Source organism: Ovis canadensis, chromosome 18, assembly GCF_042477335.2.
Source record: "Ovis canadensis isolate MfBH-ARS-UI-01 breed Bighorn chromosome 18, ARS-UI_OviCan_v2, whole genome shotgun sequence".
Classification (NCBI taxonomy): Eukaryota; Metazoa; Chordata; class Mammalia; order Artiodactyla; family Bovidae; genus Ovis; species Ovis canadensis.
The window spans coordinates 46,667,456-46,773,119 of NC_091262.1; the positions used below are offsets into that span (position 1 = coordinate 46,667,456).

Genomic DNA, 105,664 nt, shown 5'->3' on the forward strand with positions numbered 1-105,664 from the left:
TTGGGGAGGAAATGGGAGAAGATGGGGAGGGGGAAGTATGGGCAGATGGGGTGGCTGGAAATCTCCACCCATAATTTTGAATCATAAAGAAGCAAAAGTCTTCTCCTCCTTTCTTTTTTTTCATTCCTAAGAAGAAAGCTCTTTTCCTCCAAACGTTGTCTTCTCAGCAGCCCCGGCATCTTGGGGCCCACACTCGGCCAGTAATTAGTCCCTAACAAGGACCAGGTGCCTTGCTGACTTGGAGAGAAGGAAAAACAAGGGACAAGTATGGAACTGATGGCTTTACTGCCACCAAGACCAGCTGAGAACAGCCTGGCCACCTCAGGCCTCCAAGGGTGAACTGGAGGGGAGCTGTTAGGTTTGCCAAAATTCCCCCAGAAGAGCAGCAACTGGCTTCTAAGTCAATCCTAGCGTGCATTTATTGGGTACCTACTGTGTACAGTTGCCTCTGGAAGTTACATGCAAACTGTGAGACCCAGGGAGGATGTGCAGCAGGCCTACAGGGCAAGGAGGGAAAAAAAGACAAGCATTTGCTGAGCACCTGCTGTATACCCCAGGCTAGGCACTTGAGGTACGTTAAAGCCTTTAATCCTCACAAAGCCAATTTTACAAAGAAGGAAACCACAGAGAAGTGAAGTGATTTGCTCAAGTTGGACAGCTAAGCAGGAGAGCTTGGATTTGAACCCAGAGCCCCAGTTACCGCTGTGCTGTGGGCTTGGGGCCAAAAACCTGGCTCTACCTCCTAGCAGCTGTGTTTCAGTTAAAGTGTTTATCGCTCAGCTGTGTTCAACTCTTTGTGACCCCATGGACTGTACCCCACCAGGCTGCTCTAGCCATGGGATTCTTCAGGCAAGAATACTGGAGTGGGTTGCCATGCCCTTCTATAGGGAATCCTCCCAACCCAGGAATGAAAACTGGGTCTCAGCCACCAGGGAAGCTGTGTAGACTTGTTCAAGTCCCTTAACCTCCCTCAGCCTCAGTTTCTTCATTTGCAGAATGGGGCACAATTTTGTTGCAAACTTTGAAGGGCCGCACACACATGGTAGGACTGTCACTGGGCAAGGGGAGGGGTTGAGGGCAGAGTGAGTGGTGGAATGGGGTTGGGGTGGGCCAAAGCAGGCAAGGGTAACAGATTCTGATGGAGGAAGAGAGGGGAGACACTCCAGGGGTTCTCTTCCACCCATTTGCTGGACAAAGAAACCGAGGCCAGGCAATGCCAATGCTGGGATTAGACGGAGGGCAAGCAGAGCCTCTTGATGCCAGAAGCTCTACAGTAACATTGCCCTTTCTCCTGTTTGGGACAAGGCTGAGATTGTTGCCTGGGAGGGAGCCAAGAGGAGCAGGGCCCCAGCCTGAAACTGTTAGGTAGGTGCTAAATCCAGGGCCAGATTTCCAGGAGGCAGCCCCAGAGGAAGTTGAAACACCAGATTCAGGAGCCCTTGGGTTCTGGTCCCATAAGACCAGGTATCTACTATCCATCTGGGGGCCTCTCAAGAACCACTTCCAGCTCTGAGCCAGTCTCCTCCTCCATGAAATGAGGGCAGGAGTGGTTGACAGCCACTTGGCAGGGTCCATTTGAGGCAAATGATCCCACGGAGTTGAGAATCCCTCCTGCCTTGTGGGAGAATCTAAAACATCTCTCCTTTACAGACTCAGTCACTGAGGCAGAAAAGGTCAAAGAGGCAATGCCAGTGGGCACAGAGCTGTACAGAACCTCAGGCTGGTGCTTCTATGGCCAAATGGCATTCTGAAGACCCCTCAGAGGCAAAGCAGCCCCAGAGCAGTCCGTGCGGTGGACAGCGTCTGTCTGTCCTTCCTTCCGGGCCTGGGGTGAGGACGCCCCCCACCCACAGTCCTTGCAAGAGCAGAGGGCAGAGAAGCGAGGGGACCAGCCCAGCTCACATCTCCTCCCAGAGGAGTTCTCCCGGGAGCCCTTGAGTCGGAGCCCCAGGGAATCCGGGCTCCTCTGGGATTTCGTTCTGAATCTTTAAGTTGGAGCCTGGGTCTGACCGAGCTATAAGGATCCTCTCACCCTCGACGGCGAGGAGAACCTGCACGGGCCCTTTAAGACGGCTGGGGGTGGGGGGGCCGCCGGGAGAGCCCCGGCCTGAAACTGGAGCGCGGGTCGGCGCCTGCCCCGCCCCGGCGTTAAGTAGGCGGCTGGACGCCCGGGAGCCCCAGCCCGCGCCAGTTCTCTCAACTCGAAGACTCTGGCGTCCAAGCTCCAGGCTCCGGACTCCGCTCCTCGCAAGTTCCCGCTGCCCAGCCCGCCGCCGCGATGCGCTGGGGTCCCCGGGTCCCGCTTCCAGCCCTCGACCTGGCCCTGGCTCTGACCTTCGCTGTGTTGGTGGGACCAGCATCCACAGGTGAGTGAGGGGCCGGAGACCCCGACCCAGAATGGCAGAGTGGTGAAGCGTTTCTTAGGCAGAAAAAAGGGACAGGAGGACCCAGGAGTGGCCCCCAGACGGGGAAATGAGGGGGCCACACTTCTACCATCCCCGGCTGGGGTCTCTGGCAGCACCACCCCCCACCCAGGGGAGGCAGGATCCCAAGCGACACCTCTCCATCTGGGGGCCAAGTGGACTCTGGTTATCTGAGGTTGGCCCCTAGGTCGTTTGCCTAGGGCGTGGCTCTGTGCAGGCCTGTCCTCTAGACCCAGAGGGGACGCCCCGGTGCCTCCTGGGCTCCCTGTGTCCAGCAGGCTCTCTGTGACCGAGTCAGTGCCCAAAGGACACCTGGTGACAGGGCGTCCCCCACCTCCAACACCCAGGCCAGGAACGGGGAGTGCTGCAAGGTGGGCGGCAGGAAGGAAGCCACCCTCCCCACCCTGTGTGGGGCCCCGAATGCACCCCAGCTGCCACCTCCTCCAGCATCCTTGGGTCTCCTCCAGCTGCGCCCCACTCTGCTCCTGCTCCCCTTTGCCAGGTGCATTCTCTGTCTTCACCACCACCCTCTCCTCCCCTCCCTGTCTTCTCTCTCCTCACTGAGAAAGCCTAGCTGGTGACAGACAAGACCACCCACTCTTCAGCCTCCTAGAGGCAGGGCTGGCGCCCCTCAGACAGCCCTGGGGGACCCCCTGCACACTTCTCTGTCCCAGCCATTGGTGCTTGACTCCAGCAGAAATGGAATGCCATCTGAGAGGTGCTAGGACTTATCCAGTCTCTATTCCAATGCCAGAAATCCCACCATTATGGCATTCTTCCCTTAGTGAAGGCATGGTCTAGTTATGCCTTAAGAACTGTGGCCTCAGGGCCCATCAGTCATTAATACCCATGTATGTATGAATCAGTGCTTCAGCCTACATCTTTCGGGACCATTCCCAAGAACAACTTTGAGCCCAAGAAGGGCCTGAGTCTCCCTTCCAAGGACCTAGGCACACCCCTCTCCCCATCAGATGGGGAAGCCAGTTCAAATGGATAGTAATCACACGGTACCCAAAAGGGAAATGAGTCAGGGGAGAGCCCCCCACTGGAGTGAGTCAGAGCTGATCCCCAGGCTCCCTGTTCCCATCCCCAAGGACCCCATCCTTCAAGGTCTCAGGGGGTGGGTGATAGGCTGAGCCTCTAGAGAGATGGGAAAGGGGCATCTGAGCTGCTAGAGAGATGGGTACACACCCAGCCCCCAGCCTGTAGCCAAAGGAGCAACTCCAGGACCCACCCCCTTGGGCTTCAACTAAGAGCCTTTCCCAAATACCTTCCCAGCATCAACAACGTGCAGACATCATGCTGGGCAGTCGGGAGTGTACAGAAATACAGAATGGACTTGGTCTCATTCAGAAGGCAGAAAAGCAAATTAAAACTCAAAGAGCAACTCCTACCGTGTCTGCAAAGATCCACACGAGGGGTGTGGTGAAAAGAAATTCAGAGGCAAACTAAGGCGGGACAGAGGGTGATCCTTGAGCTAAACCTTGGAGGATGCGAAGGGGGTCAGTGAGCTCAGGCTCTGAGATGGGTGTGAGCGGAGATAAGGAGGCCAGTAGCCTGGATGGAAGGCATGTATATTTTGAGCACAAGCCAGTAAGAGCCACTGGGGTGGGGCACAGAAACCTGAAATGGCAAAATGCAGCGCACAGCCTAAGCCCTGCTGGCAGTAGGGAGCCAGTGCAGGTTTTAGAGAGGAGAGCAGCCAGTGGGGCTAAAAACATCCAGCAACCCCTTCCTTTAGGAAGGATTTGGAAGTGGTGAGGGGGTGGGTGAGCTAGTACCCTGGCCTCCTCCCAGTCTGAGCTCCCCTCTAGCAGCCCACCTCTGTCCCCAGGCCTGGCTTAGCTCCCTGTCCTGGTCTCTGCAATAGGGGCAGCCCCTACCCGCGGAATGTATCACTCCCACCCATCTTGGACACCAGAAGCCTACCCCAAAAGCCTCTGAGTCTCAGGTACCAGAGTGAGGCACACTGGGATGCTTTCCCCACACTCGTCAACATTCCAGAGCATCCAGGTCATGGGGCCTGAGAGTCAAGCACCTTTGGAGACCACCTGGGCCAACCTTCCAATTGTACACATGGGGAAACTGAGGGCCCAGGGAGGAAGCAAAGTGGTCTAACCTGCAGAGAAGCCCAGCTGCCCAGGAGGAACCCCCCAGTCACACTTTGTGGGAGCTCCCCACCTGCATAGTCAGCTAGGCTTGGGCCCCTGTGCCGGTGTGCATGGTAAGTGTGGTGTCCATTCCCTTCTAAGCCCTGTGGGAGTCCCCGCAGAGCCACAAGCATTGGGGAGATTGAGTTGGAGCTGATGTGGTTCCAGGAGGCGGGTATAGCACAAGCAAAACTGAGAGGTCCGAGTGGCTACAGAGCATACCGGCTAGCGGCTCTGCACCTCTTGCATAGCTGACTTTGAAAGGCAGAAGAGGAGGGGCACAAGTGGGACTCAGGAGGGAGTGCCAGGTGGAGAGGGTTCTTGTGTCATCTGGGTGGGGGCCCTGAACTGATGGGGGTGTCTTAGAGAGCAGGGCTAGGGTGGGGGCAGGGGAGCATCAGAAGCACGGAACTGAGCCAGGGTAGTCTGTTGCCTCTAAGGATGGTCTGGGGGACCATCTCTGACTGGAGACAGAGACAGCCTCTGAGTCGTGTGTGTGTGTCTGTGTATGTCTGTGTGTGTGTACACTGGGACTCCAGCGCTCTAGAGCGGGGCAGGGGCCAGTGCCCTCAGCCCAGCCCACCCGGACTCTGAAAGTGCTATTCCAAAACCAAGTATAACTGAGCCCCCCTTCCCAACATTCACCCTCCTGCCTGCCCAGCCAAGACAAGAAGAGCCTTTCAGTGCTGCCTGCCTGGGGGGCCCAAGGAGGGGGCTGCGCCAGGTGGGCCAGGCCGCCAACGAAGGGCGGGAGGGGAGTAGGGTGTGCAGAGCGCTCAGAGGAAGTGTATAGGGAACTGGGCGTGCTGCCCAGGAGGGGGCGGGTGGGGGCGGGGGAACTGGAAACAGCCCTGACACACACTGGCTACGCAGCTGTGGGCCTGCACAACAGTGTGCAAAACCAGCTCCCAGACCTGGGCTGGGCGGAGCCTTCAGGGAAAGAGGTGAGGACAAGATGGGGGGCAGGCGGTGCTGAGCTGCACTGGGGCTCCTATTCAGTGCCAGGAGCAAGTAAACAAGGGGGCCTTTGGGTCTGGGGCCTGAGTCTCCTCCCTTCCAGGTCCCTCAGCATTTTCACTACCCCTCCCCGGCTCCTGCCCCGTCCAGCTGCCCTTTTGCTTCTAACATGCCCTGACCCAGCGTGTGCCCTGTACTATAGAGCCTTTAAGAGTTAAGACTCCTTCTCCAGGGATCTCCCTGGTGGTCCAGTGGTTAAGAGTCTGCACTTGCAATGAAAAAGGCACAGGTTTGATCCCTGGTTGGGGAACTAAGATCCCACATGCTTTGAGATGAGACCAAGAAAATATAATAATAAAAGACTCCTTCTTCAGGTGCAGGTTTAGGGTGTGTTTCAAAAGAACTGTAGTACCATTATTACTGAATATATGTGAGTAATTTTTGAATGAACTGAATTCATATGAACAATTTTGAACTTGGATTCTCCCCAGGGTAGGGCCTCGTGGCTCTTTCTGCTTCTCAGAAGGGTCCATAACTCCAAACAGGGTCCATAACTCCAGAGAAAGCCCTGGAGTGGACACTGGCCATGTTGTCCTGCAGCCTTATGGCAGCTCTGCAAGTCACAAAAATTCCCATTTTACAGATATGGAAACAGACTCTGAGAACCTCAGGAACTAGCCTCCGGCCACTCTTTGGGCACACGGGCTATGGTGTTCTCACTCACCCCAACAACAGCTCAGGCCAGGTGGGCAGCCCCCCCACCAGGGGAGAGAGAGGTCTTTAGGAGAAAGACAGTCCCCTAAGAACCCCAGATCTCTGTGTCCATCTCTGCAGACCCCTCCAACAACTGCCCCTCAACTTTCTAAACCCTCCCCACTTCCTCACGGCCCAAGCAGATCCTCTTCAAGAATGCCTACCACCCCACCCCGAACAGCTAGGATGGCAAATGAAGCCACATTTGCCTCAGATGCAGGGGAGTGCCCTGGGGCTGCCGTCATGGTGGCTTGGTGGCATGGCTCACCCATGTTCTGGACAGCTTTTCTCCTGTTGACCATTCCTTCTTCCCACTCAGCTCCTGCCCACACCCCTGCCGCTCCCAGCCTGCCAAAGAGCCAGCTCTGCCAGTGCTGATGGGTATCAGCCAGGCGTCCCACCACTGCTCAGGCTAAACTGTTTCAGTGTGTGTCTCTCATGGTTTAAGTGTCCTGGTGGTCAGTGAGGTGGCTTCCCTTCCCAGACCTCACTGCAGGGACTCCCCAGCCCAGGCCAGCTCCCCCAGGGTATTCGTAGGGAAATCAGGACCCAGAGGGGGCTGCTATTTTCTCAGAGTCAGACAGCAAGTCCTTAGCAGGATGGGTGGTAGGCCTCTCGGCTCCTTGTCCTTGTATCCTGGTTTGGGTGTGGCCTCCCCCATATGGCCAGCAGCTTCCAGAGGGCAGACCTCCCCTCTGCTTTTCTCTGAGGTCACCCCAATCTCGCGGAGCCCAGGACGGGGCCCACAGGGGGCATAGAGATCACTGAGCCAACCAGGGATTTTCAGACTGTGTCCGAGGTGCTCCAGGACTTTACATTCCCATATCTGGGAATACAGGATGCTTATGCCACACTGATTCATGCATAGCAGTCCCATGAACATGTGTTTATAGATGGAGGTTTTGTGTAAGATACAGTTTTGATAAAGCGTTCTGTGGCTTTGTAAAAAAGGCTTGCTGCTGCTGCTAAGTCACATCAGTCGTGTCCAACTCTGTGCGACCCCATAGACGGCAGCCCACCGGGCTCCCCCATCCCTGGGATTCTCCAGGCAAGAACACTGGAGTGGGTTGCCATTTCCTTCTCCAATGCATGAAAGGGAAAAGTGAAAGCGAAGTCGCTCAGTCGTGTCTGACTCTTCAAGACCCCATTGCCTGCAGCCTACCAGGCTCCTCCGTCCATGGAATTTTCCAGGGAAGCGTACTGGAGTGGGGTGCCATTTGCCTTCTCTGTAAAAACTAATTAATTGCTTTGTGTTAAAACATTCTGAGAGCAGGGGAGAGCCAGGTCAGATACAAGAGAGGACTTCCTGGCTTACAAAGAATCCAAATCAAGACTATAGCACCCGCTGTGGTGCCACCTGCCTGCAGGACCCAGAGCTGTGGCTGGGCCCTCTCTCTCCCCAGTAGATCAGCTGGGATCCACGTTCAAGGATTACGCTGTGTCCCATCGTCTGGCTGGTGCACTAGACCATCAGATAACAATCCGTAATCCCTGGGACCCTTCCACCGCTGCCCATGCTGTTGCCTACAGCTGGTCTCTCTTTTTCTCTCCATCCTTCAAGGTTCAGCTCCAGCACCACCCCCTGTTTGGGCTGCCGTTTCTAGCCACTGATTATTGCGGGCAGCAGCCTGGTCCACCGCCCTGCTGGGGCCCTACCCTCCATCTCTGCGGGGTTACAGGCCTTTCTCCCCCTACTCTTACCTGGACCCTGCCCTTGTTCTGTGACCTCCATCAATGTGACACCTAGTAGGTATGTGTGCACGTGTGTGTGTGCATGCTTGCACACACGTGCACACACACACAGAGTGCTTTCAACAGCCTGGCTAAGGAGCTTGTTAGGACACTCTCCTAACAAGGAGAGTGTCCAGCCCCCAAGCTAGAAGCCTGGGAGAAGCCCCCAGCTCAGGATACAGTCCCCAGCTCCACCACCCAGCCAGGGCCCCTAGCCTGGGCCATCCTGCTCTCTGGGAAGATCGAGAGGGCGGAGAGAAGGAGACCAACTTCCGTTCCCACCTAAGAGCAGCCCCTCCTCCCCATATTTCAAGAGGGTGCAGCTATAAATATCAGTGGGCCCAGGATGTTGATTCCCACGACTCCAGCCCCTCCCTGCCCCTTCCCTGTGTACAGCGACTGGGGCCGGCGCAGCTCTCCTACAGCTGGAGGTCAGCCAGGCCAGCCTCAGGCCCAGACACACTCACACACACACACACACACACACTTCTCACCATCGTGAGGGAAGGAACGAATCACCCTTTTTGGGCGTCTTGGGGCAGCTCAGAGTAAGCTTCTTCCCTCCAGCCCACCCCGCATCCTGACTCAGGCCCCGCCTCTCCCTCCTCTGAGTCCTCAGCTCTGCTGGGCTGGGGGAGGCAGGAGGCCAGGCTCACCTGGTCAAGAACACGGTAGAAGACAGCTCAGAATTCAGTTCCCACCCAGCCACTCGATGCAAGAGACCAGGCCTTTCTGAGCCTCAGTTTTCTCCTCTCTAAAATAGGATAAATAATTCCTACCTCCTGTGTGTTTAGGATTTGTCTGGAGTAAATACTCAGTAGGTGCCTGCTCCTGAGGTTGCTAATATTCCGTTATTACCATCTTCTTCTGGAGGTGGGCAGGCCCATCATGGGAGCAAGGTGGGAGTGCAGGTGTCCTGCTTAGGCATCTTTGAGAAAGTTTCCAAAGCAGGGGACTGGATGAGGTGGCCCTAAAAGACAGTCTGTCTGGAGCAAAGTGATGTGGAAAATGGAGCTGTCAAGCCAGCCTCTGCCTGCCAGCCAGCTCAGGACCCTTCAAAAGGAACAGGGGGGTGAGGGGAAGGCTACGTTTGATTGACTCACTGGGCTGAGGTCCACACACCTGTCCTGTGTGAGGAGAAGCAGAATAGCCCCTCCGAGCCCCACCCCAAAGCCTAATGGCCCCTTGGATAGAGACAGTTGAGCCAAGATGCAGCACAACCAATCTGGTGAATGAGTGACCAAATGACTCCTGTCCCAGGAGTAGATGGATGGGGATGGAGAGAAGGAGCTGGCAGCAAGACCTTTATAGGGCGGGGAGCCTGGAAGCCTGTCTTCTCCCTGCTCTCTGCCCACCCTTCTCGGGCTCCTGTGACGGTAGGGGCTGGAGGCCAGGGCCCCGTGATGTGAGATGGGTCCCCTGGAGCTCCTGTGGGGCTATTACTGCCACTCAGCAAGCAGCAGTGGCTGCATCTGTGTCAAGAGGATCTCGAATGTAAAACTGAGGATTCTCTCTGCCCTGCCTGGGCTGCTTGGACCCACCAGAGGTATAGGTGATGCCTGAGTCTGTGGATGTAGAGATGAGGGAGGGTCTCAGGAAATGGCTGCAGACGGGGGTGAGCAGCCTAGGGGAGTGCCAACTGGACAGACTCTCTGGGTAAAGAGCCTTGGCCCCCGCAAGCCATGATCCCAGTGTGGGGGCATCCTCTGCCTTCATCCCCTGAACAGACTTTTGGGCAAAGACTGGCCAGCTCCCTGGTGGTATGTTAATAGAGTCCAGCGTCCTGTCCCCAGCTGAGGTCCCACCTCTGAGGATCTGGCCCTTATGCTTCCAGACGCTCATCTGGAGCCCAGCTTGAACCCTTCCAAGGAGAAGGTACTCGAACAGAGGCCTGCCCCTCCAACTGTTGACAGCCCTGGGATAGGAGAGATGTTGCAGGGACTTGAGCCAAATGTGTAATGTCAGCCCTTGGGATACCTGGCCCTGCTGTGTGGCCTTGAGCAGACCTCTGTCCGTCTGGGTCTCTGGGTCAAATGTCCATTCTCCAAAGTCAGCTCTAAAATTCTGAGCTCGAGCCTCTTCGGAGCAGGAGAAAGATCTCTGCTTCTTTCCAGAGAGAGCCAGCTGCTTGTCTGGGTCCACACAGCAAGGCGGGCTGGGCTTAGAACAGGACTGAGAGGCGGCCCGGGCTGCCAGAGCTCCCTGGCATGGAGAAACCGTTTTTCTAAGTTGGCACAGAGCCCTGGGGTTCTCCTGGGATGAGAGCAACGGCTCCTCTCCACCCCCGGTTCCCATCTTCCAGCCCCCTGGCCCTAGCCCCACCCCACCAAAAATAAACCCAGACCACCCCATCCTGTACCAGCTAGACCCCACCCAGCCCCTCCAGAGCCAGTTGACTCATTGCTCAGAGCTGCTCCTTTTTTAACTGTCTGAGTCACCGGTTGTGGCTATAACTCCATGACACATGACCGGGACTATAGACACCCCTACCCCCCAACGGCCCAACCAAGGCAGGGGCCTGAATAGAAGCCAGCGGCAGGTGTGAGCCCGGGCCACCGCCTCAGCTTGGAACCCCTCCAGGCCCAGGGAACTCCCCACCCAGCACGTCAGAACCCAGACCTGTCCCCAGCAGTCCTGGAACAACCCCGCCCCCCTGTTCAGGACAGCCCTTCAGAGACCTTGGCAACAAAGCCCTTCAACATCAGCTCTGCCCCCACAGCTTTGCTTTGCCTCCAAAGAGACCCCGGGGCCTCTCAGCCGTGCACTGCCAGGCACACTCCAGCCTTGGACGTGGTGGGAGCAGGCAGAGGCCTGGCCTTCTGGGGAACAGGCCACAGAGATGCCTGATTCCTGCCCTTCCTCACTGGATCCGACATGCACTGGCCAGTCTTTGCAGAGCACCGTGAAGACTTTCTGTGGCACAGAACCCCCACTTCAGCTCTTCCCCTGCTCCCCTCTCTCTCCCCCCTGTTCACCATGTCAGCTGGGCCGCAGCTCGGCCCCGCACCCCCGCCTCTCCCCATCTCTCCCCAAGGCTGTCTCTCCATCTCTCTCCCCACCGCTGCTGGCCCTCTCTAGCTGCCCCATCTCTCTGGCCCTGGCCTGTTCTCCTTCCATCACCCATTCGCAATGGCAGATGGCACCCGCACTCTCCGCAGGCCCTTCTCTACCTCCTAGACTCCTAGACATCACACACCCTCACCTCCAGCCATTCCCACCATGGACTCTGGGCCCCAGGGACCCATTCTGCGAGAAAATTTCCATCCTCATCACCCAAGCCCCCTCCTTCCCGCCCCAGAGCGCAGGCTGCATCCTGTCCCAGGGAACGTTAGGATTCCTCAGACAGTTTGCTTGGAGGCTGAGAAAGGGGGGCAGGGGGCCTGGGAATGGCTCCACCCCCAGCCCCTGCCTGCGCACGGGCGTGCACAGCCTCAAACGCCATCCATCTCCTGTCTGTGGCTGTGGCCTCCAACTATAAATAGGGGCTCAGAGTCTATTTTCTTTCAAAACAAGCACCAGACTGTCACCACAGGCCCAGAAAAGCACTCCCCGGCTGGGGCAGTGCTCGCTGCCCCAGCCATTGTGTCCCACCCCTCCCCACCCTGCCCCAACCTGCAGGCACTGGGGCCCCGGAGGGCAGAGGGGGACTGGAAGCAAGCCCAGAGGTAAGACAAGTTGGAGGGGCAGAGCTGGGGCAAGCCTCTCAGGTGCAACCCCTCCCGGCTGGGTCAGCCAGGGAACACGGCCCCCTCCTGCCCGGCCAGGCCTTCCCCTCCCTTTCTCGCCACCTCCCATCACCAGTCTTGTCCCTGAGACTCACAGTGTTAACAGAGAGAGGTGACAGTCACACAACTCCTCAAGCTGTGGTGGAGTCTCTTTGCACCCCAAATGCGGGAGAAGGAGCCAAGGGCTGGGGAAGGGTGGGGAGCCTGTCTTTCCTGAAGGAGCACGAGGGCATTTCACAGCCAAAAGGGAAAGGAGAGCTTGCTGGGCAGAAGGCCCAGCCTGAGCAAAGGCCGGAGAGCAGACCTGTCAGGTGTGGAGGGAAAACAGCCGAGGTCTGGTGAGCCTGGTACCTTTGGGTGTTTGGAGGAGTGAACAGGAGAGCCTGGCAGGGTGGGAACAGGGTCACCCAGCATCTTCAATGCCACACCAGAGGACTGGGGGCTCGGTGGGAGGCACTGGGGAGCCATAGAAGGCATCCAGGCGAGCGAGGATGATGGAGCGACTCAGTTTAGGCTAACTGTGGCTGCGATTAACAAAGGGAGGCAAGAAATTCATTAAGCCAGGCGAGGGATGGTGACCATCTGTCTTGCGGAATGGCACAGGGAGGCAGGATGGGAGACACATTTGAAGGACTGTGAAGGGGCTGAATGGATGGGAAGTTCATTCAAGGTCAGGAGGAGGGAGAGGGTCAGAGTGACTTTCGGATTTCTGCCCAGCAGTGGGTGCCTATGGGCCCTTCACTGGGTGGTGAGCAAGTTGGAGGATAGATGATGCTGAGTCTGGCTTGAACAAGTGGACTTGGGTTTGGGGGGCTCCCCATGGGTGTTCCTGGTGTAAATGTCCAGAGGGCATTGGCAGGCAGGCCCAGAGCCCTGGAGACTTGGTGCTGGGGACACAGATAGGTGTACCAGAGCAAAGAGTCAGTGCCCGAACCCCGGGGAGAAGTAGGGGGCTGGAGAGAGGGGGTCAGGGATGGGGCACAGCTCAGTGGGTGCTGACAGGCTGGAGGGGTCTACAGAGCTGGCAGGTGAGAGTGCTAGGCTAGGAACTATTCCAAGAGGAGTCAGGCCTGCCCAGCAGTGGGGCAGGGGGTGTCAGTCTGGGGATCTTGGTGGATCCTGGTTAGCACAGAGGCCCCCAGCCAGGGCACTGAGGTTTCCTGGTCCACCCTCTGAGGCCACTCACTCCTGTGGGCACAACACCAGCGCCAGGGACTTGCTTCTCGGCCTGTCTGCTGTCAGATAGCAGTGCTGATGGGAAAGCCATGCTGCGGGCACGTCACCATCGTTGTCCCCGCATCCCCTTGGGTGCCGATGTTTCCCTGCTGGTGCATGTGTGTGAGCCTCCAGGATGGCAGATGAGCTGACCTGCGGACATAGGCGCTGGGTCCTGCCCTCCAGAGCCTCCAGTCTAGCCAGGCCTGTGGCCACTCGGGCCGGAGGCGGCCGTGCTCTGCCTGCTGTGGTGATCACACCTCTCCAGCAGCCACTTTCTGCTGGCCTGGGCTGGCCAGAGGCCAAGGGTGTGTGTATAGGTTGGTGGGTGATCCCTGATCCAAGCCTCTGCTTTCCCCAGTCTCCTGGATGTGGGACTTTTGTCTGTGGGGTCACCCCACCCCTCTATCATATATTTCAGGTGGGGGAACTGAGGCACAGATGGTGGTGGCTTCTCTGAGGCACTCAGCCTGTTGAACACAATCTGAGCCAAATGGGGCCAGGCCTCCGTCCAAACCCACAGCCACTGCTTCCAGTATCCCCATCCCAGCTTGCACACTCACTGTCTCCAAGATCTGCCTGCCAGGCTGGGGGAAGCCCTGAGACATCTCTCTGGCAGCCCTGCCCTCAGCGGTTTCTCAGCCCAGAACGATGGGGAGACTTGGAGATGAGCAACAGGCGTCTGGGCTCTGGCTTCTGGCCACAACAGGGGCTGGCCCGCCAGAGAGCCCCATCTCACCCTGGACAGAGCCCACACCCCTGCCTCTCTACCCTCTTCTCTGACCTCCAAGACCCCAGTGGGCATGAGTAGCACTTATCACTTGTTTCTGGAACGTGCCGCCTTCAGGCAGCCTTGAAGAAGGTCCTTCCCTGGTCCGGCCGGCCCCAAGCCAGCCACACTGGGAAAGGCCGGCTGCCAAACCACCCATGGCAAGCAGATGCTCCCCCGCCCCGCTCACTCCCTCCCACCTCCACCCCCAACCCTGAGAGAGGGAGCCCCCAAGGACAGGAAGGGAAGGGAAAAATTGTGTCTTGCCCAGGCAGGGGGCCAGCTCTCACACCCTCCTCCCGCTGGGGCCAGAAGCAGATGCTCCACTTCCGATTCACAGACAGTAACTAACCCCACTCCCCTCCGTGCTTCCATGTGCACACACCCCTCCCTGAATCCGCAGCACCCAGCTCTGGAACCACATGCATGGGGGCTTGAATCCCAGCCTGGCCGCAGCCCATCTTGACACCCTAACACAGACGACTGCCGTCGAGCCTCAGTTTCCTCACCTGTAAAATGGGAGCAACCTCACAAGGACCCTGATGGGGGCCGGGGGCTGGGGGCTGCAGGCCCGACGCCAGGCAAGGGTCCTTCCCTATCTTTCTTCTCAGCCTGGGCCCACTGAGATGAGGATCCCACCTTGCTTCTGTGGCCAAGAAAGCCGGAGGGAAGGGGATGTGGAAAAGGGCATGGAAATCCACCCAGCCACCCTAGAACGAGGCAAATTACAAGGCAAGGAAAAGCCGCTGGGAATTGCTCCGCACTGCGGCCGCCCCACCCCAGGGAGCAGCAGAGTCTCCACAAAGACTTCATTGAGGGCCCCGCTTCCTCCCCACCCCAGCCCTCCAGCCTGGGTGGACGCTGGGCTGCTGCTTCCAGCAAAACCTCTCATTTTCCCTCCCACTTCCTCTGTGCCCCACGTGGCCCCAGGGATGGAACACGTGACTGGGTGCCCAGGGCACCAGCCCTGCCCCTGTTGGTGCCTGTGGACCAAGCTCGGCATCTCCCACCCCCACCCATCCCTCTTCAGGGTGCTCACCTTCCACAGGGGGTCTGTGAATTGGAAATTCTCCCCAGCGTATGCCGCTTAGCACAGGTGGCCTCCGGATGCTTGATTAGATGATAGCCAAGGCCAGTGACCAGGGTCAGAGATCAGCCAATAGCTAAGGAAACTGTTGTCCTGCTTTGGCCTTTTGGGCCTTGCAAGGAGCCAGAAAGGCAACTGAAGAGATTAAGTACCCCAAGAGGGAGTCTCAGAGCTCAAGAGTTCTTGGAGTGAGGAAGGGCGGGGTCGTCTTGACCCCAGTGAGGTCTCTGTTGTGTTGAGATGGGGAGGTGGGCAGGAGGACCCAGCATTCCTGCACTCTGTGGAGACAGCTATTGTCTCCCAAGAAGAAGGCTGCTTTTTTAGCTCCCATGAAAGTGAAAGTGAAAGTTGCTCCATTGTTCCTGACTCTGCCACCCCGTAGACTGCAGCCCACCAGGCTCCTCTGTCCATGGGATTCTCGAGGCAAGATTACTGGGAGCAGATAGCCATTCCCTTCTCCAGGGGATCTTCCCAACCCAGGGACTCCACCCAGGCCTCCCGCATTCCAGGTGGGTTCTTTGCCATGAGCCACGAGGGAAGCCACGCGGAAGTTGACTCCCATAAGCTATTGTTCCTACAGCCATGGCTTGCGGGGCAGGAGAGGCGTGGGTGGTTGGCGGGCCACTGGGGTGGCTCTGGTCACTCTCTGGTCTGGAGTCAGGGCAGCAGAGCCAGTGCCGTGAGCGCTGTGGGTCTGCAGGTGTGTGAGCATCTTCTAGGCGCCAGCCCCGGCAGGGGCTAAGCCACCTAGCCTTGGCTTTACGACCCCAGTGTCATCACCATGGGCAGGTTACACTGTCCTCTTGGTCTGACCTGAAGTCATCGCTCTAACTTTCCCCCTTGTTATCTTCAGTGGAAACAGCCTGGGTGGAAGGTCATAGCTCGGTTTGGGAGGGCTGAGGCTTGGGGGACTGTGGGATGTGATGAGGGAAGGTCAGGCACCTGAGTAGATGCGGTGGCAGCTTCCCCCTCACCTGGGGGCCCTGGGAGCAGGTGTAGCCAGGGACTTATGGTCCAGTATCCAGAGCCAGACTGGGCCCACAGCGCCGAATCCTCACCTGCCCACACGCCTGCCCTCAGCCTGCCGTGATGCATGGCCCTGACCTGCACTCAGGCACACTCATGCCCACATGCAGCCCACTGAGGTCGTTCGGGGGTCTGCTGTGCTTTGTGGGGTCGAGTTCTCATCCCCACACTTTAGCTTTCCCAGCTCCGAAATGGTAGGGGGCGGTGGCGGGAACATCAGCCTCACTGGCAATCCTGGGGGCGGAAACTCTGGTTCTGAATCAGAGGGAACTTTCCACCCAACCCGGGCCTCCCCAGAGGTTCCCTGGCTTGGGAACAGTGCTGGTAAAGAAAAAATGAGCCCCTTGGAGGCGTGAGAGGAGGGGATGAGGCATGAGGTCCAGAGAGCCTGGGTGACGGGGCAGAGCACCCGGCCATCCCTGCTCGCACACAGGGCCGCATTCAGCCCGCAGGTGGGCCCCACACACACCCCAACGAGGGGAGACAGAGAGCCCTTCAGCCCTGCCTTGGCGCTCTCTGCAGCCCCTCGGATTCCCTCAGAGGGACTCTCCCAGCCTCACCGCTGCCTACCCAGGATCTGGTTAGAAATAGGATCTGTCATCCCTGGGGCCAAACCCTGAGAGGCCCTGGAGGAGAAGCCCAGCTTCACCCCAGAGCGGGACCCCTCCTCCCCCAGCTGGCTGGCAGGTCTCCCTGCTCCTGTCCCACATCCTGCCTGCTCTCTCTTGGTTTTTCTTCCTCCATCTCCTACCTCAAGCCTCCATCTGGATTCCTGAATTCAGTCTTTGTGGAGGAGAGGGGGTCTTTATTTTTTAAGCTCACTTTTAATACCTTTCTCAGGCTTTCTGTGTCTCTCGACTTAGTTCCCCGTTTCCATTCCCATCGCTGCATTATTATTTTGGTGAATGAATGATGAGTGAGTGAATGTGTGGGTTCCCGCTTTTCTCCCCGCCCACCTCTCACCTCCTGCTCCATCTCAGCGCCACTAGCTGAGCCCCGCCCACATCCCCTGGTCCAGGCCCCCCACCGCTCACCCTTGACTGCAGGGCCAGGCATTCCCCACCGGCCATCCTGCCCAGCAGCTCTGGGCTCCCGAACTTTCTCCCTTATAAAGTCAGGCGGCAGCAGACACCCAGGAATGCTGCTGCTGCCCATGACGCATACCAGCTGCAGGGCTGCCTGGCTGCCCCCAGGCGACCAGGAATGTGATGGAAGCGGGGCACGCAGAAATTGATTGCCCGGGGTGGGTGGGGTGGGGTGCCTAGCAGGCAGGGCTGTGACAGGCGGCAAGGCCCGGAGCTACAGGCTTTCAGCTTCTGTCAAATTGCTTCTCCTCTGAAGCCTCAGTTGTCTGTCTGGTAAGTGGAAGCCAAGTGCCTTCCTCCAGGCAAGGGCCACAGAGAGCCTTGATATTGTACAACCATCACCAAGGGATGGGGGTCCCAGGGCTGGGCGGGGGAGCAGGTCTGGCTCTCTGGACTGTCCTAGGGCAAGGGTAGTGCCCCGAGTTACAGCCGGGATGGGAAGGGGAAGAGAGGGCTGAAGACCAAGAGAAGGAGAGAAGTAGATGAGCAGAGGCAGAGACAAGGGAGTCGTGGGACAGAGGGAGAGACAAACTTGGCCAGCCCCAGGGGTTCCGAGGACCTGGAAGGAGCTGGGTCTGCAGCAGGCCCAGGACTGGAAAGGCACCTTTGCTTGAGCCCCTGGCCCTGGCCTGGGGGGTGGTTGGGGAGCCTGAGAGAGACTGAGAGGCCAAAATCCTGCTGCCAAGTAGAGGGCTGAACGCCACGATGCAAGTAAGCCTCATGTTTGGGGTCCCCCAGGGACAGGGACCCAGTCCTCACTCAAACATCCTAGGAGTGGCCCAGGGAGCCAGGAGGTGCCAGCAGAACCCATGCTCTGCCAGGGGGTGGCTTGTTGGGGGACCTGGGCCTAGGCTTCATCTCCGTGTGTAAGGAGGGGGTGCGGTGGGGATGGAGACAGACTCCTTCTGTGCCCCCAGCCCTCGTCTCAGGAAGAGGGATGGAGGCACCCGCCCTGAACCCAGACAGCAGCGCCCTGTTCGTGGGCAGGAAGGGCGGGGAGCTGTGGGATTCTCCACCTTCAGCAAACCTCTTGGGCGGATGGGTGCCGGGCGGGAGGGGTGGCAGCCCTCCAGGAATACACTGCCCCTTTCATGGAACCCAGAGCAGGAAGGCGGGCAGGCACCGAGGGGCAAGACAGGCCTGGGCACAATCATTGCTCTGTCCTGGCAGCTCCCGGCCCACACGCGCACACATGCACAAACACACAGCCTTACGCAAACCCAAAACACACTCCCAGCAGCCACCCACACACTCACACACACAGGCGAGTACACATCTGCGCAACCCAGGACACCCGCCCGGTGTGCCTTCTTCCAGGCAGAGAAACTCATACCTGGGGCACTCATCCTGCCCCTCCTGCTTGTCCCTCAGGCCCTCTGAGGCATCCTGATCCCCCCATGCCAAAAGCCTGGAGCTGCCCAAGCAGCCCGCACCATTGACCTTCTGCACACTCACCTTTGAGAGCAGACCTCAGGCCAGAAAGGGACTTCCAGGACTAATCCCTACAGACAGGAGTGGGAGAGAGTAGGGAGGGGTGCCCATTTTACAGAATGGTGACACTGAGGCCTGAATTGGGCCCCTTCTGGCCCAGAGGAGAGCCCACATAGCTGCTGCATGCCTGAACTGGTGTTTGATGAATCATGGGTCTTCTTGACCCAGGAGAGTCAAGGCCAGGCCTCCAGGCTGTAATGAGGCCTCCTCTCTCCCCCGCGCTGCCCTAGCATCCCTATCAGGCTGCCGAGCCTGGTGTGGCCCCTGCTGCTTTCCTCTCTACTCCTCTGTCTTCAGCATTTCCAGAACCTGTACATCCCCGCCAGCCTCTTGGCCTTGCTTCCCTCTGAGATTGCCCATTTCCCTCCCTCTCCGCTCCTCTACCTAACCCTCACCTCCCCCAGGAAGCCCTCCAGGATTGATTCCTAGCTCATGCCGTCTTTATCCTGCCTGCCTTCTCCATTTGAAGGCCCTCTCTAACTGTTCCCCCGGCCTACCGCCCAGGACAGGGACTCTTGGTTCTTACCACTGCCACCCATCAGAGACAGAGAGGTGGCAGAAGACCAGGGGATGAGGGGAATGGCACTATCAGAGTTTCCAAAACCCCAGCCAGCAAGGCCTCAGAGGCCTCTGTTGGGGTGAGGGGGCTTCCCAGCCTGTGTGCTCCCGGCTGCACAAGGCAGCCTGTGTGAGCCCTTCCCGCGTGGCCCCACAGGAAACAGCAGGGCCCAGCCCCTCAATGGGCCCATTCAGACCCCAGCTCTCTCTGGAAAACACCTCTGCTTCCTGTCGCCCTCCCACTCTGGCCTGGAGAACCAGACCAAACAGGCTGGTACTCTGCCATGCCAGGACGGCGCTGCAGGCAGGTGGTTCAACGGTTAGAGCCAGCCAGCTGCTTCAGTTCCTGCCTGGTCCCCAGCTGGACCACGCCCTGGCAGGTTGACATCCACCTTTAGTGAAAGGGAGTGCGAGTGAGGGCCTGTGCTCACTCTCACACAGTTGGGAAGCAAAGGGACCCCCAGCCAGTGCATGTTAGCCAGTGAGGGTTTAACAACAGGCACTCCGGAAGACAGGGAGCCGTGATCGGTGTGTTTTGCCTCTTTCCGTGGTATAAATAAGCTCACTGGGCAGCATCACCTGGCTTACAACATTCCTGAAAATGTAACAGTCATCTCTTGCCAGCCATTCTGAGCTTTGCTGTGATGGTGGCTCCATCCTACGGGGGGCCACCTGCCTCTGCTCCTTGCGCTGCGGCTGCCCCCAGCTTAGTGTGCTGCATTTTGCTCCTCAGGATCCGTGACCTTGCATCTAAAACACCCCTGTAGGTGCCTGCCAGCTGCCAGTTCCCTGGTCTGTCCCTCGTGGACACCGAGATGTGCTGGGCCCACCGGGCTGTGTCCACCTAGATGGCTTTGCACTTTTGCTTTGATTTTTTTTTAGCTTCCTAGAGAAGGCTCTGGTGTGGCCAGCAAGTGCTGGCAAGAGGGGATAAGTAGAAGGGATTTCAGCTCAGCCTGAAGGGGAGAACTTCATCTTTCTTGGGCATCCCTCCATCTCTACAGGCTGTATTGACTACCCTTAGGGCACACAAGTCTGGGACTCCTCCAGTGGCTGATGCAGCTTCCTCAGGTGCATGTTAGCTGGCTCACACCCCCCCGGGGAACAACGCGTAGAAGGCTGGTTTCAGATCATCCCTAATGAGGCCAACAGCCTTGACTGACTCACAGAGGATTTAAGAGAAGATCAAGGAGGATGAATCATCTTTTTAACCCCCTCCTGTCTCCCCTTACCCCACCCCAGCCCTGGACATCAAGGAGGCAGAGTCAGTATTATATTTGGCACTAGTCTCCATGAAAGGAACGGACCAGAAATTGCGGCAGCAGGCTAGAAGCCAAGGGAAGCTCATTTGGAGAAATTTCCTGGAGGGGGTGACAACTTAAAAAGAGGAGGTATCCCAGTGTAGGGCCTACACAGTGACCCTGGGAAACCCCAAATATGACCTCCTGTCTTGGGAGGCCCATCATACTGTCAGCCCCTCCTAGTCCTTGCCTTCAGTCTGAGACCCAGGCTTGGAGAACTCAGCTGAACCCTGGCTTCCGGGCCGCGGTGGAAATAATGGGGCCGGATCTGACAGCTCACCAGGAACCATTAATAGCTAAGCAGCAGGAAGCAATACAGGGTGATGGAGGAAGCTTTGGCCCCTCTTGGGTCTGGCATCACACATGCTCTCCATCTGGGCTCAGAGCCTTTGCTCTTCAGTGGACTCACCGCCACCAGGGCTCAGCCGTGGCCAGCCAATCCAGGAGCTACACCATATGGGCACCTCAGAGAAAGAATCTGAGCAGGCATCAGTCTGGGTAGCAGTGGTTCTCCTAGCGCTTCATCCCTGGGGGTTGTGGCCATTGGGCCACTTGATTAGGCCAGGGATGGTTTCCCTTTGAGCCAGGAAGGAGCCAGACCCAGGATGGGGATTCCTCTAGGGCCCAGGGGAAGAGAGCCGGAGCTGGCAGAAGCCTCTGGCCCCAGAAACCCCCAAGGAGGAGACCTCGATGCTTGGGATTACTGGGTCTGACCTCCTTCAGAGCCAGGGTCCGGGCTGGACATGAGGCAAGGCCATGCCTTCTGGCGCCGGGACCAGCTGAGGCCCGTGGAGAACCAAGGCAGAGCCCCGGCCTGAAGTGCCCTCCCTACCACCCGGCCGTCCACCCTAAGGCTCCTTTCCTCCTCCAAGCACAGAGCCACACTTCACCACAGCTCTCTCCTTCACACAGCCTCCTTCTTCGGAGAGAACCACTTGGAGGTGCCTGTAGCCACGGCTCTGACCAGCATACACCTACAGCTGGAGTTTTCCACGGCACAGCCCGAGGCCCTGCTTCTCCTGGCCGCAGGCCCGGCTGACTACCTGCTCCTGCAGCTCTACTCCGGACGCCTGCAGGTCAGTGATGTCGCCCTGCTGGACTCCTTCTCTAGCTTCCAGTGCACACCCCCACCCGCCAGCTGTGACCTTGAGCGTGTCACTTTTACTGCCCCCCGCCGCCCCGCTCTGAGATGGACAGTCGTGTGAGCCCCCTTAGGAACCGGCTCTGCCCGTTTGCTCTCCAGCCACGCTTCTCACCACGACCCCTCGCCTGTCCTCGGTGCTCTGAGCACCCCGCCTGCTCTCCATTCTCTGCCATCCCGTGGCCTCTTGCTCTTGCCAGGCCTTTGCTCACTACTCTGCCTGATGCAAGCTTCATTCATTCCCTGCACGAAGTCTCAGCATGGGCACCCCTTCCTCACCTGGGCGGATTCCCCTCTCCTGGGTCCCAGCACCCTTGTGCATGCCTCTGGCAAAGCCCTGGCCACCCTCTATCCCCACTGTGACAGTATCACCACTGTCTGTCAGTGATGGAACAACCAAGAATGCTACTGCTATTGTTCAGACACTAAGTCATGTCCAGCTTTTTTGTGAGCGCATGGATTGTAGCCTGCCAGGCTCCTCTGTCCATGGGGTTCTCCAGGCAAGAATACTGGAACAGGTAGCCATTTCCTTCTCCAGGGGATCTTCCTGACCCAGGGATTGAACCCATGTCTCCTGCATTAGCAGGAGGATTCTTTACCACTGAGCCACCTGGGAAGCCCCACAGCTTCCTTAATTTTATTTCATCGTTCAAGTCACCACAAGTTTTATTTGCAGAGTCTTCTGGCTGTCTCTAGAGGCTTTCCCCTAACCATGAAGAGTTTGAGGACATGAGGTCTTAGTCTATCTTTGGGGGAACCATCTGTTTCCACACTCCAGTGGGGAGAGGACTCTGGTCCCCTCTGTCCTTCTGATGCTGCCATTGCTTCTCACTGCCACAAGGTGTCACTGTTGAACATGGCCTCGTACAACCTGGCACTGATGTTCTTTCTTCCTGCCAGGTATATTGATGCCACGCTCCTAGAAAGGCGCTCCATACACGGACTCCTAAGGTCATAAGTTCGTAGGGCTCTTCTCTTTCAGTTTCCATACTCTGCCACCACCCATCCTACCATCTGGCTGTGGGGGCCCCGCACCAGAGCCAGTTCTGTGTCAATGTCCTAGAGACAGAATCTTCTCTCCCCAAGGACCACCCCTCTTGGACAGGGCAAAACACAGCATCTGGTTGGGCGCCCCATCCCTGAACAATGAGCCTAGCTGCCTCAGTGACTCCAAGGTGTTTTGCTCTACTTGGGGGACACAGCAAGGGATTCTCAGGTGCCGATTATTCCAGGGGAGGAATCCTCTGTATTCCAAGGTGGTTTTTCTGGCACCTCTCACCTAAGGAAAGAGGGGAGACATACAAGAATTTAGGCTGAATCTCTAGGAAAGCATCTTGCCATGTGACAGGTCTGCGTGGGCAGGGACCACATCTGATTCACATCAGGGTCCCCTGAGCCCATCCAGGCCTGGTTCAGAAATCACTTTGGGGAGGGTTTGGGGGATGAGTAAAGAGCTGGCAGGAAAGAGAGGGGAGTGGCCTGAGAAGCACTTGTCCTAGGCCCTCAGCTCGGGGGACCCCAAGTGTGGGGAGCCAGTTACGCTTTTACCGCAGAAGTGCTGCTTGCAATCGGCTTCCTTTCCCACCGTGTCTCCTCAGGTCCGACTTCTCCTGGGCCAGGAGGAGGTGAGGGTGCAGACCCCGGCAGAGACGCTGCTGAGTGACTCTGTCCCGCACATCGCGGAGCTGACCGTGTCAGACAGCTGGGCCTTGCTGTCAGTCGACGGGCTCCTGAATGCCTCAGCCCCAGTCCAGGGCGCTCCCCTGGAGGTCCCCTATGGGCTCTTCCTGGGGGGCACGGGGAGCCTTGACCTGCCCTACCTGACGAGGGCCAGCCGACCCCTGCGCGGTTGCCTCCACACGGCCACCCTCAACGGCCGCAGCCTCCTTCGGCCGCTGACGGCGGACGTGCCCGAGGGCTGTGCCGAGGAGTTCTCTGCTGGTGACGACGTGGCCATGGGCTTCTCTGGGCCCTACTCGCTGGCTGCCTTCCCTGCCTGGGGCACTCGGGACGAAGGCACCCTGGAGTTTACACTCACCACACGGAGCCAGAAGGCACCCCTGGCCTTCCAGGCTGGGGGCCGGCAGGGGGACTTCATCTACGTGGACATATTTGAGGGCCACCTGCGGGCCGTGGTGGAGAAGGGCCAGGGCACTGTGCTGCTCCACAACAGCGTGCCTGTGGCCGACGGGCAGCCCCACGAGGTCAGCGTCCACGTGGATGCTCACCAGCTGGAAATCTCTGTGGACCAGTACCCCACACGGACTTCCAACCGTGGGGTCCTCAGCTACCTGGAGCCACGAGGCAATCTCCTCCTTGGGGGGCTGGATGCTGAGGCCTCTCGCCACCTCCAGGAGCACCGCCTGGGCCTGGCTGTCAACGTCTCCCTCCTGGGCTGCATGGAGGATCTCAGTGTCAACAGTCAGAGGCAGGGGCTCCGGGAAGCCTGGCTGACCCGCAACATGGCAGCCGGCTGCAGGCTGGAGGAAGATGAGTACGAGGAGGACGCCTACGGCCCATACGAAGCTTTCTCCACCCTGGCGCCCGAGGTGTGGTCGGCCATGGAGCTGCCTGAGCCCTGTGTGCCAGAACCGGGGCTGCCTCCGGTCTTTGCCAATTTCACCCAGCTGCTGACCGTCAGCCCGCTGGTGGTGGCTGAGGGCGGTACAGCCTGGCTGGAGTGGCGGCACGTGCAGCCCACACTGGACCTGAACGAGGCTGAGCTGCGCAAGTCCCAGGTACTGTTCAGCGTGAGCCGTGGGGCCCGCCACGGCGAGCTGGAGCTCGACATTCCAGGCGCCCAAGCACGGAAGATGTTCACCCTTCTGGACGTGGTGAACCGCAAGGCCCGCTTCGTCCATGATGGCTCTGAGGACCCCTCCGACCAGCTGGTCCTTGAGGTGTCAGTGACAACTCGGGGGGCCGTGCCTTCCTGCCTTCGCAGGGGCCAAACGTACATCCTGCCCATTCAGGTGAACCCTGTCAATGACCCACCTCGCGTCATCTTCCCGCACGGCAGCCTCATGGTGATCCTGGAGCACACTCAGAAGCCCCTGGGGCCAGAGGTCTTCCAGGCCTATGACCCAGACTCCGTCTGTGAGGGCCTCACCTTCCAGCTCCTCGGTGCCCCTGCCGGCCTACCCGTGGAGCGCCGAGACCAGCCCGGGGAGCCAGCAACCGAGTTTTCCTGCCGGGAGCTGGAGGCAGGCAGCCTAGTCTACGTCCATCGCGGCGGGCCCGCCCCAGACCTGACATTCCGGGTCAGCGATGGGCTGCAAGCCAGCCCCCCAGTCACGCTGAAGGTGGTGGCCGTCAGGCCAGCCATTCAAGTCCTCCACAACACGGGGCTGCGCCTGGCCCAGGGCTCCGCTGCACCTGTCTTGCCCGCCAACCTGTCGGTGGAGACCAATGCCGTGGGGCAGGATGTGAGCGTGCTATTCCGAGTCACCGGGGCCCTGCGGTTGGGGGAGCTGCAGAAGCAGGGGGCAGGTGGGGCAGAGGGCACCGAGTGGCGATCTACACGGGCCTTCCACCAGCGGGACGTGGAGCAGGGCCGCATAAGGTACCTGAGCACCGACCCGCAGCACCACGCCGAGGACACAGTGGAGAGCGTGGCCCTAGAGGTGCAGGTGGGCCAGGAGGCCCTGAGCAATCTGACCTTCCCAGTGACGGTCCAGAGAGCCACAGTGTGGCTGCTGCGACTGGAGCCGCTGCACACCCAGAACACCCAGCAGGAGGCCCTCACCACAGCCCACCTGGAGGCCACCCGGGAGGAGGCAGGCCCAAGCCCCACCACTTTCCACTATGAGGTGGTCCAGGCCCCCAGGAAGGGCAATCTTCAACTTCAGGGCACGCGGCTGTCAGATGGCCAGAGCTTCACCCAGGACGACCTGCGGGCTGGCCGGGTGACTTACGGGGCCACAGCTCGTGCCTCAGAGGCAGTCGAGGACGCCTTCCGTTTCCGCGTCACAGCCCCGCCGCACTTCTCCCCGCTGTACACCTTCCCCATCCACATTGGCGGTGACCCGGATGCCCCCGTCCTCACCAATGTCCTCCTCTCGGTGCCCGAGGGCGGGGAGGGCATCCTCTCTGCTGACCACCTCTTCGTCAAGAGTCTCAACAGCGCCAGCTACCTCTACGAGGTCATGGAGCGACCCCGCCATGGCAGGTTGGTGTGGCGAGATGCACAGGACGAGGCCACCACCATGGTGACCTCCTTCACCAACGAGGACCTGCTGCACGGCCGGCTGGTCTACCAGCACGACAACTCCGAGACCATGGAAGATGACATCCCCTTTGTGGCTACCCGCCAGGGCGAGGGCAGCAGTGACATGGCCTGGGAGGAGGTACGGGGTGTCTTCCGCGTGGCCATCCAGCCCGTGAACGATCACGCTCCCGTGCAGACCATCAGCCGCGTCTTCCACGTGGCTCGTGGCGGGCAGCGGCTGCTGACCACGGACGACGTGGCCTTCAGTGATGCCGACTCTGGCTTTGCAGATGCTCAGCTGGTGCTGACCCGCAAGGACCTCCTCTTCGGCAGTATCGTGGCTGTGGACGAGCCCTCTCGGCCCATATACCGCTTCACCCAGGAGGATCTCAGGAACCGGCGGGTCCTGTTTGTGCACTCGGGGGCCGACCGCGGCTGGATCCAGCTGCAGGTGTCCGACGGGCAGCACCAGGCCACCGCGCTGCTCGAAGTGCAGGCCTCAGAGCCCTACCTCCGCGTGGCCAATGGCTCCGGCCTGGTGGTCCCTCAAGGAGGCCAGGGCACCATTGACATAGACGTGCTCCCCCTGGACACCAATCTAGATATCCGCAGTGGAGAGGAGGTCCACTACCAGGTCACAGCCGGTCCACGCTGGGGGCAGCTGCTCCGGGCCGGCCAGCCGGTCACCAGCTTCACCCAGCAGGACCTGCTGGAGAAGGCCATTCTCTACAACCACAACGGCAGCCTCAGTCCCCGTGACACCCTGGCCTTTTCTGTGGAGGCAGGGCCTGTGCACACGGAAGCCACCCTGCAAGTGGCCATTGCCGTCGAGGGGCCAGTGGCCCCCCTGCACCTGGTCCGGCACAAGAAGATCTATGTCTTCCAGGGAGAGGCAGCTGAGATCAGAAGGGACCTGCTGGAGGTAAAGGGCTGGGGGCCTGAGCAGGGGTCTGGGCCAGGTAAATGGGCCCCCTAACCCGAGCAGTCATGCCAGGCATGCTTGCTTGGATGGTTTGGGGTGTGACCAGGTGTGTGTATGTGCCTTGGGTGTGTACCCGTGCATCTGTATGTTGTGTACCTGAGGGTTTCTGGGCAGTGTTTTGTATGCACGGCTGCCTGTGGGTTGCATATTCCTCCACATGTCACATGCACACATGTACACGCTGTGGCCGACATGCAGATTCCTGGGCTCTACCCAGACCACAGACCCTGATTTGGAGCCTGAGAATATGCACTCTAATAGGAGTGGGCTGTCTGAAGGGTTTTGATGGGTGCGGACTTTGAGGATTACAGGCCTTAGAGGCAGGTTTGGCTCCCCCCTACACCCACCCTGCCAGCCAGATCCTGCATCCTCAGTTCTTTTCCTGGACCTCAGACCAGGCCTTGAGGGCTGCTGACCACCCAGGAACCTCACTGAGCAACCACAGGCCATCCGGTAGGTCCACTGCCTTGCTGTGTGATCTCACACCAGTCACTTGCCCTCTCTGGGCTTATTCTTCTACTGAGAGTAAGCTGCTAGCTTCTGAGCCTCTTGTGGTTGTTGAAGCTGTTGAGACTTCGGGGCAGATGGTGACTAAACATGTCTGGTGGCTGGAAGTCTTTGCCCAGGAGCAGGCAGCTTTGAAGAGCTAGGCTTTGAAGAGTCTGGGGTTTAACAGCAGAGAGGAGGGGGACAGTCTTCCAGGCAGAGGGACAGAATAAGACATGTGAGCCTGGGGTGGTGTGTAGCCTGTTATGGCTGGGTCATCAGATGAGGGAGCACCTTCCCTCCAGGCCCTGGACTGGCCTCTGGTCTGCCAGCTCCATAGAGCCCCGTTGTATAGGAATCCAGGTCGCTCAGAAGGATGGGGCGCCCTCTGGTGGCATCAGCATGTCACGGGTAGTCAGTGTGTATGTCCGTGTGTGACATACGTGTGTCTGGGTGCACACATTGGCGTGTGGTAAGACTGTATGTCCGTGTCAGTGAACCTGAGGCCGTGTGGTTGTGTAATCTCGGCGAGAGTGTGTGTGTGTCTCAGAGGCCTCAACAGGCTCCCCCTGTGACCCCTCTGATAACCAGGCAGCCCAGGAGGCTGTGCCACCAGCGGACATTGTGTTCTCAGTGAAGACCCCGCCGAGCGCCGGCTACCTGGTGATGCTGTCCCCCGGCGCCGTGGCAGCTGAGCCGCCCAGCCTGGACCCCGTGCACCGTTTCTCCCAGGAGGCAGTGGATGCGGGCAGGGTCCTGTACCTGCACTCCCGCCCTGAGGTCTGGAGCGACACCTTCTCCCTGGATGTGTCCTCAGGCCTGGGTGCTCCCCTCGAGGGCGTCCGCCTGGAGCTGGAGGTGCTGCCGTCCGCCATCCCCCTGGAGGCACAGAACTTCAGTGTCCCGGAGGGCGGAGCCCGCACCCTGGCCCCGCCCCTGCTCCGCATCTCTGGGCCCTACTTCCCCACGCTGCCGGCCCTCCACCTGCAGGTGCTGGAGCCGCCCCGGCATGGGGCCCTGCAGAGAGAGGAGGGACCTCAAGACGGGAGCCTCAGCGCCTTCTCCTGGAGAGAGGTACGGTCAGGGAAGCCCAGGGTGCTGCCCAGCTCTGGGGGCCAAGTCTGGGGGTGTGCAGGGAGAGGAGGCAGGAGCCCACATTTACGGAGCACCTCATCTCACCCTCCTTCACCGGCATAGAGAAACGAGTGTCCCCATTTCCATCATTCTTTCACCCTGGGAGAAATGACGGTCCCCTTTGCCTCCCACAGAAACAGAGGCTCTGAAGGAGTCAGTCTCCCATAGCCAAAGGCAGGGCATGAAGGGTACTGGGCCTGAGACCCACGAGGGGACTCAGGCCTGCCGGGGCCTGACCTCCGGCCCGGGGCCTGCCCGCAGGTGGAACAGCAGCTGATCCGCTACGTGCATGATGGGAGTGAGACGCTGGCAGACAGGTTTGTCCTGGTGGCCAACGCCTCAGAGATGGACCGCCAGAGCCACCCCGTGGTCCTCACCATCACCATCCTGCCTGTCAACGACCAGCCCCCCATCCTCACCACAAACACAGGCCTGCAGGTGAGAGCGTCTAGGACCGCCTCCCGCTGTCCCTGTCCCCACCAGAGAGGCCCAGCACCGAGCTCCCCTGCTGTGAGCCTCACTTTCCTCCTCTGTAAAATGGGGATCCTGCCCCATGCCGCCCTAGGTTATTGGGAGGAGAGAAGAGCTACGGCACCGGAAATAGAACACAGGTGTGAGGCTCTGTAATTGGCCACTTACAAGTGCAGCAGGCAGCCTTGTGAATGGACATGCTTCCCATTGCTCCCTGGACTCACCCTCAGCAGGAAGCTTTTGCTCTGGCTCAGCACCAGGACTCCTGAAGAAAACTGTTTCAGACCCTTAGGGGTGGACTCCAACTGCTCCCCACTTCCACCCCCAGCAAGTGCAGGCCACAGCCGGACCCCCCAATCCCCTGACTCTTACACTACTGCAGGGTAGTGGGGTCCCCATCTAGCAGAGGTGAAGGCTGAGGCCCAGACAGGTGACAGGACTTCTCCAGGGTCACAGTGGAAGTCACCGATGGAAAAGAGTGTGGCTTGACCAGGGCCACACAGCAGGATAGTGAACGGGCAGGGCGCTGAATGCTGACCTCTAGGGTATAGCCTCTGGCTCAGCAGCAGCTATGGAAGGTTTCAGAAGAGGGCCGATGTGGGCTGTCTGTGGCATGAGAATCTTTGGTGTATAGGATGTGCCTGTGGGGAACAGCCGGGTGCCGGGAAGGCCTGCAGAGGGTAGGTTTCAGGCAGAGGGCTGCCAGACCAGAGTCAGATGGTGCTGTGTGCCATTTCGCCACCAGGTGGTGCTGTCCACTGTGTTTGTACCAGGAGCCCTGTGCTAAGGCCAGGTCTATACATTATGGCCCTCCTTCCAGACCTCAGGCCGAGGTCAGCCTTGGGCTGGGAGAGGGAATCCCAGAGTGCTTGGTTTTCTAGGAAGCCCCTCTCCAACACTGCTCATAAGTTGCTGACCCAATAGGACCCTCGGAATGGGATCCTGTCGTGCTGACAGGAGAGAGGCTTGTGGGGTCTCCCCTCCCCTCTGAGCATGGGGAGGGGCTACCTGCACCCAGGAAGCCTTTACCCATCTGGCTGGGGCCTCGTGATTGCACTGGGAGCACCTGGGCCCCCATCAGGTGCTGCAAGGCAGCGGCCTGGCACCAGCCTCTCCAGCTCACCAAGCCTCCCTTCCCCATCCCTCACCCGGAAGGGGAGCCTAATCCTAAGTATCCTGATCTGATTCCCATCCTGTGCCCCTGCCCAGATTCACCATGGAGGGTCTAAAGGGAGACCCCTGCCCTGCCAGTGAACCACAGAGGCGGTACTGTGGGTCAGAGTTGGGAGACTCTGAGGGGTGAAAGCTGGGGGCTTCCTGGGGTAGGGGTACATGAGCTGGCCTTGAGGGACAAGCTGGACTAGGGCAGAGGGAGCCCTAGGGAGCCCTAGGGAGCCTGGGCGTGGGAACCTTGGGCCCACAGGGGAAAGTGAATGGGGTGGAGGGCCCCTTTGTGTGGGGAAGCCCCGGATGGCAGTGCGGTTGGAGCCCTGATGATACCCCCAGGCCAGGGGGGAATGCAGTGGGTAGGCTTGGTGGGATCATATCCCTCACAGGCCTGTATCCCCAGATGTGGGAGGGGGCCACGGTGCCCATCCCAGCGGAGGCCCTTAGGGGCACAGACAGCGACTCTGGACCCGAGGACCTGGTCTACACCCTGGAGCGGCCCAGCAACGGCCGGGTGGTGCTGAGTACGGCGCCGGGCATCGAAACCCACAGCTTCACCCAGGCCCAGCTCGACGGCGGGCTCGTGCTGTTCTCACACAGAGGTAGGCGCCGAGGGGTGGGGGTGCCCCGAGGCTGGGTGCCAGTGCGGGCCGGCGAGGCTCAAGTCCCCTCCTGTCCCAGGAGCCCTGGACGGAGGCTTCCGCTTCAGCCTGTCTGACGGCGAGCACAGCTCCGCGGGACACTTCTTCCGGGTGATGGCCCAGAAGCAGCTGCTCCTCTCCCTGGAGGGCAGCCGGACGCTGACCGTCTGCCCAGGTGGGTGAGCCACGCCAGGGCCCTTCTGCCTCCCCTGTGGCCGCAGGTCTGGCCCTGGCTCCTGGTCAGAGTCCGACAGTCCCCCTTGGCCTCTCGCAGGGTCCGTCCAGCCGCTCAGCAGCCAGAGCCTGAGAGCCAGTTCCAGTGCGGGCACTGACCCCCACCACCTGCTCTACCAGGTGTTGCGGGGCCCTCAGCTTGGCCGGCTCTTCCACACCCAGCAGGGCAGCACCGGGGAGGCCCTGGAGAACTTCACTCAGGCAGAGGTAAGGGCCGCTCTCTTCAGCCACTCAAGCCTTAGACTCCATCCAGTCTAAGGCCCACTGTCCCCTTGGACACACTTGTGGACACGGGTACCAGCTCCAGCTTCCCTGGGCCTGCCATGGTCCAGGCCCTGCATGCCCCACCTTCCAGAAGCTGCCAGGCTGGGGGATAGGGGAGGGATGGGGCTTAGTGTTCCAGGAAAAGGAAGAAGGATGCAGGAGACCAGGGCTCCAGGGGCCCAGAGCAGGGATCAGGTTCTCAGACTTGGCTTCCAGGAGGAACTGCACTTGGACCCTAGGGGATAAGGGGACACTAGACACCCCAGTGGCTGGTGGGGGACAGTGTTTGGTTTGGGGGGGGATAGAGTTTGGGATGAAGGCAGCTGGTTGGCTTGTGGGCAGAGATGTAAGCCCGGGGCTCAGGTGAAGAGCCAGAAAGAAGCAGGGTGGGTCCTGAAGCAGACGAGTGAACACAAGCAGCTGAGTAAGTCGAGCTGGGGGTGAAGCTGCCATCCATGCTTCAGGGCAGCTTCAGGACACAACTGCCCCCGAGCAGAGGCCCCCAGTGAAAGCTAGGACTCTCAGCCACGGGAAGAGGCAGACCACCAGGCTGCTTCTGTTGGGGTCCCAGAGCGCTCTGTGCTACCTGGGCCAATGGGGCCAGCAGCCATCGTTTTAATTTAGGTCCCTGTAAGTGCATTAGGCGCCCAGCATTCCAGGGCAGCCTTGGCTCGCCCTGAAGGCTCTCCCTGTGGTGGCAGGGGGTGGTGGGGGGAATGTCTTCCATGTGAGGGCAGGAAGGAACTTTAATGAGGGTGGGAAGAGGTTCTCAGTTCTCTCACATCACCGTCCCCCAGGCTGGAGTTCTCTGTGCTCCCAGCATCTGCTGTGGCCCCGCTTCCCAGCCCTCCCCACAATTAAATATTCAGCAGGCCAGCTGTGCACCCTGAATCCCTGGGATGCCGAGGGAGGAGGGTGGAGCAGGAGGAGGACTTCAGGCCCCTCCCCAACCCTGCGGACTAGATTGAATGGCCACCAGGGGGCCAGGCTGGCAGCGCCACCCAGGGAAGCTGGAGGAGGCCTTGAGGCAGACACACCCTCCCCTTGGTGAAGGGGGCAGGGCAGAACTGGGTGGGATCTGACAGTGCCATGGTGGCACAGGACTCTGAGCTGGGGGCGGTGGAGAGGAGACAGGGACCAGGTGTCTCCATTCTGCAGATAAGGAAACTGAGGCTTATAGAGGTCAAGGGACTTTATTCAGATCCTGTGGCTAGTGAGAAGCCATCCCGGGGCTGTGCCTTCAGATTGCTAGTCCTAGATTCTTTCCACAAAGGACGCTGCTGGTTCCCAGAGGTCAGGGCCCCCTCCCCACCTCGCCTGTGACTTGCCTCATCCCCAGCTGGACAGCCCCCCGACCCACAAGCACCTCGTGTACCCAGACTCCAGCTCCTGAGGGTCTCTGTTTCCTTCCTGCTCATTGGTCAGCCCCGGGCCAGAGGTCACAGCTGGCAGTCCTTGTGGACCACAGCTGGCCCACAGATGTGTTTTATTTGGCTTGCGCATGCATTTAATGGTTTTAAATTAGTGGTCAAGATATAACCTTTGGGGTATTTCACCCACATGCAACCTGATTTCCAGTTTCTTAAAAAGCTTCTGTTCCCCTCTCCCGGCCAGCCTCTGAAGAGCACCTCCAGCTCTGCTCCCCCTCCTGACCGGGCAGGGTGCCCCACTTCACCACAACCCCGGTGCAACAGTGAGATGGAAGCCTAGATCCTCCCACACTGTGACCCCAGTCGGCTTCCTTCTCATTATTGCACAAGTCCTGTTTTTCCACGAGAAGGAAAATAGTTCCCTGTGTCTTCTAAAAGGGGAAAACAAAAGATAAGCCAAGAGGACACATTGGGATTAGAAGAGGAGGGAGTGGATTTCTTGATGGAAGTGGAGACTATTCCTTGGTGTTTAACAGGCAGCTGGCCCTAGAGAATAGCAGGCGTGGCTGGAGTGGAGAGGGAGGAGGTGAGGTCGCAGGTAACAGGTCACACAGGGTCTTTGAAGCCAAAGGGTGGTGAGCCATTGCACTGTCTGAGCAAAACTGACAGAACCCAACTTACATTTTTAAAGGCTCACCCTGACTTCTGTGTTAGAACCCACCTGCAAATGCAGGAGACCTAAGAGATGCAGGTTCGATCCCTGGGTCAGAAAGATCCCCCGGAGGAGGGCCTGGCAACCCACTCCAGTATCCTTGCCTGGAGAGTCCCCGTGGACAGAGGAGCCTGGCAGGCTAGGGTCATAAGGTTGCAAAGAGTTGGACACGATTGAAGTGACTTAGCACGCATGTGTGGGGGCCAGAGAGAGAGCCAGTACACAGTTAGGGGGCTCCAGCAATGATCCAGGCCAGAGATGACACTGTAAGAGAGGCAACGAGGAATCAGGGGTGACTCAGGGTCTGGGGACCTGAGCCACAGGACGAACAGAGACATGCCCTCCGCAGTGGAAAGGCTGGGAGAGGCGGAGCAGGTCAGAGGTCGTCTCGGATACGCTGAGTTTGAGATGTCCTTCAGACATCCCAGTGGAGCTGCCAAGGAAGCAGGTAGCTATGAGCCTGGAGTTCAGGAGAGTGAAGCCTGGGGTTGGAGAGACAAATAAAGGGGTCGTCTCATGGCTGGTGTCTAAGGACGTGAGACCCAGTGAGAGCGCATGGGTAGTGCCTGTAGGCAGAGTGTCAAGGCCAAACCACAGACATGGGGTGGGTGGGCGGGGGAGGGGTGGGCCCAGTAGAAGAGTCTGTGAAGAAGCAGCTAGTGAGGCTGGAGGTCAACTGAGGGAGCAGAACCGCTCAGAAGCCATCGGGTGGGCCGGAGGAAGGAGCGCTCACTTGTGTCCAGTGCTGCTGAGAACTGGCCTCTGGATTCAGTGACATGGAGGCCATGGTCCCCTTGGCAACAGCAGGAACCAAAGTCTGGGGAGAGTGTGCTCAAGACTACATTGGGGAAGAGTATAGACTATTCCTTCTGGCTTTTTGCTGCAAAGAGCCTAAAAGGAGGAAGAACATATGTTGGTGTAAAAAGTAAAGTCAGGAGAAGTTTATTCTTTAAGATGGGTGGATAGCATAGTTACCTAATGATGGGACTGATCCGTTTGGGGGGACACTGACGCCGTGGGGAAAAGATGGGCATTGGTAGAAGCGGTGGCTTCAGTAGGGAAGAGGGACAGGGATTTCATGCAAAAGACGACCAAGCTGCTGTGGAGAGAAGCACAAATAGAGTACTGTCTTCCCAGGGGCTCCGAGAGATGAGGTGGCAGAGCTGGGATTTGACAGAGGCGTCCGGATCCAGAGCCTAGCTCTTCACTGTCGTGTGACTGTTTTATGGCGACCCCCTGAGCTGATGAAGGAGACATAGAGCGAGGCACATTGGGGAGAGCCGCGAGGGTGGCTGGGCTCTGGGCATCTGCCAGGGAGACCCCAGTACCCGGTACCGGTGCCAGCCTCAGAGGGGGTCCCAGGCCCTGCAGGATCTCATCCAACCAGTGGGGTGTCCCTGCAGGTATATGCTGGGAACGTTCTATATGAGCACGAGATGCCCTCCGAGCCCTTCTGGGAGGCCCATGATGCCCTGGAGCTCCAGCTGTCCTCACCCCCTGCCCTCGACATGGTCGCCACCCTTGCCGTGACGGTGACTTTCGAGGCTGCCTGTCCCCAGCGCCCCAGCCGCCTCTGGAGGAACAAAGGTGAACAGCATGATGGGCTGGCAAATTTGGGGGTGGGGGGCACACGGCCAAAGGTCAGCAGCTCACGTCAGCCCTGAGGACCTGGTACATTACAGGGAGGATGGGCAGGTGGGGTCAGCAGGGGGCGTATCCGGGCTGGGGTGCCTGGTCTGAGCGGGGAGGGACAATCTGGCCTTGAAGACTCTGGTCTGAAGGTCCTCAGCTCTCCCTTCGGTGGACAGGACCTTCACAGCCTGTGTCCCATCCCCAGGTCTCTGGGTCCCCGAAGGCCAGAGGGCCGAGATCACCACTGCAGCCCTTGACGCCGCCAACCTCCTGGCTAGCGTCCCATCGCCCCAGCGCCTGGAGCATGACGTGCTTTTCCAGATCACGCAGTTCCCCACGCGGGGCCAGCTGTTGGTGTCCGAGGAGCCCCTCCACGCCGGGCGGCCCCACTTCTTGCAGTCTGAGCTGGCCGCAGGGCAGCTGGTGTACGCCCACGGCGGCGGGGGCACCCAGCAGGATGGCTTCCGCTTCCGTGCCCACCTCCAGGGGCCGGCGGGGGCCTCCGTGGCGGGACCCCAGACCTCAGAGGCCTTCGCCATCACGGTGCGCGATGTGAATGAACGGCCGCCGCAGCCTCAGGCCTCCGTCCCGCTCCGGCTCACCCAGGGCTCCCGTAGCCCTGTCTCCCGGGCCCAGCTGAGCATGGTGGACCCAGACTCCGCTCCCGGGGAGATTGAGTATGAGGTGCAGCGGGCCCCCCACAATGGCTTCCTGAGCCTGGCAGGGGCCAGCCCGGGGCCGGTGACCCGCTTCACGCAGGCTGACGTGGATGCAGGACGCCTGGCATTCGTGGCCAACGGGAGCAGCGTGGTGGGTGTGTTCCAGCTAAGCGTGTCTGACGGGGCCAGCCCGCCCCTGCTCGTGTCCCTGGCGGTGGATGTCCTTCCCTCAGCCATTGAGGTGCAGCTGCGGGCACCGCTGGAGGTGCCCCAAGCTTTAGGGCGCTCCTCCCTGAGCCGGCAGCAGCTCCGAGTGGTTTCCGATCGGGAAGAGCCAGACGCAGCCTACCGCCTCACCCAGGGGCCCCGTTATGGGCATCTGCTGGTGGGCGGGCAGCCTGCCACAGCCTTCAGCCAGCTCCAGGTAGACCAGGGGGACGTGGTCTTTGCCTTCACCAACTTCTCCTCCTCTCACGATCAGTTCAGCATCCTGGCACTGGCCAGGGGTGCCAACGCATCCGCCACGGTGAACGTCACCGTGAGGGCTCTGCTGCACGTGTGGACAGGTGGGCCATGGCCCCAGGGTGCCACCCTGCGCCTGGACCCCACTGTCTTAGATGCGGGAGAGCTGGCCAACCGCACGGGCAGCGTACCGCGTTTCCGGCTCTTGGCAGGACCCCGGCACGGCCGCGTGGTACGAGTGCCCCGGGCCAGGACAGAGCCGCGGGGCGGCCAGCTTGTGGAGCAGTTCACCCAGCAGGACCTTGAGGATGGCCGGCTGGGGCTGGAGGTGGGCAGGCCAGAGGGTAGCTCTCCCGGCCCCATGGGCGACAGTCTCACTCTGGAGCTATGGGCAAGAGGTGTCCCTCCCGCTGTGGCCTCGCTGGACTTTGCCACGGAGCCTTTCAATGCAGCCCGGACCTACAGAGTGGCTCTGCTCAGTCTGCCTGAGGCTGCTCGGACCGAAGCCGGGGAGCCAGAGAGCGGCAACCCCACAGGCGGGCCAAGCCCAGCAACCTCCAGCCCTGTGCCCCCAGTGGCCAGCAGGGGCTTCCTGGGCTTCCTGGAGGCCAACATGTTCAGCGTCATCATCCCCATCTGCCTGGTCCTCCTGCTCCTGGTGCTGATCGTGCCCCTGCTCTGCTACCTCCGCAAACGCAACAAGACAGGCAAGCACCACGTCCAGGTGCTGACCGCCAAGCCCCGAAATGGCCTGGCCAGTGACGCCGAGACCTTCCGCAAGGTGGAGCCAGGCCAGGCCATCCCACTGACAGCGGTGCCTGGCCAGGGGCCCCCACCAGGGGGCCAGCCTGACCCCGAGCTGCTGCAGTTCTGCCGGACAGCCAACCCTGCCCTCAAGAATGGCCAGTACTGGGTGTGAGGCCTGGCCTGGGCCCAGATGCTGATTGGGCCAGGGACAGGCTTGCTCGGGCCCCGGCCCCATTGCTCCCATACCCTGGTGCTGTCTGAGTCTGGGCCAGAGAGTCCTGGGGATACCAGGGTGTGGAGGGTGCTGGGAGAAAGGCCCAGGGATCCAGGACCAAGTGGAGTCGAGCTGGAACCTCTCCAGCTCACTTCTGGCCAAGAGAACTGCAAGGGGCCGAGAACAGAGGCAGGCTCGGAGTCAGTCCCCTGCCCTGGAGCTAGTGTGGGTGATCAAAACTAGAGCGACCTCCTAGATGAACAGGACTCTGAGTCCTGGGTCTGTGACCTTGGGTAAGTCACACTTGACCCAGGCTGCTAAGAGGGCAAGGAGCAGAGAGGGATGGCGGGGACAGATGGGGATTCCTGGATTTTTCACTCCGTGCCAGGCCTCCCCTCATCTCTGCCCCAGGATGGGGAGGAAAATTTCTTCCCCTGGTTTTTCAGGGAGATGCTATTCCCTGGAGCAGAGGGCAGGAGGAGAGGGTCCCCCCTACTCTCTCAAAAGCATAAGCAGTGGAATCATATATCCAGGGTGCCAGGTGGGTGGGTTGCTCTGGGATGGTTTTATTTAAGGGGGATTGCAAGGAAGCTATTTAACATGGTGCTGAGCCAGCCCAGACTGATGGAGCCCCTGGAGTAAGGGATGGAGAAAGGTCTGAGGCCAGCTCACTCCCAAGGCCCCAGCTTGATGGGTGATGGCTAGGCGAGAGTGGGTCTGTGGCCCTGAAGAGGGCTGAGCTGGGGAGCATACAGGGTCTCAGGCCCTGGAGTGCTGCAGTGCCTGTGCCCCTTGAGGACTGTTGGGGGTGGGGGGGTACTTGGGGGCACTGGGCTCTGTGAGGCCTGGATAAAAGGTGCTTCAGAGGTTCTGGACAGCTGTGTGTTGTTTGTCTGACCATGCACTGGGCCCCCGTCCACACTAGCCTGCACTCCCCCAGGCCTGTCACCAGGATAGATGGGACCTGAATTTCCACCTCCTGGAGCCTTTCAGATCGCCTCTGCCTCCGCCTGTGCGGGCAGGTGGGCCAGTCTTTGTGGGATGGGGCTTTGGTTCGGCAGAGACAAGCTAGGCCCTCTCCAGGGAGCTTGAAGAAAAGAAAACAAAAACAAGAAACACTCAGAGCCCCAGCTGTAGATGCCTTAGCCTGAGTTTGGGGCTCCACAGCCTTGTTTCTCTGTCCACCTCTCAAGAGGTTGGAACAGCAAAGATGGGGAGAGGGGGACTTGGGGATCCCAAGGCTGGGGCACAGGGCCAGGGGCAGAGGGGGGCTTGGGAATCCCCAGGCTGGGGCATGGGGAGAGGGATAGAGAAGGACCATCACAGCTGCTTCTGCTCGGTTCCCTGGAGATTTTCCCATGGAAGGTTTCTGCTGGTCTCTGCCCTTCCAACAGGGTTTCCCTAGTGGCTCAAGGGTAAAGAACCCATCTGTCAATGCAGGAGACAAGGGTTCAACCCCTGGGTGGGAAGAGCCCCTGGAGAAGGAAATGGCATCCTACTCCAGTATATTCTTGCCTAAGCAGTCCCATCGCCAGAGGAGCCTGGCAGGCTACAGAGGACCTAACGAGAGGACCGAGAGTGCTTTTCAAAGGCAGAGCAAGCGGCAAGCGTTCCAAAAAGTCATCTGTCCCTGTAGCCAGAGAGAGATCTGAGACAAAGCATCCTCAGACCATCTTTCATGAGTTGCCAAGGAGCCACCACTCTCTGGTCCTTTCCCTTCAGAGGGTCTCCCAGGATCGTGGGCAATGGAGACAGATTCAAGGTCCCAGAGAAGAGCCCAGGCCCTGGGAGCAGGTTGAAGTCCTCAGGAGAAAAACAGGGGGAAAGTGGTCTGAGCTCTGGGGGCACGTGCGAGGGCAGAGGAGGGGAGGGTAAAGGGAGGGGCGTCTGGGACCTGAGCACAGCTGCACTGGGGGTGAAGGCCCTAGCCAGCCTCTGGCAGCTCAGCAGCATCACCTCTCTGCTATTCTTCACATCTGTAGCATCTGAACCAGGAATTAGGGCAAGAGAGGAGATTCCCTCCCCGCCACGCTGCTGTCCCTGGACCACCCCTCCCCACAATGCCCTTCACATCTCAGCATCCAGCCTCCTAGGACTTCCCCTACTCTCAGAAGTTTTGGGAAGGAAACCTGGAATCCTGGTAGGTCACTGCATGAAGGGCCCCCAGAGGACCCAGGGGGACTAAGAGGGCAAGAGGCTTGTCTAGAGTCTCGCACAGCAGGCAGCCATGTGTGCGTATTAAGTCACTTCATTCTTTCTGACTCTGCGACCTTACAGACTGTAGCCCACCAGGCTCCTCTGTCCATGGGGATTCTCCAGGCAAGAATTCTGGAGTGGGTTGCCATTTCCTACTCCAGGGGATCTTTCCAACCCAGAGCTCAAACCTGTGTCTCATGTCTCCTGCATTGGGTAGACCAGAACCCTGAGCACAGCCAGCTCCTCTTGCCACATTGAAAGCCTCCCCCTCATGGAAGGTGGCCAGGACCCATAAGTAGCGGCTCTGCAGAGATCCCTCTGTACCCGGAGCTCAAAGTCCTGGCTCCAGCTTCCTTTTCAAGCCTGGCCTCTCCAATCCACCCCACACCAGCCTCACCCAGGGGCCCTGCCAAGGGCGTCTCCATGCCACGCCCCTCTCTCTGGTCTGCTTCTCTCCAGAGTTCAAGGCTGCATCCTCGGGGCCCTGATATCTGGGGCCAGCCTCCACCCAGAGCAGCCAGTTTCCCTGAGAGTGTAAGCTGAGATGAAGGTGACGGACTCACCAGGCAGGATCTGGCTCGGCTCGGGTTCCCCCAGGAGGCCTGACGACACCCTCTCTGTTCACGTGGCCCAGCCTGCCCTGCCCCCAGCGAGCTGGCACAGGCCGATACTGCTCTTGCTCCTTCAAGCCTGGGCTGGACAGTGGGCTGCCACCCAGGTGTTGTGCCAGCGGCTCTGCCGGGACCTGGGAGAGGGTCTTTGACTGGCACACCATCTTCAGAGTCCATTCTAAATGTGGGGCCTCAGTTTATTAGGTAAACCCCCTTGCAGATTTCAGATAAGCACCCCCAACTTAAGGAGGTTGCTACCCACTTTACAAAATAACTCACCATTCCTTCATTTAAGGAGCTGGTTCCTCCCAGGCACTGAGAATAGTAGCCAGCCTGTGTACAAGCACTCAGGAATGTCCGGGAGCCTCTGACCCTGTTAGACACACACACACAATGTGGGCTTGTGCTCACAGCTGTGCACCTTCAGACCTTCAGAAACACAACACAGAGATACATACTTGCCTATGTACCCCCTATACACATACACAAACACGCACTTACAGGTACGCAAACTCCGGAGTTGAATACCCCTTGCCTATAGTCCTCCCACAGTCCCAGAAGCTGGCCACGTGGGACCCGGGATATGCGGCCCATCACCAGGTCCAAACTCACTTCCGCACTGTGGGGAAGATGGTGGAAAAGGGTGTGGGGAGCAGGGTAGGGCTTACCAGAGGGGCCCAGGTCCCCAGCTTGGAAGAAGCCTTGCCCACCACCCTCAGTGGTTTAGCCTCTTAGATGCTAAAAAAGGGGGGGCTTCCTTTGAGCCCCTCTCCTCTTTCTATGAGCTGGTCCTTTAAGTTGAGTTGCTGGGGTGGCTGTAGAACCCACAGAGCTGGAACCATTGTCCTCCAATAGGAAACAAGAGAAATCGTCCTCCTTCCCCACAACCAATCTCTCCTGACCAATGGGAACGGCTAAGGGTGTTAGTATCTTCCTCTGGGCCCTGAAGATTCCAGATCTTAAAGGGCTGGAGGTCCCTGGGCAGCAATGCCTCCCCCAACTTCTCAGGTTGGGTCTGCTGTTCCTGGCTGGCACATGTGAGGGGGCCCTGGCCAGTGAGTGGAACCAAGATGCGGGGACCAGACGTGCTGGACCCCTCTCTCTGCACCCCCTGTCCCATCCTAGGTCCCCTCATAGTTAATGTCATCCCTGGGTAATCACCCCTGGGATTAGGCATTGGCAAGGGCATTTGGTGCCAAAAATCCTGTGGGAGGTGCAAACAGAAATATACCCAGCCCTTCCTGAAGAGCCCCAGACATGCCAGTGAGTAACTACCACACCATGTGTGCCCTAACCTAGTGGCGTGAGCTGGCTGCTGCGGGGAAGCCCAGAGTGGGAGGGCCTCCGGCTCTGGCTGCTTCCTTTCTCCTTACAGAGCGCCGGGTCTTTCCATGGCAGGAGTAGGCACGCAGTGCTAATGCCGAGCATGCCCAACCCGCCTCCTGCTCACATGTCCATTCTCAGTGCAATGAGGTACAGTATTTAACTGACAGCTGTTGTCATCATAAAAGGTGCCAACTCCTCGGGGAGCCCCCTGTGGCCACCAGGATAACTGGTGGGTGGTACTGTGTTCCTTCACACTTCAGATGTCCTGGGAGTCCCTGAAGACAGAAGCAGCCCTTGTGTAAATCAGCCAGTGGCCCAGAAGTGACTTTTCTACCTTAACATGGCTCCCCTGGCCCCCAACCTAGGAACTGCCAGCTCAGGTAGCCCTTAGCCTGGAGCTAAACCCAAGGCTTCCTTCTGAAGCTTTGTGAGGTCACGAAGGGCTCAGGTGTCAGTCCTGAAGTCCAAATTAGCTAGGTTGTCTAAGTCCTTGAAGCAAGGGAGGGTGAGGCCAGCAGGGAGGTCTGATCCAGCGAAGAGAGTCGGCAAGGAGTTGCCCACTCCCACTCTTACCTCCCAGTGACAGACAGGTCCCTGGACAGTGCAGCAGCTCTCGCACCAAGCCGTCTGCGATCTAGCCCATCCTTCCCTCCCTGGCCCCTCCCCACCTGCAGAAGGAGGGACGAAGAAGGGAGGTGTCCAGCCAGGGTTACGGGTCAGTGCATCAGGCCTCCTCCAGGGCGGGACACAGCAGTCAGGAGAAGAGGGAAGAAGCCGCTAGCTGGCTACCTCCCAGCCTGATCAGGAAGTGGGGCTGGGCCTCCCCAGAACTCTCCATCCTGTAGAGGGTGGGGAGCAGGAGGGGCTGGATGGAGGCTTCCAAGCTAACTCTTCTGCCCCCACCAAAATAAATGCTGACTCTGACCTCCAGCCTGTGTGTTGCCCTGCTACTGGGACTGTCTTTGGAGCACCCAGGTCCCCTCCCCTCCCAGGTCTCAGAGGCCCCCAGCCTGGGAGAAGGTCCCAGCCTTGCAGCCCCTGCAGAAGGTCTACACCTTGTAGGAAACAGTTCAATGCTGTGTGCTCCCTCGGGGCAGGGTCATGTCAGCCCAATGCTAGGCATGCCGAGATGGTCAGGAAACATCTATTGCCAGAATACAGCCCCTCCTCACAGACCCAGAGGTCTCTCACACCAGTCCCACCCAGACCTACTTTCCCAGCTCCCCTCATCCCCCAGGAGAGCTGATAAGGCTCCCCGCTGCTGCTCCGGCTCCCTCCTCCCCTCTTGAGCCCAGGCAGACCTCGAGTTTCTAAGGGGCAGGTTTGACTTTTTCCCTCCTAGACTTTTCTCTGTCCCTCCACACCCGAACCATGGTTCGCTCCCACCCAGACACCTGGGTTCTATCTGCTCAGAATCTCATGGGCAGAACACTTTGACCAAGTTAAATGTGGAAGCCCACCGAAGAGTCAAAATGGATTACACAGGGCAGGAGGGGGAGACAAACTAGAACCCCTACACTCAGGCTCCCCTGCTACTCCAGCCCCTTGCCAGAACCTTCCTGGCCCAGCTGGTCTAACCATTGCGAGACCACCTGCATTCAGCTTGGAAGCTCAGAGTCCCAACCTTACAGGAGTGCCTTGCCACAGTCACACAGCAATCCGCTGGCAGAGCTGGGCCTCCTCGAGTCTCCAAACCTCTCCAGGTGCCAAGGATGCCTCTCCCAGCAGTGGGATTCCTGGTTCCCACAAAGGCAGCAGAGCAAACACAGGTGGGCCAGGGCTGCCAGCCATGCTGACCAGGACAGAGACCGCCAAGAACCAGAGAGCGGCAGGGGGAACCTTGTTGGGTCCTGTTGAGGAAGGTGGAGCCTATTGTAAAGGGCTGTTGAGCAAGCAGGCAGGTGGGCGAGGCTGGCAGAGCCTGGGCACTCCTGGAAGGCAATGACTCAGGCCGGAAAGGCCCCTTCTGAGTCAACCCAGCTAAAAGGTTGCCTTGTGAGGGTGTCACCTGCACAGATGGCTGGGGCAAGGTCTGAGGACTCCGAGAAGGTTCCAGGCCTCAGGACCTTCGCCCTTCTGCCCCACAGTCTGCCATGAGGACCTCAGAGTCTGGGGGCAGAATCCATGAACTGAAGGAGGGAGGGCAGAGATGGTGACTGTGCCCGCCCAATAAACTTGTACAAGTCCACCCACCTGTTGTAACTCATGATGGGATCATTGACACTGGAGAGGATAGAGCCAGCTGGGAGGAGCAGGCCGCCCGCTTTCTGCCTAGAGCCCCACTGCTTCATTTCTGCCCCATCTCCTATCCCTTCCAATGTGTCCAGCCAGAGGCCCAGGCCAGCTCCCGTTCCTCTGCCTGAGTTAGGACCTAGCAGAGCAACTGACCAAGGCTTTGTTTCAAAGGGTCGTGGCTGTTGCAAAGCTCTTAGAAGAGCCCTGGACAGTGAACTCTCAGTACGTGTGTAAACAGTCAGTAAATGTCGACACTGTGATGAGTCTCTGTTGTAACAGCAGTTGTTGTTGGATTGCCTGGCGTGGATCCAGCATGTTGTAGGCGCTTCCAGGTTGGTGTTGCTGTGGTCTTTGTCATTTATCACAGCCGTCACAGTGCCTGGTGCACAGTAGGTGCTGAACAAATGTTCGGTCTTCATGGAAGGCCAGATGCATGCATCCCCCACCTGAAGAAGATGGACGTGGGAGCGTGTGCTTTGTTGGGCTTGGGCAGGGAGAGTGAGGTGTGCAGCAAGGGGCCAGGTTCTGGGTAAGAGAAGCCAGCAGCTCCACTCTGACCTCCCGCCTCCCCATTGAGTCAGAGGACTTACCTGAGGTTAAGTCAGAGCATTAAGAGGGAGGAAGATGATGCAGAGCTTGAGCAAGGAGGACACAGGCCCTGGAGCAGACAGAGCTCTGGGAGCAGACTGAGAGACGCTCCTGTGGAAGCCAGGTCTGAGCAGAAGCAGCCCCCAAGAGTAAGCCCAGTGCTGGGCTGGAAGCACTTCTTCCCACTGCCCGTGCCCCCAGGGTCCACCCCTTATGACACAGAACCAGGGTAGGAAGTTGGGGGCTCTGAGACCTGGACCAGAGCTCTGCACCCAGTCACCCCCAGTGTGAGTGGCCCTGTTTACCCAATTACCCAGGAGTCACCCGAGGAGCCTGAAGAGTTGGTCAGGTTGGAACACCACCACCCGCGTATGTATGCACCCCACACCCCACCCAGCCAAGGCCAACAGGGCAGGGTTGCAGTGCCAGAGAGGGAAGGAGGCTGCGCGCTCTGCCGGTTAGGACAGCACAGCCTCCCGCTAACCAGAGAGGAACAGGGAGGGGCCCTCTGCTCTGGCCTTGAACCCAGCCCTCTAAAGCGGGGGGGGGGGGGGGGGGGGGGGGGGGGGGGGGGGCAGGGGATAGGATCTGATCTCTCCCACCCATTCGCACCCACACTTTGCTTAGGAAGAGCGAACGACTCCCCAGAGCAAGTCACTGGCTCCTAGGGGGTGTGGGAGATGACATCAGGGGAGAAGAATGCATTCAGCCATCAACTGCTGCAGCAACACACACGTGTGTGCACACACACACAATTTAAGGGACTGCCACATGAGGCCGTGCACGCAGACATGTGCCGATCCACTCCCTGACAGCAGTCGACCTGTGCAAACCAGAACCCACACACGCCTTCTCCCCAGAGACCCAAGGCACAGCCATGTCTGGTCACCAGCTATGAGCCAGGCACCATGCTGGGCACGACAGAGTGACCCCAGGTCCCCTGAAGGCTGTCTTCTAACAAACAGATACATTTAACATCTAACTTGCAGAAGAGATTGTGTGATAGCTTGAGTTTTCTGGAAGCAACAAATGTGGGGGAGTAAGATACTGGCGCAGGGTTGAAAACTGTTGAAGCTCAGGCATGGACACGCAGCTATCCATGATACTGTATTAGCTTCTCTATTTTGTATATGCTGGAAACTTTCCAAAATAGAAAGTTAAATACATGTACATATATAATTGGCAACTGATAAGTAAAATGAAGGGAGGGGAAAGGCAGGGTAAAGATACAAAGCATTAGAACTAAGAAGTCAAGGAAGGCTTCTCCAAGGAGGTGACGTTTTAAGCAAAGACCTGAATTAACTGAGGTTCAAAATACACAGACATTTGGGAGGAAGAACAATTATCAACCCTGGGCCAGTGTCTTACTCCCAGCATCCCTTGCTTCCAGCAAACTCTAGATATCACAGTCTCCTCTACAAGTACTTAAAAGTGCCCAAGTTAGATGCTAAATATAGCTTTTTGTTAGAAGGCAGAAAAAAGAACATTTCAGACAGAGGGGACCCACAAATGCAAAGGTCCTGAGGTATAACAAGCTTGAGAAATAGCAGCTCGGTAGGTCTGGAATTCTGTGACCAAAATACACAGGATTCCACAGTGATATCAAAGGGGCCTTGTGGCTGTGATAAGAGTTAGGAATCTCTCTTAAGAACAGCAGGATTCCCTGGAGGTTGAAAGCACGGGACAGATGTGATCTGATTTAGAATATGGTCTTAAAAAGCACTCTGGAGACTTCCATGATGATCCAGTAACTGTTTAGAATCTGCCTCCCAATGCAGGGGACGCGGGTTCAATCCCTGGTCAGGGAACTGAGATCTCATGTGCCGAGGGGCAAGTAAGCCCACAGACTACAACTAGAGTATTTGTAGTAGCTGCAAGGAGGTGCCCACATGGGGCAGCTACACATATATACACCCAACACAGCCAAACAAATAAATATTAAAAAAAAACAAAAACAAAAAAAACCCAGCTCACTCTGGCTCCTGTTAGATCTTCAGGAGAAGGAGAAACAGAAGTGTTTGGAGACTACTACAGTAGTCTGGGCAAGCATAGGGACTTGGGCTTGGGACTCACGGTGAGATGGTGGGACAGATCCAGTGTGGGATCTCTTTTGAGGAACTTTGCTCACGGGTGGATGTGAAGCGAGAAAAAGAGAGGAGCTAAGCATGATTCCCTGATAGCTCAGTTGGTAAAGAATCTGCCTACAATGCAGGAGACCCTGATTCAATGCCTGGGTCAGGAAGATCCTCTGGAGACGGGAGAGGCCACCCACTCCAGTATTCTTGGGCTTCCCCTGTGGCTTAGTTGGTAAAGAATCTGCCTGAAATGTGGGAGACCTGGGTTCGATCCCTGGGTTGGGAAGATCCCCTGGAAAAGGGAAAGGCTACCCACTCCACTATTCTGGCCTGGAGAATTCCACGGACTGCATAGTCCATGGGGTCGCAAAGAATCGGACACCCCTGAGCGACTTTCACGTTCACTTTCAAGCGTGATTCCAAAGCAGGACCTGAGCTTGGAAGTGAGGGCTGAGGACACAGTGGGGAGCATGTGTAGCCGGTTGACTAGAGGCACAGAGCACCCGGGTGGGGACCTCACACCTAGCGTCAGCCCCCAGGCAAGCACACAGGGGGACACCAGGCACAGAGCCCTCACAGCACCCCTGCCTGCCCCACCCTGCCCCACACAGAAGCCCCAGGACTACAGCCCCCGTGCTCTCCACCTCAGCCTCAGCACCCACAGGGTCCGCAGTCCTAGCATTTCCTTACCAACCCTCACCACCGCCTCCCATGTCAGCCCCTCGAGCAAGAAGCCTCCTGACTCACTTTCTTCCTGGACACCAGAACCCAGCCCCCTGCCCCCGGCCTCATCTGTCCAGTCGCCTCCAGATCCTGCTCCCATACCCCACCCTAAGGCAGATTCTTTTACCTTCTGAGCCATCAGAGAAGCCCACAGAAAATTATCGCTCAATATATATTTGCTCAGCGCTCACTGTGGGCCAAGCCCTCTGCCCTTCCACCTGCTGCCTTGAAGGCGCACAGTCACCTCTACCAATCCCCACCATCTCCCCACTGATTCCCCTCGATTCCTAGCACTCCTGCATTCGCTCTACCACAGGACAGTTGCCCACTCACCCCAGCCCACCCAACCAGCCTGCCGGCCTTGGAAGGGCACCTAGTGCCGTGGGAAGGGCACGGCTGTGTCCAGGCAGAAGTCAGTCCTGCCTGCCACCAAGCAGCTGCACCGTCTCATGCAGATGACTCGCTGCCTCTGCGTCTCCGTCTGCTGGAGAAGTCCAGAAGTGGTTCTCACCTTCCAGACCATGGTGAGCAAGGAGACAGTTCCCGGGAATACTGAGGCCAGTGCCCAGCACGGAGCAGCACGTGTCAGCCATTCAGTGGCTGCTGTTGTGCACTCGGGCCCAGCCCTGACATCCACCCACTGGGTGGCCTTAGAGGGCTAGTCCAATCAGCTTTCTCACTCATGTAGTGGGGTAATGGTATTCCTGGTCCTGCCTGTCTCTAGGGCTGCTTGGTGGCTGGTAATCCCAGCTTCTCCTTACTGGGCCCTTGGCTATGTGCAGGCACTGTCCGGCTGACGTGTTTGGCTCATAGATCCCTCCTAACAGCCATCTGGAATTCCTGTTATAAATGGAGAAGCGGAAGCATGGCAGCATTAAGTAACATCCCAACGACAAGCAGGTGTGGAGTGGTTTGTACTCAGGCTCGGCCACGTCAGTCCTGCCTCTGAGTGGTGGAGGGAAAGGGCTTTGTGTCTGGGGGCAGCAGGGCTGTCTGCCGGAGCCTCATGCTACCCTCACCCAGAGCACTCCTTCCAATGGCAGCCAAGGGACTAAGTCAGCCCAGGAGAGGCCTCAGGTACCTCCAGGCACCAGCCAGCCCCCAGCTCCTACCTCGGGCATCAGTCATTTGACTCCCCACCAGGGGTAGCCCAGACCCTGGGAACCACTCACACCAGCTCTGCTACTCTGCACCTCCCTCACTGGGCCCTATTTCCCAGTCTGTGAAATGATGCTGCTTATCTCTTGCATACTGGGTGGCTGTGAAACACTGGCCATCCCATTGTCCACCACGGTACTGCTTGCCCAGGAGATGGTGGATGGCCCAGATGCTGGGAGATCCAGGCACAGTGGGGACTTGAACCCCTTCCCAGGCAGAACCAGACCTCAGAAGACAAAGGGTTCCACAGGGTCTTTAAGCAGCTTCCCAGAGCACCTCATGCTTGAATGTGTGGTGGAGGCTGTGGAATGATTTTGCCAGCCGCTTGAGGTTCCCTGAGACCCACAAGGTACAGGGACAATTGAGGGAACCTGGAGTGCCCCAGACTGAAAAAGGGCCAGACACACGGGTGGGATCAAAAGAGCAGGTGGTGAGAAGGCAGGAGACTGGGGAAGATGAGCCAAAGGTCCAGTGCTAACCTGGGATCACGGTGGGCACACAGGCCCAGTGCCAGGGTCCAGGGGCTCTGCAAGACCCACAACAATGTTTGTAGCCAGGTAGACAAAAAGTAGCAAAACATCAAAAAGCAAAATAAAATAAAGACAAAATCAAAATGAACAAAATTTAATTAAATATCTACACGACAAGACATTGTCAAGTAATTAACTGAACCCAACTCAAGTAGGTATATATGAATGATCTTTAATGAGGAATGCAGGCAAAATTTCATACGAGTGATAGGATCAGGGATTCAGCTTCTAAAATTCAAAGTGCCAGGGGCCTGCCTCAAGTCTTCAAATGTGCCAGCCCCAAAACTTACATGCCTCCCTGGGGAAAGGAGGGTCCCAAGATTGATTTCAGATTACTTTTCTATTGGGTGGGTTAACGAGAAAGCAAAAGGGAAATTCAGGTCATTACAGAAAAATGAAGTGATGTTCCTCGCACATGTTCATTTGTAAATGGAGACCCTGAGTCACTGCAGACCTCGCTGTGCAATGCTGCCCTCAGCCTCTTCACCCCTGGGGGGCTGGCGGGACTCACCCCACCCTCAAAGTCCCTGCACATTTCAGCAGTTAGTTTGCCAGCCTCCCATTTTTTCACACCTCTGGAGCTAAGATCTGCCAACCCCTCTGGAGTTAATCAAGGTGACTTTAGGGAATGAGGCCAGAGAGCTGGGTTCAAGTCTATCCCACCCCTGACCCACTGTGTGACCCTAGCCAGGTCGCATCCTCTCTCGGGCCAAGCCTCAGTCTCTTTGTCTGTGAAATGGCATAACTGCCTACCAGGGCTGCCATGTGGACCAAGGAGGACTCAACTGTGTGAGACACTGCTTTTTAAACAGACTAGACTGCACTGGGGTTTGACTAACCAAACAAAACCAAAGGGAAAAAGCTTTGCCAAAGCCAGGAGCGGGGTTTCACAATCAGCCCTTCTGAGCTATATCTGGGGGAGGTGAATTTTTATGCTTCCTCATGGTCTTTTTGCCAAGGCCTCACCATCTCCTCTTGCCCCAAGCAGCAGAGAGAGGGAGCAGAGCCGCAGTGGTGGGGAAGCAGGTTGGGGTGGGTTGGGGTGGGTGAGGGAGCCAAGCCGGCTTGGCTCCTGGAGGCCTGAGTCAGCGGGCGGGCAGGCAGGGCGGGCCTAGTCCTTGCAGGCTTGGGGAGGAGATGGTGCAGGAATGTTCCTCCCGCCCAGGCCTGGGACTTGCCCACCACATCCTGGCTCTTAGATGTGAGATGCCTGGAGCTTTGTTGAGTGGGTTCAGCCAGGGGCCTTCAGAGGCAGCCTGGCCCCAGGGACTGCCCAGGAGTGGCCAAGGCCAGGCCACAGAGCCCACTGGGAACTGGTCTCTGACCCCAGAGCATGCCCCATCCCCACTGGGTGATATAGCCAGTTTTCCCGTCTGTGCAACGAGGAATTGAACTTGGTGGTGTCAGGATGAAGGATCCGGACTGGTTCCCCCAGGAGGTGATGCAGGCCGGCTCTAGAGCATCTGTGTGTGCACCTTCGCTATGTGCATGCGTGACTTTGTGGCCGTGCATGACTTGAGTGTGTGTGCCACTGGATGAGTCCTGCGTGCACAGGACTTTGGTGGGGCTATGAGTGACAGTGACTGAGACAGACAGCACGCATGTGGGTGTGGGCAAGTGTGGACGTGGCTGGGAATGTGTGACTGTTGCACTGTGGCTGGGAGTGCAGGTGTGTCAGCGTGTGACCATGCATGTGTGTGTGTGTGGAGCCAGGTGTGACCTGTGTGCCCATGCACCTGTGAGCCCCTGGACCTGGGTGCAGGATCACAGAGCCATCCCCATTCTCCAACCCCAATATGAGGCCACAAAGCAGACTCCTTCCCTGGGCTGGGCCAAGACAGGCTCGGGGTCCCTGCCCCCCACCTCCAAGTCCCGGTAGCTGCCCAGGGCAGAAAGAGAGGCCTTGTTTTCCACCCTCCTCCCAAGGGAGGAAACTGGAGGCAGCTGGGTCCAGCTCAGTCTGGAACATCTGCCCGGCGTGTGACTGAGGCCAGCCAGTAGGCCCAGCCACTACCAGACTGGACCCCCACGCACACTGGTCCCCCGGCCCTTGCTGAAAGAGGCTGGCCAGCCCAAATCAATCTCAAGTTCCCCCAGCACCCCAACCCACACAGAGAGAAGGGCTGTGACATCCATGCTTCCACCACACAGACATCCGTCCCAGCCTAGAGACCTCAGAGGCTTGGCCCGTCCTTCCCTTCCTTTAGCTCACATCTCGATACTTTTCCTACGTACAGCCCCTCCTGAGAAACGTGTCAGACTAAGCCCCCTCACCCTGAGGACGGCAGGTGTGGGAGGTAGCCACCCCTCTTAAGATACACAAGAGGCAACGCTATTCCCAGGGCAGGAAGCATGAACAAGGGGACTCTCCAGGCACTGGTGTTAAGAGCATTCCCATCACTCAACACAGATGAGCCCTGGGAAGCCCACCCCCTCACCCCCACCTCTCCCCATGGTCAGACAGCTCACTGCAGAAGGCTGCCTAGAGGTTGAAGCTGAGAAGAGGTTAAGGGTGGGAAGGTCCTCAGATGGACTGGAAAATGAAGGAAGGAGGGCAGGGAGGAGAGAGGGGAAAATTCCACAGAAAGTCCCAAATCTGACCTAATTTTGACCCAGGGCCAGGGGCCCATTCCAGAAGTTCCTCTGAGGACGCTCTGCCCCAATCAGGGAGCCTCTGCTGCCTCTACCCGCTGTACCTGCCACCCCTCATTCCATGTCACGGCCGTGAGCTCCCGCAGCCCCCAGCCCAGCCAAAGCCTCCCCTGATGCCTGGACCCCAGCCGCTCTCCCTCCACCCAGTCTCCACTGCCCCCAAGAGAACCTCAGCCCCCTAGCCCTCCTCTTTCCTATGTTGAAACAGATTCCTGTCCATCCTGCCTAGGACATACCCAAGGGAACAGCTTGGGGGTCCACCTCAGTTTCCAACCAGGAAGCCAGTGCAGGGCTAGGCACCCTGGACTGGACGGCCCGGGGAAGGACACACCCACCCCCTCTCCCGGACTGGGCTTTCCTGGGGGCAAGGCTGGGATATGCTCTCCTGGAGAGACGAACCCCCTGTCTAGACTGTCCCTTCCTCATGCGACCCTCAGTCCTGGATCACAGAGCAGCAGAGCCAAACCCCTGGCAGGACTCCACCCGTTTGAGAAAAGAGGAGAGTGAGGTCTCGGAAGGGTCTGCATTGAGCTGGGGTCCATGGCCACCCAGAGGTCCCCAGCTAGCCCCGACCACCAGCACGGCCCTCCCCCCACCAACTTTTGAGGTTCTGGAGTGAATACTGTGCCCATCACGACCTCAGAATCTGGTCCAGTTGCTCCCAGGGACAACTAGGGCTCCACCCTTCCCTCCACCCTCATCCCCCACCCCGGGATCCAAATAAGGAGTCATACTTTTGTTATCTTAATTGGAAAAGGTTTATCAAGAAAACAAGAAAGAATGAAGATTGAAGCAGCAGCAGCCAGAAATAGCCATGACCTCCTGGGAAGGCCAGCAGTGGCATCTGTCAGTTTCTGACCATACTCCGACCTGGGGGTGTGGGAAGAGCCCCCTTGAGGATGTAAACGTGAGTGGGAGACAGCACAATCCCACCAGGACCTGGATGGCATCACAGTGAGCCTGGTGATGGGCAGGTGGGCCTGGGATCCCTGGGGCAACAGGTAAGCTGACCCCTGGGAGCTGGAGGTCCAAGCCTGACAGGAGTGTGACAGCTATGGCTGGTGAACTCAAATACCCAGTAACCTGCGGATGTCCCCTCCAGGCAGGTACCACCAAAATCCTGGGGTCTGTGGCTTGTCTCAGCACCTTGAGCCCAGGGCAAAGGTGGTCCCCTAGCCAGGGGGTGACGGGGCTCAGCTGGTGAAGGGGGGAGTCGGGAGGGAGTTGGCCTGCAGCCCCTCCTGCGGGGTGGGGAGAAGCGGGGCAGGGACAGGGGCATGGGAGCCAGGCAGATCCCCACCCTCTGTCACACAAGGGGACACACCAAGGTGCCCAAACTTGCTGGGGAAAGACAAAGGAGAGGAGAAGAGGAGTTTCTAGGCCTCCACAGCTTTTCCAGGCTGTTCTCCTCTGAATGCCTTCCCCGTCCACTGTCCCCACTCACTGCCTGGCAGTCCTTGTCATCTTTCAAGACATACTGCTCACATGTCACCTGCTCCATGGAATTATCCCTGAACGGCAGAACAAGTGGTCCCTTCGGCAAGCTTCCAGAAGCCCATTCCTTACCATCGATCATTCTGTATTGCCCCCGCCTGTTTCTGTGTCTGACCCCTACCTCAACTGGGGACAAGAGCAGGCGTGTCGCAGCCCTGGATGCCCAGTGTCTGACCGCAGCAGGCCCGCGTGTCTACTGAACGAATGAGGGGGAAGTGGCCAGGTGAGCATGTGCTATAGGCTCCAGGGGAAGCTAAGACGCTGGCCTGGCCTCAAGTGACTGACCAGCAGCCCAGGCCTGGGCCTGGAGGGCTCCTGGCCCAGCTCTCATCCCTGCTGTGCCCCTAGCTCTAAGGGGTGAGGGACTTTCCCAGGGATATTCATGACTCCTCCAAAGGCCACCCCCAACTCCCCGCCCTCCAGGCACTGCTGGTGTGGGAAGGCCCCGGGGGCGGGGCGAGGGCCTGGGCCACTGGTCAGAGGCTGTCATACATGCGCAGTGTCTTCTCCAGCTGCTGGCCGACCCGCTGGTAGAACAGGATCTGCTGGCGCAGGTAGTTTTGCATCATGTGCTTGAAGTCGAGCTCGCGGCGCTGGTGGAAGTGGTTCATCTCGGCCTGCAGGGCAAAGCCCACCACGCGGCAGCGCCGGCGAATGCCGTCAGCCTCCTCCTGCGCCATGCGGCCCTCGTCACTCATGCGCTGGCTCTCCTTCACCTTGGCGAAGGCGCCTGGCACAGGCAGAGTGGAGGTCAAGGGCGGTTAGGGCTCTGGTCTCTCCCATTAGCTCCCTAACCCCGCCCTGAGACCCTTAGAGGGCAGACAGTAGCCTCATTGGCTCAACTCGGCCTCCCTCCTGGACTCCAGACCCATGGTCCATGGATGTCCCCCGAACCCTCATGTTCAGCATGTCCTAAGCCAGACGTACCATCTTCCCTCCAAACCTGAGGCTACGCCAGCAGCGCACACCTGACTGGTCACAGCCCTGCTAGCTGTACTGACTTCTACAACCAGGCTGTCCCCATCCACCACAGGCCTCATCAGCCCTCATGCTGGTTCCCCATTCAGCTCAGATATCACCTTCTCCAGGAAGCCTTCTGGGCAGTCCCACTGCATCAGGCGCCTCGCCTACTCCCAGGTGTCCTGGGCTTCCCTCCATCACAGCTCTTACCTCTCTGTGGTTTTTCTGACTGCATCCCTCCAGGTATGAGCTCAATGTCTCTAGCACCTAGAACAAAGCCTAGCCCACGCAGATTCTGACATGTGTCTGATAAACTGATTCAATCTCACCAGACTGCTGCAACAGGCCCCCCACGGATCTCCCCACTTCAGTCCCAACCTCTGAGAGGTTCTCCATAGCACCTGAAGAGCAGCCAAGCTGACTCCAGGTCTCCCCTGGCTTCCTTCTGGCCTGCAGAGCAAGGTCCCCAGTTCTCCTGGCCTGGGAGGCCCTCTGGGAGCTGACCCCTGCACCTGTTCCGCACTGACCCCATATTCATCAAATGCACCCTTTCTCTCCTGCCTCCCTATCTCTGCCTCCCGGATCCTTTTGCATAATTCAAGGCTCTGATCAGGTGCCACTCCCACAGGGAGCATCCTTCTTCCTGCCCCCATCACACTGCTGATTCTAAAACAGAGGCTGAAAGGCCACCTGGGGTTTTCCTTTGTCTGTGTCTCTCACATGTAGGCTCTGCTCCCTCCTCACCCCAGTCCCCAGGCAACTAGAGGAGGCCATTGTCATAACCAGGTGACAGATGGGGAGTCAGGGGATGAACCTGCAGAAGGGACCCAATTTGGAAGAACCTGAGTGAATCAACAAGCAATTGGTGAAAGGATTTCAGTTCTGAATTAACAAGCGCTTGACTGATTCTGCGCTGAAGCCAGTGGGCAGTTGCTGAGCCAGGGAGGCAGTGTGCCTGTGCCTGGCAGGCATTCCTCACAGGGCTGTAGGGAATCCACAGTGTGAAGAGTATGGAGGTGGGCAGGCTTGGCACAGAGGACAGCATGCTCCTGGAGCACTTCAAAAGTACCCATTGCACATGAGTAACAGGCTTGTTTTCAATGCTTCCCACCTCTTCCTTAAGGGGGAGCCTCTCAGGAACCTTTGAAACGTAATCTGTTTACTCTCAAGTTGTTCAGTGCATTCAGGACGCATTTACTGAGCATATACTATGTGCCAGAAATAACCCTGCCTTTAGAAGCAGTACCCATGGAAGATGGCAAGTGTGTGGCTAATCGGCAAATAGTGGCATTTCGGGCAGGCTGACTCACGTTTGCAACACTTCCAGGACTGCTCACACAGCACCCAAAAGAACTCCACAGTGCCCAGCTCCCAGCCCACTCAGTCCTTTCAGCACCTTCCTTGAACCACCTCTTCTTGCCTCTTGTTCCATCCTTATTGATTCATTCAGATTCTTCCAAATTGGGTCCCTTCCCCAGGTTGATCGCCCAGACCTGGGCAGGAGAGGGATTGACTGTGGGACCAAGATGAGACACGCCCTGAGAGGCTTCAGAACTGGAGCAACCTTAGAGGACAGCTGTCCAGCCCCTACCCCCATGGCCACCTTCACCTCCACCACCACGCCGGTACTCTTCAGAGGAAACTCAGGCCCTGGTGGGAAAGGACTTGTCCAGGGGCTCCCAGCCTCCTTCCTGCCCACAAAGTGCAGGATATCTGGCCCTGAGGGAGCCCTGCAGAGCAGGAGTGGACACCACTTCTACTGCAGGGAGCCTAGGCCAAGTCCTCCAGGCACATACATGAGGCATCCAGACAATGGACTCAGGAATTGGAGAAGGTCCCAAGGGGTAGAAAGAACCAGAAGAAGAAAGGTAGAAAATAGCTGGACAAAGAAACTAGAGTTAGGCTTCAGCAAAGGAAACATACCAGCCTGGATTCCACCTTCCTGAAAAAGTCTGGGTGTGGTGGGGATGGACCTGCATTTAAGAAGCTATTGAAGGCCTTAAATAGCCCATGGACCTGGGCTTCCCTGGTGGCTCAAATGGTAAAGAATCCACCTGCAACGCGGGAGACCTAGGTTTGATCCCTGGGTTGGGAAGATCCCCTGGAGAAGGGAATGGTTACCCACTCCAGTATTCTTGCATGGAGAATCCCATGGACAGAGGAGTCTGGTGGGTTACAAAGTCCATGGGGTCACAAAGTGTCAGACCTGACTGAGCGACTAAGCACAATCCCATGGCCTTAGAGGAAGGAAACTGAGGCCCAGATAATAGGAATGATCTATTGCAATTGCCAGGTATCCACAGACAGGCAGGGAGCCAGGGATTGGGGGGCAAAGCCTATGGGGGCCAGAGGAGGCCCCACCCTGCTCTCTGTCACCCTCCACCCTGTGACTCAGATGTGGGACTGGTACCAGCTAACACTAACGCATCCCAGAGACAAACCGGGAGTCAGGGCTTGGGCCAGTCCCCCCTCACCCCACCACATTCCACCTAGGACTCACCCTGAGCTGAGGACCCTGGGCACCTCCTGCCCTGGCAGTTGTCCTATAGACCAGATCCAAGAAACAGGGACAGGAAGGTTGGAGTTTCAGATCCCCAGGGTCTCAGGCATATTCCCTAAACTCCCCCATGAATCCATCTTGTTCCTACCCTAGGTTGAGGGCAGGAGGTCTGGGTCCTAGTCCACTGTGTCATCCAACAAGGACTGCACGTCTCCTCACTGTCAAACGGGACAGGTTGGGCTACATATGATGCTGCTGACAGCTGCTCAGGGTAGTACAGCACTTTCGAGTTTCCACATCAGTAAAATGGGATAATGATGGTCCCTGCCTTCTAGTCAGAGCAGAGGTTTAATTGAACTAATCCGTTTAAAGTACTTGGGATGGAACTCCAGGAGCTCCAGGATAAGAGCTCCAGATGCTTTGTGCAGCTAGGTGCGAACTGCTTTTCAGTCACAGCCAAGACCCAGCTGGTGGTGGCTCGGGGCCATACAATTCTTTGTTCATGGGAGCCTAGGAAGGGAGGCAGAAGGGGAGCTTGGTGACGGCCCAGAGCACAGCGGCTAGACCCACCTATTCCCCCAGGGTAGAACTTGGTCCTGCAAGGGCCACTTTGCCTTGGCCACCTGTGAGCACCATGACCCCTCCATGCATGCTGTGTGGTCCAGGGCCTGCCTCTAGGCCACAGAGGATGCCAGCTGAGTTGGTGCAAGAACACCCAACTCCCTCCCTGGTCCTTCCCCTTCTGGCTCGTCTACCCCAGGCACCCACCCCTTAGGGAGCCCTCACTCCCATCTGTCTGACACAGTGTCTACAACCTGGCTGTGGAGTTAGAGACACTGGGGCTCCAATTCCTGCTCTGATCATCAGCCCACCTCACTGCCCCTCATCTGGGAATGGAGGGACCCACACTGACGTCTGTTTGTGATGAGTCTTAGGACAGAGTCCTGCCCTGGCTGGCTCTCAGGCAGGGGCCCTGGACAGTCACTGCTTCCCCTCGCTGTCCCAGATTAGCTATTATCAAGGCTCGCTTTTCCTCCCACAAGATTGCCCTGGTTTGGATGATAAATCACATGGTTACCCTTCTCCCTATAAGAGAAACCCCTGGACTGAGCTCCAGGGACTGGGCTGGTGGGCCAACAAGGCTGGTAGGCTTCACCTCTGCACCAAATGGGTTCCATGGCCCATTTTCCTAAGCTTTTTCAGGGGAGGAAACTCAATCGGGGTCACCTCAAAGACAACATGTGGTCCAAATTCTGGTCTCCTAAACCCTACCAGGCCTCCTGTCTCCTTCCTTCCAAAGCCTCTCCCACATGCTCACCATGTTTTAGAGTGTATGAACAGGCTGACAGCATTCAGGGCACCCAGGGCCCACCTTTCCTGCTCCTCCCTCTGTGAAAGGTCTCTATCCACAGGGCCACCATGGGACTTCTCCCCCCAGCAGGCTGTGGCTCCCCAAAGCCTGCCCAATTCTGTCTCAGCCAGTCAAGCCCCACTCCCTAACCACTGTAGTAGCTGCCTCACACAGGGCTGGGAGTGGTGGTACAGAGCCTAGAAAGAAGAATAGTAAGCCCCAAAGCCCTTGGCCGAATGGGGAGGGGTCCTCTGGTTAAGGGAAGGTAGGTGTGGCCTCTGTCTGAGGTTGAATACATCACCGGCAGAGGGCCACTGGGCCCCTCATCTTAGCCTCCAGTGGAAACTCAGAAGTGGCCTCTCTCAGCTCCGTGCCCCTGACCCAGGGCCAGAAAGGCCAGACTGACTTTATCCCTCCTGCTCTAATGGGAGCCTGGGAGCCCTGAGTCCAGGGTTGCCTTCCTGTTCTCAGCTCAACCCTGGGTGGAGGGTCCCTAGCCATGCACATGAGCAGCTGTTTCATCACTGCCCCTGCTCACCTTTCTCCTCCTGCCCACACAGGAACACGCCATCCGAGGAGCTGGTTGAACCAGCTTTCCCAGGCCCTAGTGCAGCAGTGAGCATGGCTCTACTTCCGCACAAGGCGACACCTGCCCCAGTGGGCCAGCCGGCCCCAGCCACCACCCCTGCCCTGTCCCTCCCCAGAACTCAGAGCCGAAACTAAGGCAGCGTTCTGTCCTCAACCAGACATTCTCCAGGACTCTCTCCCCCACCCCGCCCCCTTGAAAGCCTGAGAGCTCACAGTGTCCACTCTGTGTTACAGACTGAGGAACTAATGCCCAGAGAGAGGAAGGCACTGCCCAGGGACACACAACAAATTGGGGGCAGAGCCAGGACCAGAACTCAGGTCATGTCTCCTGAAGCTGAAAGAAGGGAAGGAGGAAGAGAGGAATGTGGAGAAGGAAAAAAAAAAAAAGCAGAGAGGAGAAGGAGGAAGAAGAGACAGTAAGGGGAAAAAAGAGTCTGGAAGCTGGAGAAATTCTAGAAGTGACCTCTTATAGATGGTTGGATGGCATCACTGACTCAATGGACATGAGTCTGAGCAAACTCGGGGAGATAGAGGACAGGCAAGCCCGGCGTGCTGCAGTTCATGGGGTGGCGAAGAATCAGACACGACTTAGTGACTAAACAACAACAAAGGGGAACAAGGCTGGTTTACTACCAGCGACCAAGGCAGGGTGGTGATGTTTGCTGTCCCCCAGGCTCAGCGCAGAGCCGGCTTCCTGGCCCCGCCCAGAGGAAACCTCTCCACCAAGCCAGGCCTGACCTCAGGGCTCAGGGGCCTGGGAGCCAGCCCCACGCCCTGCAGACGTTCTTCCTGAGTTACCAAGCAGCCCTGGGGAGGACCACACCTCCCTCCTGCCCTGCCTGTAGTCCACAAGACTCAGCCACCTGCCGGGTCAGCTCCTGACTCAGTGCTCAGGCAAGAAGAGAAGCCAGGCTCATGAAGGGGGAATCGGATGGACCATGTGGGCAGGAACCTGGACCCCCGGTTTCTCCCTCAGCCCAGTCCGGGTGCCCCTCGGTGACCCGGGTATGAGTCACTTCCCTGGCAGTTCCTTGACAGCCCCACAGTAACAGGGACCCATCCTGTCCCTCCCCTAGGGAGGAGACCGTGAGAACTGAACACACGGCTGAGCTTGGGAGGTGGCCAAAATGCATGTGTCCTTGGGGAGGTGCAAAAGGAAGGGACAGTCCCAGCTGGCCAAGGACTCCTTGTGCAGCCACCCTTCTGTGGACCTAGCTTCTTCATCTGCAAAATGGGGACAGCCAACCCTCCTGAACACAGATAGGGAGGAAGCTCACAGATAGGATGTACAGCCATGAGAACAGTCTCTGAAGTTGCAAAGGCAGGGAGGTGAGCTGGTAACAAGCGGGAAGACAGGCTACGCTCTGTGCTCTCATTATCTGGGTCTGTGCCCATGTCCCCCACAAGCCTGTGGGCTCCTCAAGGGCAAGGCCTGGGCCCTGGTCAGCTCCGTGTTCCCAGAACCCAGCCTAATAACTTGGAGGACTCAATGTATAATGGGTAGACGAGTAAATGAGACAAAAACAGAGAAAATAAATGAATGAATGAATGAGTGACTGAATGAATGAACAGACAAGAAGGTAAACAGTGAATTCCATGAGGACAGGGACCAGACCTGCCCATAAATATCCCTGTACCTAGAATAGTGCCTGTCGTCTGCTAGGTGCTCAACACCCTTGCTGAATGAGCAGATGAGACAGCGACTGAAAGACTAGCTGAGCCGCTCTGCTCCATCTGGGCATCCTCATAGCCCCTGTGCCCTGCAGAGCGCAGACGCAGTCAGGGTCTCCAGCCCACACTGGCTCTTACCTTTCTGCAGGTGGATGATGTCGGGGAAGTTGGAGAGCAAGCCTTGGTAGAGAGACAGTGTGTCGAGCATCCGGAAGAGGTCATTCTTGGGCTGCTCGGCGAACATTTCACCAACCATTTCATAGGTTCGGCCCGTGTGAGAGATGGCGCTGTTGAGGGCCTCAGAGCTGAAGGGGGGGTCCATCTGGAAGGCATGGCTGATGGCCTGGAAGGCATTGCCCAGCTTCTGGAATTCCTTGCGGAAGCCCCCCACATGCTTGCGCACCAGCTCCGAGGCCACCGTGCTGAGCTGCAGGACACTGTCGTCCATCTTCTTGCTGAAGGCTTTGAAGGTGTCTACGCGGTCCTCCACATCCTGCAGGTCCTGGTGCTCTGTGGGGATCTGGAAGGTGAGCAGGAAGCTGGCACCCACCATCTCGTCCTTCTCGGCCCGGCGCTTGCCCATCTTCCACTGCTTGTCATCCAGGCAGCTGAGGAAATGCTGGAAACCCTCGTACTGGGACAGCACAGGGTGGCTGGTCATGTGGTCCATCCAGAGGATGAGCCGCCGCTTCCGCTTCTCGATAAAGTCCTCCTCAAAGCGACCTGTGGCCTGCTTCTCCGGGAGATGGGGCACCGAGATGACAGTGAATTTGTGCAGCAGGCGGTTGTAGAGCCAGTCGAAGTGTTTGTAGCGCCGGTAGACAGGTGAGCTGGCGTGGGTGGGTGTGAGCTTGTAGGAGATGTAGCTTTTGATGCCCTTGAATTTGGTCTGTTTGGTGGGGTCCTCCACGGAGCACGAAAATGGATGGGGGTTGGCCTTCCACTGGGGGCCGTGAGGGCCCATCTCAATGGAATATGTCTCAGCGATCTTGGCCATCATGGGCACGTCACCCAGGATGAAGGCCTCCACGCCAGAGCGCACGAAGCACGAGAAGCGGTTGAGGTTGCGCCCCACCACGCTGCCTCGCTTGGCAGATGCCAGGCTGTCCTGCCGCTCCAGGGGTGGCTTGGGCCGGAAGGCCATGTGTTGGCTGGGGTAGGCACCAGGGTAGGAGAGGTTGAGCGGAGGATGCCCGTTGGTGCCCAGCCCACCGGCCCGTGGCTCCTCCACCACCGTACATCCATCATCCCAGTCATCCCAGTCATCGTCATCGTCCTCCTCGAAACTACCCTGGTTTGACAGAAAGCCACTGCCGCCGCCACTCCTGGAAGTGTTGGAGCTGTCATACAAGCTAACCTGGGTGCCCAGAGAGCCTGCGGGGCTGCTGGAGTAGTCGGCATGGTTGGAGCCGGTGTCAGAACGGAGGATCTCCACGTAAGAGGCAGGGAAGAGCCCGGTCTCCCCACGGCTGTTCTGGCCCTGCAGCCAGCCATCCAGCGAGGTCTCACTGAAGATGACCAAGTCCTCGTCCTGCCAGATGCTGATCTCCTCCTTGTTCTCGCTGCGGAAGTCATAGAGGGCTCGCCCTTTGAGTGCCATGTCTGGGCCAGTGGTAGAGAATGCTGAGGAGAGTCCTGCCCAGAACTGAGGACACTTGGTATGGTGTCCGAGGATGCACGAGCAACTCAAGGCTGGCCACAGCCCTCGGTCTCTCAGCCCTTACTGCGGGGTCTGAGCACCCACAGAAGGTATCCAGCCTTCTCTCTTCAAAGCAATGTCCATGGCCCAGAATCGGCCCTACCAGGTCTGCCCGCACATGCCTGTGAGTCGAGAGGGCTCATGTCCCTGGTCTTCCTCCCTTCCTTCCGCAGCCCCTGCAGGAGAGAGTCTCTCCTCCTCCCACTCTTAGAAGAAAAGTCAAGTGACTGGGAGAAAACCAGCCCTGAGAAGGCAAGAATTCGACACTCCGCTGGAACAATGTTCTAAAATAGAAAAGAATCACTTGGAAACCACCGTCCCAGAAACTCCAGTAGCTCTGGCTCCCAGCTGCTTCTGGCTCCTCCAGCCTGGGCCTCGGGAGGCTCTCACATTCCTCTGCAGATCTCCTTCCTCCTTCCTCCTCCTCTTCCTGGGCCACTGGGTTTTCAAAAATCCAGAAAATCCAAGAGGGGCAAGGAGAAAAGCGGCAGCCTCCTGAATCGAATCCAGGGGTGGATGTGTCCGGCTTCACAACAAGCCAGGCCGGGAAAACAAGGACTGAGGCTTACACAACAGGCCGGCCAACTCTGCGACCCGGCGGCCCGGCCCGGCCCCCAGCCCTCAGCCGGCTCGGGTGCCCTCTCCCCGCCCCCAAGCGGCCAGCCCCAACCCGGGGGAAAGGAGGGGACGCGACGAGGCGCTCGGGCGACTCCTGGCCACTAGCTGAGTGGCCTCTTTTGTTTGCCTAATTCCTCAGCAGTTTCTGAGCCTGAAGATGACCCTGATCTGAGTCCAAGGACCCTCGTCCAAAGGTAATCCCCTTGGTAACCGGCCCCGGAGCGCTGGACGTAGACCCCCTCCTCCCCCTCTCGCGTGCACGCACACACTCAACAGGAGTTTGGAGAGTGAGCTTGGAGAGCTGATGGTGCGGCCGGCCGTCTGTCCGGCCGTCTGTCCGGCCGTCCTGCCCTGCGGGATCCCGCCGGTGGGCGGCGGCCTGAGCCCCGAGCCCGCGTTCTTCTCTAGCGTTCGCGGCTCCTCGGCGCCGCCAGCGAGAAGCCAGATCCAAAACAACAGAAAAAAAAGGCGATTCCGGGAGGTGGCGTCCCGAGGAAGGAGGGAATAGCCGGCGGGGGGACGGGGAGGGGGGGTTGAGGGGTGGGGAGAGGGAGGGAGAAGGAAAAGCAGGCTGGGGAATTGGGCAAACTCCGCGGCACTTCCTTGCGTCCTGGCTGGCCGGGGACGGCCCGGCTCCGCCCTCCCGCTGGCCTGGGACGCAGCAGCCTGGCTCCCGCCTACTCCTCTCTTTTCTCTTGTGGCGGGCGCCTTTACTCACTCGCGGGGAGATCGGGATGCGAGAGCAAGACGATCGGTCGCGGAAGAGGCAGCCTCCGGGGCCAGACCCTAGGGCAGCCGCACCCCCGCAGCCTGTCCGCGCTCTCAGGGAGACACCTCACGCCCCGAGGGGCTCAAGCGCCGCGCGGGGGAGCTCTCCAGCCGCCGCCTCGCCTCCCGGGCTCCGTCACCCTCTTGCCTTTTCCGTGACGCAAGTGAGGAAAACTCTGAAAGTTTGCCACGTGCGGGGCTACAAGGAGAACGCCAGAGCCGGGACCCGGGAGGTGGAGGAAGGGTGCGCGGAAACCCGCAGACCCCCGCTCTCGCTTCTCCGCCCCGCCACCGCTCCGGCCGGACGCCGCCGTGGCGCCGCCTGGGGATTGTTTTCTGGAGGGGGCCCCAGAGCCAGCGGTGCCCTCATGGAAAAAGCTTGAGCTGGCTGGGATACAGGCCGCTGCGGGTCCTAGTACCCTAGACGGACAGGGCCAGGAGAACCCCTGTCCTGGGCGACTCCCTCCGGGGAGAAAGACAAGACTACATCTGCAGTGACGGGTAACAAGAGTAGGCACGACCAGGTTCCGCCGTGCTTTGAGCGGCGGCTGGCGGGGACCGGTGTCTCTTTGCTAACACCACGGGGACGAGAGGAATGGTCGGGCTGGGGCTCTGGGAAGAGGTAAAGGGTTCTTGACCCTGGTCATTGATTCTGCCAGACATTGTGCTGGGCACTGGGGATCAGGGTACCAGAAGGTAGTGGGGGTGCCTGCCTTGGAGAGTTTACAATCTACCCTCTTGTCTTATAAGAATAGCTGGCACATTGAAAGAGACCCTGATGCTGGGAAAGACTGAGGGCAGGAGGAGAATGAGACGGTTTGATGACATCACCGACTCAATGAACATAAGTCTGAGCAAACTCCAGGAGATAGTGAAGGACAGGGAAGCCTGGCATTCTGCAGTTCATGGTGTACCAAAGAGCTGGACACGCCTGAGCGACCTAACAACTCTTGTCCTCTGTTCATTCATTGTCTTTGTCTCATTCATTTGATCATGTACTCAAGGAAACATTAACTGAGTATTCTGTACCAGGCCTCCTGGGCTACAAAGAGGAATAAGGCATTGTCCTCACCTACCGGAAGTTCAGATGGATCAGGAAAATAAATCGATGTGCCATGAAATGTGACTGGAAGGGCACCTATCCCAACCTGGGTTGAGCAAGGATCAAGGAACGCTTCCTGAGGGAGGAATGTCAACTACAAATTGGCACTTGCCATCTACCTAACTCTGCTAAGTCACTTCAGTCGTGTCCAACTCTGTGTGACCCCATAGACGGCAGCACACCAGGCTCCCCCATCCCTGGGATTCTCCAGGCAAGAACACTGGAGTGGGCTGCCATTTCCTTCTCCAATGCATGAAAGTGAAAGTGAAGTCGCTCAGTCGTGTCCGACCCTCAGGGACCCCATGGACTGCAGCCTTCCAGGCTCCTTCGCCCATGGGATTCTCCAGGCAAGAGTACTGGAGTGGGGTGCCATTGCCTTCTCTGTATCTAACTCTATAAGGATTAAAGCATGTGCTGCTGCAGCATTGACCTTCAACACCCCTGAAGGAGTTCAGGGTGGAAAGCAGAAATGATGCACTCTGTGCTCAGGGAAAAACTGGCAGGACAGGTCTTCAGATAGATATTCTCAGGAGCTGATTTTATGAGCCCAATTCTTGTATCTCCTCATATTAAGAAAAGCACTAAAACTAAAATCCTTAATGCTGATTAAAGAAGCTTCACAAGACTAGCAGAAACTTCTACAAAAAATATTTGCTTGATTACAATGTACTCCCCCTTTACCAAAATCACACATATACTGTCCTCCCCCCAACCCCTACCTCTGTGGAACAGTTTCTCAGAGCTGTCTGAGGTGCTGTCTCCCAGGCTACAATCTGCGTTTTGCCCAAGATAAAACTTAACTTGCAACTCTCATTTTGTGCAATTTTTTTAAGTCGACAGGAGGTACCTAAGATGAACAAAGACTTCAGCCCCTACTCCCCTTCCTGGCTATGCCCTGAGCCTTGTCTACCTCCTCTAACTAGAACCTCCTTCCCCCTCACGCTCATACTTCCCACTTGTTGTAGATTAACTCGCACAAGGTGGTGCTGTAAAGGTGGGCACCTTGGGCTGTTGTTTTATTTTGCTTTTTTCTTTTGGCGGCTTAGCATGCAGGATCTTAGTTCCCCAACCAGGAATAGAGCCCATGCCCCCTGCACTAGAAACACAGAGCCCTAACCCCTAAACTGCTAGGGAATTCCCCACCTTGAGTTGTTTTGAAGGGTGTAATTTGCAGGCTTCTGGCTCCAAAAGCCAATTTCACTGGTTCAGTGAGTAGATCCAATGCCCCACGCAGAGCTGGCATTTGACCAGAATAAAGGTTTATGTGCAAACCCCAAAAGCCCAGGTATTACTTTGCAAAGAGAAATTCAACTGTCCAGGCACACCTGAATTTACGCATCAATAGACCAAGGGAATTTGAGCTGCTCCCTGGGAAACCCAGTTACCAGAAGTGGGTAACTTCTGGTTACCCACTTGAGTCCAGTGAAACTGAATGCCCCAGGATGGGAAGAACCAATGGTTCTCTCAGCCAAGAAACCTTGAGGTCTGGTCCCCTCAACCATAGGTGCAGCCTTGATTCTGAGGACTCAGTTCAGCCTAGGATCGCCAGGACCAGAGCCTGAATATTTCCCACAACTCCTTTTGGGACACCCCTTTTCTGTGATCTCTCTTCCATTTGCAGAACCTCTCTCCAAACTTGGTTTAACAGAAGCAGCTACTCCCTTAGTGCTTGTTGATGTTGCTGCTGCTACTGCTAAGTCGCTTCAGTCGTGTCTGACTCTGCGCAACCCCATAGACGGTAGCCCACCAGGCTCCCCCATCCCTGGGATTCTCCAGGCAAGAACACTGGAGTGGGTTGCCATTTCCATCTCCAATGTATGAAAGGGAAAAGTGAAAGTGAAGTTGCTCAGTCGTGTCCGATGCTTAGCGACCCCTTGGACTACAGCCTACCAGGCTCCTCCGTCCATGGGATTTTCCAGGCAAGAGTACTGGAGTGGGGTGCCATCACCTTCTCCGATCTACTCTGCATATAAGTTAAATAAGCAGGGTGACAATATACAGTTCTGACATACTCCTTTTCCTATTTGGAACCAGTCTGTTGTTCCATGTCCAGTTCTAACTGTTGCTTCCTGACAATCAATGGGATTTCTACTCACCCTACTAGTTGTTGTTCAGGCGCTCAGTTGTGTCCAACTCTTTGTGACCCCATCGACTGCAGCATGCCAAGCTTCCCTGTCCTTCACTGTCTCCCAGCATTTGCTCAAACTCATGTCCATTGAGTCGATGATGCCACCCAACCATCTCGTCCTCTGTCACTCCCTTCTCCTCCTGCCCTCAATCTTCCCCAGCATTGGGGTCTTTTCCAATGAGTTGGCTCTTTACATCAGGTGGCCAAAGCATTGGAGCTTCAGTATCAGTCCTTCCAGTGAATATTCAAGGTTAATTTCCTATAGGATTGACTGGTTTCATCACCTCGCTGTCCAAGGGATTCTCAAGAATCTTCTCCAACACCACCGTTTGAAAGTATCTCCGGCGCTCAGTCTAACCCCACCCCTCAGAGGGACCCCCAGCCACCACCTTGATGGTCTTTAGTTGGTTCCCAAATGCTTCAGTCACATCTTGATAATTTATTTTGGCTGTGCTGGGTCTTTGTTGCTGCACGCAGGCTTTCTCTAGCTGCAGCCAGTAGGGCTACTCTCTCGTTGTGGTGCAGAAGCTTCTAGAGTGGTTGCAGTGGCTTCTCTTGTGGAGTACCAGCTTAGAGCACAGGCTTAATAGTTGTGGCACACGGGCTTAGTTGCTCCATGGCATGGGGGATCTTCCCAGATTAGGGATCAAACCCGTAACTCCTGCATTGGCAGGTGGATTCTTTACCACTGAGCCACCAGGGAAGCCCAAGTCACATATGTATACACATTTACACCTTAGATTTACTTCCGTATGTTGAGGGAGGAGGTGGTTTCTGTCTCACAGTGGCCACCCTATTTTCAGGTTCATGAGGAAAGCTCACTCCTAAGCTTCACAGAGATTTCCAGAACCTATATTTTCTATTCTCAACTCTCTTCAAACCTATGGGTAACAGGACCCACAGTTACTACTCTCAGGCAACTGCACTAACCTTTGTGGTTTCCCCACACCCTGCCCATTCCTTTGGGAAATTTTTTATTAAATTCTCGTGTTATTCTAATTGGAGTGTATTCTCTCTTTCCTGCTGGGACCCTGACTCAGACACAGGAAACAGCATCCATCTCCCATCCCAGCTTTCCTCCTTTAGAAAAGGAATCAGCAAGGGAGAACTATGGCCAGTGGTTTCCAGGCTGATTCCGCTGGTGGCTAGCATGGTAGACACACTGGACTATTACTACAGAAACGCATTCAAGAGATGATGAAGGCCTGAGGTAATGGTCTGGGAAGAAGCAAATTTGGGATTTTATGGGGGTAGAACAGACTGGAATGACAACCAACGAGATGTCGGTATTGAGGGAAGAGTCAGTGCACACCTTTAAAAAATAGATTCTTGACTCCACTTCCCTCCCAACAACTACTCCCCCGCCCTGCACCCCACCTCTGCTTTTTTTTTTTGGCTGCATCAGGTCTTACTTGTTCTTTGTTATGGCATGTTATGGGCTCCAGAGAGCAAGGGCTCTGAAGTTGCTGCTTGTGGCCTTAGTTGCCCCGGGCACGTAAGATCTTAGTTCCCTGACCAGGGATCTGCATTGCAAGGCAGATGTTTAACTACTGGACCATCTAGTAGATCCCTTTATCTGCTCACCTTTGCAGCAAATTCCTCAAAATAGCCATCTCTAACAGCTGCTTCCAACATTTTTCCTCCCTTTCTCTTCTTACACCCCTCTAGCCATTCTTTCAATCTCACACTCCACTCAAACTCTTATCAGCCATCAATGACCTAATGGTTATTCTCAGCCCTTCTCTTGTACTTAGGCTCTCTGTAGCATTTGACCAGGTTGATCACTCCTTCCCCCTGGATACACTTTCTTCATTTTCACTGGCCAGCCATACTCTCCTGGTTTCCCTTCTACTACACGGGTTCATCCACTTCTCTCCAATAATTCTGTTTTGTTTTGTTTTCCGGGGGGGGGGGAATAATTTTTATTTTACATCTTTTTTACAAATACATCGAAGAAGCATGCAATGCTGCCAGCACTGGATGCATCCCGGGCCACAGGTCTGCACACTCCTTTGCAGCTGGTCCTATAACAGCAGAACCTTTCATCCTGCCTTTACGGTTTACTATGTGCTCAGTTGCTCAGTCGTGTCAAGACTATTTGTGACCACATGAACTGTAGCCCGCCAAGCTCCTCTGTCCGTGCACAGACAGAGTATTGGAGTGGACTGCCATTTCCTCCTCCAGGGATTGTTTACTGTGACCCCTGCATTATCTTCAGAATAAAGAAACACACCATCTTTTCTCCTATATGAGTTTCATTGTCAAATTACCATCACTGGATGTATGTTCTTTCTCAGCTCTGATTTGCCTTTCTTGATTGTGGCCATCACTATGTCACCCACACCAGCAGCAGGAAGTCTCTTCAGTCATTCGTTGATTGCCTTCACAGAGATGATATACAGATTTTTGGCTCCTGTGTTGTCAGCACAGTTGATCATGGCTCCAAGGGGAAGACCCAAGGAAATCTAGACTTTTGCACCTTGCTTCGACATCTTGAATGCCAGAAAGGGACAAAAAGTCAATAATTCTTGACACCAGAGTGCATACTAGTAGTGTGGTCCTCTTGTCTTTTTCTATTTTCACTTCTTTGACAATTTCACCCAGACTCATGGCTTCAAACACCATCTTTCTGCCAATAGTATCCAAAATTTTAAATCTTCAGCCCAGGCCTTTCTCTGGGCTGATACCAAACTGAGGGAACTCCCTGGTGGTCCAGTGGTTAGGACTTACACAGGCGGCATAAGTTCTATCCCTGGTTGGGGAACTAAGATCCTGCGTGCCTCGAGGTTTGGCAAAAAAGAAAAATAAAAAATAAAACCCCAGACTTACCAGACTTACAAGTCATTCTCCTTGCCATCTCTCTTTGCATGTCTAGTAGACATCTCCAGCCCAACATGTCCAAAGCTGAATTTCTAATCTTGCCACCCAAATCTGTTCTATTTGGCAATATCCCCCATCTCAGGTAATGAGTACTTTCTGCCACTTACTTAGGTTCAAAACTGGAGCCATCCTTTGACCTTTCTCTTTATTCTGGAACTCCTCTCTCATTGGCATCTCACAACTGCTTTCCTGGTCCCAGCTACCACCCTTCTCACTTGCATCACTCCAACTTCCTAATGGCCTCTATGTTTCCACCTCTGCCTCCTGACAGTCTGTTCTCAACATAGCAGTCAGAGTGGTTCTTTTAAAACATAAGTTAGATGTCAGTTCTCAGTTCAAAACCCTCCAATGTCCTCATCTCACTCAACCTAAAAACCAAAGACCTTAAGAGAGCCTGTGGAGCCTCTGTTATCTGAGCCCCCTTTCCTCACTTACTAGCCCACTCTGCTCCAGCCAACATGGCTTTGTTATTCCTCTTCTGAGATGCCGGGCACATTTCGATCTTATCTTAAGGCATTTGTACTCACTGCTTCCTCTTCTTGAAATGCTCTTTCTCTAGATATCCACATGGCTAACCCACCATGAAATATTACCTTCTCAGTAAGACCTACCTTCACATGCCCTGTTTAAAATTACAGCCCATCCTCACCCCAAGCTCTCCTATACCCTGCTCAATTTTGTTATATGACACTTATCACCTGCCAACAAATATAATTTACTTATTTATTATGTTTATTGTCTGGGGAGAAGGGAATTAACCAAGAGTCCTCCCGCACACACTGAACAAAGGCTGAAGATGGAAGGGAGTGAGGCTGGGGGAATATGAAGTGTGGGGATGAAGTGCAAACTGGGAAAAGATATTTGCACACCATAGATAACTAGCTAAGGATTACTATCTAGAATATACAAAGAACACCTTCAAATAAAGTAGAAAACAAACGAACAATCTGTATGTTTCCTATTGCAGCTGCAACAAATTACCACAAACTTAGTGGTTTAAAACAACACAGATTTATTCTTTCACTGTGTTCGAGACCAGAAAACCAAACTGGATCTCACTGGGCTCAAATCAAGGTGTCAGCAAGGGCCATGTTCCTCCTGAAGGCTCTAGGTAAAAAATCCATTTCTTTGCCTTTTCCAGCTTCTAGAGGTTGCCCACATTCCTCTGCTCCTGGCTCCCAATCATCCTCAAAGTCAGAAATCACACCTCAGACTTCTGCATGCATCATCATATCTCCCTGACTCTTCTGCCTCCCTCTTTCACTTCTAAGGACACTTGTGATTAATGAGACTGGCTCAGTTAATCCAGGACAATGTCATTGTCTCAAGATCCTTAATTAAATCACATCTGCAAAATCCCTTTTCTCCTATAAGGTGACATTCACAGGCTCTGGGTGGACATCTTGGGAGAGGGGTCACTATTCTACCTACCCCACAAACCAATAGAAAAATACACAAAGGGGCATTCCACAGAGGAAGAAACATATATGAAACCTTTATTCATCAGGAAATGTAAATTAAAATCACAGTAAAATACCATCACACACTCATCAGATTCACAAATATTTAAAAAGTCTACCAACCAAGCACTGTCAAGAATGAGGAGCAAAGGGAACTCTCATGTAGTGACAAAGGAAAATAAATTGGTACAGCCCCTTTGGAAACCAATTTGACAACAGCTAGTAAAGCTGAGCATGCGCTTTACATGTTCACGCATCCGCTGCTGCTGCTGCTGCTGCTGCTGCTGCTGCTGCTGCTGCTAAGTCGTTTCAGTTGTGTCCGACTCTTAGCAACCCCATGGATTGTGGCCCACCAGGCTCCTCCGCCCATGGGATTTTCCAGGCAAGAGTGCTGGAGAAGGGTGCCATCACCTCCTCCGCACGCATCCTTTACAACTCAGTAATTCAAGATGTATACTAGAAGCTACTGCATAGGTGCAACAGGAAAACTACAGGAATGTAGCACTGCTAAAAAATAGTCACTCCAAAAAAAAAAAATCCAACAGGAGATGGATTAATAAATTGAACAGAACCAAACAATGGTTTTTCTAGTAGTCATATATGGATGTGAGAGTTGGACCATAAAGAAGGCTGAGCGCTGAAGAATTGATGCTTTCAAACTGTGACGCTAGAGAAGACTCTTGAGAGTCCCTTGGAGTGCAAGGAGATCAAACCAGTCAATTCTAAAGGAAATCAACCCTGAATATTAATTGGAAGGACTGATGCTGGAGCTCCAATACTTTGGCCACCTTATTCGAAGAGCCAACTCATTGGGAAAGACGCTGATGCTAGGAAGGCAGGAGGAGAAGAGAACAATAGAGTAGGAGATGATTGGATGGCATCATCAACTCAATGGACATGAGTTTAGGCAAACTCAAGGAGATAGTGAAGGACAGGGAAGCCTGCCATCTGTGGCGCTGCAAAGAGTCGGACACAACTGAGCAAGTGAATAACAACAAAACAATGGAATATAATGCAGCAGTTTTTTAAAAGCAACTGTAGCTATATATAAAAAAAAATTCCATATGTGATATCATCTAAGCAACACTTCTCAAATATGCACGCAAATTAGCTGGGGATCTGGTTAAATGAAGATTCTGATCCTGTAAGTCCGGAATGGGGTCTGAAATTCTGCATTTTCAACAGCTCTCTGCTGTTCCATGGGCTATGCTTCAAGTAAGAAAATTCTCAGTATACTTAGGGATGCATAAAATGATAAAACTGTTTTCTTTTTAAACAAAAGGCAAAGATAAACACTAAATTCAGGAGAGCAGATATTTTTACCTCTGACTGGGAGAGTGGTTGAATAGGTCCTGGTGATGCTTTCTTAAACTGGCTGTTGGGTCCACAAATATTCCTGTATCTCACATATGTTACATATAGTATCGCCCATATTAAATATTGTATCTTTAAAAAACAATGAAAAGCGTACAAAAATAAAATTACAGGCAAAGAAGCTAGGTGGCGTCAAAGTCTTGGGTAAATAAAGAAGTTAGTCCTGTTAGCGCTACACTAAACTGAAACAGATACAATTTGCAGAAAAAGTGTTGTCCGTTCACGAAATACTCCAGAAATCCAACCTGTCAGGCTAATTCTTTTCAGCCCAGATTAAAGAGGCAGGATTTGTACTATCCAAGTTTTTCAAATTTACTGGATTTTATGAATCACCTGACATTCTTGTTAACAACACAGATTTTCAAGTGACTCCTGGGTAGATCCTGATTCTGGGCGTGCAGAGGTAGCCTGGGAAGCAGTACTGATAGGTTCAGTGGCTTCAAGCCCTAATTGGTAGGGTGAAAAAGCTCCGCCCGCCTCGTTAATAGACTTGCGGTTAGTAGGCCGTGGGGATATCCGATCAGCCCCAGTCGGCTCTGAGAAGCCCCAACACGGTGGGAGGACAGCCCCTCCCCACCCCAACCCCCGCCAAGGTCAGTTAGCACAGTATATCCATATTAGCGCGGCGGTCACCCCTCTTTCCCGGAACTATCCTCTTTAGCTCTTCTGGAAGAGGCTCTCCAGAGAGGCCCTGAATGACAGAAACCTAAACGAGAGGAAATAATTACGGCACTAGGTAACTTAAAACAGCGCAGAGTCGCCTAGGAACCCTCCCCTCCCATCCCAGGCCTCTCCAGGCGTTTCTTCCCTCCGCCTCCCTCAGAGAACGCGGAGAAGAAACGCGAGATACGAACACGGGGCGTGGCCTCACCCTGACCAATGGAAATGGGAGGCCTGGCCCTGAGTCTTCCTTTCATTGGCGCAGGGTCCCAAAGACGGCCGGGTCTAGCAGTACTGAAGCGGAAGTCGCGCTGCAGCCGGAATGCGCGCTGAACCTCCGGTCCGGCAACGTTTGAGCCGCCATCATGGTGCGGAAGCTTAAGTTTCACGAGCAGAAGCTGCTCAAGCAGGTGGACTTCCTGAACTGGGAGGTCACAGATCACAACCTGCATGAGCTACGCGTGTTGCGGCGTTATCGGCTGCAGCGGCGCGAGGACTATACGCGCTACAACCAGCTGAGCCGTGCTGTGCGCGAGTTGGCCCGGCGTCTGCGCGATCTGCCGGAGTGCGACCCGTTTCGCGTGCGCTCCTCGGCCGCGCTGCTGGATAAGCTGTATGCTCTCGGCCTAGTGCCCACGCGGGGATCGCTGGAGCTCTGCGATTTCGTCACGGCCTCGTCCTTTTGCCGCCGCCGCCTGCCCACTGTGCTGCTTAAGCTGCGCATGGCGCAGCACCTCCAGGCCGCCGTGGCATTCGTGGAGCAGGGCCACGTGCGCGTGGGCCCCGACGTGGTCACCGACCCCGCCTTCCTTGTCACGCGAAGCATGGAGGACTTTGTCACCTGGGTTGACTCGTCCAAGATCAAGCGGCACGTGCTGGAGTACAATGAGGAGCGTGACGACTTCGATTTGGACGCCTAGCGGACTCCCCTCGCCAGGACTGCATGGGGAAGCTGAGACACAAGCCTAAGAGTCTGTGAAGGCGCATCTCCCCAAGAGTGTATCAGCCAGTCGTCGGTTCTTAAGAACTTGCCTCCTCAGCTACAGGACACGCATGGAGCCAAAGGGTACGCCCTTTTCCACGAAATTTTCTTAGCTTTCGGACAATTGGTAATTCAGTGACTGCCATAAGAAACAATGGGAAGCGGTTTTGTACTGCACTGGGGACTTGTTTTGTTCTTGTACCTGAAATATTGCGGTGTGAATGCAGGGACTTGGGATTGGGGAGGACCTATCCCCGCCCCCAGCTTTCGTTTCATTTTCTTGTAACAGGACAGTGTGGTTTAATTTATTTAACTCGAATCCTTGCTCTTGTTCGTGATTAAACTGTGTACAGATGTCATAGAGGTTGGTCTCAAGTTTTCATAAAATAGATGAGATTTTAGTGTTCAGAGTTCTTTCTCTTGTTTAAAGAAATGCTCTCCTGATGCCAATAAATGGCCTAACTGCTTTTTAAGTGCAAATTTTTGTCTGGGTTTGTCACATAGGGTCGCATGTATAGGTCTCTCTGAATTCAGGAACCCACAGAAGAATAGTGACGGCAGCGAGCTGCCTGTGGGTGAGACCTGCCCTGGGTTCCACGTGTGGAGGTTGCAGGATGTTGTACAGGGCTGACCAGATTTGTCAGTTTACTGATCCCTTCCTCAGAATGAGTGTTTTGGCAGAACTCTTCCCCACAGGACTTCCTGTTGCTATTCCAGCCTCAGGAAATACCATATTAGAGGGCTGAAGTGTTTGCTTGCCTAAGGAAATAATCACCCTGTAGCTTATCTAGCGGTTAGAAGTAGCCCAGGAGGGTCTTGGAAAGTTCTTAGGAGTGGAGCCCTCGGGAGGCTCCAGGGCTGCCTGCCCAGAGCAGCAGCTGCACAGCTATTACCCATCACTGCCCACCATCACTACCTGCCCAGCCTTTAATTTAGAGAAAGGTTAGTTGCCCAGTTAGAGTGGGTTTTATTGAGGGACACAAAGGATGGATTGGGAGTCAGGGAGCCTAGCCTGATGACAATGGAAGAACATGAAGGGAGAGGATCTGTTCTAATGCAGCCAGCTCACTGGAAGGAAGACTACCGAATTTACTCATTACCACTACAAGGGAAATAACAGAATGCCAAGACCAGTGGGTTGCTTTTACCTGTACCATCTCCATCTCACCAGGTGTAAGGCAACATTTGGTGAAGAAACAAGAGGAGGTGACACTGGAGATGACAATAATAGCAAATGCTTCTACTGTATGTCAGACACTTCGTGCATTACATATCTTAATCCATTTAATCCAACAATTCAATGATGTGGGGAGCCCAGTTCTTTACTTTTCAAATAAGGGAACTGAGGCAGAGATGGGTCAAACTACCTCAGATTGCATAGCCAATAGGTGGTGGAGCTAGAATGCTTCCTTTAAGAGTCAGAATTGCCATATGACCCAGCAATCCCACTGCTGGGCATACACACTGAGGAAACCAGAACTGAAAGAGACACATGTACCCCAATGTTCATCGCAGCACTGTTTATAATAGCCAGGACATGGAAGCAACCTAGATGCTCATCAGCAGATGAATGGATAAGAAAGCTGTGGTACATATACACGATGGAATATTACCCAGTCATTAAAAAGAATACATTTGAATCAGTTCTAATGAGGTGGATGAAACTGGAGCCTATTACACAAAGTGAAGTAAGCCAGAAAGAAAAACACCAATACAGTATACTAACACATATATATGGAATTTAGAAAGATGGTAACGATAACCCTGTATTCGAGACAGCAAAAGAGACACAGATGTATAAACAATCTTTTGGACTCTGTGGGAGAGGGAGAGGGTGGGATCATTTGGGAGAATGGCATTGAAACGTATATTATTATATGTGTAATGAATCACTAGTCCAGGTTCGATGTATGATACAGGGTGCTCGGGGCTGGTGCACTGGGATGACCCAGAGGGATGGGATGGGGAGGGAGGTGGGAGGGGGGTTCAGGATGGGGAACACATGTACACCCACGGCAGATTCATGTCAATATATGGTAAAACCAATACAATATTGTAAAGTAATTAGCCTCCAAATAATAATTTTAAAAAGAGTTATGCAAGGACTTCCCTGGAGAGCCAGTGGTTAAGACTCTGTGCTTCCTATGCAGGGGATGCCGGTTCAATCCCTGGTCAGGAACAAAGATGTCCCACGGCACAGGGCATGTCCAAACAAAAAAAAAAGTGCAAACATTGTCACAGCCAGCCCTTGGGAAACATCAGGGTTTAGAGAGAGTTCCTGAACCTCAGTTTCCAAGCCAGCAGAGAAGAGCAGCTCTAGACAACATGGTTGGTCCCCAACAGGGTATAAAGGTTTGAATTGAACAAGGAACAGGCATTGAGTTGCCAAGGTTCGACTAACATTCATTGAGGTCCTCTCTATGCTAGGCTACCATTTCTTTTCCTAACAGCCCTTACAGGTAGGTGGTGGTATTTAGACATTTTCAGTTTGGCAAACAAATTTGGGAGGAGAACTTGTCCAAAGCTGGGGCTCGGGTCTAGGCTCATGCACCTCTAAAGGCCGTTTTCTTTTCAGTGCCATTCCTTTAAGAAAGGAAGAAGAAAGAATCCCACTCCTTAGCTCTGGTGGCTGAGCAGAATCTCTTGCCCATTTGAGGAGTGTCCTCAGGGCTCTTAGAATTAGGGATCTTACGGGGGAGGATTTGGTGGTTCCAAAAGGCAGAAACCGCCTGCAGCCCTCCAGCTCTCACTAGACCCCACTAGACCCCACAGGGCAAGGCAGACTGGTGGTCCCTTTGGAGTAGCTGAATCCTGCCCTTATCACTCAAGCAGATACAACTTCAAAGTTCTTGTGAAGGAAACTTGGTTTAGAAAGTTAGGAGTAAAATTCAAGATTCTTTAGAAAAGCTATTTCTTCTCTCTTTGGGGAGAAAGTGAGGAAAGAAATAACTTACCAGAACCTGTAACCAGAAACTTTGGGCTTAAAAAACAAACCAAAAAAAAAAAAAAACAAACCCTGCAAAACAAGTGATTCAGAAGACCTCCAGGTCTGTGCCCAACTAGCTATGTAATGATTATTTTACTTGGCCTCTGTGTACCTCCATTTTCCTTGTCACAAATATGGTTATATAGAGTGGGGGGGGGGGGGGAAGAATGGGAAATTATTATTTAATGGGTCCAGAGTTTCTGATTGGGACAATGAAAAAAAAATGGAAATAGATAGTGATAATGGTTGTACAACATTGCAAATATAATGCCACTGAATTGTACACTTAAAAATGGCTAAAATGACAAATTTTGTTTTATACACACACACACACACACCTGGGGGAGGAAATGGCAACCCACTCCAGTATTCCTGCCTGGGAAATCCCGTGGACAGAGGAGCCTGGCAGGCTATAGACCATAGGGTCATAAAGAGTTGGACACGACTTAGTGACTAAACCACCACCATATACATACCACAGTTTATAAGAATGAAAAGGGAGATGGGTAATACTAGTACTGACATTAAAAATTATAGAGAGGAATAAATGGCATAATTCCTGTAAAGCCCTTACAGAAGTTCCTGGCATGTGAGCTGAGCTCCCATCCTCTTTCCCCAGGTCACAGAAGTGCAGGGGGATAAACATATTACACAAAAAAGCCTAATGGATTAAGAATTGTGCCCCTGGAGAAGGAAATGGCAACGCACTCCAGTATTCTTTCTTGGAGAATTCCATGGACCGAGGAGCCTGGTGGGCTACAGTCCGTGAAGTGGCAAGAGTCAGACGACTTAGCAACTAAGCAACAACAAGTTTATGACTTGCCAGGCAACAAATTGATGCACCCAAATGAGCAACATCCCCAAACACACTCAACAACTACAATATAAATTTTCTTATCTGTGACCTCTAGTTTGACAGAATGGCTCCAGATTAAACTTGTAAAAAGTTTAATTTTTCATGTTCTCTCTGCTGCCTTTGATTAGTCCTTTACTCTCTTTCCACTTGCTTGCCTATTTTTCGTGGAGCTTTGAAACATGTCTTTCTTTACACAATGACTTGGAGAAATTTCCAATATAGTTCTTTCTTTTCGGAAAGAATAACATCTCACTGGTACATCAGGTCATTTTATCATCATATGGCTCTATTATTTTCCTGACTCTTTCCAACTGACTGCTACTCACCCTGTGGCAACAGAGCCACAATCCAGACCTCTGGAAACTGACCAAGAATTTGGAATCAAGCATGCTAAGGAGGAAACTGAAACCTACAGAAAATAGAATGGGCATTCTGTCTCTGATCTCTTAACCATAGAGAAGTAAAGAAGATTCTGTGGTAATTCAGTTCAGCTCAGTCGCTCAGTCATGTCCGACTCTTTGTGACCCCATGAACCAAAGCATGCCAGGCTTCCCTGTCCATCACCAACTCCCAGAGCTTACTCAAACTCATGTCCATCGAGTCAGTGATGCCATTCAACCATCTCATCCTCTGTCATCCCCTTCTCCTCCTGCCCTCAATCTTTCCCAGCATCAGGGTCTTTTCAAATGAGTCAGCTCTTCGCATCAGGTGGCCAAAGTATTAGAGTTTCAGCTTCAACATCAGTCCTTCCAATGAACACCCAGGACTGATCTCCTTTAGAATGGACTGGTTGGATCTCCTTGCAGTCCAACGGACTCTCAAAGAGTCTTCTCCAACTCCACAGTTCAAAAGCATCAATTCTTCAGCACTCACTGGAAAAATCATAGCCTTGACTAGACAGACCTTTGTTGATAAAGTAATGTCTCTGTGGTAATATATAAGGCAAAATTGATATTAAGACTAGGGAGGTGGGAGAGGGGTTCAGGATGGGGGATATATGTATAGCTGTGGCTGATTCATGTTGATGTATCACAAAAACCATCATAATATTGTAAAGTAATTATCCTCCAATTTAAATAATTTAAAAAAATTTATTACACAGGAGCCAGGAGGGCAAATTGGTACAAGCTCTCAGGAGAGCGGTTTTACATGTATCAAGAAACTTATAAACATATATTATACACCCTCTGACCTAGAACTGCCCCTTCTAAGAATTCAGCATAAATAAATTATGGATATTTGCAAAAAATTAATTACAGGGATCTTCATCATCATGTATGTGTGTGTTTAAGTTGCGCAGTCATGTCCAACTCTGCAACCCCATAGACTGTAGCCCGCCAGGGTCCTCTGTCCTTGGAATTCTCCAGGCAAGAATACTGGAGTGGGGTGCCATTCCCTTCTCCAGGGGAATTCTCCAGGATCGTCCCAACCCGGGGTTCAAAACTGGGTCTCCTGCATTGCAGGCAGATTCTTTACTGTCTGAGCCACCAGGGAAGCCCCCAAAATAGAACAATAGGGAAGAACTGAAAATATGTCCAAATGGGACCTATTAAATTACCGGATATCTTTATGATGAAGCACAACTATTAAAAATTATTGTAACAAGATATTTAAGGACTCAAAAAGCTAACAAATAAAATGTAAAATAGTACTAATACTGTCCCATTTTTTTGAAGACATATCAGCATAGACAAAATAATGGAAAAAATATTGTCTCTGGGTAGTAGTAGTGTTGGGATTTTAGTCTTTTTCTTTGTGCTTTTCAGTATTTTCCAACTTTACTATGAAGATTGTGCATTATGCTAAGATAAATTACAGTTTTGTGTGATCTCAGTCTGACGTTTATACCTGCAGCAAGTTTTGGGGAAAGAAACAGCTTTAAAAAGCAGTGTTCTTAATCAAAGAGTGACTGAAAGGGTCTCATTAAAGAGAAAAGGAGTGACGCCAACCTCTCTTAGAAAGAGGCTTGGACAAAGAGCCCAGTGAACTGAAAATAATTTCTTCCCCAAATTCAGTGAATCAAGGAAAGGTCAGCTTGGGGATTCCCTCCTGGCAGTGGTTAGGACTCAGCACTTTCACTGCTGGGGCCTGGGTTTGATCCCTACTCTACATGCTAGGTAAGATACTAAAATTTCTCATCACAAAGGGAAAAGAAAGAAACTTAAAAAAAGGAATGGTCAGCTTTCCTCAGCCTCTGGGAGCCTGCCTGGTGTGCCATCACAACTTAGGCCAGCTTCCTAGAGGGGTTAAGTACTAATATGTAGATAACTGAAACAAAAGTTTTATAAAAATGTGTCATTATTAATTTTTTAAAATGCTGGTCCCAACCTACTAAGTTAATTTAACAATCCACTGATGAGTCAAAACCTTTGTTAAAGTTTGAAAATGTGCCCTTAATAACACTTCAACCTTTTTCAAATTACTATGGTATTTTAACTTGGAATATTTAAGAAATTGTTGTTCCCAGCTGTTGGGTCAGAACATAAGCTCCATCTTTTATTGACCATTTAATCACAAACAAGCTTCCTCCCACCTCAGAGCCTTGTTTGCTCATCTGTGAAATGAAGATAATGTGATGATATCAGAAAGCCCGCTAATGAGCTTCTGTGCCCAGATGGACTCCTGGGCAGGCTTCACTGTCAAGGGATGTCCAAGAGACTCTGGCTGGATCTGAAGAATCAAAACAATAGGACCGGGACTTCCCTGGCAGCCCAGTGGTTAAGACTTCTGAGCTTCCAAAACGGGCCGTGGGTTCGCTCCCTGGTTGGGAAATTAAGATCCCACATGCCCTGTGGCGTAGCCAAAAAAAAAAAAAAAATTACAGGACCAAGCTTACCTGGGAACGTTGTGGATAAAAGCAGCTCCCAGGCTGCCATTCCGCCTGAGGCCTGTGAGCTATGTCAAGGTAAAAATGTCTCTGACCAAAGTAGTCAAGAGCAACTGAGGGTTTGGGAGCTGTACAAGCCAGAGGAGTAGCAACAAAAGGGAAGAAGAGAGCTCAGGCCTCATTCTGTAAGTACTTAGGTCAGAGCTTTTGGTATTGCCCAGTTCTGTGCCTACTTAGTCACATGCACCTCTAGGCTGAGCAATTTTTTTTTTTTTAATCAAAGGATAATTGCTTCACATTATTGTGTTGGTTTGGTCTGGCCAATTTCTGTATCAGTTATCTATCGCTTCAACAATGGTGTATAACAAACCCAACCCAAAACTCAGAGTTAAAACAGTAAGCATTGATTTAGCTCATGAATTTGCAGGTCACCTGGCACTTCAGATCTTTGCTGGGCTCACTTAGATTCTGTGATTGAATGTGTATTGGATTAATGACTCTGCTGACTTTTGACTATGCTGTCTCTTAAGTCTGGGGGTAGGCTGGCTGGCTGTCAGCTGGTCTTGGCTGTGAAAACTGGCAGCTTGGCTGAGATGCCTTTGTCTCATCCCCCAGCAGCAGCAGTTAACTTGCATGGTATTTTAATATTAGTCTCAAGTTGCCTGTGGCTAGTGTGATTGCTCAAGAGTGTGGCTCAGGCATCATGGAAAATTACCTGTGTCATTCACCATGAGCCCCAGGATGAGGCCTTGCATACAGTAGATGCTTAATAACTGCTTCACATTTAGCCTCTTTGCAGTGACCAGCTGGGCTGGATCAAAGTGAGGCAAAGGAGGGACTTGTCTAGTGATCTAGTGAGCTCCCAATGCAGGGAGCAGAGGTTTGATCCCTGGTCGGGAAACTAAGATCCTTCATGCCTCACAACTCAGCCTTAAATGTGGGCTTCCCATGTGGCTCAGTGGTAAAGAAACCACCTGCCAAGCAAAAGACACAGGTTCGATCCCTAGACTGGGAAAATCCCCTTGAGAGAAAAATGGCAACCCACTCCAGTATTCTTGCCTGGAAAATCCCATGGACAGAAGAGCCTGGCAGGCTATGGTCCATAGGATAGCAAAGAGTTGGACACAACTTAGCAACTAAACAACAGGGAACTGTATCCTGCATACTGCAACTAAGATCTGGTGCAGCCATATAAATATATATTTTTTAAAGGGGAGAAGGCACCCAGGGCACTTGCTAGACCCCAAAAATGAGCACCTGCTTAAATTTTGCACCCTTCATTTGTCTCTCCTTAGCTCCTGCCCTGGTGATAGGCGTGGTGCTCTCAAAGCTTGTGAGAAATTAGTACAGAGAAGTCACGGTCCCTATCCGAAGAAGACAGAGGCTACAGTAAGCTGGCTGTTTACATTTCTGGACTTACTAGCAGCTGAGGGTTTGGGAGCTGAGCAACCTAGAGGAGAATCTAACAGGCCTCACTCTGGGTCTCCCAGGGTCTGGTCATTCTGAACCGTTACCACACCATTTACCATAGCCACTTCCCACTGGTATTAGGGTGTAGTAAAGAATTTAACTTTGGGGACTTCCATGGTGGTTCGGCGGCTAACACTCTGTGTTCCCAATGCCAGGGCCCTGGGTTCAATCCCCAGTCAGGAAACTAAATCCCATGAACCACAACTAAGAGTTCTCATACTGCAACAAAAAACAAAAATCAATCCACATGTCACAACGAATAAAGATCCACCACAGCTAAAATTAAAAAAAAAGTGAAATCGCTCAGTCGTGTCCAACTCTCTGTGACCCCATGGACTGTAGCCTACCAATCTCCTCAGTCTATGGAATTTTCCAGGCAAGAATACTGGAGTGGGTTGCCATTTCCTTCTCCAGGGGATCTTCCCAACTCAGGGATCAAACCCAGGTCTCCCGCACTACAGGCAGACGCTTTACTGTCTGAGCCACCGGGGAAATCAAATAAACAAACAAATATTAAAACAGAAAAAAAGAATACAACTTTGCCCCAAAAGGTCATCACCCTTTCTTCTGGGAGGTAATCCGTAAACCTTTGGACTGTCATGTCTGATAGGAATGTCTTTGTTTGCCTGGTGCCCTTGGCACGGTCAGATAACAGCAGTGTGAGTTAGGGTGGGGCTCTGAGCCACACCCACACCATGATCAAGGGTGGGAGTTTTGGAGTAATAGCTGGAGTCTTGAAGGGGTTGAAAACTGCCCCGAGGTGGACAGTTAACCATTTATTTTTTAATTTATTTTTAATAATTGCTTTACAATGTTGTGTGGATTTCTGCCATACTTCAACATGGATCAGCCATGGGTATACATATGTCCTTTCTCTCTTGAACCTCCCTCCCACCTCCCACCCCTTCCCATCCCTCTAGGTCATCAGAGAGCACCGGTTTGAGCCCCCTGCGTCATATAGCAAATTCCAACTAGCTACCTATTTTAAAGAGTTAACCATTTCTATGTAATGGAGCCTCAATAAAGACTCTGGCCTGGTGATCTTCTCTAGGTGGCAGCATTCTGTGCATATTGTCATCCATGGAAGCTAGCAGAAAAATACTGTCCTGACCCCATAGGGAGAGGGCAATGGAAAATCTTAGATCTGGGCTTCTTCCCTTGGGCTACTTTATTTTTTTTTTTTTTATGGCTGTGCTGGATTCTCCCTGCTGCTTGCAGGCTTTCTCTAGTTGTGTCGAGAAGGGGCTACTCTCTAGTTGTGGTTTCTCTTGTTTCAGAGCACCGGTTCAAGCGCCTGCTGGCTTCAGAAGCTGCAGCTCGTAGGCTTCAGTAGTTGTGGTGCGTGGGCTTAGCTGTCTGAGGCACGTGGTATCTCCCCAGAGCCCGGACCAAATCCACGTCCCCTGCATCGGCAGGCAGACTCACCCACTGTACCAACAAGGAAGTCCCCTCCCGCCTGTTTTAAGTTAGGTCTTTTTGGTTGAGCTGTAGTTCTTTTTTATATTCTGGATACTAGCCATTTGTCAGATATTTGATTTACAAAATTTTCTCTGTAGGTTGTCTATTCACTCTTGACAATGTCCTTGTTTATTTTTGCTTTCTGGGTTTGTTTGTTTGTTTGTTTGTTTTTTTGGCCACGCCATGTGGCTTTAGGGAATCTTAGTTCCCCAACCAGGATTGAACCTGGGCCCCTGGGAGTGGAAGAACAGAGTCCTAATCACTGGACTGCCAGGGAATTCCCCATAGTGTCCTTTGATGTACAGAAGTTTTTACTTTTGATGGAATCCAATTTATCTACCTTTTTCTTCTGTTGCCTGTGCTTTCGGTGTCATAACCAAGAAACCACTGGCAAATTCAATGTCATAAAGATTTTCCCTTGTGGTTTCTTCTACAAGTCTTACAGTTTCAGTTGTTTCAGTTCTGGTCCTTTTTTTTTTTTTGTCAGTTCTAGTTATTTAAGTTTTAAAAATATTTTTATTTATTTTGGCTGTGCTGGGTCTTCCTTGCTGCTCACGCTTTTCTTTAGCTGTGGCAAGCAAGGGCTACTATCTAGTTTCCGTGCACAGACTTCGCATTGTGGCTTCTCTTGTTGGAGCACAGGCTCTGGAGCCTGCAGGCTTCAGTAATTGCGGCTCCCAGGTTCCATAGCACAGGCTCAATAGTTGTAGCCACAGGCTCAGTTGCTCCATGGCACGTGGGATCTTCCCAGATCAGGGATCGAACCCATGTTTCATGTATTGACAGGCGGATTCTTTACCACTGAGCCACTATCGAAACCCCAGTCACTTATTTATAAACATATGCACCTTGGATTTGCTTGCTGCTGGCTCCAAGTTCCATACACTTATGGCTTAGAGCAGTTCTCAACATGAGCAGGGATCAGAATCACTTGGAGAGCTTGTGAAAACAGATGCTTCCCATTCCTTTTGAGTTTCTGATTTAAGAGGTCTGGAGTGGGCCTGAGAATTTGCTTTTTTTTTTTTTTTTGGTCATGTCTCAAGGCTTATGGGATCCTGGGCGGCAAAAGATCAGCGTTCTAACAGACTTCTCAGGTGGTCCAGTGGTTGGGAATCTGCTTGCCAGTTTGATCCCCAGTCCGGGAAGATGCTGAAGTTCCAATACTTGGGCCACCTGATGGGAAGAGCAGACTCTTTAGAAAAGACCCTGATGCTGGGAAAGACTGAAGGCAGGAGGATAAGGGGACGAAAGAGTGACAGTCAAGTGCTCGCTTCGGCAGCACATATACTAAAATTGGAACGATACAGAGAAGATTAGCATGGCCCCTGCGCCAGGATGCCACGCAAATCTGTGAAGCGTTCCATTATTTTTATAAAGGAGAACAATTCAGTTAAAAAAAAAAGTGACAGTCGGACACGACTGAGTGACTAAACTGGGAAGATTCCACATGCCTCAGGGCAACTAAGCCGGTGCACTGCAGCTACTGAGGCTGCATGCCCTGGAGCGCAAGTTCTGCAACGAGAAGCCAAAGCAATGAGAGCAGCCCCTGCTTGCCACAACTTGCCGCCACTCACAGTGATGAAGACCCAGCACAACCAATAAATAATCAACAAAAATGAATCAAAATAGAAAAAACAAAACTCAAGAGTCCTAACCACTGGTTGTTCGGTTGCTCAGTCATGCCTGACTCTTTGCGACCCCATGGACTGCAGCTCACCAGTCCCTGTCCATCACCAACTCCCGGAGCTTGCTCAGACTCATGTCCATCGAGTTGGTGATGCCATCCAACCATCTCATCCTCTGCTGTCCCCTTCTCCCGCCTTCAATTTTTCCCAACATCAGGGTCTTTTCCAAAGAGTCAGTTCTGCGGATCAGGTGGCCAAAGTATGGGAGTTTCCGCTTCAGCATCAGTCTTTCCAATGAATATTCAGGACTGATTTCCTTTAGGATGAAATGGTTGGAACTCCTTGCTGTCCAAGGGACTCTCAAGAGTCTTCTCCAACACCACAGTTCAAAAGCATCAATTTTTCAGCGCTTGGCTTTCTTTATAGTCGAAATCTCACATCCATACATGACTACTGGAAAAACCATAGCTTTAGATGGACCTTTGCAAAGTAATGTCTCTGCTTTTCAATATACTATCCAGGTTGGTCATAGCTTTTCTTCCAAGGAGCAAGCATCTTTTAATTTCATGGCTGCATTCACCATCTGCAGTGATTTTTCAGCCCCAAAATATAAAGTCTCTCACTGTTTCCATTGTTTCCCCATCTATTTGCCATGAAGTGATGGGACCAGATGCCATGATCTTAGTTTTCTGAACGTTGAGCTTTAAGCCAACTTTTTCATTCTCCTCTTTCACTTCAACAAGAGGCTCTTTAGTTCCTCTTCTCTTTCTGCCATAAGGGTAGTGTCATCTGGGTATCTGAGGTTATTGACATTTCGCCCAGCAATCTTGATTCCAGTTTGTGCTTCATCCAGCCTGGCATTTCGAGTGATGTACTCTGAATGTAAGTTAAATAAGCAGGGTGACAATATATAGCCTTGACATACTCCTTTCCTGATTTGGAACCAGTCTGTTGTTCCATGTCCAGTTCTAACTGTTGCTTCCTGACCTGCATACAGACTTCTCAGGAGGCAGATAAAGTGGTCTGGTATTCCCATCTCTTGAAGAATTTTCCAATTTGTTGTGATCCACACAGTCAAAGGCTTTGGCATAGTTAATAAAGCAGAAGTAGATGTTTTTCTGGAACTCTCTTGCTTTTTCAATGATTCAACAGATGTTAGAAATTTGATCTCTGGTTTCTCTTTCTAAATCAAGCTTGAACATCTGGAAGTTCACAGTTCACGTACTGTTGAAGCCTGTCTTGGAGAATTTTGAGCGTTACTTTGCTAGCATGTGAGATGACTGCAACTGTGTGGTAGATTGAGCATTCTGTGGAATTGCCTTTCTTTGGGATTGGAATGAAAACTGACCTTTTCCAGTCATGTGGCCACTGCGGAATTTTCCAAATTTGCTGGCATATTGAGTGCAGCACTTTCACAGCATCATCTTTCAGGATTTGAAATAGCTCAACTGGAATTCCATCTCCTCCACTAGCTTTGTTTGTAGTGATGCTTCCTAAGGCCCACTTGACTTCACATTCCAGGATGTCTGGATCTAGGTGAGTGATCACACCGTCGTGGTTATCTGGGTCATGAAGATCTTTTTTGTATAGTTGTTCTGTGTATGCTTGCCACCTCTTCTTAATATTTCTGCTTCTGTTAGGTCCACACCATTTCTGTCCTTTACTGATAGAGTGCCTGAAGAACCATGGACGGAGGTTTGTGACATTGTACAGGAGGCAGTGATCAAGACTATCCCCAAGGAAAAGAAATACAAAAAGGCAAAATGGTTGTCTGAGGAGGCCTTACAAATACCTGAAAAAAGAAGTTAAAGGCAAAGGAGAAAAGGAAAGATATACCCATTTGAATGCAGAATTCCAAAGAATAGCAAGGAGAGATATGAAAGCCTTCCTCAGTGACCAATGCAAAGAAACAGAGGAAAACAATGGAATGAGAAAGACTAGAGATCTCAAGAAAGTTAGAGATACCAAGGGAACATATCATGCAAAGATGGGCACAATTAAAGTACTAGGCTTTTCTAAAAAGTAAATTGGTTTAAAGACATTAAATACAGGTGTATGTGACCAACCTTGTGGAGTGCAAGAGTCTACAGTTATGGTATCATTGTTGCAGGTAGAGCATAGTTCCCCTTATGGTAAACTGGCCCCAGATGAGCCCCTGGGCTGAAAGCAATTTAGTTTGTTTTTTTCAGTGACATGGGAAGTTATTTATCTGGTGTGAATGATGGACTGGAGCTGTTCTCTTGGACCTCAGTGCATGAATTTGTCCATGTCAGTCTATTTTCCTCCAATGTATAGGGCTTTTATTTTCTGTGACCTCCGTGGTGGTGGGTAGAGAATTGTGGTTCCAAGACACAAAATACTTAATATCCTGGTGTCAAATTCAGTCTCATAAATCAGCTTTTATCTGCCAATGCACCAAATAACCTAGTGCACAGCCTAATCATTGCAACTTAAAGCTCACCTATATAAATTCTAGATTTTTTTTTAATTGGTCTTCCAGGACCCCTCTGCCCTTCCATCAATCTGACCTCCAAAAGGATGGAATCGTGTATATAATATGCAACAAATCCACACCTTGGCATTCCTTGGACTCAAAATGTGCCAACACTGTTTCTGTAGTATAGAAATATTCAACTTCCCTGTAAGACAACCATGCCGCAAACTTACTATTTGGCTCAAAAGCTGTGTGACTTCCACTCTCGCTTCAGTCTCCTTGCATTACTGTAAGCTTAAATAAGATAGGGCGTGTGAAACACGGTATCCGCCTCAAAGTAAGCCATTCAATAAATGGCTATTCACATTTCTATTTTGCATCTCTGCAGTCCTAGTTTACAAAGGCTGCTGTCTAGTTTGACTAACTTCCTAAACCTCAGCTGCTTCCCTCTACCCTTAGCACCAATTCAATCATTCCTTCACCAGTACCTTGCCGTTTGCCGGAGGCAGAAATCAAACCAGGTCCCTACCATTGCCAAGCTCACAGCCGACTAACGGGCTGTAATCAAGGTTTCCAGTGTTCTAAGGAGGAAATTGGGAGGGGACGACTGAGACTTAGGGATCCGCGGGGCGGCTGGGGAGGAGGCAGTCATTCAGGGCAACTTGCATTGCCTGTATAAACACGGGCAGGGGAGTGGGAGCGGACTGCAGCTGGATCCTTAAGGACTGTGCGGATCTGGGGGAGGCGACAGGACGCAGGCGCTGGAGGAACTTGAATGCCCGGCCACGAGATCGGAGTTCCTGCTGTTAGCCAAAGTAACCTGGAGCAGCTTGTGCCAAGGAGTGAGGCCTCGGCCCAGCCAAGTCACCTTGCAGGCGGGTCACAACACAAAAGCAAAAGGCGGACCCCAAATCCAAGCGGACTGGAAAATACCCGGCCGTTAAGGACGGAAGTAACCGCAAACCTGTGACCGAACCGCAGAGTAACTCCCAGCGTTCTCAACGGCGGGAGGAGCCGGAAACAACCAGCGCGAGGTGGGTGGGCCCGGCGGCGGCCAAGGGGGCGGTGCCGGCTCTCTCACGGCAGCTGATTGGTCGGCCCGGCGGTGGTGGAGGCTGCGCGTGGAATCGTCACCTCGGCCTGGTGAGTCCTGAGTTCGAGCCTGGGCCTCGTCGGCTCCGCAATTGTCCCTAGGCTCCCGGCCGTGACTCCCTCGGGCCGGCTCCACGCTCCTGGCCTCCCGAGGCATGATCTGGGTGGGGGTGCCGAGCGAGGCCGGGGCCTCTCCTTGGGCGGGCTTCCACTCTCGAGTTCCCGGCTGTCTAGCCAGGACCCCTCGGGGATACTTTTGTGGGGGAGGGACGAGTCATGCACTCGGTCCATAGAGAAAAACAGTGCGGGGATGTGGCGGGGAGGACTGTCGAGTGGAGCAGGTAGAGGCCCCCGAACTGAAGCCCAATGGGAGACGCCGAGGAAGCCCAAATCCTGGGCTGGAGGATTCGACGCGGCGGTCCCCGGAGGGGGAGGGAAAGGAGGAAGGAGCCGTGGCGGGGAACACGCGGGGTCTGGAGCTCGGAGGAGAGGCCTTAGCTGGTCGGAAATTGAGTTAGAGGATGAATGCAGGTGGAGGATGAGACCGCCAAGTCAAAACCCTTGAGTTATCTCCATCCGAAGAATGGGTTGATAGAGCAGGAGCTAGCCAAGGACAGCCATAAAAGCGTGGTCCTGGGGAGCGGGGCCGGGGTGGGGGGCGCGGAGGGGAGCCGCCCCGCCCCAGTATACAACGCATCAGTTTTAAGGATTTTATAGTTTTTGGCAGAGCATGAGCCCACACCACGATAAGGCATGATGAGGCCTAATAAATGTATTTTTGGTTTGGTCATTACTTCGGTAAACCGAAGACATAATGAATATGTTAAAGTTTTTATTATGAAAGTGTTCAGACTTACACAGAAGTATAGAAAAATACAGAAAATAGCATACAATTTAGAATCCTAAGTACCACCTAACCTCAACCATGAATGGCCACCCCCAGTTGCATAACATATACGTGTCAGTACGCCTCAAATTCATACTGATAAACTTGTTTTGCTTTTTTTTTCCATTCATGTTTAGTGGGTATAAAGGTTCCATTTTGCAAGAGTGGAGAGTTCTGGAAATTGCTTGCACAACAGTGAATGTAATTAACACAACTGGATTGTACACTTAATGATTAAGTGGTAAACTTTATGTCATGTGTTTTTAACCACACACACACAAAATGTCCTTTCAAATTAGAAAGAAAAAAAAACTAGGGAATTCTCTGGCTGTCCAGTAGTTAGGACTTGGTGCTTTCACAGTGGGGTTCCATTCCTGGTTGAGGAACTAAGATCCCACAAACCCTGGGGCAGGCATTTAAAAAAAAAAAACCTAGTGCTATAAATTAAGAAATAAAATCTGAGTTCAAGTGTGCAATGGAAAATAACTCATTGCCAAGTAGAGACCCATAGAGTTGTATTTTTAACTATGGAGGCTCTGAAATGAACCTGTTGGTCTGGATGCTGGACCTGGCCTGGGATGGAGTTAAGCACTAGTGGTACCCTATGGTTTGTACTAGAACTTGAAGGGTTGGGCCAGCCCAGCTGTGAGTCCAACTTCTCCCAAATATTCCTGTTTTTCTTACAGTCTGAGGCACACTTTTTTTCCCCTGGCTGTAGCAGCTTGTGGGATCTTAGTTCCCAGACCAAGGATTGAGCCCTGGGCAGGGAAAGCAGAGTCCTAACCTTTGGACTACCAGGGAATTCCCTGAGGCACACATTTAATCCTTGGGTAAGCACCTGTGCAGGGCTTCTTGGGTGGCTCAATAATAAAGAATACACCTGCTAAGCAGGAGATTCAGGTTCTATCCCTGGGTGGGGAAGATCCCCTGGAGCAGGAAGTGGCAACCCACTCCAGTGTTCTTGCCTGGGAAATCCCATGGACAGAGGAGCCTGGTGGGCTACATACAGTCCATAGGGTTTCAAAGAGTCAGATTTGACTGAGAGACTAAACAGCAACAAGCTTCAGTACTGCCCCGTGCTTTCATTCAGGGAAGGGTGAGTGAAGTGTGAAGTCATCTCTTTCCACTCCCATTCTTTAGAGTTGCCCTTGGTAGTCTGTCTGTAGTGTGACATCTACCCTCTGTCTCCCGAATGTGCCACAGGTTAGTCCTTTACACTCTTAGGGCAGCTGGTGTTAACTGGGAGGTGGCCTTCCATATTCTAGTTCTTTTCCAAGTGAGTCCTGCATATGTGACCTTGAAACTTTGCTTCTGCCTGCGCCAAACAAACATGCAGAGCAAACTGCAGACCAAGAAAGTAACTGCCAGGTTTGGGTTTTTGGCTCCTTGTCTTCCTCTCAAGGCTTCAGAACCAGCACTTCTCCTGGAGCTCGATTTTCTTGATGTGAGTTGGCATTTATTAGAAAACTAAACAGCCCATCAAACTTGCATCTGAAATTACTTTTTAAAAAATTGTCTTAAAAAGACAATTACATTAGTTATCAAAAAACAGATTTTTAGAACTGTTCAGGAAAAAACTAGATATTTGATCACATCACTGAATGTCAATGATAGTAAGAAGGAATTAGTGACAAGGTCCCTGATGAATGATGACAAAGAGCAAAAATTAGATTCAGTCACCAGGTAGATTTGCTTAGTGATTGATGTTGAAGTTTATACACTCAGAACTATCAAAATGATCATTATTAAAATATCTGAGGAAAAAAGTTTTTGCTCATATGTAGCTCACCCTTTAATTTCCTTTTTTTCCCGATGGAAATAATTGTGATTTTGGATTAAGTGAGGTTTCTTAGGAATGTAGCCATCATGTTACGTCATAACTGCCTGTACCCAGGAGGGGATACAAAATGAATGAACCGTTTTCTTATGTTTTCCTTTGTAGGGAAGATGGAAGAACTGAGTCAAGCCCTGGCTGGTAGCTTTTCTGTGTCTCAAGATCTGAACAGCACAGCCGCCCCACACCCCCGCCTGTCCCAGTACAAGTCCAAGTACAGTTCCTTGGAGCAGAGTGAGCGGCGTCGCCAGTTACTGGAACTGCAGAAATTGTAAGAGAGGTTTTAACTCCTTAGCTTCTCTCTGTAGGCTGGCAGCTGTGAACCACAGAGGAGGCTCCCGGCTTGTCTCTACAGAACCCCCTTCAAAGTGGACCCTCTGTAGATTGTTCTTGCTCACAAGGTCGGGAGGGATAAATCCCGGCAGAGGTAGACATCCTTGACATCCAGAGCTTGGGAAAAGACGAGGAAGTAGGGAGAGACTGAAGTTTGAAAGCAAAAGCTCAACTATCTGGTTAACTTTTTCTTTTCTTTTTTTCCTGGCAGCAGTACTGAGCTTTGCAGTTTAAGGGCTTATGAAAGTCACGCCCAGACTTCGATTCCCCACATTCCCTGTGTGGCTTCTCCTGCACTCTGACTTCTGGCTTTGGTGTGGGCTTCCTGTCTTCCTTCAGCCCAGATGTTTCTGTGGAGCCCTTGGGAGTTCCAGACAAATAATTCCACAGGGAATCTGAGGAAATGTCTTCCATACACTTCAGCCTCAGTGCCAAGCTGAATAAACAGGGAAAGAGAGTTTATAGGATAGCGAGTGTTTGAGACTGGGCCGCGCTAAAGGCGAGGCCTGTCCTTTTATTCTCAGTGCAACACAGGCCTCTTCTAGGTAAGGAATTAAGAATTAGGAGACACTGTCGACAGCTGCAGTTTCGATGCAGTCTCCCATTTTGCCCACTGCTTCATTGCTAGATGTGTGTAGCAGAGATGGTTCCCTGTGGCTTCTGGGTTGCTTGCAGATTACATTCTCAGATTGCTCCTTCTCCATAACCTCCACAGTTAATTAATTGTGATTAGTTTGGAATAGATAATACATTCATATGGTTCAAAATTCACAATACATAAAAGAGTACATGGTGAAAAATCTGTCTTTTAGACATCAAGTTCCTTTCTCTCTCTCACTTTTTTTTTGGTCACACTGAGCAGCTTGCAGGGTCTTAGTTCCCCGACCTGGGATCGAACCCAGGCCCACAGTGGTGAACACGCCAAGTCCTAACCACTGGACTGCCAGGGAATTCCCCACATCTTATAGTATACTTGTTACAGCTGATGAATAAATGTTGATACATTATTATTAGATTTCCTTAGCTCTTCTAAGTGGTCTTTTTTGAAAGTTAGGAGAGATGCATTGCTGATTCTCAGAAAGCCGCAGAAGCTGTCCCTGTCTCAGACTTCTCACTGCATCCCAGCGTTTCCTCCTTGCAGTCCCTAAGAGCCTTCAGACTGAAGTCTGCCAGGCAGAGAAGTGTCAGCTCTCACCTACATGGAGATGGGCGTCTAGGGTGGAGTGGGAGGGAGTGGGATCAGCCACTAGCAAAATTTGAAAATTCCTTTATATACTGTACTTTGCTTGTTCCTAGGAAACTCTGAAGAAAGCCGAGTGTGCTTAAACTGGGTTTCCTATTTAAGGTCTGTGAGGAGGTGGTCACTAGTTAAGGCTTACAAAGGAAATTCTATCATCTCTTACTCCCACCACAATTTCCAAATTTCTCCTGAATTTAAAGACTTTGAATTACATCTGTCACATTGTAGGGTGTCTTCCTGTAAGACATAAAGACCTGGCCTTATGCCTCCCCCACCTCCAGAAAGCGGCTGGATTACGTGAACCATGCCAGAAGACTGGCTGAAGATGACTGGACGGGGATGCAGAGTGAAGAAGAAGAAGAAAAGAAAGATGATGAGGAAATGGACATTGACACTGGCAAGGAGTTACCAAAGCGCTATGCTAATCAAGTAAGTGGTCCAGAGAAGATTAGGTGTAGCTGGTCCTGCTCCATTTACTGTGCAGTCAGAGCTCTTTACTTACCATGAATAGAGAGGAACAAGATAGGAAGAATAGGAACTGCATTGAGAGTGCTGATGTATAGAACGTTTCTGAGATGGAGAGATGGCTTACAGCTCTGTGTGCTGAGGGGTGTTGCTGATGGAATCTGAATAGTGGGTTTCAGAATCATCACCCCATGCTGTTAGCAAAGGCTTCTGGCCTGCTGCCAAAACCCCCCTGAGCTATTGATAAGCTAGTTGATTCCATTCTTGTCTTTCTTTACTAGTCATTATGCAGATGTTTTGGATTAGACCTGCCCAGCCCAGCACTGTGCCCCACCCCACCTCCCAGGTATCTTTCTCAAGTGATGGACTAATATGCCAGTCTTGAATCTTTACATTCAGGTGGTTGGAGGTTGGAAGTACAGCTGCCCTTGAACACTGGGAACTGCCCAGCACCCCCAGGCTAGCCAGCTGAGGTTGAGACCACTATAACAGACACTATAGCAAACTTCACTTAGTGCCCTGCTGATTCCAGAGGAGAAACCATTGTGGCTTGTGGTGCCAGAGGGGAGGCAGGCATGGAGACTGTCCAGTGCTCTAGGCAACCCAGGTATTGCAGAGGTAGGGCATGTATCTGAGTGGGGCCAGGGGTCTACCCTGCTATTGCATACTTCTCTCTGTAACCCAAGTGTCTTGTCACCTCAGCATCCTCTCCTACTTTCAGAATACGGTTCCTGGGTGCACACACTCCCATTCTCTTCCTCTGCCTCAAATTTAGCACAGACGACATCTTCTGTGACAAAGTACAGTTGAGTTCTGTGGAGCAAGCCTTGTGCATGTGGAATCTTAGTTCCCTGACCAGGGATCAAACCTGTGCAGTGGAAGCATGACTCTTAACCACTGGGCCACTGGGCAAGTCCCCAGCAAACGTTGTTGAAGGCCCTGTTCTTTGTTAAGCTAGGCTATGCTCAGAAAGTAGACATGGGCTGGAAATAGCCCGTGCACTTCTAGAGTAAGTGTAGAGTATGTTTTTTTTCAGTGAGAAAGTAATATTAACTTCCAGCAGGGAAGGAAGCAGGGTTTCAAAATCAGGAAAAGGTTAATGAAAGAGAAGACAGCTTTGAATCGTGGGTAGGACAGGCAGAGGTACAGAGCATTTCAGGGTGTTTCAGGCAGCACAATAAGGCTGAACAAGAGCCCAGAGGTGGGAGAGGAATATATGATGTGTTCAGGAGGGGTTTACAGAGGGTGTGTGCGGATGGAGCAACATAGGGTTGGGGGAGGTATATAGCAGAAATATGTACAGGGATTTAGACTCCGGCCTAGACTGTGAGGAAGCACTGAGAATTTCTGAGCTAGGGGCAGAGGTGGGACTTCATGGGATGACTCTCACATCAGTGTGTAGAACGGCCTGGAAGAGAGAGATTGTGGTACGAAGCTAGGTTTGCTAAAAGAGCTGATGGTGAGTTTACTAAGGGCAGTAAAAGTGTGTCTGGCTTTTTTCATTTAGCAAAAGGATTCATTTATGTTGTAGCATGTGTCCGAACTTCATTCCTTTTCAAGTAATATTCTGTTGTATAGATATACCACGTTTGTTTTTCCATCCATCAGTTGATGGCCGTTTGAATTGTTCCACTTTGGGGCTGTTATGAATATTGCTGCTATGAATATTTGTTTACCATGTTTTTGTGAGGACATACATTTTCATTTCTCTTGGATATATACCTGGGAGGGAGTCACTAGGCCGTATGATAACTCTGTGTTTAGCCTTTTGAGGAACTGCCGGACTATTTTCCAAAGTGACTGTACCATTTTACATTCCCACCAATGATGTGTGAGAGTTCGTTTTTCCGCGTATTTGCCAACACTTGTTATGGTCCAGCGTTGTGAGTATAGCCATCCTAGTGGGTGTGAAGTGCTATTGCATAGTTTTGATTTGCATTTCTCTAGTGACTAATGATATTGAGCTTCTTTGCATGTGTTTATTAGCCAGTATCTTTGGAGAAATGTCTGTTCAAATTCTTTGCCCATATAAAAGTGGAGTTATTTGTCTTCTGTTATTGAGTTGTAAGAGGTCTTTATAAGTTCTGTGTGAGATACATGATTTGCAGATATTTTCCTTTATGTGGGTTGTCTTCACTTTCTTAATGCTATTTTTGGCCACACAGAAGTTTCACAGCTTGATGTAATCTTATTTTATCTTTTGTTTCATCATTTGTGCTTTTGATGTTATATTACTACTATTGTTTAAGGGATTGTTGATTATGCCTTGGGTTTAAGGTTGAATAACACAGAGGGAGGTGATGTTATTATTAGCTGGGCACAGAATGCAGAAGAGGGAGGGTGGGCCTTTCAGGGATGGGAAGTACTTGGGGTACAGAAGGGAGTGAATTCTGTTTTGGATATGCTGAGTTTAAGGTACAGAGAGGACCAGCAGAGAAAGAGATACCAAGTGGACAGCTGGAAATACAAAACTGGAGCAAAGGAAAGAATTCTGGAGATGAAAAAGAAGAGAATTAGGCGGCATCTTCTTTGGAATGACAAGTAAAGCTACAGAAGTAGATGAGATTCACCCCAACAGGGGATAGCATCTAAGAGGAAAGAAAAGGGGGACCTAAAACAGCCCTCTGAAGATTATTTACATGTTTGGGAGAGTGTGTGGAGGACTGTTTGGAGGAAAAATAGAAAAGTGGTGTGTCACGGGGCCAAGGAAGCGTGTGTCGAGAAGAATGTGACTGGAGCATCACACCAGGAGCGCAGGAAGGAGGGGGAGATGCGGGAATAGAGATGCTCGGCTGCAGCGAGGTCAGGCCGGGGTGTGAGGTAGGAAACCTGGACTGAGGGTGTCAGAGTGGGTGGGAAGGCAGTAGCAGGAAATATGAAGTGTTCATAGTTAGAGAAAGTGGAAGAGCTTAATAGAAATGTAGAGTGTAAAGTTTCATTTTTGCCTTGGATTTGAGGATTAGGGGTTGTGTATTTTGTGGCCCACAGGGAAGGAGAGATGGGAGAGACATAAATTTAGTGGGAGGGATTACCTGATAGGCCAAAGTCTTGGTATTGATGGGAGGGACCAGTGATGAATGGAAGAGTGCGACCCCATAGACAGCAGCCCACCAGCTCCCCCGTCCCTGGGATTCTCCAGGCAAGAACACTGGAGTGGGTTGCCATTTCCTTCTCCAGTGCATGAAAGTGAAAAGTGAAAGTGAAGTCGCTCAGTTGTGTCCGACCCTTAGCAGCTCCATGGACTGCAGCCCACCAGGCTCCTCCGTCCATGGGATTTTCCAGGCAAGAGTACTGGAGTGGGGTGCCATTGCCTTCTCCTCACGGAAAAGCAGATCTTCTCAAATTCCTTTTACCACAGCCTTTTTTTTTTTTCTTTGAGGTAGATTTCCTAACATCTTTTGGTGTAGTATTTGGGTCAGTAGTTTGGGACTTGATCTAGTTTAGAGCATCTCAAGGTAAACGATTTTATTCATCTCTGAGGTATAATCCCTAGAACATAATGGTGTGATAAAGGTAGTTGGGGGGACAAAGTAAGGAAAGAAAGAGGGTCGCATCCTCCAGTATAGTAGGTGAGGTAGTGAGAATGTATATGGATGCAGATAATGAAGGTGAGAAGTTGAAGTTCAAGGTGAACAGGAGATGAGCTGATTACTAAGAGCTAGTGAGGTGGAGGTTCCACTGTCACCGTTTTCTGTTCTCATTCTTTTGCATGTATTTTCATTATAATATATACATGAAGTGAAAGTGTTAGTCACTCACTCATGTCCGACTCTTTGCAGCCCCATGGACTGTAGCCCTTCAGGCTCCTCTGTCAGTGGAATTCTCCAGGCAAGAATACTGGAGCAGGTTGCCATTTCCTGTTCCAGGGGATCTTTCTGACCTAGCAATTGAACCTGGGTCTCCTGCCTTGCAGCAGATTCTTTACCATCTGAGCCACCAGGGAAGCCATATATATATATATTTCTTTTCTTTTGAATATTTATTTGCTGCATGGAGTTCTTAGTTGTGGCAGGCAGGATCTTTAGTTGCATCTTGTGGGATCTTCCCTAACCAGGGTTTGAACCTGGACCTCCTGCATTGGGAAGGAGAAGTCTTAGTCACTGAACCACCAGGGAAGTCCCAGGACATAAATTCTTTGTCACTGTAAACACAGGAGCAGCACACTCCTGTTGACTGTTTTTGTTTGTTTAATTTGTGGAAAATTGCTTTACAATGTCGTGTTAGTTTCTGCCATACAGCAACTCGAATCGTCATAATTATACATATACCTCTCTCCCCTCCCTCGTGAGCCTCCCTCCCACCCCCGTTCCGTGCCTTGGGATCATCACAGCGCCAGGTGGGGCTCCCTGTGTTAAATGTCCAGGGCGGCTTCCCACTGCTGTCTCTGTTACACACGATAGCGTGTGTGTCAGTGCTGTCTCTCAGTTCATCCCGTTTTCACCTGTCGCTGTTCTCGCCCCAAGTCCGTTCTCTAGTCGGATCATCAGCCTCGTTCACTTTCAACACCATTTTTTGTGTTCCCAGTTAATGCTCTCAGAGTGGTTAATTGACGTCCCTTCAGATTTGGGGCAGGAATGGATTGTGGTCGTGTGCCCTGTTGGAAAAAGAGCCCTTATCGTGGCTTCCCAGGTGAGTAGCCGCTCCCACGCCCGTGGCAGTGGGCCTGGCCTGCAGCTTTAGGGGTTCTCTGCACGCTCTGTGTTCCTATCTGTCAGGCAGCTGTGCCCGCCCAGGGATTGAAACGCTTTCCTGTGGGAGGGATTTGGTGAGAACCATCCTTGGCCTGATGGCACCCATGCAGAGTGTGGAAGCAAAAAGGGGAGGAGACCTTGATGCCTGATGTAACTGTCTTTCCCCACAGGGTTCTACCAGTGCGTACACCAAGAGTGGCTACTGTGTCAACACGTTTCCTTCCCTTCTGCCAGGAGGCAACAGGCGAAACTCAACAACAGAGAAAGGTGCCTACATAAAGTTGTCTGTTTATTAAGTTTTATAATCAGTAAGAGACAGTGCTTGGTTACTTGCTTAGTTGTTTTAAAGACCCACTTTGAAAGGACACCTTTGAAACTGCACAAGGATACTGTTCTGCCCACTGGGCTCTCCTTCAGGGTCAGGCCTCCAAAGTTGCAGAATAGTTGGCACTTGTGAGGCCGGCTGAATTAAACCCCTGAATTAAAGCCAGTGCACCTTCGCCATGGACTTCCGTCACAAGGTGACAGGTGCGATTTTCTGGGGAAAGGTCCCTCAGAAGACCCAAGTGTAACATATAGTAAGCTGTTGCTGGGGCTTCCTGCCAAATTCCCTTTTCTCCTTTATCTTTGTCCTCACCTTAGCTTCTCCCCAGCACCTGGGCCCAGCTGAGGAGACTAAAGGTTAAATAACTTGCCCGCGGTCATTCAGCGAGGAGTTGGCAGAGCTGGGCCTACACAATTCTCTTGTCTCTACCGGCTCAGGCTCCCTTGGTGCTTCCTGCTGTCCTCTGTCCTGAGCCCAGATCCCTCCGTTGTTTTTTTTTCACTCTGGCCTGAAATGGGCCCTCCCCTGTCCCCTGCCCTGTTATTTTAGTCCTCGGATCCCACCAGACTGTTCATATCCTGTCTGTTCGTGAAGCATTTCCTGATGTCCAGTCCCCTTTTTCTGGAACTCTCATTTCTCTTAGTTTGTGCTACACAGTGCAGCTCTTGGTTTTCTCTTTGATCACCTTATCTCCTCAACTGGATTGTAACTTCCCTAAAGGCAGGGATGACTTACAGTTAATACTCCCCACAGAAAGCAGTGCCTATGATAGGAACTCAAAAGTAATTGTCAACTAAAATGGAAAGTTACTTGCCTTCAAACTTGAGCTTCTCTTAAACCTTATCTAAAGATTGAGAGATCCCATGTGGCATGGCCTTGACCCCTCCTATGCTGACACACCTCAGGCCACCTTTGGGCTATACCAGGCAGCCAGAAAAGGCTGTGAAGAACTTTGTCCCTTAGTGCTGGGGCTTCCTGTGATCACTGAGGGTTGTTGGATGTAGTTCCCAAGCCCCGAAGATGGGGCTCCCTAGATTATGGTGGAGGGAGCCCTGATGGGAACCGTGCACGGACTTTCTGCCTGCAGACTACACCATCCTGGACTGCATTTACAGTGAGGTGAACCAGACCTACTATGTTCTGGACGTGATGTGCTGGCGGGGACACCCGTTTTATGACTGCCAGGTAAGGACTGATGCTCTCCTCATGTCTTCTCCTGCTTTCTCCTCTCTTCCCAGGAAAGTGGCTCAGCACATGGGTTTGGTCCGTGACCAGCTTCTTGGTGTTTACAGGATGTGGTATATCAAGAACATCACCTAATGTTCCTTGCATCTTTGAGTGTGTTTAAATTAGCTTCATTTCTAAAAAGAGGTAGGAGGAACTAAGGGAGCATAGCTATTCTCGAGGGGAGGAAGGAGAAACAGAGTGGAGGGATAGGCTGGGACTTGGTGGACGCTGTAGCCTCCCCTCTCTCCAGAGTGTGGGAGGCTTGCTGCAGGGAAGGCTGCGGGTGGAGGGGATGCTGCCTCATGCAGGCGGCACCAGGAAGAGAAAGTGGAATGGTAAGCACATCAGGTAGACTTCTGCCACCCCTGCTCCTTGCCAGCCGCATCCTGACCCTGAATGTCAAGGCCGCCTTAGTATGATGATAAGGGCATGAGTCCCTGAGGGGCTAGCTCTGGAAGCAGATTTTCCAAGTGAGGAAATGCTGCCCGCCCAATATTCTCCCCTCAAGTTTCACCTTCCCACAACATTTTTCTCAGATTGGTGATACTTACAAGTAACAAGCAGTCATCAAGAGAGAGGCCAGGTCACCCTGCAGGGTCCATCTCTGCTCCTGTGCTCCCCCATCCTTGTCCCGGTTTTATTATTTGTTGTTTAGTCACTCACTCATGTCCAACTCTTTGCAACCCCATGGACTGTAGCCCACCAGGCTTCTTCGGAATTTTCCAGGCAAGCGCACTGGAGTGGGCTGCCATTTCCCCCTCCAGGGGACCTTCCCAACTCAGGGGTTGTACCCACGTCTCCCGAATTGGCTTCTTCACCGCTGAGCCACCTGGCAAGCTCTGTCCAGTTTTATAGTAGTGGGTTTTTAATGCTCCCTCTCAGTTGTTAATAGTTTATCATTGTAGTTCTCAATGTGTGGCTTCAGAAAGTTGTTCAGAATGCAAATTCTTCAACCTGTTGAATCAGAAATTATGGGATGGGGCTTATGTTTTAACAAGCCTCCAAGTGATCCTCACAGAGGCCCAAGCATGCGAATCACAGGTTATCACCATAGGCTGCTGCTTTCCTTAGCCATTACCCCAACCTGGGTTTCCAAATCGTGCCAGATGGTGATAGTTCAGAATCTTAACATGCATCTAATTAAAAAAATAACAGCCAAGACCTGCATCGCTAAGCACTTTGTGAGCATGATCTCACTGAATCCCTTACAACAACTCTAAAAGATAAGTATGTACTATTGTTTTTACTCCTGATCGTTTAGATATGAAAGCTGAGAGCCACAGATGTTAAGTACCTTGCCCAAACGCAGAGCCAAGCCCCAAACTCAGAATTCACAAATTCAATCCAGAACCTGTTTTTCTTTAATTCTATTGAAGGATGTTTCGTAACATACATTCACAACCTACAAATTTGGTAACTAAAGCCACCTATATTTTGATAATATAAAGAAAAAAGACTGTTTTTTTTTTCAATTTTGTTTTTGGAAATTTGAAAAGAAAAAGAAAAGCCCCTAAATATCAACAGAAGGGTATGTATCAGAAGTAGTAGTTTATGAGAAGTTACAACTACAAAGTAGTTTCTAACCCTCAGGTAAAGTAAGACAAAAGTTAACTCAGTGTGCTTTGGAGTTGCAAAGTCCTGGTCCTGTGGTAATGCTGTGTGCCCTTGGGTAAGTGACGCAATCTCACCCAGTGATGCCTGAGTCCTCACCCGTAAAATGGAGATCGTAACAATACAAGTTGGAGAGGATGGTTGATGATTAATACGATTATGTGCGTAAGGTCCTTAGCATGGAGCCTGAGACATAGTAGGCCTTCAGTGATAAATGTTGGCATTACTACTATTAATAATCCTTTTGGATTTAAGGAAAATATATCCAAAGATTTTATGACATCTTCCTGACCTTATAGCAGTGTTTTAACAGAATTGAGGGTAATGAGAGGAGGGCTTAGGTTTTCATCAATCAGGTGACTGTTTTTTCCACAGTTTTATTGAAGTATAACTGACATACGGCACTGTGTAAGTTCAAGGTGCACAGCACAATGATCTGACTTGCATATATGGTGCAGTAAGTTATCACCCATCAGCTCATACAGACACCAAAAAAGAAAAAAATATTTTTTTTTTCCTTGCCATGAGAACTCAGGATCAGCAGCTCGCAACCGTATACCCGACGGCAAAGTTAACCATTGTCATCGTGTTGCGCTTTCAGTGTCTAGTGTTTATTTATCTTATAACTGGGCATCTGTGCCTTTGGAGCCTCAAGCAGATTTTTAGAATGGGGTGTTTTTGTTCGTAAAATAAGATTTTGTTCATGAAACAGTGAGCCTTATTTCATCTTTCCCTGTCTCTTTGGCAGACTGATTTCCGATTCTACTGGTTGCATACAAAGTTACCAGAAGAAGAAGGACTGGGAGAGAAAACCAAGCTCAATCCAGTAAGGCCTGGTGTGAGGACTGCAGAGCTCTTTCTGGGGATCAGTTTGGAGTGCTCTGTTGTCTGAATTCAATCATTATGGATAAAATTATCTTTATTTTTTCCTTTTGAGGCAGCATGGCATAGTGGGAAAAGTATGGACTTAATAGTTATCCAGATTCCAGTTTTGGCTTTTAACAATTATTTGGTTAAGTTAATATCTTCACTTGGCTTTAATTTCTTCATCTGTTTAGTGGGGTTAATAGCACCTACCTTACAGAGCACAATGATCTGACTTACATAGATGGTACAGTAAGTTAACTATTTGGTTCTGTGACCCAAACGATGTAAATGATGCAAGTCTTGCTGGCATAATACTTAGGGTGAGCACTCAAAAATAGCAGTTGATAGAAAGTGCTAATAACTTCTTTTATTAATAATGCTATTTAGAATGCTAGCATGGTGGGTTTCAAACTGTAGCTTGCATCCATAGCCACTGGAGGCTTGTTGAAATTCAAGCTCCTGGGCTTCACCCCCAGAGTTTCTGATTCAGTAGGTCTGGGGTAAAACCTGAGAGTTTGCATTTCTAACAAGTTCCCCGGTGAAATTGATACTGCTGGTCCATGGACCACACTTTGAGAACCCCTGCTTTTATGTCTGAGCTAAGAGTGACCTCATCTAGTGAGTTCCCCCTTTTTATAGATGAGGATGCAGGCTCAGAGAGAGGGTGCTGCCTTCCCCAAGGTCCCACAGTCCAGGATGATAGCCCAAGGGTCTTTGCTATTTGCTCAGGGATTAAGCACAGGATGGCTATTTTCATTGTGTTTTATTTGTTAAGCTCTATAGACTGGCATTTGCTTGGGTTGCTTACAGCATTTTTAAAGGCAACTAGATAACCAGTTACAGGACAGTAAATGAAGCCAGTACTTCCAGTGACGTTATCAATAAAGTCCAGGAAGAACACGGGTGCTGCTTCCTCTGAGACGCTGTTCTGTGTGCTCTACGTGTCCTGTCTCACTGAGTCTGCATGACAACCCTACACAGTAGAAGCTTTTTATAGACAGGAAAATAGAGGCATATGTAGATTACATGATTGACAGAGATGCACTTCAGACCCAAGCAATCTGACTGAGAGGTTGTCATAATCCTCATCACTTTGTTATGTTGCTTTAGTATAAAATTTTTTGCTGTTGTGGCATTTCACCAGCCCTTTGTTTGGGGCAGCTGTCATAGTGTTGGGAGAATAACAGAATCCCCACACCTAGTACAGGGTAGTTGTTCACAGTCTTGACCATATGTTAAAATCAACTGGAGAGCTTAAAAAACAAAAATGCTTGGGTCCCACCCCAGAGCAGTTCAGTCAGAATTTCAGGGGGAGGCCTGGGCGTCAGTAATTTGTAAGAGTTTCCCAGATGGTTCTCCTGTAAAAAACAAGGTTGAGAACTCCATGCCTAGTAATTCAGAGGATAGATAGAGGGGGCCGGTTAGGGTGAGATTTAAATTTTTCTTCTTTGATATATTGTTAGCTCTTCAACTGCCGGAACCAGTATTGTTTGTAACATATACTAATTATTTGTTCTAATTTGTGTTTCAGTTTAAATTTGTAGGACTGAAGAATTTCCCTTGTACCCCTGAGAGCCTGTGTAAGGTGCTATCTATGGACTTCCCTTTTGAGGTAACAAAACCATTGTCTTTATTACTCTGATGTGATTGTGGGACACAGGGAAACTCGGCTACATGGAGTCTTAAGAGTGCCTCTGACTTTGCTGAGTCAAAGCGTCAGAAAAAGGGCTGAAAGCTGACTCTCGGGAAAGGATGTGCTCATGACCCTTCAGAGTCAGATAAGTCAGAAGGCCTGAGCTGGAAGGGCCCTGAAAGGAAAGCTCATCTCACTCCCTCATTTTACAGCTGGAGAAACTGAGGCCCAGAGAGAGTTGAGGGTTCCATTCCTGGGTCCTTGTGTCCTCTGTGTGCTACAAGCGTGAGAATCAGCCCCATGTTTGACTGCCACGGCTGATGATGTAAAGGCGCTTCTGTGGCTGGCAGACTGCAGGGCTTTGAGCTCCTAATCCTCCTTCCTCCGACCAGCAGATGGTCCCCGGGGATGGCAGTGCATGCTGAGCAGTGGCAGGGCAGCAGAGTGACTAACTTGTCCCAGGTCGCCTAGGACCTCCGGGGCTTCAGTGCTCAACTCAAAGTCTCAGGCCCTCAGGGTCTGCTCAGCCCTGGGGCCTTTTGTCCTCCTCAGAATGTGCCCGTACCCTCTACACAGACTTCCTTTGCCCATCATATCCTTTAAAATTCTGCCTAGTCACCCACAAGTATTTGCTTGAACTGAATATAATCTTGCTAAAAGGATCACAGCTTCCCGAATAAGGAAATAGCAAAGGCTGAGCTGCCTTCATTTCTGGGAGTCAATTAAGAAGGTGGTAAGAACACCATCTTTATTTATAACCCTTATGCCCCAGTGACAATAAATGCTTTTTAAAGATGAGTCACTGAATCACAGAAAAGAAAATATGGGACTGTGGGAGGTCTTCCCGTTGAGAAAAACTGAGTTTCCCAGAACGTAGCTCTCAAACAATTTAGGGGGAGGTTCAGGCAGCCAGAAATGCTGGCTGCTTGACCGGCTGCTTCCCTTGCACTCAGCAGTCTGGCATCTTGGAGGGGCTTGTCCAGTTTCCCTGCTTTGTTCCCTGTGTGGAGCACATCCCCCACTCCTGGGACCTCCAGGTGGTAGTAAGTACATGGAATCAGGAGAGAAGACTTGGGCTCAAGGTGGATTTTTCCTTCATCCTCAGTGTGTTTGGGGGAGGCCCCAGAACTGGAGCTGGAGCAGCCCCAGCTCTCAGACACTTTCATGGTGGGTAAGAGAGTGAAATGGGGCTTTCCTGGTGGCTCAGATGGTAAAAAATCTGCCTGCAGTGCAGGAGACAGATTCCATCCCTGGGTCTGGAAGATCCCTTGGAGAAGGGAATGGCTACCCACTCCAGTATTCTTGCCTGGAACATTCCATGGACAGAGGAGCCTGGTGGGCTATAGTCCATAGGGTCGCAAAGAGTCGGACGCAACTGAGTGACTAACACATACTTCAAGAGGGTGAAATAGTGGATAGGAAAGCACCCTGTAAACAGGAAAGTACTTTGTATGTCTTTATATATTAAAATTTCGTTTTCTAGGCCATTTCTTCATTTAGAGAAATGCATGTGTGAGAAATGAGGACTCTCTTTCATCTGGCAGTGACCCAGGAAAAAAGAACTGGACCATAGGAACTGCCGCAGTGTACCTAGCTCTCCCGGACACATGGGCCCCAGAATCCCTTCTCATCCCAGGTTTCCTCTCTTGTAGGTGGATGGGCTTCTCTTCTACCACAAGCAGACCCACTACAGCCCTGGAAGCACTCCTCTGGTGGGCTGGCTGCGCCCCTACATGGTGTCAGATGTTCTTGGCGTAGCTGTGCCAGCCTGCCCACTGACCACCAAGCCAGAATATGCTGGCTACCAGCTCCAGCAGATTATTGAGCACAAGAAGAGCCAGAAGGAGGGCATAATGGGGAAGCTCACACCCAGGGCCTCTGAGAATGGACACTATGAGTTGGAGCACCTGTCTACCCCCAAGCTGAAGAGCCCTCCCCAGAGCCCCAAGCACCCGGAGAGCCTCATGGAGAACTAGGCAGGGCAGCCTCCTCTGGGAGCCACAGGATGGTGGTTGGCTCAGAGGAAGGCTGAGGAGGTGGACAGTCACAAGAACAAAGTGACTTCATTTTAGGGCAGACCTTCCAAAGCCATTCCAGATGGAAAGAGCTTGTCTCCTATCTGAAATGCTGGCTTTAACAGTAGGGGGAGGTTCCCACATTGGGTGGTCTTCGGCTTGAGCAGCAACTCCTGTGAAAATGTATCACAGATCCACAGTGTAAATATATGTCATTCTTGAGAGGTTATTTGTGGTTCTTAAACTTTAGACTGTCAGGAATCTCCCCCACCTCCACTCCTTCAGGCTACCTAAACCATGACTGTTCAAGTGTTGGCCCGTTTCACTCTGTTTAGCACTTAAGCATTCTGCTGAGTTTCTAGTTGCTGCTGCTGGTAACGTCATTTTCTAAAAGGTCTTACCAGGAACTGCAGTTCTTGGTATTTGAATATGTTCCCTCTTCTGAGAAGACAAGTGTGATTTTCTCTGGTTTCGACACAGCCAGAGATAAAATGCAAATAGAGTTCATTCACTGCTTCCACCAACATTTGAACACCTTCCAGAAAATAAGCCTTGTGCTAGGTCCAGGGGTGTAGAGTAGGCTGTGGTGTGGAACAGGATTTCATCCCTGCCCTTGAGCTCAGGATCCAGTGAGAAAATAAACTCACCAGCATCTAGATAGTGGGA

At 53.3% G+C, this 105,664-nt stretch overlaps 4 protein-coding genes and 1 non-coding gene across 9 annotated transcripts; 4 read left to right on the forward strand and 1 right to left on the reverse strand.

The window, feature by feature from the left end:
• Positions 1–2,144: 2,144 nt before the first annotated feature.
• On the forward strand, positions 2,145–37,669 carry CSPG4 (chondroitin sulfate proteoglycan 4). The gene is made up of 10 exons (XM_069559621.1): positions 2,145–2,366; positions 21,184–21,347; positions 23,011–26,541; positions 27,679–28,161; positions 28,483–28,659; positions 30,263–30,461; positions 30,541–30,675; positions 30,775–30,941; positions 34,484–34,667; positions 34,918–37,669. Exons 1-10 carry the CDS (start codon positions 2,279–2,281, stop codon positions 36,750–36,752), a joined length of 6,963 nt encoding a protein of 2,320 aa, XP_069415722.1. The 5' UTR covers positions 2,145–2,278; the 3' UTR covers positions 36,753–37,669.
• A 10,719-nt stretch (positions 37,670–48,388) lies between these two features.
• Positions 48,389–62,369, reverse strand: SNX33 (sorting nexin 33). The gene is made up of 2 exons (XM_069559622.1): positions 59,591–62,369; positions 48,389–53,112 (listed from the first exon to the last, which is right to left on the reverse strand). Exons 1-2 carry the CDS (start codon positions 61,050–61,052, stop codon positions 52,859–52,861), a joined length of 1,716 nt encoding a protein of 571 aa, XP_069415723.1. The 5' UTR covers positions 61,053–62,369; the 3' UTR covers positions 48,389–52,858.
• IMP3 (IMP U3 small nucleolar ribonucleoprotein 3) lies at positions 61,470–73,603 on the forward strand. Its single transcript, XM_069559626.1, has 2 exons — positions 61,470–61,963; positions 72,407–73,603. Exon 2 carries the CDS (start codon positions 72,507–72,509, stop codon positions 73,059–73,061), a length of 555 nt encoding a protein of 184 aa, XP_069415727.1. The 5' UTR covers positions 61,470–61,963; positions 72,407–72,506; the 3' UTR covers positions 73,062–73,603.
• Positions 61,502–105,222, forward strand: SNUPN (snurportin 1). 5 transcript variants are annotated; one of them, XM_070289369.1, is made up of 10 exons: positions 87,917–88,024; positions 90,160–90,201; positions 90,700–90,862; positions 92,446–92,593; positions 97,154–97,258; positions 97,491–97,587; positions 98,733–98,830; positions 101,232–101,309; positions 102,882–102,962; positions 104,636–105,222. In XM_070289369.1, the coding sequence occupies exons 3-10, from the start codon at positions 90,705–90,707 to the stop codon at positions 104,957–104,959; spliced, it is 1,089 nt and encodes a 362-aa protein (XP_070145470.1). In that variant the 5' UTR covers positions 87,917–88,024; positions 90,160–90,201; positions 90,700–90,704; the 3' UTR covers positions 104,960–105,222. The 5 variants fall into 5 exon arrangements, with proteins under 5 accessions (XP_069415725.1, XP_069415724.1, XP_069415726.1 ...); XM_069559624.1 differs by lacking the exons at positions 87,917–88,024; positions 90,160–90,201 and adding an exon at positions 61,502–61,963; XM_069559623.1 differs by lacking the exon at positions 90,160–90,201 and having other exon boundaries at positions 86,900–87,922.
• On the forward strand, positions 83,984–84,090 carry LOC138424051 (U6 spliceosomal RNA). Its single transcript, XR_011250621.1, has one exon. It is a non-coding gene; the product is annotated as a U6 spliceosomal RNA (small nuclear RNA).
• Positions 105,223–105,664: the final 442 nt, after the last annotated feature.

Coding starts and splice junctions, on each gene's coding strand:
- CSPG4 (XM_069559621.1), top strand. CDS start 2,279: ATGCGCTGGGGTCCCCGGGTCCCGCTTCCAGCCCTCGACCTGGCCCTG. Junction 21,348..23,010: donor TCTACTCCGGACGCCTGCAG/GTCAGTGATGTC, acceptor GTGTCTCCTCAG/GTCCGACTTCTCCTGGGCCA. Junction 30,676..30,774: donor GACGCTGACCGTCTGCCCAG/GTGGGTGAGCCA, acceptor GGCCTCTCGCAG/GGTCCGTCCAGCCGCTCAGC.
- SNX33 (XM_069559622.1), bottom strand. CDS start 61,052: ATGGCACTCAAAGGGCGAGCCCTCTATGACTTCCGCAGCGAGAACAAG. Junction 53,113..59,590: donor CATCATCCACCTGCAGAAAG/GTAAGAGCCAGT, acceptor TGCCTGTGCCAG/GCGCCTTCGCCAAGGTGAAG.
- IMP3 (XM_069559626.1), top strand. CDS start 72,507: ATGGTGCGGAAGCTTAAGTTTCACGAGCAGAAGCTGCTCAAGCAGGTG.
- SNUPN (XM_069559624.1), top strand. CDS start 90,705: ATGGAAGAACTGAGTCAAGCCCTGGCTGGTAGCTTTTCTGTGTCTCAA. Junction 92,594..97,153: donor CAAAGCGCTATGCTAATCAA/GTAAGTGGTCCA, acceptor TTGTGTTCCCAG/TTAATGCTCTCAGAGTGGTT. Junction 97,259..97,490: donor CCCTTATCGTGGCTTCCCAG/GTGAGTAGCCGC, acceptor CTTTCCCCACAG/GGTTCTACCAGTGCGTACAC.